Source organism: Euprymna scolopes, chromosome 4, assembly GCF_053919585.1.
Source record: "Euprymna scolopes isolate OS-2025 chromosome 4, ASM5391958v1, whole genome shotgun sequence".
NCBI lineage: Eukaryota > Metazoa > Mollusca > Cephalopoda > Sepiida > Sepiolidae > Euprymna > Euprymna scolopes.
In genome coordinates, this window is record NC_136485.1 from 180,572,072 (window position 1) to 180,716,250 (window position 144,179).

General features: G+C 36.4%; 2 protein-coding genes across 3 annotated transcripts in view; one reads left to right on the forward strand and one right to left on the reverse strand.

Annotated features, from left to right (window-relative positions):
• The first annotated feature begins 23,325 nt into the window (after positions 1–23,325).
• On the forward strand, positions 23,326–99,148 carry LOC145270512 (uncharacterized). Of its 2 annotated transcripts, XM_080126169.1 has the most exons (10): positions 23,326–23,533; positions 37,852–38,041; positions 44,616–44,746; positions 49,772–49,835; positions 53,858–54,270; positions 55,755–55,938; positions 61,940–62,526; positions 79,001–79,210; positions 80,926–80,977; positions 95,218–99,148. In XM_080126169.1, the coding sequence occupies exons 1-10, from the start codon at positions 23,486–23,488 to the stop codon at positions 97,752–97,754; spliced, it is 4,416 nt and encodes a 1,471-aa protein (XP_079982295.1). In that variant the 5' UTR covers positions 23,326–23,485; the 3' UTR covers positions 97,755–99,148. The 2 variants fall into 2 exon arrangements, with proteins under 2 accessions (XP_079982295.1, XP_079982304.1); XM_080126178.1 differs by lacking the exons at positions 23,326–23,533; positions 37,852–38,041; positions 44,616–44,746; positions 49,772–49,835 and adding an exon at positions 52,989–53,055.
• A 32,151-nt stretch (positions 99,149–131,299) lies between these two features.
• LOC145272771 (echinoderm microtubule-associated protein-like 2) overlaps positions 131,300–144,179 on the reverse strand; it is a 224,363-nt gene continuing 211,483 nt past the window's right edge. Inside the window, exons 20-21 of the mRNA XM_080127047.1 lie at positions 138,329–138,465; positions 131,300–132,362 (exon numbers count right to left, since the gene is read on the reverse strand). Coding sequence (XP_079983173.1) covers positions 132,222–132,362; positions 138,329–138,465 — 278 coding nt within the window. The 3' untranslated portion in view covers positions 131,300–132,221. The remainder of the gene's footprint in view (positions 132,363–138,328; positions 138,466–144,179) is intronic.

Below are 144,179 nucleotides of genomic sequence, written 5' to 3' on the forward strand. Positions count from 1 at the left end.
TAAGTTTGGGAAAAGGTGTTATAAATAATAAACTATACAAAATACTATTAAAAACCCGCCGAATATATGTCAACCTATATCACGGTAACATATATTGAGCGAGTTTTTAACAGTATTTTATTCGTTTTTTTATTTATAACACCTTTTCCCAAACTTACCGTGTTAAAGAAAGAATCAGACGCCATCTTGAATGTTCCAATACATCGATAAACACTGTATGCTTTTCGAGCTGAATAAACATGTTACATTGAATAAAAACACGAAAAATATATCCAGTTTGGTAGAAAAGTAACTTATCTTGCCTTTGATAACATTTATTTGTTATATATTTGTTTTTTGACAACTTTTTCGAATCTATGTGTACAGTAATACAAACCCCCATGAGAATTAATTTAAAAGAAAAATGTGTTGTTTCTGAAAAAAAAATTCTGTAAATAAACATTTTACTGTTTCATGGATTTAAAACACAAAAATTAGGGTAATGTTTAAGATTCGCCTTCCTTTATTTACAAAGCCATTTGGCGGAAGTGACGTTCCACATATTTTTAGCTAAGGATGACCAAAACTGTATAGAATGAACTTTTTTTTGTTTTAGATTTATGAACTGTTTTTCCCCATTAATATTTTTACAAACGTTTACCTAACTTTTATAATAAAAGTTAGGTAAACATCGATATCGAAATTTTGAAATTAAAGTTAGTTTTATATAAAAAAAAAGAGGTGTGTTTTTTTCAATTACATTATAAACTTTATTTGAACTTTTCAACAAACTTTTACATACATAAAGATAGACTTATTAGACAATTTATAATAAATTAAAAAATATATATATTTAACAAAAAGTTGTCTTTTTTTGACATATATCATGTATTTAATCAAACATTATAAAAAAACCCGTATCCAATACATGATATTCCCCAAATAATTGTCTTTTTTTATTTGAACTTTTCAACAAACTTTTACATACATAAAGATAGACTTATTAGACAATTTATAATAAATTAAATAATATATATATTTAACAAAAAGTTGTCTTTTTTTGACATATATCATGTATTTAATCAAACATTATAAAAAAAACCCGTATCCAATACATGATATTCCCCAAATAATTATCTTTATTTATTTGAACTTTTTAACAATTGTTTGCATACATAAGAAAACACTTCATTGATCTTTTATAACATAAAATTTTAAAATTTCTTTAGAGAAAAAGTTTTGTTTTTTTCCTTCATTGTTCATACATCATAAAAAAATGTTCAAAATCGTATCCAATACATGATATTCCCAAAATAATTGTCTTTGATTCGCCGCCGCCAGAGGAATTCTTGTAGATGACTATTAAGTTTTGCAAACAAACACCTCGTCATTCTTTTTTTTTTTTTTTTTTTTTTTTAATAAAACTAACTTTAATTTTAAAATTTCGATGTTTGAAAAACAGTCCATAATATATATTTCATTATAAAAGTTCTATTTTTGTTTGATAAAAAGAATAACTGTTTGAATAAAACTCATGAAAAAAGAAGGTTCATTCTATACGGTTTTGGTCATCCGTAGATAAAAATATGTTGGACGTCACTTCCGCCAAATGGCTTTATAAACAAAGGAAGATGAATCTTCGACATTACCAAAATTAGCTTATTATTTACTTAAAAAAATTTAAAAAGATAACATAAAGTAACATGATTCGATTTATACTGGAACTGTATGTTATTCAATATAATTTAAAAAAAAAATAAAAAGCAAAAATTATATATGTAAAATTACGTATACTTGAAGCAAATACTACAAAAATTGAATTATGAATTTTGAGAATGAACAAAAAATAATTAAACAAAGAAATTAAAATCGAACGATAAATAATTTTTAAAAACAAAAACAAATGATAAATAATTTTTAATGAAAACAAAAAATAAATAATTTTCAAAATGAAAACAATTTAAATTCAAATAAATAATTTAAAAATAAAGCATGAATATTTCTTTTTAAATCACACATAGAAAAATCTTTTAGATAACTTAGTTAACAATGTGTTTGTAAATAATGACATTATTATTTCAGCATCGTCCATATTCTGCATAAATACCATAATTTGATTAATTAATTCATTTGGGCTTTGTTTCACAATCCACAGAGATTCGAAAAAGTTGTAAAAAATTGAAATACATGTACAAGCCCTTTCCAAGTCTCACACAAAACACACATTCATATTTCAAGCTGTCACATACATACGCGCACACAAACATACGCGCCCACGTCCACACATGTACACATATTCACGTTCGCGTACATACACTCACATTCACGTATATATACACACACGCTTACGTATACACATGTACTCACACACGCGAACACGAACACACACATGGACGACGTCACTTCCGCTTTCTAAGGAAATACACATGCGCAAAAGACACTCCAGAAGCGAGTATAAAACATGGAGACAAGCTGTTTCTAATCCTCTCTTTAGGACCAACTCTCAACGAGAGAGGTTGGGCTAACAAGCCGCCGCCGTTTCGGCGCACGCGCAAGCGCACCTCACGCCCACTTCCTACTATGTATGGGGCACGAGCTAATAACTGTATGTATACATTCTCCCTCTTTCTCTCTCCATCTACTACTGGTCACTAAGAACACCGCGTAGCTGACTACTAACTGAGGACAACTCTAATATCCACTCTTTGTCTACACGCTGGACTACCATTCTCAATTTTCCTACAACATTTATTTCTCTTCCCATGCGCGAACAAACAATAGTGACCTGAACTTGAGATGAAAACACATTTCCTATTCTTGCTACAACACCAGTCCTGCAACGAACATTGGTTACATACGCGCGGACATGTTATAACTAAAACGTTCATTTCTTTTAACAGCAAATAAACGACGTTTATCTTATCCATTAATTGAGTCTTTGTTTCCTTCAATTCCCATTAGTTTCATTATTCTTTTGTAACGGGATTGGGGTATTTATATATCCTAGTCCCCTACATACATAACAAATAAATGATATCAAAGGCAAGATAAGCTACTCTTCTACCTATCTGGAAATTTTTTTAGTGGTTTTGCTCACTTTAAAGCGTTTAATTGGTTTGAAAAACAATGCGCCAAGCGTTTATGTGAAAGCAAGAAAAATGACCACGATCTTGGCTTGTAAAATTAAAAATTTTGTAAATAGGTTAAAACTAAAAACTTATACAAAATACTGTTATAAGCTCACCCAATATATGTCACGGTAACATAGATTGGGAGAGTTTCTAACAGTATTTTTTTCTCTGATTCCTTTTTATAATATGTGTTAACGCGGCTTTTCCTTGTGGCATTTTCTCTCTCAATAATAGAGATTGGGATGCCCCTGTGTCCCTTAACATGGCGACTGGTATTCTCATCATTTTCCTACATTGGACATAGCCTTTTTAGATGAAGGGTTGGTAGGTATCATTCCTTCAACTCATCAACTCGGCTCCTTGTGGTTTCACCTCTGAGCTACGATCTGTTTGACACTGATATTTTTTTTTTTTTTTACAAAGGCATCACCACTTATCAAGGCCAAGGGGCCATTTGAGGATAAGGGTTAAAGAGTGTACAGTAGACAATTGGACAATAAAGTAATCGTTAGTAATGGAAGTTAGGTAAATTTGTTAACTTATATGACACCATTAGTGTCATGAATGCATGCAGCGAGGTGCATATTGCGGTGAGAGGGGGTGTTTGACCGGACGGGATGGAGGAAGAGAGGGCAGAAGAGGGGGTGTTGATGTCTGATTGGGACAAAACAGAAATGTCTATGGGATTTTGTCAGAAAGAGAAAAAACAAATAATAATTGTTTTTATCTCATTGTCGTTATATACCTGTTAACATGAAAGGTTGTTTTTAAAACCTCTGTTGAGAGGTATGAAGAGATCCAGAGATCCTTAGCTGATTAAGGCTGACAACTTAGAATGGGGGTCAACGGTAAGGGTCGCTTTAAGCATTGTACTACCTGGAAAGTACTAATCACTCCTAATTTGATAATAAGTAAAAACCTCAGTACGAAGTAATAAGATAAAAGGGAGAGAGAGAGAGGTGCTGAGTGGACAAGATGAAGGCTAAGCTTTAAGAGGAAGAAAGGGTGTTTGTAACCACTCTCTGAAGGAGAGGTGGAGAAAAAGGGGTTGGATTTAGAAAAAGGAATTCTAAGAAGAGTAGAGTCGTAGCCAGCAAACTGAACGGCTGGGCTGTTCAAGCGCTCCCGATTTGGGAGCCCTCAGGGCCTGATATTATGATATTACCTAGCCTGTGTTAATGGGAAATCTGTGACTTTACTGGTCTGGTCTTACATCGTTTCACTGCTATAGTCAGTCACCTCAATTTAGACAGTAGCTGTTATGAAGTAATGAAATTAATAAATAGTTTGTTATTGTTATAAACCGGAGTTCTGTTTGTTTGTGATGAGGACTCTTCATTTTGTAGCAAGCCGCAAGGACCAGTGGAGTGGTTGATGTACTCGGAGACCACCTACACAGGGTAGGAGATGATTCGATTGAGAGGCAAAGTGCCCAAATGAAAACACAGTGGGTGAAGATGATCAACAGACCAACTTGTGACGGGACAATGTACGATCGAGAGAACACCTGTCATATCGGGTGGAATCTGACGAGGTTAAGGACACCCGGTGTGGTTGGTGCGGTATCAGTCCTTGTTATACTTATATGGAACAGCTCATCAAAAACTTGTTTACGTTAGACTTGAAGACAACCATATTGTAATCAGCTGGAAAATAGGAAAACGGAAGACAGTTTCATAGGCGTGCAGTTCTAAGAAAGAAGTTTTATTCATGGAATCTACGTTTAGATTTAGGCACAGATAAAGAGTGGGGGAAATTATTGATAGTGTTTTCTGCTAGACGGGTGTTTCTTGTGAAATTTTGGCGAGGGGGAACCGTAGATTGGAGCTCAGTCAAGCAAGCACTTGCCATGAAAATAATAATAAAGCAGAGACAAACTTGTAACATCTCTTCTGTGAGAAAGAGGTTGCAGGGAAGAGAAAAGAACATCCCCTACAAGGCTACGAAGTCTATTTTGAACTCTATCAAGGCAGGATCTCCTGCCAGATGTGGCAATAGTATTCCATCCTTGGACGTACCTGGCTCTTATATAGATAGAGAATTGCATCAGCAGTGAGATATCTACTGGATCGATAGAAGGACCCCACCATTTTTCCAGCGGCCTTAGCAACAGATTTAATGTATGTGTTCCATTTCAGATCAGGAGTAAAGGTCAAGCCCAGAAGCTTGTCAAAACATAATGCCTCCCCAAGACGAGAGCCATTCATTTCAATCGATGCCAGATGGGGATCAGAGCATTGATGATGTAAAGATAAAAGCTTGGTTTTAAATGCATTAAAAGTAACAAGCCACCTTTTTCCCCATTGTACCACTTGCTCAAGATCAGAGGAGAGAAAATCGGAGAAAACTTGGTCATTTACGGCCTTTGATATGTTGCCATAGATGTTAGTCTCGTCAGCATACATGTCTATGAATATCTTAGGATGTGATTTGGAAGATCATTGATGTAGATCAGAAAGAGAGTTGGGCTCAGTATGGACCCCTGAGGGACTCCAGCATTAATACTGTGAGTTTCTGATTTCTGCTCATCAACCACCACTCTTATGAACCTATCAGAGAGAAATAATTTAATAATTGAAAAGCCATTTCCAGCTATACTGTAGCTGGAAATCTTGTGAAGTAGACTTTTATGCCATACCCTATCAAAGGCATTTGATATGTCAAGAACAATTGCCATAGAAATCATAAACATAAAACCAACAGTGTATCACACAAACAGTTTCAGAAAAAACAAAATAACTTTAATCATTTACTAAAATAGTTTGAATGTTATTTGCTTTGATCGTTTACAGTCTTAGATGTGATACCATAAATAGTAGTGTCATCAGCATAAATATCTACGAATGATGTAAGGATGTGAGTTGGAAGATCATTAATTTTTTTTTTTTTACATGGAGGTCACCACTTATCAAGGCCCGGAAGTCACTCGGGGATAAGGGTTATTGCGAGTACAGTAATCAATGGGAAAGTATTGTAGTAATCGTTAGTATTGGAGATTTGATAAAGTGTCTTACTTAAGGGGGCGATTCATCAGGAATTTGTTTGTGTTGAACTTGAAGACATCCAAGTTGTAGTCAGGTGGGTAACAGGCAAATGGAAGAGAGTTCCGCAGGTGTGCACTTCTAAGAAAGAAGCTTTATTCATGGAATCTACACTTTGATTTAGGCACAGACTAAGAGTGGGGAAAATTACTGACAATGGTTTCAGCTAGACAGGTGTTTTTCGTGAAAGATTGGCGGGGGTGGGGATGGGGTGACCAGAGATTGGAGCTCAGACGAGCACTTGCCATGGAAATAACAATAAAACAAAGACAGACTCGCAACATCTCTTCTGTGCGAGAGAGGTTGCAGGAAAGAGAAAAGGGTATCCCCCACTAAGCCACGAAGTCTATTTTGTACTCTGTCAAAGCAGGATAGGCTGTTTTTAGCAGCTCCTGCCCAGATGTGGCAGCAATACTCCATCTTTGGACGTACTTGGCTTTTATACAGATAGAGAATTGCATCAGTAGTGAGATATCTTCTGGAGCGGTAGAAGGATCTCACCATTTTCCCAGTGACCTGGGCAACAGACTTGATGTACATGTTCCATGAAGATCAGGAAAAGAGTTATGCCCAGGATAGACCCCTGAGGGACTCCAGCATTAATACTGTGAGCTTCTGATTTCTGTCCATCAACAACTGAATCTATCAGAGAGAAATGATTTAATAATTGAGAAGACATTTCCAGCTATACCGTAGCTGGATATTTTGTGAAGTAAACCTTTATGCCATACTCTATTAAAGGCCTTTGATATGTCAAGAGCAATTGCCCTAGAAAGATATGCTATGTGCCCTGACTTCCCACAGTTGAAGCACACTTTGGGTCTCGTTTCCCATTCCACTAATGGTTAGCTAGCTGTGATTGAAAGGTTCCCAGTGGAAACGTGCGGATTGTCCTTCTCCCTTTTTACTATACATTGCTCCTACGCCTGTGAATGTGTGGGTTCTTGGGGTTTTATCCTACTTCTCTTGTGTGTTATCATATATTCATCCACTGATGTGGTTATATCAACCATGGTTTCAGCCTTTTTGTCCGACAGGTGTATCCTTATATCATTAGGAACACAGTATTGGAACTCCTCGATCAGTATAAGTTGTTCCAACCAGTCAAAGCTTCCCTCCACATTCTTGGAATTGCATCACCAGTCAAAGTGTCCTTCTTTTCACTTGCGAATTCCACATGTCTGCCCCTCATTTTTTCTTAAGTTTATAAATTTCTACTCGTATGCTTGCAAGACTAGTTCATATCCTTTTAGGGTCGCGGTTTTTACTGTTTCATAGGCCGTACAGTTTTCCGCTGAAAGTATTACATACGTCTTTTCAGACTTACTGCTTAATGCCGTTTTCAAGAGCATTGCCCAGCATTCTTTTGGCCAGTTCATGTTCAGGGCAGTCCTTTCAAAATGTGTTGTCATCTACATCCTTCCCCACGAATTTTAAGACCAGAAGTACTTGTTTCATCATATCGAATTTGCTTTGCCTGTCCTCTCATGTTTGATGAGTTCGCTCATTCTAATCTCTTGCTTGATTTGAGCTGTCTTTATTTCCATTTCAGCTATTATTCTGACTTTTTCCAATTGGACCTGACTGGACATCATGGGTGTTATCTCTGCTGGTAATTCTTTCAGTGTTTTTTTTTTGTTTACATAGGCATCACCACTTATCAAAGCCCAGAGACCACTTGAGGATAAGGGTTAAGAGTGTACAGTAGTCAGTTGGACAATATAGTTTGTTCATCATAAATATCATGTCCACCATATACTCAGTGATCACTCTTATCAACTGGCATTTCCTCATGGCTCCCCTAACCTCTAAATCTAGTTTCCTTTCTATTCCAATTAGTTCATCTTTCTTGAGCCTATATAATCTATATGGGGATGAGTTTTTTGTAAAATCTTCCATATCCGTCATTTTGCCTTATTTGTAAGTGCAAAACACTTGGCTATTCCAATGAATGTTGTTATCCAAGTGGTGAGACCTCACTTAACTGATTTGGTGGCAAGCCCCCATGTGATGATACATCCCAATTAAGAATTCCAAATCCAAATTTATTCCAGAGTATGCATCGTGTTATAAGAAAAGAAAAATGTGACATGCTGGTTGTGGAATATTACGACTCCAAATGCCAAGTTAACCCAAGGTTCTTTGATCAGTACCATCATGAAATAACCCAGAACACAATTCGACAAGACAAGAAGAAATGACCAGACAGAACAACAAGACAATATATATAAAAGCGAAAATGTATGTGTGTATGTATGTTCGCTTTTCCTCGATGTCCACAAAAGGCTTCTTTCAGAAAAGCGCTTGCTCGCTTCACAACTTCTTAAAACTTTTTATATCATCTATAAATTGTAATATCTCAGAGTTACCCACGGAGCTCGCCTGTCGATTTAATTTTATTGACTTTAAAATGTTAATTATTCCACATTTCCCGCATCGGCATGCGTTACATTCGGTTTTCGGTATAGAAAAAAGCAAAACTCGACTAATAACAGGCCGAGAGCCAGTTGTCTCAAGAGAGCTAAGTAACGTTTGTTCAATGTCGACTTGGTCATATCAGACTGTAGCTTTCATTTCGCTCCTCCTAATAAACAGGGAGCGGGTTTTTAAAAACAAACAAACCGATTTATTCAAAACTGCCCCGCACAAAATCGTAACTGCTGAATACCTATCGCCGTCACGTCAATCAAAAACGCGCACCTGTTTGTTTTTTTAACACTTTATTATTTTCCAACTGCGCGTCGTCAACGCTTCAGGTTTTTTCACATACCCCGAAAAACACTCGGGCAACGCCGGGTACCCCTCGCTAGTCTATATATATAAAAGGCAAAATGTGTGTGACCATTTCGTGTATGTCTTCAAAAGGCTTTTCTCGCATACACTCCCGGGGTCGTTACTATCGCTTAAAACTGTGTATATAGGTCCTATATAATAATATCTAGGAATTAGGAAACCGCGTAGCGTATAGATTTATTTACGTCGATTTTTACAAAATTATTGCTATTTTGGCTTCTCGCGTGTTGATTGGGCTTTTTAGCATAAATAAAGTGAAACTAAACTCAAACGAGGTCTTCTCGACATTGCGTCGGGAAAAACGTCCAGAAGCAATCAGCTTTGATCAGACAGTTCTGGACAATTTGGGAGCTGCTTCCTCCCTCCCCAACATCTGTTGGGGGAAGAAACAGTTAAATTTGGGTAAACAAACCCAAGCGCTGCGTGACTTCTATTTGACCTTCTTAATTAGGTCAAATGGAAGCAGCAGAGTTAACTTTTATTTTGCACGCATGTTTTTATAGTTAAATAACCTGCTTAACATTGTCCGTCGCCATTGCTCAATGGTTAACGTAGCACGTTTTTTTTTCACACATTAATTTCCAACTCAAGGGTACGGGTTCGATCCTCATCCACTCACCTACCAAAACATTGTTTTTATTATTTAACCCCCCCCCCCCCCCGGAGTTTTGATTTACCTCAAGACACCCGGGCATCGCCGGGTACCTCCCACTAGTATATATATATATAAAAGCGAAAATGTATGTATGTATGTGTGTATGTTTGTGTGTCTGCTAAAAACTTTCGACAATTCACAAACTCGGTATCATATCGAAGCCCCATCCTTCGCTCAAAAAATATCGAAAAATTGGCCAAAAACGTTCATTTTTTCACCCTGAAATCGACAATTTTCGACAGAGGCGGTTAATAAAAACGGTCTTCTCGTGACGACGAGCGGTTCTACGCATGCGCCAGATGACGTCATGACCTGATTTACTTTAAATAGTTGAAAAACTGAACAAATTTCATGTACGTTGCATTAGGTCAGTCGATTAGCGCGTTGGTTCATTATGTAAATGTTTTGGGTTCGAATCGTGGTGTGAGATGTCTTATTTTTTTTTTGATTTTTAAATTTAAATATTGAACCAGTGTTATTTAAGCCATTTTTCATGTAACGTTCGTTTTTCTGTTTTCTTTTTTACTTTGCTTATCCCCCCCCCCCCCGACCATACACCCAAAAACATCCGGGTACCCACCCATTTTTAAAATTTTAATATCGAAACAGGCTTATTCAAGTCATTTTTCACGTGTTCGTTTTCTGTTTTCATCGTTCGTTTGCCTTACGCTAGTTTTTTTTGTGTTTTTTCCTGCTTAAGTTTTAACATTGTTTTCTTTTTTTACTTTGCTTATAACAAACAAACCCGGTCATTGACGTCATTGTCGTCGTAATGCTCGACGACTTCTGGGCGCACACCTGTCAATTTGGTTCTTACTTAAATAAATTCAAACATCTTTCACTAACTCATTCTGGCTGGCCGATTTTATTTTCAAACTTTGCCTCAGCCAACCACAAAGTTTTAAGTAAATAAGCCTTCATGTATGTCCCAAAAGAAATAAAATAGATAGAAAATGAGACAAAGCTCTTATTAGTAGAACAACCATGCGGAAGAAAGGATCAGGACGCATTTGGACGAAGAGTCGTCGATTTTGTGAAGAGGTAAAATGACACCTTGGGTTTATGGCATAAGAGTGGCTGGATGAAGAAGCTGATATGGATCATAGGGGTACTACCCTACACCCAAAAAGGAATGCCAGGGATATCAGCTAGAGATTCTGATCTAAATAAAATAATTATGGAGTCAGTTGGAAAAGGGCTGACTAAAGAAGTTTTTTTGATGGTGTCTGATATTTCTTAGCCAAGTGGTTGTACAGATATAGAGAAAAAATGTACTAGGATTTAAAAATGCGTACATTTTTTGAAAAATAGGAAGGATAGGAGTGTTACATGGAAAAGGGCTTCCCCCTTTCCATGTAAATAAGAATATTAGATAAGTTAAAATGAAATTAGGATAAGCCTAGAATCGAACCTTGTAAACAAGGGTAAGAAATGGAATGTTAGAAATTTAGTCTATTGTTAAATTCTATTAGAATAGTTAAATATTGTTTATATCGGAAAAAGAGTTGATTGTTCATTCTTTTAGAAATCAGAATATTAAAAATGTCAACTAAAAGAATGAACAATGCAAATTAAATTATATTGTTTAAAAATAGGTTAGATTAGAAATAATGGAAAATTGTTTTTTTCGAACAGTGCAAAGAGAAGTTGATCTCCAGTAAAATGGGACCAAAAAAAAAAAAATAGAAGAGAAAAACAGCATGTCATCTTTCATAGTCAGCTTAGTTAGAAAAAGTGATTTCAGACTAAATTTTAAAGAATTACGATCAGGCTAAAAAAAAAAAAAAAAAAAATCAGCAATTGAAAGTTTGTATTACTCTGACCGGAGATTGTTTAGACAGACCGAAACAATTATTTATGTAAAGTGTGTAGAGGACTAGGATATATAAATCCTAATCCCGTTACAAAAGAAAAATAATGAAACGGATGGAATGAAGGAAACAGACTCAATTGCTGGAATAGATAAACGTGTCATTTATTTACTGTTGAAAGAATAAATGTTTTAGATATAACGTGTGTTCATGTCCGCGTGGGTGTAACCATCGTTTGTTGCGGGATTGGTAGTATAGAAGGAAAAAGGAAATGTGTGTTCATCTCACGTTCAGGTCACCATCGTTTGTTCGCACGTGGGAAGAGAAGTGAGTGATGTAGTGGAAAAGGGGAATGATAGTCCAATGTGTAGACAAAGAAAAAGATAGAAGGTTGATATCAGTTAAATGGTGGGACATGTTAGCAGTCAGCTACGCGGTGGTGTTCTCTGGCACAAGTAGTAGATAGAGAGAGAAAGAGTGAGAATGTCAATCCAGTTCATGGAGAGAGAAAGCGTATAAAGTGTACGTATTGTTTGTTAGCCTTTTGTGCCACATAGTAGCAAGTGGCGTGAGGCACGCGCGTGCGCGCGCTTGCCGAAAAGGCACGCTGTCAGTCTGTAGACCGCCCAGCTAGGAAGCTGGTCTGAAAAGGGCTGGAAACAGCTTGTCTCTTGCTTTTATACTTGTTTCCAGTGGTCTTTTGCGCATGTGTGGATTTCCTTTGAAAGGGAAAGTGACGTTGTCCATGTGTGTGTACATGTGCGTATGTTAGTGTGTGTGCGTATACACGTGAATGTGAGTGTATGTATGCGAACGTGAATATATGTGCGTGTGTGGACATGCATGCATATGTTTGTGTGCGTGTATGTATGTGACAAGTAATATAGCTCGAGATGTGAATGTGTGAGACTAGAAAAGGCTCCCACAATACTCTCCTGCCTAGGAGAGAAAAAAATATGCAGTGTATATTTTTTTTTTTTTGTAAGTAATGTTTTCGGCAATTGACTTTTCGTCTTGTTTTTTTGCTGTTGGTGTGGTTGTTTAAAAAAAACGTCAAAAACAGAGTGTGTTTGTAAAAAAAAGTATTTATTTATGCGCGGAAAAGGCGTTTACTCTTTTTTTTTTTTTTTTAGGCTGACATTTGTTTATTTGGGTATTTTTTTGCTGACATGTGCAACGAGTTGCTAGGACAGTGAAGTGAATTGTTCGTTTGAAAGGAAAATTTTTGTTTTGTGTTGACATCGTGTGTCAGTTGACGGTTTCTTTGCCAGTGAATCTGCGGTAGAGTGTGCATTGTCTGTACGGGCACTTGTTGTGCATTCGTGAGTGTGGTTGCCGGCTGTCAACGAAACTTCCTAGTTGTGAGTTTATCAGCGTGCGTGGTGCATCTCAACTCGTATTGTTGATTCAACTTCTTCCTATGTGTTGATAGGGATGTACTGTAATTGTTTCTTTGTTGTTGCGTCTGATGTGCGAGAGAGAATTTGCATGGGCTTATGTGATTTTGCTCCTTGCGTTTGATGCAGGGTAATTTCAGGAAACCGTGAAAAATGTTTGTTGAGCTCGAATTTTTTTAAAATTCGGTATGAAGTCGACAGCTCCGTGTTTGTTTTCTGCTGAGTCTGACGAGGGGTCTCGTCATTGTAGTACTTTGAGGTTCTTGTCGGTAGAAGGTCACTTGTTTTTCTTTGTTGAAAAGTTCGTTTTTTTCTTTATCAAATAAAACGCGCGTTTCGCTCAAAACACTTCCTTTCAAAAAAAGTAGGGTCACCATGCGTGTTCGTTTCACGTCAGTCGGGCGCCAGTTTGTTGCGGGACTTGTGGTTTAGAATGAAATGTGTGTTCATCTTACATTCGGGTGTCACCATTTTGTAGCTGTCTAGTGTATAGAAGGAAATGCGTGTTCATCATCACGTTGCGGTCACCAAATTTTTAGTAGACTGGTGGATATATTATATATATCCCCCAGTCATACAAAATAGGAGAAATGATTTGAATTGGGACAGGAAAAATGAATTGCTTTGAGAAAGGAACGAACAACACGTTTACTTGAATTAAACGAACTGGAATTTATTTCGTGAAGAAACAAGTGAAAGAAAAGGGTACAACACGTGTTCATGTCCGCGTTCGTCTCTCGCGGTTTACTGGTGAGAAGGAGAAAGTTTATTGTTGTAGATAGAGAAAGAAAGAAAGTCAATCCAGTTTGGTGTGCGTCTCTCGCTGTTAGCTGGTGAGGAGGAAAGTCTATTGTAGTAGAGAGAGAGAGAGAGAGAGAGAGAAAATGAAAAAAAGTCAATCCAAGCCATGGAGATAGAAAACGTGTAACGTGTACATACTGTCTGTTAGCTCGTGCCCCATACATAGTAGCAGGTGGCGTGAGGCACGCGCCTCCTGAAAGGGAGGCAGCTGGTTCGTCGAACCTCTCAGATTGAGAGCTGGTCCGGAAAAAAAGACTGGAAACAGCTTGTCTCTTGCTTTTATAATTGTTTCCAGTGGTCTTTTGCGCATGTGTGGATTTCCTTTGAAAGGGGAAGTGACGTTGTTCATGTGTGTGTACATGTGCGTAGGTTAGCGTGTGTCTGTGTATACATGTGAATGTGAGTGTATGTATGCGAACGTGAATATATGTGCGTGTGTGGATGTGCACACGTATGTTTGTGTGCGCGTATGTATGTGACAAGTAATATAGCTCGAGATGTGAATACGTGTTTTTGTGTGAGACTAGAAAAGGCTCCCACAATACTCTCCTGTCTAGGAGAGAAAAAAATATGCAGTGTATATTTTTTTTTTGTAAGTAATGTTTTCGGCAATTGACTTTTCGTCCTGTTTTTTTGCTGTTGGTGTGGTTGTTTAAAAAAAACGTCAAAAACAGAGTGTGTTTGTAAAAAAGTATTTATTTATGCGCGGAAAAGGCGTTTACTCTTTTTTTTTTTTAGGCTGACATTTGTTTGTTTGGGTATTTTTTTGCTGACATGTGCAACGAGTTGCTAGGACAGTGAAGTGAATTGTTCGTTTGAAAGGAAAATTTTTGTTTCGTATTGACGTCGTGTGTCAGTTGACGGTTTCTTCGCCAGTGAATCTGCGGTAGAGTGTGCATTGTCTGTACGGGCACTTGCTGTGCATTCGTGAGTGTGGTTGCCGGCTGTCAGCGAAACTTCCAAGTTGTGAGTTTATCAGCATGCGTGGTGCGTATACACATGAATGTGAGTGTATGTACGCGAACGTAATATATGTGTGTGTGTGGACGTGCACACGTATGTTTGTGTGCGCGTATGTATGTGACAAGTAATATAGCTCGAGATGCGAACGCGTGTTTTTGTGCGAGACTAGAAAAGGCTCCCACAAGTGTTAAATAAGATGTCACTATTAAAAGGGTGGGGAATGAGGATTAGAAAGTTTTAAGCGTGGCAGAATCTTAGCTTATTAGTAATTATAAGGCTATCAATAAATCTGCCAATAAACCTCCTCCAAACCAGGACTAATAACTGTAGCCCCTTAGATTACCCATCTGACATAAACCCTACCTGTCCCCTAATTATAATTCCTCCCTGTTACTATAAACCTCTCTCACATGCCCAATCTAGCACCCAGTATATGACACTGGATAACTGCCCCTCCTTTTTTATGTAACTCAACCAGTGTACTCCTGCCCATCTATACAACCTCCACTTTGCCTATTATTTCACTAAACCTCAGCTATAGGGATTCTCTCCCATTCACTCTCTCTATCATTACATTCATTTTTTAATGAGATAATAGAATTATCACCGGACCACTCTCAGACCACCCCTGGATACACCTTTCCCCCTTTTCATATTGAACCTATCCATGAACCAATCTATACATACAATATTGATATGCAATTATTACAAAATATCCTGATGTATCCTCTATAGATTCATCATCACTTATCAAATTCTCCCCAATATGCATCCCAGACAGCTTTTACTCATAATCCTTTTATTTTCTTTACTTAAAGCCTAAGTTCAAATTTATCAGTTACCGACGCCCCCTTCCCCCACAATTTAATCCTAATATCTGAAAATACTCTGTTTACCCCCCCCTCTCTAAAAGGGGAAGTCTTGACAGCTGCTGCAGATAGGGGTGAGGTCAACGACAGCTGGCAGCTGCTGATGTTGTTTTAGGTGAATAATAAGTCATTTGTACCCATTCCCCCCTTCCCCCTTTTTTTTTAAATGGAGAGTAGATAATACAGTGGATGTGTTATCGGCAGCTCCAGTAACTCTCGCTTCTCCTTTTTTGTCCCTCAGTCCTCATTCAATGAGTGATTTTTCTGACAAAGGGTGAAGAAAAAGCTGCTTAAAGGTCGGTAGTACTTGGTGAACAGTAGTCTGAGATGTCGGAAATTTTTCTGTCTCTATGTCTGTCCTTGTGGCCATGTCACTATTAAGAGTGCTGGAGGTAAACGTTTTGTCTGGGCTGACGTTATCCGCCTGATAGTCAGGGACCCGAACCTTGGATTAACCACTAAAGAGGCTGTTCTATCAGCAGGCGCAAAGTACTGGGACTGCTGTATTGCCATTTGGTGAGTGGATCTGGACCATGCAGTAGTCTCTGGTGGGGCCTCTCGATGCCCTACTAGTCGGTAATTGTTATGGCTTTACCTTTTCGTGTGCTACAAAAAAAAAAAAAAAAAAATCCTGTCTTTTTCTCTCTTACTTTCTCTCTCTGTACTGCTCTAACCAAATATGCAGACTTGTTCCACAAATCCCAAAACCTCAACATGAAATATCTCCAGAAAAAAATTTGAATAAACCTAGACCCCTACTACCAGGTCTCCTTCTCCAACATCGGGAGTCTACGTTCCAACCTTCCAGAGGTTGAAACCCAATTACAGGAGACGAAACCGAACATATTATTTCTAAGCGAAACTGGAATAGGGCTGACCACTTCCCTAGATAAGTTCATAATTAACGGATACTCTAATTTAACAGCTAAATCTGACACCCAAGATCGCCATGGGCATGGAACATGTGCCTACATTAAAGATGGCTTCCCGTGTGGCAGGGATATCTCTAGAGAAGATCCTAACTTACCCTATATGTGCTTCCGGGTTGCACTTGCTTACACCACTGCATTTATATTTGCCCTCTATCGGCCCCACAACAGCGGAGTTACTATCTTTAAGAGCATATCTGAGAAAATAGACCACACCCTGTCAGCACATCCCTCGGCTAACATCCACATCTGTGGTGACTTCAACGTCTATAACGTGGAATGGCTGACCCATTCAAATAAGACTGACGATTAGGGCAGGTTTTGTCATGATTTTGCCATTGCTTATGACCTCACTCAGATTGTTCGCGAACCCACCCGTGTGCCCGATACACCCGGTCAATATTCAAGCCTCTTAGACCTTTTTCTATCAACTTCCCCTGAGCTATGTTCATGTTCCGTTCATTCTCCTCTAGGATCCTCCGACCACTCCGTTGTATCAGTTAAGATAAAAACGAAATGTAATAAGTCCCCAGACGTACCTCTCCACCATATTATATTATATTATACCGATACTCTATGGCTGACTGGGATAGCTTCCGTACATTCATATCTGATTTACCTCTGCACTCCATGTTTAAAAAGGAAGTGTCCTCTATAGTATCAGATCTGACCGAATGGTTAATTGTAGGCATAGATCAATTCATACCATCTAAAAAATTCCAACAAAAACCTAACAGTCAGCCATGGTTCTCCCCAGAATGTGCTGCTGCTATTGTGCACAGAAATCACTTTTTCTATAGCTACCAACGTAATAGATGCACTGAGACTAAAGCTGCTTTCAGGACTGCCAGCAACCACTGTAAAAGAGTAATAAAAAATGCAAGAGAGCTATATGCCCAGTCTGTTAAATCCAAGGTAGCTGATCAGCGGCTTGGTTCCCACCAGTTTTGGCAAATAACAAATAGGATCCTGAATAGAAGTGTGCGTTCTATCCCAACCATTATCAATGGACCAGAGGTCATCTCGTCAGCATCAGGCAAGGCCAAACTATTTGCAAAGAACTTTGCAGCTAATTCTACCCTATGCGACGAAGGCCATCAACTCCCCATATTTCCTCCTATAACACAGAACAAGCTAGGTAACATACAAATATCCGTGCATGAGGTCGCCAAGCTAATCAAGAACCTAGATTCCAGTAAAGCAACTGGCCCTGATGGCATCCCAATTATAGTGTTAAAAAAGCTCCAACCAGATCTTGCTCCCATACTTACAAAACTATTTAAGCGCTGCCTTAAGGAGAAGTGCTTTCCAACTCTCTGGAAGACCTCATCAGTTTGCCCTGTATTTAAGAATTCAGGTGATAAGTCATCTCCCTCTCAGTACAGACCAATAAGTCTCCTGCGTGTTATGTGTAAGTTGCTGGAATCCATATTAAATAGAGAAATAGTTAACCACCTCAGCAGGAATAACCTTCTTAGTGACACACAATATGGTTTCCGCTCTGCAAGATCTACCGCAGATGTGCTAACGGTTATATCTCACAGGATTATTGAATCTCTTGACACAGGCTTCCTTTCTAGGGCAATTGCTCTTGACATATCAAAGGCCTTCGACAAGGTATGACATAAGGGCCAACTTCACAAGATTTCCAGCTACGGTATAACTGGAAATGTTTTCTCAATCATTAAATTCTCTCTGATTCTCTCTCCTCTGATCTTGAGCGCGTGATTCAGTGGGGGAAGACGTGGCTGGTTACCTTTAATGCATCCAAAACCAAACTCCTATCCTTACATCATCAACGCTCTGATCCCCATCTGGCATCAATTGTGATGGATGGCTCTTGTCTGGGTGAGGCCCCGTGTTTTAACAAGCTTCTAGGTTTGAACTTTACTCCTGATCTGAAATGGAACACGTACATCAAGTCTGTTGCCAAGGTCGCTGGAAAGATGGTGGGATCCTTCTACCACTCCAGAAGATATCTCACTACTGATGCAATTCTCTATCTATATAAAAGCCAAGTACGTCCAAGGATGGAATACTGTTGCCATATCTGGGCAGGAGCTGCTAAAACAGCCTATCCTGTCTTGACAGAGTATAAAATAGACTTTGTGGCTTAGTGGACGATGCCCTTTTCTCTACCCTGCAACCTCTCTCCCACAGAAGAGACGTTGCGAGCCTATCCTTGTTTTATCATTATTTCCATGACAGGTGCTCGTCTGAACTCCAATCTCTGGTCCCCCCTCGCCAATCTTTCACGAAAAACACCCGTCTAGCTGAATCCACTGTGAAAAATTTCCCCCACTCTATATCTGTGCCTAAATCAAAACGCAGATTCCATGAACAAAGCTTCTTTCTTAGAACTGCATGCTTGTGGGACTCTGTTCCGTCTTCCTGCTTCCCACCGGACTACAACTTGGATGTGTTCAAGTCCAACGTTAACAAATTCCTAATGAACCGCCCCCTTAAGTAAACACTTCATCAAATCTCCACACTAACTTAATGTACTTGCAATAACCCTTATCCCTGAGTGGCTTCCGGGCCTTGATAAGTGGTGATCACTGTGAAGAAAAAAAAAAAAAATTGCTCTTGACATATCAAAAGCCTTCGACAAGGTATGGCATAAGGGTCTACTTCACAAGATTTCCAGCTACGGTATTACTGGAAATGTTTTCTCAATCATTAAAACATTTCTCTCTGATAGGCTCATAAGAGTAGTGGTCGATGGACAAAAATCAGAGGTCTGCAGTATTAATGCTGGAGTCCCTCAGGGGTCAATCCTGGGACCAACTCTCTTCCTGATCTACATCAATGACCTCCCTAAACATAGCTACCAACGTAATAGATGCACTGAGACTAAAGCTTGATAAGTGGTGACGACTGTGTAAAAAAAAAAAAAAAAAAAAGGTGAGGCTGATGACAGCTGGCTGCTACTGATGCTGTGGTTTGGGCTAGTGGTGGTGTTGTTTTATGTAAGGTTGACGACGGTTGCTGATGCTGTGGCTTAGCTACTGCTAGGGTAGCAGCGTCAACGGACAACCTTTTTTTTTTTTTTACAAGGTGGTCACCACTTATCAAGGCCCGGAAGCCACTCAGGGATAAGGGTTATTGTAAGTACAGTACGTTAATGTGGAGATTTAATAAAGTGTCTACTTAAGGGGGCGGTTCATCAGGTTATGTTGAGGTTTTGGGATTTGTGGAACAGGTCGGCATACTTGGTTAGAGCAGTACAGAGAGGGAAAGTAAGAGAGAAAAAGACAGGAAGAGACTGTTCGGCAATCTAGCATATCCTGCGTGGTTGTTGAAAATGAGCTGTATTTATACTTGACCTGTGGATGTAGTTGAAGACATATGAAGATGTCTCCAGGCATTGATACGTCATTTTCATTTTAGAGTTGTGGTAGTTCCTACGTCTTAATGTACAGCAGGGAGTCATCTGTTTGAGGGTTATGTTCACTTGTCCATATCAGATTTATGCTGATAAACTCGTGGATGTATTTGAGTAAGAATTATGTTCTCATAGTGTCCCATGGGTTAATTATTTGTGTCGATGTATGTGCAGGAGGGTCATCGGTTGTGATGTTCATATTTCAAACTTGATTCTTTTTCCATTGAAAAGCGGTTTTCTTGTTGGGATGACTTGCGAATTATGCTTTTGATGTAGACACAGGAAAAAAAAACAGGCTTTGATGCTCTCGTGTGCATTTGGTATGTCCGTTTAGTTTGTGTTGACGAACAGGGTTTGTCTGAGTGCCACCATTGTTGTCACTATCACTGCTCCTGCTGATTTTGTGTTTTGTTTATGTAAATCTGGAGGGATATGTGATATAACAAGCAGAACTGGGCCGACTTGAACTGACAACCCAGTAATGCTTCTTTCTCTCATTCAACAGAACTGAGTTGATCCTCTCCACCCTAAAATGAAATTCTAATAAAAAAACCCATTATTTTTGAATTTATAATGGTTTTTCAGTTGCACATATATATTAAACATAAAATGATCACTTATTTCAGGCCCACTATGAAAGAATCCCCCACATGAGACCCCCCCCACATTAGATCCAATGAAAAATACATAAATCCATGGACATTGTTTTATTATTATTATTTTTATTTTTTTGTTCTTTTGTTAAAAAAAAGGAAAAGAAGAATAAGGAGAAGGAATTTTTTTTCTTCTCTATTTTGCTTTTCTTCCTTTTCCTCCTATTTAATTAAAACTAAACGCTAAGGTGTTCTCTTGACCAACAAAAACTGTAATGGGACTCAGGGAGGACCATTCCTGCTAGGAGAGGGGAGGAAGATGGAAAACAAACTTTTCTAAAAGGGAAATTGGATTATACCTAGGAACAGTTGGAACCAAAAAGAAAACTCCTCTTCCTCTCATTCAGCAAAACTGGGCTGTCTTGAACTGACAACTGAGTAATGCTAAAAACCCTTCTTCCTCTCATTCAATAGAACTAACTTGAAAATTGGATCATATTTTTCTGCCTGATTTTTTTGTGGTTTATTTTTCTTGTACAAAGCTTCATTTATCATGTTGCTTGCTGAATATATGCTTAGAGAATGAACCTGAACCTAATCGTTGTTATTTATTTATTTTTTTCCGAATTGGAATGTGATTGACATTTATTTTCAGTAGAAGCCTTCTTTGTCAGAAATTTAATTTCTTCCTTCTTTTCGTCGTTGTCTTTTATCTTTCCTCCCTTCTTTCCTTCTTTAACTTTACGTCTTTTTAACGAGCTGCTGCTGCTGCTGAAAGAATCACGCCACAATTGGTTCTACTAAGAGATATTTTTCCCGCGAAAATTCAACAAGTGCACTAGAGAGCGGAGCGAAAGTCAGTTTTGGACAGAGATTCCACGAGGGTAACACGCAAGTTACGAGCTCTGGTCCTACTCAGACATTCAAGTCTTAAAAATAGTAAAAGTTATTTCATTGTTCATAGGAATGAATAATGAGTTTCAGTAAGAGTCGAATCAAGTTGGTTGACTCAAAAAGAAAAGAAAGAATCAATTCTAAAAAGAATTGATCTATAAACTTGACGCACGAGATGCGATTAAATGTCGGCGTGTGGAAACCGAAATGTCTTTCCATGTTGTAACCAGTGAGAATTTCATCTGACAAGAAGGACGAACGAAGGTTTTACCAAACAACATTGAGTTTTCAAATTCAAGGATTATTTTCAAAAGAACTTTCAAGGATTCTGTCACTGAAGTGAGGACAGATCGATTTGGAGTGGCGTGAAGAAAATATATATGTAAAACAAAAGGACTCACACATATATATAAAGATAAAAAAAGAAAGGTTAAAAAAAACGAAATCATTGTTTTACGCAGTAAGTTCTCTTATTCTAATTTTCTCTTATTTCTGTACTCTCTCTCTAGTGTTAATTAAGCCTTTAGTGCTTGCCATAAGGACATTTTTTGGCAGTCGAATTGGTGAACATATAAACTGTATTTTCTCTTGTAAATTGAACATATAAACTTTTTTCTCAATAATTGAACTTTGCAGCTTTGCTGCCTTCTTTCCCCAACCCTTATGCTTTCTTTTTCCCTCAATAAAATGTCAATATTTTTTTTATTCTTAAAAGTATTTCCTTGTCTTTATTTTTTCATGTCCTGATTTTTCTAGGCTTATTAACATGAACCACGTGGGATAACCTTCACGTGACTCAGTGAATAAATTTCCCGCATCTTTCATCAGAGCACAGTGTGTGGGGATTTAAGAAGAAAAATGCCGACTGATGTTAAACCAAGGTGTGATCAACCCTCAAACTCAACTAGAGATGAATTCTGAACTGAATAGGTTTTTTTTCTATTTGTGACCTTTTTGAGATATATGAATTCGAAAATGAGATTTTTTCTAATTTTTTTGGCAAACTATTTGAATCCTGGGACTTCGCAACTGCATCGGTCATACAAACTCTATAACTGTTGCATCCGACCTCTGATATGGCCTATCAGCAAGGTTGCAACATGAATGGGTTATACTTAACATAAGGGGGAGGGTTCCTTTACCTATTCTGTACTTTCACCCAACAATTTAATAGACAAAAGATACCATAAAAAATCATTTAAAAATGAAAAAGCAACTGGAAGTAACGTGGGAACACTAATCGTAAAGATAACCATTCAAACTACTGTTTCATAACGTTTTAGCCGACGTAAGCTCTGATCTTTTCCGATGCACATGAGAACATTAACAATCTACTCCTATAGATTAACTAAAGAAGGTTATCCCAAAGTTCCACATGTTTTTTAACTTCTGGTTTTTGCTGACCATTCTGCTTCATGATAAATGCCCTGAAAAAGTCCTTTCTGATTAACTTTTACCTGTTTTAAGATAAGCAAATGAACTTGGCTGTTTTTCAGAATAACATATTTTAAAACTAGTAAACATTAACCAGAATGGACTTTTCTAGTGCCTTCATCATGAAGCAGGACGGTCAGCAGAAATCGGAATTAAAAAAAGCATGCAGAATTTGAGGATAACCATAATCGGTTTAGTTTGAAATTAGGTAATAGTTCCCAAGTTTGAAAGATGAATTTAAAGCTGGTCGGAGGCTACATTAGCCAAAACATTATGAACATAACACGCAGGAGATTAGAAAGTGGATCTTGGTTTTACCTTTGGTAGCGTTGTAATCTCGCTTTCTTTATTTTGCTGTTTAGTCTGCACATTCTCTGTGCGTCTTTTCTGACAAAGGGGAAAGAATTGCTGTTTCTTGGTTAATCTATTCTATCTAATACTTATTGTTGGCAAGTTGTTGACCTTGAAGTAGTATTTTTTAGCTCCTTACACCAAGTGACATTAGGCCTTGTTTGGAGCCATTTCCATAATCCCACCCCCACCCCACCCCAAAAAAACAAGATTAGAATAGTAGTCGGGAATACATGTTCATTTAGTTTTTATGAAAAGAAAACTAAAAAGAAAAGCAAAAACAAGTTCCTGACGTGATTATCTGCCCTTGTCGACAAAAATGTGAAGATTTGTCACTTTTTTCGACGCCATTTTATCTTGTTTCTATATTTGTATAATTTAAAAGACGTTGTTTTCCGTTGTTGCATTTATAATCGAACCATTTTTATTTAGATTATTTTTAATTCTAAGCCCAAGCCGATGGGCGACAACAAAAAGAAGAGCTCGGCAACCACGCCAACAACAGAGGTAAGTGTTTATCAAATCTATATGATTCAAAACGAGAATAAAATTCCTTTCTTGTAGTTGTCCAATACGGTTCACCACAAAATTAGATATTTTTGTATTCATAAACCTTTAAAAACAAAATCAGAACTTTTAAATTGAAAATATATTCATTGATTATATTTTGAAATATTAAAATTTATCATTTAATTTCTTTATTTTATTTTATGAGTGAAGAAAAAATACGTAAATCAAAATTTCGATTTGTGTATGTTTTCAGCATCACAAATTCTGTTTTTAAAAATTATTAAAAAAAGTTACGCAAAGAAAATGTTTTTTTCAACTATTTTCTAAATTTTGCTTAAGTAAATGTTTATTTATTTATTTATTTTTTGTCTTTTTAACAAATACACATAGAATTAATTTCGTATAAATCTTTAAACATCTTGACTCCACGAATGTTTTTACTATGAGATAGTGTACAGTTTCAGCGTCTGAAATTATTTTTACCGAAAAAAATATCATTCAATTTCTAGTTAAAAAATTTAATTGTAATTTAAAATGTGACTAAAAACACGTATAAATATTTAATATCGATCCCTTTTTTTCCCCCAGAGTATCTTGTTTTGCTGACTTTAATGGTGATTTTCCATAATTAACAAACAAAAAAGGGGCGAAAAAAAAAAAAAATACACAGTAAATAAATGTTACCAAAAGCAGAAGTTACTCTTCTACCTACCTGGATTTTTTTGTGTGGTTTAACTTATTTTAATGTTCTTTTTAATTAAAAAATAAAGATAGTGTTAGAATGAAAAACAAAATAGTGGTCAAATTCGAGCCTCGATAATCGCCGAAAAATCGAAAATTAAAGAAAACACAGATAGAACATAACATTTTCGCACGATTGGTGACATTTATTAGATGTGTTTCTGTCAGTATTTAATTTTCGATATTTGAGCAATTATCAAGGCTCGATTCTTGAGTAACACAAACCCTAACCTTTTAGCAACACATTCAAAGATGGACGATAAATCAAAATGTAAAAACTTGGTAGAAAAAAATATGTGAAAATATCAAGTTGTATCGGTATTAAATTAAATCTTCATTTTTTTTTTTTTTTTTTTTTAATACTTGTAAAGCAGTATAAAAACACAATTGTCTAAGAATCACGATTTAAAACGCAAAAAAAAGCATTTGTGACCCTGAAAACGTAAACTGATTCGATATTTTAATTTTCCGATTTTTTAATGACAGAAATAAATAAATAAAATAAAATAAACATTGGTTGATTAAAAGTCATTTTTAACTTATGTAAAAAAAAAAAAAAAATCGCAAAATGTTTTTATTTTAACAAAAATCGAGAGGTTTTAATTTAAAACATAAACTTATTTATTGCTTTATTTTTGAATGCATCGTTTTTATTTTGCTTCCAGTTAGACAAAATGTATAAAAGGCTATTTATGAATACGTTCGTTCTCTCGATTTTAAACTGGATTTTATTTCATTTGATTCCATTTTTTATTAAAGTTTTAGGTTTGGCCGAATTTAAACGATTTCTCGTTTGTTACTTACTTTTTTTTTCATTTCATTCCGTTTTTTTCTCTCAAATTAAGATTTAATTTTTAAATTTAGATTTAATTTTTGGTAAAAGTCAGGGTTTTATTGTTATTATTGAAAGGGGGGAAGGGGTACTTCTGCGGTTTACGAACCGTGCTGAAATAACATTATATAGAAACCCCATTCTTAACATACGTAATTAGAGCTTCTTCGTTAACTCTGTGCTTTCACCTAACAGTTTAATAAACAAAAACACCGTAAAAATTGAATTTAACTTGAAAATCCTATCTAAAAATAGTACGATTCGTAAACTGCAGAAGTACAAAAACAATTAGGTAAATATCCAGATATGCTACAACAAAACACCGACCACTCTAATTTGTTTTTGTTTAGAGGTAATTGAGGTCGCTGACAACGAATCTGATAATCAAACTTGGGGCAAATTTACCGTTTGCATGGTATTAACCCCTGAACCCACGAACTAGCAAACTGCCTTCTCACATGGCGTATCAATAAAAAAATTACGGACTGACATTTTTTAATGACTTACAATTAAAGAAAAGTACAACAAATTGGGGATTTTTTTTTTTTTCTCACGTAGTTTTTAATGCGGTTGCACCAAACATTTTTGTTTTTCGTTCTCTTTTTTTTTTTTTTTTGCGGGAGGGGGATTCAATTATAGAACTTATGTGGCTTAATAGGTGCTTCTGCAGTTTAGTTAACCGATTTTCCGTAAGTAACGCACCGACATTTACCAATTAGAACACCATTTAACATTTTTCGAAGATTTTACTGTGCGTTACTTTTTGAAAATTCTATGTTCCAAGGGGAAAAAAACACAAATTACCCCCCCCCCTCCTCCCCAACTTGGAGTGCTTTCCTTTTCTTGTTTTATTTCTTTTTCAGCTAATTTTAAATTTTCCACCCAAAAAGTGCTCTGGATATTTACCTTTGAAAATTAGGAAATTCTATGTTCTGGAAAAAAAAAAAAAAAGGTGCTCTTGCATAATTTGGCCTGAATTCTCGTGAATTCCCGTCAAGCATGGATCGGGCGAGACCGGCAATCATCGGTGTTAGCCGAGGAGCGTTGTTCAAATGTTGAAACGCTGACTCGACTTTTTATTTTATTTATTTAATTTTTTTTGTTATGTTTTTAGTAATTTTTAAAGTGATATTAAGGGGGGCGGGGGTGACTTTATTTTCTGATTAGTTACTTGTTTATTTATTATTATTTTTTTAATTTAATTTTTGGGAGTTTAATCAGCCCAATGAAAAAGCGCTATCTAAGCAGACGACATTCGAATTGGAAAAAAAGCGACTAAATCAAAAACAACAAAAAAAAAAAAAGAAAAACTGGCAAACATTTTCAAACTCACGAAACAGAAAAATGCCTGGCAAGAAATAAATCTATACATGTTAGAAAAAGAAATGAAAACATCGATGCTGACAATCTCATAATGTCAGAAGCAATTGCTGTTGTACGAGCCTTTTTCAAGTCTCACACAAAACACACATTCACATTTCAAGCTGTCATATACATACGCGCACACAAACATACGCGCCCACGTCCACACATGTACACATATTCACGTTCGCGTACATACACTCACATTCACGTGTATATACACACGCGAAAACGAACGCACACATGGACGACGTCACTTCCGCTTTCTAAGGAAATACACATGCGCAAAATACACTCTGGAAACGAGTATAAAACAAGGAGACAAGCTGTTTCTAATCCTCTTTTAGAACTAGCTCTCGGCTAGAGAGGTTGGGCTAACTAACCGCCTCCCTTTTGGGAGGCGCACGCTCGCGCGTCGTCAACACCCCTGCGACTATGTATGGGGCACGAGCTAAAGACTGTATGTATACATTCTCACTCTTTCTCTCTCCATCTACTACTGGTCACTAAGAACACCTTCGCGTAGTTGACTACTAACTGATGACAACTCTAATATCCTCTTCTTTGTCTACATGCTGGATTCTCATTTCCACTACAACACTCACTTCAATTCCCACGTGCGAACAAACGATAGTGACCCGAACTTGAGATGAAAACACATTTCCTTTTCTTGCTACAACACCAGTCCTGCAACGAACATTGGTTATATACGCGCGGACATGTTATAACTAAAACGCTCATTTCTTTCAACAGCAAATAAACGACGTTTATCTTATCCATTAATTGAGTCTTTGTTTCTTTCAATTCCATTCGTTTCATTATTCTTTTGTAACGGGATTGGGGTATTTATATATCCTAGTCCCCTACAGTGTAGGGGACTAGGATATATAAATACCCCAATCCCGTTACAAAAGTGTAGGGGCCCTACACTGTCCCCAAAAAATGAGGTGCAACAATTGTAAACACAAATCGTATGTAAAGGATGGTTTCTCCTGGAGATTTGACAGTGCCACCAAAAGAACTTGACTGAACAACAAAATCTTGAAAAAAAAAAAGAAAACTTCTACTTACACCTAACAATTATACGGTTAAAAAAATCTTTTCTTGGAGAGAAAACAAAAAAACTTTTTGTTGATAAATAGTTTGAAAAAAAAAAAAAAAAATTAAATACTAAAATGAAATAAACATATTCATTTTTCAACGTAGGTTTTTTTGTTATTTTTAATTATTTGCATTTGTATTTTTTCTGTTTTTTTTTTTCTCATTTTCATTTGTCTGCGTCTGTTACCGATGATTACCGGTCTCGCCTGACCCATGCTTGACGGGAATTCACGAGCATTCGGGTCAAATTATGCAAAAGTACAAAAAAAAAAATAAAATTAAACCCCCCCCACACACACACACACAACTTAGTGTGTTTTTCTTTTCTTGCTTTATTTCTTTTTCATCTTATTTCAAATTTTCCGCGGAAGATTTGTACGCCATGTGAGAAGGCAGTTTGCTTGTTGAAGCCGTCGTTTATGCTACAGCGCGCGCATGCGCGTAGCGTAAATGGAAGCTGCAAAATGGTGGAAAGTAGTTCGTGGGTTCAGGGGTTAATACCATGCAAACGGTAAATTTGCCCTAAGTTTGACTATCAAATTCGTTGTCGGCGACCTCAATTACCCACAAAAAAACAAATAAGAGTGGTCGGTGTTCTGTTGTAGCATATCTACTTTATCTATTTTTTTTTATTTTTAAACGAGAATTCTCTTTGTACGAACTAGATTCTCTTAAAATGACAAATTCTTCCATCCCATATTTAGAATTTGAAATTCACAGTTGTCCAATAAAAATTCTAGGTGAAACCAAAATTCACGATTTGTTCGTACAAATATCGAATATTTTTCTAATTCGCGATTACATATTTTATTTATTTGAAATAATTTACACGTTAAAAAAAGGTTTAATTTTTTGTTTTACTTTTATTTACAAAATGAGGAACTACTACTGCACTTCATCAGTTTGTATTTCATGCCATTCCCCATTTTTTTCGTTTTAGTATTGCATTGACTAATAATATTAATAATTTAAAAAACGAAAGCCTTTCACATTTTCAGTAATGGATTCTTCGTTATTTTTTAATTCTCAGAAAATCTTTGAGAAATCCTGTTCTCCATTGAGGAGCAAAAACAAACGTACAAGGTGGAAGCATTTCGCATCGCAACCATAAATTACTTCTTGATTGGCAGTTTAAAAGCTTCAAAATCACAAGATATCAGACATTTTTACTATAGACAAGAAAAAGTGATAAAAAAGTAAGAACAAGTGTATAACAAATAAATATTATTAAAGGCAAAATAAGTTACATGTTTACCTAGCTGGATAAGTTTTTTTTTTTTTTCTTTAGCTTATTTTAAAGCGTTCATTGAGTTCCAAAAAAAACAAATAGTGGCAAATGTTATGTAAGAACAAGAAAAAATGACCGACATGAGAGGATCACACCGATAATCGTTCAAAAATAGAAAATTAAACAATAATAGAGATCCACACAATAAATGTCACGGCGACATTTAACACGATATATGTGCAGCAAACGTTTGATTTATATTTAATAATACAATTGGGTTATTCCAGCCCAATTCATCCAGCCCCGACACACCCTCTCTTGGATTTTTTTCATATTTACACCATACAAACTTTGGGTTAAAACTAAGAGAAATCTGCAATTTCAGCCCAGTTGGATTTCAGGAACATATTTTTTTTCACAGTTGGTTTCGGCCTGGAAATCAAAAATTGCTATCTCATGACGTAGAATTTTCGACCTCCGGCGTTTTACAAAATTTGCATTTTTGTTGCAAAAAATAAAGCTCTGGAGCTAAATATTCACACATATAAGGTTTTGAGGGCAAGGAATCCAAAAATCATGGTTAGAAAGATGGCAAATGAGAGGAAGTACCTTATTTTTACCATTTTAGGTGGTGCCGCAGCACTTTTTTAGAGCTTGTTTGGGGCAATATTTTATTGAGAAAAAAACATAACTGTGGTGCTTTGCCAGACTTCTCCTTTGGATTTTTAAAGTGACAATGGGTTGGAAATTACAAAAATCAAATAAAACCTTTCGGCATATTTGACATTTCCAGACACTAAAGCCTCAAAATTGGCATTTTTATAAAAATTTAAGGATTTTTTGGTGAATTTGGCAACAATCTAATCTTAAGTTATGATCAATATCTAGAGCTGAAAAAAGACTTGGATCGACCCATTATAGCCCATTTTCATAATATAATGTCAAATTACATCATATAAAAGGATATGGACCCCTACTTCACAGTCAAAATGGACAAAAAATACCCATACCCTCAGATTTGGCTGTAATTTGCTGTGCAGATAGACAATATAGAAACTAAGAAATCCTGAAAATTTGAGCATCTAATTCCAAGCGGTTTCCGATTTAGAGCATTTTTTGTTTTCGTTTTTGCTGCATAATGTGGCGCCCGGGATAAATTTTGTGATGTCATTTCTTTGAATATTTTCTGATTGAAAGATCCTATGGCTCTGAAAATTTGCACAGGTAAGTATTTTGACCCAAGGAATCCAAAAATGGCATCAGATTTGCTAAAAAGTGAATCCTTATAGAGATATTAAGGGTTTTTGGATTTTTTACCCACATGCCCCAAAATCCAATAAAAAAGGGTGTGGCTGATATGGTAATGCATTTTTTTTTTCATATATTTTTTCTAGACACAATAAATTACCGCTGGACCAAAAATGTTAAAAAGTTCTTGTTCCGTTCACTCACAGTTTCTGTTGAAAGTCAGGTCTATTTTCGATGATAATGAAAAATATTCCCTTCCCTATTAGATGTAATAATTAATTTAGACATTTGCTAAACTGACATCATACCTTAATTTTGGAATAAATTTGCAAGTAAGCCAAAACGAGTCAAACGGATTTAGTGGCAAAGGCAAAAGATTATGATTGTTTGTTGGATGCAATGAAGGACAAACTTGAGAATAAAGAAATGAAAACCAGTGAGAGGATCCAGTTGATGACTTTAGCTCCGGAAAGTTGGTCTCGAAAAGAGGTGTCTGAATATTTCAATGTCTCTGAATATATAGTACGTGAAGCACGGCAACTGAAAAAGGATCGAGGTATTCTTTCATTGCCACAGAAAAAGAAGGGGAGAGGTCTCTCAAAAGAGGTTATCAATTCTGTCTTGGCTTTCTATGAGGACAATGAATTTTCACGGTTAATGCCTGGAGGGAAAGATTTTGTGAGCATTGGTAATAAAGTTCATGTCCAGAAACGGCTCCTATTATGCAATCTTAAGGAGCTTTATGTAGCTTACAAAGAAAGCTATCCTGAACACAAAATAGGTCTTTCAAAGTTCTGTGAGCTCCGTCCAAAATGGTGCGTCACCGTCTTGACATCAGGTTCTCATTCAGTTTGTGTTTGCACCCACCATCAAAATACCAAATTGCTTGTTGACTGCTTTGTTTCAACTGTCAAGACTCAGCTCAGAAGGAAAGCTGAAGAATCCAGAGATGAGAGTGCTGCTAATGTACCAACTGAAAATCCCAATTTTAATATCACTTACAAAGATTTGATGGCCTTGGTAGTTTGCGACACCAATAGTCTTGAATGTATGGTCCACCGTTGTCCTAAATGCCCAGGTTTCCCTGCTCTAGAGAAGTATATCAGAGATAAATTTACTGAATTGGAAATTGACAGTGAGATGTCATATAGTCAGTGGGAGAGTGTGGATAGGACAATGCTACGGACACAGATGGCTGATGTAGATTACTTCATAGAGATATTGGTATACAATGTTGATAATCTAACGACCCATTCCTTCACAGCAAAGAGCCAAGCGCAGTATCTAAATAGAGAAGAGAAGAAATAACTGAGACCGAATGTATACTTCTCTTGGACTTTGCGGAAAATTATCACTACGTGGTGCAAGATGAGATCCAGGGATATCACTGGAACAAAGACCAGTGTACCATACATCCAGTGGTAATTTATTACAAAGATAACAATGGTAAACTTCAACAGATCTCATTATGCATCATTTCAGATGACCTTGAGCATGACACCTGTTTTGTGCATGAACTGCAAAGAATGGTGATGTTGTACATCAAAGAGAAATTTCCCTGGATCAAGAGTGTAGAGTACTTCAGCGATGGCTGTGCTGCCCAATATAAAAACTTCAAAGCATTTATTAACCTTTGCCATCACTCATCAGATTTTGGAATTGATGCAACTTGGGCATTTTTTGCAACTAGCCATGGCAAATCACCCTGTGATGGAATTGGTGGGGCTGTCAAACGCAAAGTTCTCCGTGCCAGCTTGCAAAGGCCAATAAAAGACCAAATACTCACTTTTCATGCTGTTGCAGACTTTTGCAGATCATCGATCACTGGTATCATGTTTCTAAAGATCGACAAAGAAGACATGGTTTCAGTTCGAGAGAAACTTCAAATGAGATATAAACTGGGAGATACTGTGCCTGGTACAAGGAGCTGTCACTATTTCAAACCAACTTCTCAGTTTACTATTCAGGGCAAGCAACTGAGTGCTGACACAACGATCTTTATCGACCATTCTTTCCTGGACATGCCTACGCCGCTAGATGAAACTCTGGAGTTGCTCAAATGCAATGACTACATTACTTGCATTTTTGATGGGTATTGGTGGTTAGCATTGATTGAGAGTGTCAACAGGGAAGAGAAAGATCTTACTTGCAAATTCCTGCATCCACATGGACCATCACATCAATTCCACTGGCCAACTAATAGGGATAGAGGCTATATTCCACTAAGCAAGGTCGTTATGAGAGTGCAGACCCCAAGTATTTCAGTGAATGGTAGAACATATTTCATCACCAAGGAGGAGAAAAATAAGACTCAGAACTATTTTGACAGATTAAGTCGATAGTTGGAGTTATAACAAATGTCTGTTTTATATTTGTTTGACAGTTTTTCTTATGATAAACTAGATTATGCATCAGTCTTTTATTTTCGACTATTTTTTTGTCCATTTTGACTGTGAAGTAGGGGTCCATATCCTTTTATATGATGTAATTTGACATTATATTATGAAAATGGGCTATAATGAGCCGATCCAAGTCTTTTTTCAGCTCTAGATATTGATCATAACTTAAGATTAGATTGTTGCCAAATTCACTAAAAAATCCTTAAATTTTTATAAAAATGCCAATTTTGAGGCTTTAGTGTCTGGAAATGTCAAATATGCCGAAAGGTTTTATTTGATTTTTGTAATTTCCAACCCATTGTCACTTTAAAAATCCAAAGGAGAAGTCTGGCAAAGCACCACAGTTATGTTTTTTCTCAATAAAATATCGCCCCAAACAAGCTCTAAAAAAGTGCTGCGGCACCACCTAAAATGGTAAAAATAAGGTACTTCCTCTCATTTGCCATCTTTCTAACCATGATTTTTGGATTCCTTGCCCTCAAAACCTTATATGTGTGAATATTTAGCTCCAGAGCTTTATTTTTTGCAACAAAAATGCAAATTTTGTAAAACGCCGGGAGTCGAAAATTCTACGTCATGAGATAGCAATTTTTGATTTCCAGGCCGAAACCAACTGTGAAAAAAAATATGTTCCTGAAATCCAACTGGGCTGAAATTGCAGATTTCTCTTAGTTTTAACCCAAAGTTTGTATGGTGTAAATATGAAAAAAATCCAAGAGGGGGTGTGTCGGGGCTGGATGAATTGGGCTGGAATAACCCAATTATCAAAAAACAAATATATAACAAATAAGTTACCAAAGGGAAGATAAGTTACTCTTTTTCTCTATCTGGGTGACTTATTTTAAAGCGTTTCTTTACTTTGAAACACGTAGAGCCGAGTCTTGAAGCAAGAACAAAAATGAGTGACATAGTATATGCAGTTAGGATATCCACAGAAGAATGAGCTTGCCTAAGTCTATAGTGTCAGAAAGAAGTTTAGCATTTACAATGTAGTGGACTAGTGTGATTGATTAATGAAGAGAGGAAGGAAACTAATGGGGCAATAATTGAGTGGGTTAATTCTTTCACTTGAATTCTTGAATATGAGTACCATAGAAGTAATTTTCCAGTTATCAAAGATTCAAGATTTGGTAAGGTATTTATTATAGAGTTTGGAGAAAACAGCGGACTATTTTTTTTTTTTTTTTTTTTTTTTTTTTTTTATAATGAAGCAGGGATGAGATCTGGACTATACATCTTGGAAGTGTTTAAGTTTTTTTGAATGGGACCTGATTTCATTCTAACTGTACTATTAAACAAATGTTCTGCTGAGGTTGCACCAGTTTTCTCCATACTCTTCAACAAATGCCACAACGAATCATACTTTCCTGACTGCTGGAAAACTGCTTCTGTGGTACCAGTTTACAAGAATTCTGGCAAAAGAACTGACTCATTAAATTATTGCCCATTAGTCTCCTCTCTCTTTTCGCTAAAATATTTGAGTCCATAATTAATCAAGCGAGGAGGTAATGACTGAATAAACATTTTAAATTCCTCCCAACCCTAGTGGAATAAATACTTTTGGGTGGGGAATGATATCATGACAACAGAATAGACGGGATACTATCCCCCCCCCCTCCCCAAAAAAGGTAATTCTGGGAGGAATGTATCATGATGAATCAAAATATATTACAAAATATATTGCATTGCATTTCCCAGACCAGCAAGAACAACACGCATCACTTCTAGATCTGTTTCTGACCACAGTTCCCAATGATTGTATAACGAATGCCCACAGCACACTTGGGAACGCTGATCATGCAGTGATAATGTTTGAAATCGCCCTAAACTCTAGAGCTAAAACTGAAGAGCCATTGCTCAAAACAGCGAGATATAAAAAGGCTGACTGGGAAGCCATTAGGAGTCTCATCAGAGCAAATGAGACCACTGAATGTTTCAAAACGGTAATTGAAGCACATGTTCCCACGTGGAATTTTTATAGCAAGCCTCACTCTCTCCAATGGTTTACTTGTGCAACTGCCATTGTACAAAGGCAGTATGCGTACTGCAAATTTAACAGACATAAGTCCAGTTCAAACAGACAGAAGTATATAGAAGCTAGAAGTAACTGTAAGAAAGAAATGGCGACAGCTAAGAGAGAATTTACTGAAACCACCAAAAAACGTATCGAAGCATAAAAATTAGGAACCCGTGACTTCTGGAAAATCTACAACAGTGTAGTAAATAATGGGCAATCAACAATTCCCCCACTATCCAACAATCACGAGGTTGTTTGCTCAGCAACTGAGAAGGTTAACAGGCTTGCCAGTCGGTTTGCCTCCAACTCCACACTGAACCCTGCTAACCACCTCCTCCCTAACTTTCCTTTGCATATAGACGCCACACTAGATGATCTGAAAATCACTCCTTCTCAGGTGCATGCTATCATAAAAACCTTGACACTTCAAAAGCATGTGGACCTGATCACATCCCAGCTGCGCTATTAAAAAAATGCTCCGCTGAAGTAGCTTCAGTTCTCTCCAAACTTTACAACAAATGCCTTAATAAATCTTGCTTTCCGGACGGCTGGAAAACTGCTTCTGTAGTACCAGTTTTCAAGAATTCTAGTAAAAGAACTAACCCATCAAATTATCACCCCATTAGCCGTCCTCTTTTCGCCAAAATAGTTAATTAACCAAGCTCTACTCCATCACCTTACAGATGCTAAACTTCTGACCGACCAACAATATGGATTTAGGCAAGCCCGCTTTACTACAGATATCCTAACTGTAATCGTTGAACGTATATACCATTCACTGGACAAAGCAGGGGAGGGTAGAGCGGTAGCTCTAGATATATCTAAGGCTTTTGACAGGGTGTGGCATGAAGGTTTCTCAGAAAAATCAGATCATACGGTATCACTGGACGAATACTTAACATAATTAATTCCTTCTTAGGTAAGAAAAAATCCAGGTTGTCCTCGATGGTTGTACATCTAAACAATATGATGTAAATGTGGGAGTGCCTCAGGGGTCTATCCTTGGACCTTTATTATTCCTAATATTCATAAATGACCTCCCTGACAAAATTGTCTCTGAGATGGACATATATGCTGATGACACCACGTTCTATAACAGGCATGAAAGGAAAACAAATGAACACTAGGGAAATGGCAGAAACACTAGAGGATGATCACCATTCTGTAGTGGAATGGGGACAAAAATGGATGGTCACATTCAATGCTGCCAAGACTAAACTTGTTTCCTTCGATAACTACAAGAAACTTTCTCTACCACCAATAGTAATGGCCGAAGACTCATTATCTGAAAGAGAGCTTTGCCAGGACTCTGCGAAGAAGGTACTCTCTTTACTGTGCTAGAAAGCTACTAATGCCTAAAAGTATCCTGTACTCTATAAGGCCACCATTCACCCATGTATAGAGTATTGTCATATTTGGGCTGGTGCATCTGCTACTAGTCTCTCGCTCCTAGACAAGGTTCAAAAGAGAGTCGCCAATCTGATAGATCCTGAACTGTCATCTAAGCTTCAGCCTCTGTTCCACTGATGAAATGTTGTATCCCTTTGCCTGTTCTACAAGTATTTTAATGGTGAATGCTCTGAAAAACTGCAAACACTTGTACCCCCTCGATGTAAATACCCCTGACAAACCCGACAAGTAGCTAAATCCCACCCCTTCACAGTAGAGATCCCTAGATGTAAGAGAGCTTTCTACTCCAGTAGTTTCTTCCCCGGAACCACTAGACTTTGGAATTCTCTTCCGGGTCCCTGCTTCCCCGACTGTACTGACGTGCAGAAGTTCAAGTGTAACGTGAACCAACATCTTGCTGTCCAACTCCCTACATAGAACCCTTGTAGCTTATGTCCCTGATAGTATTCCCCTACATCAAAGTGGCAATGGGCCTTGTTTGGGGTGAAAATGTAATTAAAAAAAACAACAAAAAAACAAATTTTCCACAAAGGAGGATATAAAGCCTGAGACACTTTATCCACTTTCCCAAAAAAGAAGGTAGTCATGCCTGGTAGAATGACATCATAGCAGCAGAAAAGATATTACAATACATCTCTCCCTAATGAAGGAGGTAAGGCCAGGGAGGATTCCCTCCTCACATGAATGTAATGCCTATGAGCATGGTATCATGATAACAGAAAAGATACTCTCCTCCATGCATATACAAAAGGAGAAAGTAATCCCTAGGAAGATGGTTTCATAAAAACAGAGCAATGACTACCCTCTGCCCCCACTGTCAAAGGAAGATGTAATACATCGGAGAATTCCCCCTACCCTCTTAAAAAGAAAAAAAGAGGTAATTATTAAAAACAAAACTGATACTACATTATGCATCCCTATTAAAACATGATAAAATAGATTAAATCAGTTTTTTTTTTTGCCTAGTCATAAAAGCGTTACTTTTTGGCTAAGATAAATGTGTAGCATCTGTATTTAGCGGCATCAGATGTTATCCTATAGATGAAACTATTGTGTTGATATAAAAAATATGACCAAAGAAATTACAAATGCATCTTACAGAATATTTATTAAAAAATGTTTAAAAAATAAATATATAAACTAGGAGTACCTAATGATGCTTATGGGTGTTTGCAGAATACTATTTATACAGTATTACAAAATGTTATGTTGTATCATAAAATTAAATAAGCCTAATCCGTTTTGATGTTAATATAATTAAGGGGGAGACTTTTTTATCACTTAGCTATCTTAATTATTGGAGTCTGTTTTGACACTTTTAAACTTTTATAAATTTTGAATCAAGCCTTTTGTCTATAACTCTGAATCATTTATATGAGAAAATGAAATGTTACAAACAAGGTGTTTATTGTTTTTGATAACCCACTGATCACCCAGTAATCGTTAACTTAATTCTTCATGTTTCTTGTACGTGGATAGAATGGTGAAGAAATGAAATGTAATTTTTACCAAGTTAAAAATGAATCTTTTTTTTAGATAAAAATAAATTCTTATTTGTGTAAATTCAAAAATATTTTAATTAAACATTCCCTTTTTTATTACAACAAAATTAAATAAGCAAAATTATTACAATAAGTGTGTTCCATACCTTTCTTCTTTTTTTCTAATGCTTACTGTAATAATTTTACAGCCATTTTGACTGCAGAGTTAAAAAATTTTTTTTTAATATAACTCACTTGTTTTTTGATTTTGATAATTTTGCAAATTTTAGTTGAAAAAAAAAAGCATGTACATTTTTTTTTAAATTCAGTATCTTAAGATGTTAATTTACTAATTATCGTTGAAATAGTTTCAGAAAACTGCTAATTATTTTTCCAGGGATTTTAAAATTTGATTTATTCAAATTTCAATGAATTTGTTTTTTCTTATGCATTCTTATTTGTGATTGTTTTAAAATGGATTTCTCTTTTCTTCCAGCGTCAGGAACACATCAGTATCATCCCCATAACTCAAGAAGTCGTCATTGATAAGTGTGCTGCTGACAATTGCTGTGATGGCAAAGTGCATTGCCCGTTCTGTGATACTGACCACTTTAAGCCGACAAAGTCAACAAGAGTTCGAGATCACCTGGAATTATTGCACATGTCATATGCTGTTCAAGCAGAAGGTAAAATATATATTTTGAGTCCTACTCAAAAAATTACTCGGGTTAAATAAGTATAGGGCAGATTATCAAGAACCCATTTTTAGATAAATTGATATCAACTCAATTTTAATTGTCTAAATATTCTATAATTATCATCTATGCATTTCTTTTTTTGCCGATATTTTCGAAAGTCATCCTCTCTTTTTGATTGTCTAGCCTTAATTAAAACCTCCATCACTTCCGGTTTGGCAGTGGTTGTAACAGCAAAGACGTCGGGTTTTTTTCCTGTTCTTTTCCTCCTTCGTGGTACGGGTTCAAGCCTGCATTCCAACTACCACTTTTTTTTCTCAACATACACCTTCAAACACCTGGGCAACGCCGGGCTGAAATGCTAGTGTGTGTGTGTGTGTATGTATGTATATTTCACTACACTGATGAAGACTGAAGGATCGGTCGAAAATTATGTACTTATAAAAAAAGTTTTTTAATTTTTTTTCACAATATTATTTTGTATTCCTGCACGTCACCAATTGAAAACGAATAAAGAAAAGTTATAAGCTTTTATACTTTTCGTATTCTTTTTTATTCATATATATATATATATATATATATATAATTTTAGTAATAAGTATTACTACTCGCATATAAAATGAGACTTAACTTAAATCTCCTAAAATTCATACTAGAATTATTCAGATGTACATTAAAATTTGTTTTTATTTACTTTCATTCTATCCAAACAAGTATAACCTGTCCACATTGTGACCGCGTTGATAGGCCATGTCAGAGGTCGGACGCAACAGTTATAGTTTGTATGATCATTGCAGTTGGTGAATCTCCAAGACTCAAGCAGTCCCCCCATCCCCCAAAGGCTCCCTTTTGAGTTTGCAAGTCTCAAATAGGTCTCAAATGAGACAAAAAAAGGAAAAGAAAAATGATCGGTTTTGGAATTCTTCTCCAGCTCACCAATGATGTTGACTGTGCCTCAGACGCAAGAAGACATCATTCTTCTCAATTCCTCACATGCTGTGTGCTTATGAAAGAAGGATTCCACTAAAATAAACACCAATTACATTCCAATTCAGAAAAGAAAGCCTATAAAGTTTGAGTTGATCTACAAGCATATATTCAGCAAATAAAATATTAAATGAAGCTTTGTATAAGAAAAATAAAACCAAAAGAAATCGGGCAAAGAAATGTTTTCAGAAACACAAACTTTGTCCATGCACATTGAGATTGTTTTTTTTTTTCTTTTTTTTTCCCAGCCCTTTAATGTGTTACATCGACTGTTATAGCTTGAAGTATTAGTTCTGCTGAGAGGAAGGGGGATTTTCTGTGTTACGTGTTTGAGACAGTAATTGAGGTGGTGGAAGAGAGAGAGACCCTTACAATCCTCACGGGAATGGTGACAAACTCTGTCCAAAATTGCTCTGGATGCCCTTTTTATATTCTGGACTGTGAGTGGTGAGATGAATTCTCTGATCAATCAACTGTCTCCATGTCGCTCTATCATCAAATATCAACCACGCTGCATATCCAATAATTCCCAGATGTAACCCTTTAAGATAGACTTTGAGGTGAGTGTCATCAAAAGTAGTTTCCACATGTCAATCTGGGGTGTCAATCGGCTCAGCACACAATATCTACCGTATATGTCATCTTTTTGCAGACAAAACAATTATATCATTCTCTCACTGTTATTGGAATTTTAACCGACCACATTCTCTTTTTGAAGAATCAACAAAATTAGGAGAAAAAGTTATAGCCTGTTGTTTCTCTAACAACACCAGGTCTGACTTGCTATAAGCCAACCTGTAATGCCACACAAAGCATATTGCCACTGAGACGTAAGAGGCTACTATTAGGAGCCAAATTTATTGAAGGCATTCTGAGTGGGAAGTTGGGTAACAAAATGTTTGTTCACATTACATTTTTGTTCCTGTATATTGGTACAATCTGGGAACAGAGAGAGAATTCCATTGATAAGCAGTCTGGGGAAAGAAGCTATAAGAATAGAAAATTTTCCATCTTGAAGTCTCTACAGTAAAGAGGTGGGATTTCAATGTTTGTCAAGAGCATTTATGTTGAACTACAAGTAAGTTCATTGGAGCATATTCTGTGGAAATACTTGTAAAATAAAGCACAGAGATGCAATATTGCAGCGATGAGGCAGATGTTCTTCAAACGCTAAAACAAATTTCTTGCTGAATCTTACTTCTCTAATAGTCGGAAAATTATCTCTGTAGTATCAGAGTTCAAGAATTCTAGTGAACATACCTGCAAAATTATCACTCCCATCAGTCTACTCCTGCTTTTTGCTAAAATCTTAGAATTATTAACAAATCTTAGTATACTATCGCTTAAATGCTAAGCTTCTTTTTGATGAACAGTATGTAGATATCCTAACAATCATACACTGGATAAGATAAAAATGGCGGCCGACTATCTCTTTCACACGGTAAGTTTGGGAAAATGAGTTAAAAATAAAAAACTAGTCAAAATACTGTTAAAAACCCGCCGAATATATATCCGCTTATGTCACAGTAACATATATTGAACGAGTTTTTAACAGTATTTTGTCTGTTTTTTTATTTATAACTCATTTTCTCAAACTTATCGCTTCAAAGAGAGAGTCGGCCGCCATTTTAAATTTTCGAATACATCGGTAAACACTGTTTTTCGAACTGAATAAACATGTTACATTAAATATAAACACTAAAAACATATCCAGTTAGTTAGAAAAGTAACTTATCTTGCCTTTGATGACATTTATTTGTTATATATTTGTTTTTTGACAACTTTTTCAAATCTATGTGTATAGTAATACAAACCAGATTTTCATATATCTTTTGATTTTGAAAAAAACATTTGTGGCTGTTTGCAGTAAAACATTGTTTTAATTCGCTGTTCAAAACTAATGCAATGAATAAAAGTGCATGCAAGCTATATATCTACAAAAGTTTATTTTTTTTTTTTAACTATGTTTTTAAATTTGACCAGAAATGTGAGAAATTAAAATGGATTCATAATGCCGAATTGGTAGGGATTGTTGTTATTATATATTCTGAAAACCGAATAGTTCTAAACTAATGTTATTCTAATAACAAAATAGCTCTAATTAAACATATCAGGAGATTTATATTCATATTTTCATGTTTTTCTCAATTCGTTCGTGAACAAAAATTAAAGAACGCATGTTGTTTATACTGTGCTATGGCTAATACTACAACTGCTGCTCCTGCTGCTACTAATACTAAATTAATTTCATCAAACTCGAGAAATAGAAACATTTTTTTTCGGCTAGGTTCTTTTAAATTATTATCAATTACCGCGGTCCTACTTAACATAGAATAAAACTTTTAATTGATAAAGATAGTAAAAATAATGATTTCCTAACTACTGGGTGTCCGATGAAATTTTTTTTCAAAATGTTCGATACTCGTCATATTAAAGTCTTATTTTTAACACAACAAAAAGAAATGGTAAAAAATATTTTGGACACTTGACAGTATTAAGATTAACACCTTTTCTGATTGTTTCCTAAATTTCATGACGAAATTCTTCATACAATCATGGTATGGGCCTTTAGAAGACGGAGGGTCATTACAAAACCTTATCGAAAACGGCATTTTATGACGTTCACATTTTTATCACTTTATTTGCTTAAAACTCTTAAAATATCTAATGTACATTCACATTTATTAATTCATTTGAAAGTATATTCATTTCCGAACAAAACAGTAGTAATTTGAAGACTTGAAGTGCTTTGGTTTTAAAAATATGGCTATTTTAGTAGAACTACCTTGAAATCTGTGATTATCCAAAGCGTTTTTTTCGTCCGTGTGTATTACTAGATAATGGAATGGTTGGCATTACTGACTTTGCCATCAAAACTGCTTCTGTTTGGTGGCTAACATGTTATAAATTAAATACTAAACTCCTCAACTCTTCTGAATTGTTGTTTGTAAAACTTGCTAAAGCAAAAAGCAAAGTTCTGATGAATTGTCTATGATTATGAAGGGGTCAATAAGTTTCTACGGTCATGTGTAAACACAGTAGCCAAGAAAGAAAATGGTTGCTGAGTTTGAGTTTTATGTAAAATCTGGAACTGCAAGAAATCCTTGCTCACACATAAATTATGAAGATAATTGTTTGTAAGGAAAGTTTACTTTGCTAAAAAAATTTTTTTTTTCATATTGAATGACAAAACCCATCATTTGTAAGTTTCTATTTCAACCATCAATTGACTGTGTATAACGGTTCAGTACACATGGTAAATTACAGATTTCATACCTCCAAGAATTGGCTATTAACTGACGTTTGGTAATTTGTTGTATCATTTTGAAATATTTCAGTATAACATTCAATCAAACACTGTCATACAGAACTCACACTGAGAAGTTCTGCAAGGAGCTATCAATGTTTAATAGCTTGCTTGCAACTTTGGTTAACAGTTCTTGGGTAGCTGAGGCACAGACGCTAAGCCTGTCAGCTTTAGTACTGTATTACTTGACTGCAGAATACTGTGCAATGGCATTGGCTCGTTCCGCTCATGCTGCAAAGGTCGATGTTGAGCTCAACTATGCATGCAGGATAATTCCCAGCAACATGAAATCAAACAACCTGCAGAATGTCCAGAATCTCTCTGCTGCATATTCATCGAGAGGCAATAGTGAAGGCAGAGCATGACAAGCAGAGCAGTGACAATTGCCATCCCGTATATGGACATCAAGAAATACTGCAACACCATCCTCTTTCCACCTGCATTTGTGGAATGAATAGTCAAAGATGACAACAACGAACATCTCCCAGCACTGCTCTGAATTTCCTCAAAAAGAATGGGTGACACTCAACCAACCTCAAACAAAGTTTGCCAAAACACGGGACAACCTAAACAAGTCGGGTTATGTACAGGATTCTCAGCGCTAATGTGCAGTATATCATACACATTGTCACAGACTGGTCCTTAAACGAGGCAAGCTCTGGTGCAAACCTGAGAGATGCCTCTGGCACTACTAGATGATGATGATTTTGAAATTGTTAGCAAGTTGTAATGGTGTTAATTTCTTCAGCCCACATGAAATCATTGTCATAAACATCATTTCCAAGACTTGTTGGATGTATTCTAAGAACTGGCAGAAACACTAGAGGATGACCTCCAATCTGTAGTGGAATGGGGACAAAAATGGATGGTCACATTCAATGCTGCCAAGACTAAGCTTGTTTCCTTCAATAACTACAAGAAACCTTCTCTATCACCAATAGCAATGGCCAAGAACACATTGCCTGAAAGTACTTCTTTTAAACTCCTTGGCCTAACATTTACAGGGAACCTGAACTGGAATATAAATATTGCGAGCATTGCCAAGGCTGCTGCAAAGAAGGTAGGCTCTCTCTACCATGCTAGAAAACTACTTATGCCTGAAAGTATCCTGTACCTTTATAAAGCCACCATTCGCCCATGTATGGAGTACTGTTGTCACATTTGGGCTGGTGCATCTACTGCTTGTCTCTCACTCCTGGACAGGGTTCAAAAGAGAGTCACCAACCTGATATTTTCTGAACTGTCATCTAGGCTTCAGCCTCTGTCCCATCGGCGAAATGTTGCATCCCTCTGCCTGTTCTGCAAGTACTTTAATGTTGAATGCTTTGATGAACGGCAAGCACTTGTACCTTCTAAACGTGACTACCCCCAACAAACCCGACAAGCAACTAAGTCCCATCCCTTTACAGTAGAGATCCCTTGGTGTAAGAAAGCCTTTTACTCCAATAGTTTCTTCCCTAGAACTGCAAGTCTTTGGAACTCCCTTCCGGGATTCTGTTTTCCCAACTGTACTGATATGCAGAAGTTCAAGTGTAATGTAAAGAAACAGCTTTTTTACTCATCTCCCTTCATAATGCCCCCACAAATTATGTCCCCGATAGTTGCCCCCTACTGTGCCTTGTTTGAGGTGAAAATTGAATAAAAAAACAAAACAAAACTCGGCAGCCATTTTCTTTCTAGGCTGCTATGTAAAGCTATTCTAGTGCTGGGCAACACCAGATTGCCTTGCTGAGCAGACTCTGGAGTTAGAGGGTCATGTGTGATGGTTGACACTTTGTTAAAAGTTCCATAATTTGATAGTGTGGAATCTAAATTTAAGATTCTTTTTTAACTGTGTTTTAAGGAAGAGAGATCAGTAGTAGATGCACCAGCCCTGATGTGGCAACAGTACTCCATACATAGAGGATTAGCGATTTTTTAAAAGTATAGGATATTCTCAGATGTGAGTAATTTTCTAGCACAGTGTAGGGTGTTCACCTTCTTTGCAGCAACCTTTGCAGTGTCTTCAGTTATTTGTTCCAATTCATGTTGTCTGTGAATGTTAAGCTGAGGAGTTTGTACGATGAGCTCTCAGGTAGGGTGTTAATTGTCATGGTAACTAGTGCTTGAGAAGGTTTCTTGTAATTGTTAGTCTTAGAAGCATTAAATGTTACCATCTGTTTATGACCCCATTTCACTACAGAGTAGATATTGTTTTCTAAGATTTCTGCCATTGTATATTCATAGTAAATCTGTTCTTATTTGACTTTCATTAAGATGTTACTTTTTCAGATTTGATAATTGTAAAATGTTTTTGGAACTGTGGCCTAACAGCTGGGCATTATCACTGCCCATATTGTCCATCCAAGCTCCTTAAAAGGTATGCCTTCACCTGGCATCTGTACATGCATATGCAAAAGCTGGTAAGTCCATTGTTTACTGAAATTTCTTTGCAAATGTTTTTTGTTTTTCAATGCAGCCATTTTTTTTTCCCCTAAATTGTTGAATTTTTCAATATCTTCATTTACTGGTTTTGATGCTTATTTATAAAGAGATACATGTGCAATATGGCTTTCAACACAAAATAACAGGAAAACTTATGTATATACTTATCAGTTGAAAGTGTTAGTGTACACCAACAATTATGGAAAATAAGCAGGTAGAATTTTAATAAAAAAAGTAAAATCAATTTATAATTAATTTACTATTCGTAGTCCACAAACTCTAACATTTTTGTCAAGTCTGCACAGCATAGGAGATTATCTCCCTTTTTCTAAGATGAAAACACCATCTGGTCGTGCTGTTTTGAATTAATTGACTTCAAATATTAAATTTATTTTTTTTTTTTTACTAGCAGTGCTACCTGGCATTGCCTAGGGCAAAAGTGTAAGTTATTTCTATTACAATTTCTATCTCTTCAACTCTTTATCAGTCTATATTTTTATTTCCAATGTTCCCTTACTCCTCCACTCAGTCCATTCATCTGTAGCTGGACACACACACACACATGGACAACTTTTAGATGTATGATAGCTTCTGCGAGTAATGAGTCAGCATTTTCTTTTTAAATTAGTACATAGTAACATTGAAAAACTGCCGCTGATGAAACCTAGCACAGTTGACCCTCAAAAGGTGAATATTATTTTCTAAATTTTAGTTATTATTCATCCAGGACAACGATCAAGAAAATACTAACTTTGTGAGTGTTTGTTTTGTAAGTTTTGACTTTTAGCTGGATGTAAAAACACACATACACACAGACAACTGTAAAGATTAAAATTCTACTCAATAATTTTCTGTAATTTTTGGTATACACTAATATTTTTTATTCGATAAGTATATCCATAAGTTTTCTTATTTTATTTTGAACTGTCCTATTTTGTATATCTATATAAATAGGAACCCTGGTTTTATCAGTCGTTCATAATGCAATCAATGGTGCAATCCATATTTTTGTTCAGAATACAGTTTTAATAAATGACAGACGCTATATTCTATAAATATTCAAAAGAAAATATCTCCAAAGAAAAAAAAAAAAAAACTCTACAAAAAAGTATTTTGTGTAAAATTCCTCGTATACATATATTTTTTATTTTTAATCATGTTCACCCCAAACAAGGCATATCGCCACTTGGATGTAATGGGCTACTATTTAAAACTGTTTAGGGCAGATGAGCAAGATGTTGGTTTACATTACATTTAAACTTTTGCATGTCAGTACAGTCAGGGAAGCAGGTAGTAGGAAAGGAATTACAAAGTCTAGTTGTCCAAGGGAAGAAACTATCAGAGTAGAAGGCTTTCTGGCATTTAGGGACCTCTACAGTAAAGGGGTGTGATTTTGTTGCTAAGTGGGTTTGTTGGGGTATGTATGTCAAGAGGAAAAAGAGCAATGAATTCATTAGATTTCATTCCATTAAGATACTTGTAAGACAGGCACAGTGATGCAACATTGTGGAGATGGGACAGGGATTGGAGCTTAGTTGACGGCATGGAACTTATTAGATTAGAGACTCTTCCATTAACCCCGTCCAAAAAGGAGAGACTAGCAGTAGATGCACCAGCCCAGATGGAGCAACAATACTCCATGCATTGGTGAATGGTGGCTTTGTAGATATACAGGATACTCTCAAGCGTGAGTAATGTTCCAGCATGATAGATGAAACCCACCTTTTTTGCCGCAACCTTCGCAATGTCCTCAATGTAGTTGTTCCAATTCATATTGCCTGTGAATGTTAAGCTGGGGAGCTTGAAGAACTCTCAGGTAGGGTGTTATTTGTCATGGCTATCAGGAAGGCTTCTTGTAATTGTTAAAGGAGAGCAACGTAGTCTTAGTAGTGTTAAATATTACCATCCCTTTACAGCTCTATTCCACTACAGTGTAGAGGTCATTTTCTAAGGATTTTCCCATTGATCTAGATTTGTGAACATCTATTTTCCCTCGTACTTGCTATGGAGTGTTGTATCATAGGCAAATATACCCATCACTGACACAATGTTATCAGGGTGGTGGTTAGTGAATATCAGGAATAATAGTGATCCAAGGGCCGACCTTGATGAACTTTTTTTTTTTTTTTTTTTTTTTTTTATTACATTTTCATCCCAAACAAGGCACATTGCCACTTTAATGTAGGGGGCTACTATCAGGGGAAACATCTACAGGGGTACTATGTAGGGATTAGGGCAGCGAGATGTTGGTTCACGTTGCACTTGAACTTATGCATGTCAGTACAGTTGGGGAAGCAGTGACCTGGAATGGAATTCCAAAGTCTAGCAGTTCTGGGGAAGAAACTACTGGAGTAGAAAGATCTTTTACATCTAGGGATCTCTACAGTGTGGGGGTGGGATTTTGTAGCTTGTCGGGTCTGTCGAGGGTGTTCACGTCGTGGGGGCACAAGTGCTTACAGTTCTTCAGAGCATTCACCATTATAATACTTGTAGAACAGGCAGAGGGATGCAACATTTCGACGATGGGACAGAGGCTGAAGTTTTGATGCCAGTTTAGGGCCTATCAGATTTGCGACTCTCTTTTGAACCCTGTCAAGGAGCGAGAGACTAGTAGCCGATGCACCGGCCCAAATGTGACAGCAATACTTCATACATGGGCGAATAGTGGCCTTATAGAGGTACAGGATACTTTCGGGTGTTAGAAGTTTTCTAGCACGGTAGAGAGCCCACCTTCCTCGCAGCGGCCCTGGCAATGCCCTCGATGTAATTGTTCCAGCTCATGTTTCCTGTGAACGTTAGGCCAAGGAGCTTGAAAGACGTACTCTCAGCTAAAGAGTTGTTGGCCATTGCTATAGGTGGTAGAGAAGGTTTCTTGTAATTATTGAATGAAACCAGTTTTGTATTAATGTTATGCTGTTTGGATGTACGTCCATAAAGGACAGCCTAGATGATCCTTTTGTCTAAAAAGAATCTAATTATATTTAGTCTTTGTCCAGTTATACTGTACGATTTAATTTTCATTAGAAGCCCTTCATACCAGATTTTCTCAAATGCTTTGGATATATTATGGGCTGCAGCCCTGGCTTCACCCACGCATAGTATATGCGTTCAGAGATGACCATTAAAATATCTGTAGTAGAATGACATTGCCTAAATCCATACTGTTGGTTAGAGAGAAGATTAACTTTTGCAAGGTGGTGGACTAGTGCTTGATTGATTAAGGCCTCAAAGATTTTAGCAAAGTGGGGAACGAAACTGATAGGGCGATAATTAAGCAGGTCAGTCCTTTCACCAGAATTCTGATACACTGGTATCACAGAGGCCATCTTCCAGTTATTTAGAAAGCAAGATTCATTTGTTGTAGAGTTTGGAAAGTACAGTGACTAGCATTTCTTGATTAGTATAGCAGAAATTAGATTAGGCCCACATGCCTTGGCGGTGTCTAAGTTTATTATATCTCAAAGGTGATTTTCAGATCAAGTGTGGCTTCAATTCGAGTAGAAAAATTTGGGAGGAAGTTGTTTGAATCGCCGGGCAAGTAGTTCCGCCTTCTCAGTTGCTGTGCATGCGACTTTCTGATTGTCCTTTATTCACTACACTATTATGAATTTTACAGAAATCATGGGTTCCTATTTTCTGTGATTCTATGTGTTTCCTGGTTATTTCAGTATGCCTTTTTTTGGCTGTGGCTATTTTACTCTTACAATGATTTATAGCATCTATACATTTTTGTCTATTTGTACTTGTGACATATGAACCGGTGGAATGCATGCTGTCTTTGTGCAATAGCAGCTGCACAATCTGTATTTTAAGGAGAATGGGGCCTGCTAAAATACTTTCATGTGGGAACATGTGTATCAATATTAGAAGATGAAAATAAAGACAAATCTGATAAAATGAAAATATCATGTGCCCAAAATCATATAAATTCATCAACTAGTTTTATTTTTATAAAGCAAGTCACTTTTAAATGATTTAAAGCAATTATAAGTATTACAAGGCTGATTTCATTAATTTGAATTATTGTTGAGTTATATCCCTTTGTTTCTTCAAATTGATGATACGAAACAGTTCCTCTTTCCTTATAAAATTTAATTTTCTTAGTTAAAAATAGAACTACTTAATCAATTCATGTAATTTTTGGAATATATTTTTGTTTTATCACAGGAATATATATAAGACATTTTTCTTTATTTTTTTAGTTATGGAGAAATTATGAACAAGAAACTTTATTTGTATATATGAGTTTGGTATGGGTTCTAAAATGAAAAGCAATAATAATCAACTAGAGTTCATATTATAAACTACTATCTGTTCCTAATTGGCATTACCCAGGATTAAAAAAGTATTTAAAAAAAGGGGTGGGGGTGCTGGTAAAAGTCAAGATTGAAAATGAAGCTTTAAAATGTTTAGTCTAATCCACTGCCATATGAATTATGTTTACAGAATGTTGGTTATTTAATAAAGCTAAGCATTAACATCTGCGATCTGCTGCTTCTGTTTGGTTCTATTTTGTCAGTCATTATTGAAAAATGTCACTATTGTAAAACATTTGGAAGTGGAGAAACCATTTTATTTAACAGAAATTGAATAGAAATCAATTTGTTTTTTTAATAACATGAGGAAAGAATGCATAAAGAAAACTGAAGAATCAGAATGAAGTCTTGAGTGTGTAGGCATAAACAAATAATTACAATATAGAGGATTGATCAAGGATTGATGCATAGGTTCTTTATTATAAAGATGAAAGTGGGAATTATTTACTTATTTTAATTTTAAAAGAATTATAAGATTTAAAATAAAAATATGATATATTTTATTTCTATTTTTATTATGTTTTTATAAAATTATTTTTTATTGAATTGTGCTTTTAAACTGAAGTTACGAAAAATGTTTCCATTATTACATGTGTAGATTTTTTAGCATTTTATGTTAAAATTTATTCCATTGCAACATTTTCTTAAAGGCTAAAGTCATTTTCCTTTCTGTTTTTTTCTCCTCAGGGGAAAGATAAAAGTTGCATTGTTGTTCCTGACCCCAAAAATCCAACTACAATCAAAGGCCTTGGTAAGTTGTACTAGACTACCCGTGACCCGTTGGGTCAGTATGTTATATTAGCTATGGAATTAATGTATGAGCATGACACTTGTGATGTAAAAAAAATAGTTTTTGTGACATAACAGAAGCATTTCTATGAAAGTATATTAAAATGAAAAAAGAATATAGATAGATTTTTATGAGTCGTTCTGTTTATAATTGTTTATTTTTGAAAAAAACTTACAGCCATTGAATTATAAGTGGTTTGCCATACTTATAGGTAAATGTGCACTGAACAGATACCATAATACTTCAAGTTAAATTCATATTTTAAGATATCTTTTTTAAATGAAATTGTTAGTTGAAAGTACAGAATAGTTAAAAACACTCTCCCCATGTTAAGAATGGCTTTTTAAATATAAAATGAAAATAAAATGTTACTTTTTTTCATTTATTTTGAACAAACATTCATTACCCATTGGGTCAAATATTTAATTTATATGTTAATAAAGTCAATAAAACTAAGACAATGCGGAAATGAACGATGTAAAAAAAAAAAAAAGCAGAAAGTATTAACAATTGTTTATTTGGACAATTTAAACGTGAAAAAAAACCAAACAATTTGGACGCTGAAAACGTGCGCAGTAAAACAATATGTTTTACTGTCACGTTGATTATTTATTTGTAATGCAAATTAAAAAAACATTTTTGGGGTTATTTATTTATGTTTGTAGTATAAAAGAAAATGTATGAATGTTTTTTAAAAAACGTGTATTAAAAAATGGAGAATGAATTAAAAAAAAAAAAAAAAAAGAAAAGAAGGCGATGGGTAAATCGCAGTTGTTAAATGTTCTTAGGTTGTCAACGGGTTAAAGTAAATTTATTTGTAAGAAAATTGTGTTAAAATAACTTAAACATAATACGGAAATGAACGATGTAAAAAAAAAATGCAGAAAGTATTAACAATTGTTTATTTGGATAATTTAAATGCAAAAAAAAAAACAATTGGGACACTGAAAAGGTACACAGTAAAGCAATATGTTTTATTGTTGTGTTGATTATTTATTTGTAACGCAAATTAAAAAAAAACATTTTCGGGGTTATTTATTTATGTTGGTGGTGTAGAAGAAAATGTATGAATGTTTTTTAAGAAAGGTTTATTTAAAAAAATGGAGAAAGATTTAAAAAAAAAAAAAAAGGAAGGCGGTGGGGAAATTGCCATTGTAAATTGTTCTTATGGTTGTCAACGGGTCAAAGTTGATTTATTTGATTTGTAAGAAAATTGCAACAGTATAGTTGTAATACAGAATAGTTGCAAAACATTCCTACCCTTCCCATGTTAAATAATAATTTCTAAATAATAATGTTAATATTTCGGCGCACAGGTCAGATTCTGCAAAAGTAGCGATTTGTGTTTATTTGTGCCGTTATGGGTTTGTTTATGTATGCATGCGCAACCGGAAGTTGTAAACCGGATGTGGAGTTACAACACCTATTACAAGGTCATTTGAGTTTTATAATTGTATAGATTACAGTTAATGTGAACCACTTTTCTTTACTATTTTAACTTGTCAGAGCTGATAAAAAATAATCTAAGTTAAAACAATAGAAGACTTGGAAATGGAAAGTTTCTTTGTTTTTGTTAACTGTTTATCTTTAGATAATACTGATTATTTTCTATTGTATGATTTATTCAGAATGTTGACCAACAAGACGATTTATATTAATAAAACTATGAGACAACTTCACGTATGTGTGAGTGTTTCTCTTGTATCAATGTAACTTTGATAACACATTAAGAAAACATTTTTTATTAACTACTAGCGAGGGGTACCCGGTGTTACCCGGGTTTTGTAGGTGTGTGTGAAAACAAAACAGGTGCCCGTGAAAAAAAAAGCCTTGACGACGCGCAGTTGGAAAATAGTAAAGTGTGAAAAAAAAACAGGTGCGTGTTTTTGATTGACGTGACGGCGATAGGTATTCAGCAGTTAGCATTTTGTGTGGGACAGTTTTTAATGAGGTCAATAAATCGGTTTGTTTGTTTTTAAAAACCCGCTCCCTCGTCTCGAAATGAAAGCTACCGTCTGATATGACGAAGCGTTACTTAGCTCTCTAGAGACCACTGGCTTTTGGCCAGTGATTAGAGTCGAGTTTCGCTTTTTGTTTATACTGAAAACCGAATGTAACATGTGCCGATGTGGGGAAATGTGGAATAATTAACGTTTGAAAGTCAATAAAATTAAATAGACAGGCGAGCTCCGTGGTTAACTGTGAGATATTACAATTTATAGATGATATAAAAAGTTTTAAGAAGTTGTGAAGCGAGTGAGCGCTTCTCTGAAAGAAGCCTTTTGAAGACATCGAGGAAAAGCGTACATACATACATACATTTTCGCTTTTATATATATAGATAATTGAATATTAATTGAAATCTTTCTTTCTCGTATATAAAAAAAAAAACATGACATTCACTCTATGCTGGTTAGACTGGCTTCCACCAAAGGAGGAAATATCATGCCAATATTGCATTCACAAGTAATCCCTTGTTGCATGTATATCACTATCAGGGGAGATGTAATCAAGGAGAATAGAAAGCGAACCTCGGATTTACTTTTGGCAGCCTCATAACTCGTTTCCTTATTTTGTTCTTTAGTTCTCACATACTATAAGCAATATTTCTGATAAAAAGGGAAGAATTGCTGTTTTCTGAGTCTGAATCTATCCCTTTAACACTTACCACTGACTAGTTTTTGACCGTGAAGTAATATTCGTTTTAGCTTCTTACAGTGGGTGGCTTCATGCCTTGTCCGAAATGATTTCCATTAAAAAAAAGAGGCGTTCTTGTTCATAAGTCTCCCTTTATTAAAAAGCAAAAATAAAAAATCAGGTAAATTGATCAAGTAGTTTTATTTTTAAAAAGAAAATCAAATTTTGTGAAGCCTCAAAAAGACTCCTGCTCGCCATTTTAAAAACAAAGTAAAACAATCAAAGGGAGATAACTGAACAATAATTCGAACTTGCACTATTTATGTTGTAATGCCTATAAATTCCTAATAATTGCTTAAAATTATTTTCATTATAAAAAATAAAACTACTTGATCAATTTATATGATTTTAGAATGTTTATCTTTCTTCACGGGTATACACATCATATAGACTTTTCTTTTTATTTTTTTTAATATAGGGGGAATTCTGAACAAGAACCCTTTTTTATGGAAATCGCTTTGGACAAGACATGAAGCCACGTAATGTAAGAAGCTAAAAAAATACTACTTCAAGATCAAAAACTAGCCAATTACAAGTATTAGCTGGATAGATTCTGACCCAGAAAACCATTCTTCCCTTTTTGTCAGAAACATTGCTTATTAATGTGAAAAGGAAAGTGAGTTACGAGGCTGCCAAAAATAAATCTATGGTCCACTTTTTACTCTCTTTAATTATATTTATGTTATTAACCATTGCTATTTTTTTAATAGAAACATATTTCAAGATGTCTCTCTCACTGAAAATATGAAACTATTTTGGTAATATGTCAACATAATGGTCTAGAAAGAAAATGGCTGCTGAGTTTTTAGAATGCATTTAACAAATCTTGTAAATGATGGTTATGACAATGATTTCATGTGCACTGAAGAAATAACAATACTCCAATTTATCATGAAGCTGGCTGACAATTTTGAAATCATTCACTGGATTGTCAAGCATTAGTTAATAGCCAATTCTTGGAAATGTTAAATCTGTAATTTACCATGCGCATTGAACCATTATTCGCAGTCAATTGATGGTTGGAAATTGAAATGTTCAAAATGAATTTTCTCGTTCAATATGAAAAAAAACTCTTATTTAGAGTAAAGCAAACTACTTATGAGCAATTATCCTTATAATTTATGCATGGAGTAAGAATTTCTTTCATTTTTTTTTACATGAAACTCAAACTCAGCGGCGATTTGCTTTTCTTGACTGCCATGCCTACACATTATCAACCGTTTTACTGAGAACTTATTGGCATATTCTGTATAATTATTTTTAATATCTTTTTTTTTTTTTTGTAGGGCCTGAAATTCACTTGTGTAAAAAAGATGTTTGTTATAAAGAGGCTAATTCTAATAAAGAAACCAATGCTAAAGAGGCCAACGGCAACAGTGAGAATAATAATAATGCGGAAGATGACTTTAATCAGACAGATTCTCTCTCCACACCAAATTTAGAAGATTCTACTGCTGCTGCTTCTTCAAAAACAACAAATGAAAATAATACAATCACTGATAATGGACCTCATTACCATTGTCCACTTTGTAATTTAATTTGCAAACGAAGAAGCCCACTCATTAATCATTTATGGAGATGTATGGAGCGACTGCGCAGTTCACAATCGACGGTAGATGAAAATTGGAAAAAAGCTCTCAATCCAGACTTAAAGGAAGCAAACAAAATTCTGCATCCTCGTGACGTCAAAGAAATCAAAGTAAGTCAGAGTTATCTCCCTTTAAACACGCTTAAAAGTTCCTTGTGCAGTGTGAGATTTCAAACAAATGCATTTTTGGTAAAATCACTATTACATATTACTTTAGGGGTGCTAGCTCATTCTGCTCTCCTACCGACCTTGTGACACATCCCTTCACAGTGAGAGAGAGGTAAATACCTACCAAAGGACTGAGAGCTAAACCTCTACAAGAGCAAGTAGGAGGCTTTTAACTGTGGTAACTATTGTGATATTAAGCTTATGACAAAATAATAAAGCTGCTTGAGCATTATTTTAGATTCTTCCATCTGTAGGATGAAAAACATTGACAAAATACAATTTGTCTTTGTACTAGGCAGAGGCATCTCAGATGGCCTTTTCATTGCATGCCAGCTACAATGCACTATCATTACTTTTTTTGTTTTTACCGTTAGTCAACTCATTTCTCAGCAAAAACAGTCATTTTTGATTTTCAAGGAAAAAAACTAGCATAAAAAATATTTTAAACCTTGTTTTGTGGTGAAACCTGAATCTATTCTTTTATGTGACGGTTGACAGGAAAATAGTTTGAAAATTATTTGTAGACCACAAGTTTGCACAGTGATGTAAAAATTGTTGATTGTTGTATAGAATTCTCCTTATATTGAAAACAAAAATAAAGAAAAATTTGTATGATATATGTACCAAGATGAAATGAAAATATATTCCATAAATCACATAAATTAAGTAGTTTTATTTTTAAATTTAAAAAGAAATCAAATTTTATGAGTAACCTGGGAGCAACTGTCTTACCGCCACTTGAAAAACAATCTAAAAATAAAATACAAAGGGAGATAACTCAACCAATTCAAATTTGCGAAATTTATGTATTACTATTAATTGTTTAAAAATGATTTTTTTTTTATAAAAATAAAACCACTTGATCGATTTACATAATTTTTGAAATATGATATTTTTGTTTTGTCACTGGTACATACATCATACAGATTTTTTATTTTTGTTTTTTAATATAGGAATAATTTTGCACATGAACCAAATTGTCTGACTTGGTTGCATTTTATTCAATTTCAAAAATTATTTCAATTAATCAATAGGGAAACATAAAAATAAAAAAAAATTACCCCGTTGTCATTTCTTCTCATCTTACCTCCCTCCAGTTACTAAAAGCTAAAGTTCTTATCTTGCATACTATATATTCAAACCGCAATTGATTGCATAAAATGTTTTAATACATCACTCTATATGAAATGACAATTGAATCTGTGATAAACCATGTCAATCAGAACCAAGTAAGTTAACCTGGTCTATATCTACATTTCAAATCATATTACTAGCGAGTAATATATAATACTATTTTGTTTAAAAATTTGGTTTGTAATTTTTAGTCATGGTCTGTTTTTTTTTTTTTTGTTTTTTTCTTCTTTTTTTAACATCATCATAGTCATGTTTAATTAAGAGATGTTTTTTTTTATTTCTATTTTCTACAGTATCATATCTCTATTGTGCGTACGTTGAATGATCTTCCGATAAAGAAATGCTACTTGCCTGACTGTGATTGTGGGCATAAATTTCATTGCCCACTCTGCGTTAAAGATAGATTCAAACCAAATTACCAGGGTCATCTCCAGCTTCACTATTATGCACATTGGAAGCGAAGAGTTCCGTACAAAGGTAAGGACAAATGCAATGCCCACTCCCCCCTCCAACTCTTATAATACACTTGTATTAATGTATTGTAAGTAAAGTGGTTGACTATAATTGAGAGTGACCCAAACACTCCCTTTTAATTAGCTACTACACCAAAGTGCAGGAGATGGCATCACTGTTTTCTAAAGATTACTGCACTTATCCATGATCATTAACGTTGCAATGCTGAGTGCTTATCTAGGGACATCAATTACCATATTTAAGTCCTCAATATTAATTAATGGTCTTGGATATGACCTCAAACTATATCCAATGGTAAGGCCCCAGCTTGCAGGCTTTGGGGAGTGTGGAGCCACCCTTTAATTGCCATTGCTCCCAGGTCCACTCTGCCCCAGACTGGTAGTACCTGTTAGGGTCCCAACTATGGGTTTCTATTTAAGAAACCGACTTAAAAAAAAAAACAAATATACTCTAGTAAAAAATTGTTCTTCAAAATCACTGGATTCGGCATTAAATAACTTGAAAAAGGTTGATATGCCGTAAAACAAAAACAACCAACCAATCAATATTAATTAATGGAAGATTGAACCTCGGTCTTCCAGCCCATGAGCTAATGTTCTAACCATTATACAAAGTATTGATTAGTTTTTATTATTATTACTCTAATTCTGCATGACAAATACCACCTTATTAGAGAGCTCATTGTTCAAACTCCTTGGCTTAATGTTCACAAGCAACATGAATTGGAACAAATACATTGAGGACATTGCCCAGGCTACTGAAAAGGAATGGGCTCTCTATACTGTGCTAGAAAATTACTCCCACCTGATAGTATCCTATATCTTTACAAAGCCGCAATTCATCCATGCATGGAGTATTGTTGCCACACCTAGACTAGTGCATCTACTGCCAATCTCTCTTTTTTAAACGGCCCAAAAAAGAGTTTAAAATCTAATTGGTCCTGCACTATTGACCAAACGCCAATCTCTGTCCTATCACTGCAATGTTGCATCTGTCCATGTTTTACAAATACTTTAATGGAATGTGTTCTGATAAACTCATAACACATGTCCTCTCAATGTACATACTCTTGACTAAGCTGACAAGTAGCAAAATGTTACCCCTTCACTGTTGAGGTTTCTAGTATAATAGAATAATAGTAGCTCATGTCCAAGTGTCAGTATGCCTTGTTTGATAAGAAAAAGAATAAAAAAAAAAAAAAATGAAGCAAGAAAGGGAGATGGAATTCCAAAATTTAACAGTTCAAGTAAAGAAACTATTAAAATAGAATTTTCAACATCGGGGAATCTCTAAAGTGAAGGTGTCTTAGTTAGGGATATTTATCTCGAGGATGCATCAATGCTATGAGTTTGTCAGATCACATTATGACAAAATTGTAATAACTGAAAATATGTTAGTATTTACCTTTGTCTGTACGTTAGTTGTCGCTTTTTAAACTGCTTTTTCTGTTTTGAAAAACAAGTTTGTCAGCTTGTCGAAGATATGCAAAACTAATTGATGATTATCTGGTGTTGCTGATAGATCAACATTTAGATTTTACACATTTCAAAGTCAATTGTTTTATTTTTATTTACTTATCAAGGCATGGACGCCACTTGAGGATAAGGGTTAATGAGTGTATGGTAATCAATGAGACAATATCGTAGTAATCGTTAATATTAAAAATTTGGTAAATTGGATTACTTAAGAGGATGGCTCATTAAGAACTTGTTTATGTTGGACTTGAAGACGACCATATTGTAGTCAGTTGGAAAGCAGGGAAACAGAAGAGAATTCCACAGGCGTAGAGTTCTAAGAAAGAAACTTTGTTCATGGAATCTGTTTAGGTTTAGGCACATAAAAAGTGGGGAAAATTATTTGATAGTGGTTTCAGCTAGATGCGTGTTTTTCGTGAAAGTTTGGTAAGGGGGGGGCATAGATGGAAGCTCAGATGTGCGCTTGCCATGAAAATAACGATAAAGCGGAGACAGGTTCGCAATGTCTCTTCTGTAGGAAGAGTAAAGGGCGTCCCTCAGTATGCTACGAAGTCTATTTTGAACTCTGTCAAGGCAAAATAAGGTGCTTTTAGCAGCTCCTGCCCAGATGTACTTGGCTCTTATATAGGTAGAGGATTGCATCAGCAGTGAGATATCTACTGGAGCAGTAAAATGATCTCAAATAAATCATTAATAGGATTCTATTGTGGCTTTAAAGTTGACATTCATCTCATTTATTTCAAGGATAGTTAGCAGATAATTTTATGGTAAAAAGAATGAGATTGATTACTTTTTTTTTTTTTTTTTTTTTTTTTTTTTTTTTTAGAAATGATTAAAATTGTTCAGTCAACCAGATTAAGAATTTTTCTTGGATTTTTTTTTCTTCTTTTCACCCCAAATAAGGCATATTACAACTTGGATATAAAAGGCTGTTATTTGGGGTCATATCTAACAGGGACTGTGGAAAGTTGAGCAGTGAGATGTCTGTTCACATTACATTTAAACTTCAGGGAAGTTGGAAACTGAGAGAATTCCACAGTCTAGCAGTCAGAGGGAAGAAACTATTAAAATAGGTTTTCTGGCATCTGGGGACCTCAACAATGAAAGGGTGAGATTTTGCTGTTTGTTGAATTAGTCTGGAGTATGGACGTTGAGGGGGTACAAGTGCTATGAGTTTATCAGAGCACATTCTATTAATGTACTTGTAAAACAGGGACAGATGCAACATTGTGGTGATGGAACAGAGGTTGGAGCTTGATTGATAGTGCGGGACTTATGAGATGTGAACATTTTTGAATCCTTGTTACAGGAAAAAGGGCTGTCCCTTTCCATGTAAATAAGGAGATAAGTGAAAATGAGATTAGGATAAGCCGAGACTCAAACCTTGTAAGCAAGGTTCAGAAATAGAATGTTAGAAGTCGGAATGTTAAAAAGGCCTATTGTTAAATTCTATTATAAATAGTTAGATATTGTTTATATTGTAAAAAGAACTGATTGTTCATTCTTTTACAAAACTGAATATTAAAAATGTCAGCTGAAAAGAATGAACAATACAAATTAAAAATACATTGTTAAAAAAAATAGGTTAGGTTAAAAAATAGGTTAGTTGAGAATTCTTTGTTGTCAAAAGTGTGTTTGGAAAAACATGTGTTTAGCCACGTGAATTGGTCACGTTGAGAAACACATTTCTGATGTCATAGCAAAATGGAGATTCTCAATATAGGAGCTAGAGTTAGTCAGATCAGGGCAGTTGAGGCAGAAGAGATGGAGTCAGTCTGCTAATCAGAGAGTTGGAGTCAGTCTTTTGGAAGCGAAGGAAAGAACATTAAACTACGTAAATCCCAAATTTGAATTCTTGACGTCATCAGAATTTGACCAGTCCAATGAATATGGAATCATCTTTGTGTTTTTGAAAAACTGTTGTCATGTATCCTCTTTCAACACCCGAAAGGTAATGTGTTAATCATCTTATTATGAACATTGCGTAACCCTTCCAAGAATATGTATCTCTCCTCCTCTCCATATGTGTTATAAGAAATATAAGAACTGCATCTATCACTCTATCACCCCCTCTCCTCTCCCTCTCATCATAGTTATATATGTCCCCGTCTCTCTTCAGTATGAACTCCCACTATTCAACATCCTATCTAAAAGGGAAAGACTAGTGATAGCCCAGATGTGGTAACAATACTCCATGCATAGGTGAATTGTGGCTTTGTAAAAATGTAGGCTACTCTCTAGCGTGAGTAATTTTCTAGCATGGTAGACAGATCCCATCTTCTTTGCAGCAGTCTTGGCAAAGTCCTCAATATATTTATTCCAATTCATGTTACCTGTGAATGTTAAGCAAGTGAGTTTGAAGGATGGGTTCTCAGGTAGGGTGTTATTTGTCTTGACATGTATTCTCCTGACTCATTTTTCCTAGAATTGTTATTTGAATCTTTCGATGGTTGATGAAATCTATGTACATCATTATTAAGGTTGTATTACAGTTCTCCATTAACTGAAACAATAGAGCTTCCGGTTATCATGCAGGGGGATGTTCCTCAATGCTGCCACATCTTCTCTGTCAAAACATCCGTTTGTTGATGATCTCAGAAATAGCAATTATCCATAAAGGATAGAGATTTTTTATGGCGTTTTGACCTCTCTATACCCATCATATAATGCCTATGAATATGCACATTAACAGAGTTACTTCGTGAAAGATGTGACTCTTCAGCACTCACAAATGAGCATTTATCAAAGAGAGGCTAACTACAGACAGCATCACATAGTCCTTGGTGAATGAGAATCTGTTGAAGATTATATGGGAGGCCATCTTGGAAAGGTACTATACCTTTTGCATAAATCTCTTAACCTAAATTTGAATTATTACAATAAATAAATTAAAATGTTTGTTTTATTTATTAAAAAAAAAATTAACTGACAATTATTTTAATCGTAAGAAGAAAAATGAAAGGTAAGCAACTTATCTATCCATTTCTATATATAGGAGGAACAGTTGACCCTAAAGTCAAATCCATGCTTATATATGGGATTTGCAGTTGACCCAAGTGCCAATTATCCCTAAATAATCTTATGCAATTGGAAAATGTATATCTATACTGAACATCTTAATCACATTACTGCTAGGTAAAATTTAATATTTTTTTTTTCTGATAAATATTTTGGCATTTTCTTATTGTTTGTGCTCTATATATATGAAAGTGTGTGTGTGTCTGTCTGTGTACATTTCCCTACACAATAACTCTGTCAATTTTCAGTCTAAATTTGATATACAGGGTAGTGAGATTTGGGAAAATCTTTGTAATCTGTTTTTGGACAGAAATTTGGCTGTTAAGGGGTCAGAATTCAACGATTAGACATGGATCTAACTTAATAACTTAAAACAATAAATGTTAAGGAGTCATAATAGGGGTCAAAGTTAAAAACAACTTTGACTTCTGCGGTCTCTACCAAATTACTCGGACAATTTCTGGTCTAAACATTTGAAATTTTACATAAAGGGTATTCAGAGATAAGGCAAGCTTTTTAATCAGTTTGGGTTGAAAATTTGAGCTACCAATATATAAATGTATGTATGTTTGCATGTCTGCCTAAAACTTTCGACAGAGGTGACAAATTTTCACATGATCAGTATCGTTTTGAAGCTTGACCCTTCAGATGACAAATACCAAAAAATTGGTTAAAAATATTAATTTCTTCATCCGCAGCTGGGCACTTTTCTACAGGGAGGGATTGCTTTTTTTCACCGATATTTTTGAAAGTCATCCCCTCTTTTCGATTGTCTAGCCTTAATTTAAACCTACATCACTTCTGGTTTGGTGATGACCGTAACAGCAAAGACGTCAGGTTTTTTTTCCTATTATTTTCCTCCTTTGCAGTACGGGTTCAAGCCTGCCTTCCTACTACCACTTTTTTTTTTTTTTTTTTTGCTCAACACACACCTCCAAACACCCCGGCAAAGCCGGGCTGAAATGCTAGTTATAAACTATGAATAAAATTGGTAAACTTCATTTATGCATTTCTATTCTTCTGAGTGAGAAGACATTTTGTTTCTTTTCCAGAATTTTCCCTATATTAATAAAAAAAAATCTATAATGTATGTACCCTGATGACATGAAAATATCATATTCCAAAAATCATATAAATTGATAAAGTTGTTTTATTTTTAAATAAAAAAAAAATTAAAATTTTATGAGCACTCGAGGAGTGAGTGTCTTGACTGCCATTTTGCAAAAAATCTTAATACAACAGAGATAACTAAACAATAATTCATACTTACTAAATTTATCTTGTAATATCTACAAATTCCCATTAACTGCTTAAAAATGATTTTATTTATAAAAATAAAGCTACTTGATTAATTTGTGTGGATTTTGGAATATATGTTTTTTGTCACAGGTACATACAGATTTTTCTTTAGTTTTGTTTTTTAATATAGGCGGAATTCAGAACAAGAACCATTATTTAATTTAGTATTAAATAACTGAAATCTTTTTGTTATTTGCTTTTTTTTTCTGCAGATTATTTTGTCTTATTATGCAACAGTTGGTGTGAATTGAAGACTGGCTGTCACAAGGTCCGTTATCACTTTCATTGCCCGATATGTGGAGCCACACGTCGACGGCGGCAGGGCTTTAGTCATCATCTAAAAATTTGCAATGGGCCCCCAGCAGCACAGGCCTCTACTCAAAAAGTAAATGCCTCCAACAATGTTGATGAAGAGAGTTCACTTTATTTAGTCTCTGCGGATGGGGAAGAGGAAGAGGAGGAAGGGGAGGAGGAAGAGATTTTAGCTGACTTGGACGAACAGTTCACTACAGATTTGATGATGGTCAGGGATGAAGAGGCAGAAGAGGAAGAAGTTGGGAAAGGAGAAGGTGGCGACGGTAAAGTAGCGATTCCAGTTGCAGAAGAAATGGTCGTCTCTCAAACAGAATTTGTAGATGAGAAAAGCCTGACGCAGGTCGATCAGTGCAAAGAGAGTGACGATCTTGAAAATATCCAACCATTGCAAGATGGTAAATTACCAACACAAGGAGAAAAAGAAACTGTTGAATTATTACCTCCGACTTCAATGGAAACACCTTTTCAGTTTACGAAAGAAGAAGTAAGTTTATTTTAATTTTATTATCTCTCGCTCCTCCCACTCCCCATTGTAAGGCATTCATGGCAAAGCTCAACTAGCTACAACCACTCCCAACAATTTTCCTTTCTATCTATGTCTAGAGCAGTGTTTCTCAACCTTTAATGATCTGTGACCCCCTGCACTTCAACAAGAAAAGAAATGCAGATTTTGTTTTATGTTATTTATTTAGTTACTCTAAAGTTATAAATCAAAGTGAAATTTTTGCTGAAAATGATATCTGACTCTATCTTGGACACAGCAAGGCGAATATCTTTGCTAATATCAAGATGGTTTCTAGACTTCATTTTAATGGTTGCAAAGTCAGAAATTCTACATCCGCCAAAGTATGTTGTAGCAAATTGTAGGGAATAGGCATCCTGAATGTATAACTAGAACCTGACGAGGTATTCTTTACCCTTTTACATGTATTAAAATTCTGTAGATGCTAAACTCATTCATTTAAAATGGTGGGTACTAAGGTAGAGAATGACCTGTTTTTCAGTGCAGCTTATTTAAACCGTCAAAATATGCCAAGCACTGATCAGATTTTAAAACGCTAAAAAAAAAAATGAAAACATAATAGGAAACATTTATCAGAAAGTAATTTCAATGAATAAAATCGAAATACAATGAAAATTTTTTTTTTTTTTTAAATCAACCGACGGTAAATTTCATGAATAAATATTTATTTTTTTTGTAAAATAATAAGTATCAATAAATGAAAACTTTTTTTTTTTTTTTTTTTTGTAAGAAATTTTACTGTTCCAATTTTTTGTGGGTGAGTAGGTGATTGGTTATGAAAAAAATTGTTTTATGAAAATTTTTTTTGTCTTTAGGTTAAGAGTAGTCTATTTATGTATTTATTTTTTTATAGATTTTCTATTATCTGCCAGGGATTCTTAAGGAAGTAATTTTTTCCAATTGGTCACAGTGTGTTACAAACCAATGACACACTCTCGCTGTAGATTTTGAACAGTTGCAGTATTGTGGGGCCCCATGTATTTCCAATTAATTTCCATTCCTTCCAATACAATTAATCAAGTTGTAGTCCACCACCTTACAGTTGCTAAACTTCTGTCTGATGTTCAATATGCATTTAGGCAAGCCTGTTCTATTGCAGATATTCTAACTATAATCTCTGAACTTATATACCATGCATTGGATGAGGCAGGGAAAGGGAGGGCAGTAGCCCTAGATATACCTAGGCTGTTGACAGGATTTGACACGATAGTCTTCTAATGAAAATCAGATCCTATATTATTACTGGGTGAATACTTAACATAATTAAATCCTTCTTGAGTAAGAGTAGAATTCAGGTTGTCGATGGTCGTATGACTAAACAATATGATATAAATGCGGGTGTACCTCAGGTGTCAATGCTTGGATCTTTATTATTTCTGATATTCATGAATGACCTCCCTGATAAAATAGTCTCTGAGATGGGTATATTTGCTGACGACACCACACTCTATAACAGGCACAAGGAGAAAACGAATGAACACATATCTAAGGCAGTGGCAGAAACCTTAGAGGAGGACCTCTACTCTGTAGTGGAATGGAGTCAAAAATGGATGATAACGTTCAATGCTGTCAAGACTAAGCTCATTTCCTTTAATTACAAGAAACCTTCTCAACCACAAATAGGTATGGCTAAAGATAGATTACCTCAAAGTACTTCATTCAAACTCCTCGGCTTAACGTTCACAGTGAACATGAGTTGGAACATATACATCGAGAGCATTATCAAGGCTGCTACAAAGAAGGTGGGCTCTCTCTACCATGCTAGAAAGTTACTTACACCTGAAAGTATCCTGTACCTCTACAAGGCCACCATTCACTCATGCATGGAATATTGTCACATCTGGGCTGGTGCATTTGCTACTAGTTTCTCACTCCTGGACAGGATTCAAAAGAGTCGCCAACGTATAGGTCCTGAACTGTTATCTAAGCTTCAGCCTTTGTCCCATTGACAAAATGCTGCATCCCTCTGCCTGTTCTACAAATATTTTAATGGTGAATGCTCCAACAGACTACAAACTCTTATACCCTCTTGACGTAAATACCCCCGATAAACCTGACAAGCAGCAAAGTCCCAGCCCTAAACAGCTTAATTTTGGGTGTAGCCATTGAATGCCTAAAGAGCATTCATGGCCGGTATTTACTACTCCCTTCAAAGAAAGAAAATGGAGTAGATATGAATTATCTCAGAAATATATCAAAGAAAAATTTTCATATAGATTTTGGATTTCTGTAAAAGATGGAAATTTCCATAGTCGACCAGAATTTATGCATTTTGGGACCACTCCAATTGTTAATTTTGTTAATCCTCTCTATCTGATAAATATACCCCTATTTTCTGCGATGCAACCCTAAATTGTACTTTACATGAATCCTCAATGTAACTTTCATAGTGCCAGGATACCAGGAATCCTGATAAGCAACAACTATATATTCACCAGTTGATGGTATTTTTTGTCATTTCTATTCTGTTGTTTTACTGAAAATTCAATTATGTAAATAAAAAAATAAAACAGTAATTTTTTTACCTTGTTTCTACCTTAACATTTAAAATTACTTCTATAGGTTTTAAGTTATGCTGAAAACGAATATCGCATTTAAATTTCTGCAAATAAATAAGGATATTAAGCAATGTCATCTCTTATGTTATCGCTGGTGGCCATCTTGATACGCGCAAGCGCAACCCCGAGAAACTATGCACAAACGCGCATACCAAGATGGCCACCAGCAACAATGTAAGAAATGACATTGCTTAATATCCGGAAAGCTACTTATTTGCGGAAAATTTAAATGTTATATTCGTTTTCAGTATACTGGAAAACCTATAAAAGTAGTCATTTTAAAGAAAAATGTTAAGGTGGAAACAAGGTAAAAATTTACAAAATGCATCACAATGAAATTCTTTATCAAACCACCTAATTATTCGTATTATTATTATTATTATTTAGATATCCTCAGTTAAAAGAAAAAAACGGGTTTGTTTTGCAGATTTGAAAAAATAGTCTTGACAATGAATTAAAAATAAATTTAAGTTTCACGATATCTTTTTTTATTTAATTGTTAAGTAAAAGTACAGAATAGTTAACAAAAACACTCTTCCTTCCCCATGTTAAGAATGGGTTTCTAAATAATAAAGTTATTATTTCAGCATGGTAGCATAAGTGCACAAGTACCTTTTATTTGTTATGTTTTTTTTTTTTTGACCACTAAAAACACAATTCTACCTTAAGTACAAATAAGTAGTTAAACGCATGTACTTAGTACATTTTGTTTTTTTAACGCTTTTAGTGCACGTGTACTAAAAGCGTAAAAAACAACAAAATAGTATTGTTTGGAAATCAAATTTGAAAAACTTGAAAATAATTTTTTTAAATTGACGAACTCAGAATAAAAAATGACTAGTTTAGTAAGACGAAAGCAGAAACGGTTTTCTATTTTTAAGAGAATGCTTTAGTCAGCTCAGTGAATGACGTGCTTAGCGACCGTTTTTCCATTTGATTTCTATAAAAGATAACATTTGAAATAAAATTCAGCGCAATTAATAATTATCAAATATTTACATATTATACATGAAAATAATTCTTAAACTATTATTTATATGAAAATGGATGATATATGCAGATTTATCTCATCAATTTTGAAATATTCTTCGTCAACTTTGCTTGGTCGTAACTTTGCTTCCTATCGTCATAAAAATAAAAATCAAAAACCAGTAGAGATGGACTTCTTTGTTTATATAGCCTGTAAAATTTCAGCCATATCCAATCAAATTTAACCCCGCGCATGTGTCTCCAAACGTAACGTATAAAATGAAAACATTGAAAAAAGTGTTTCCCTTTTTGTCGTCATTTTTTTACCAATTTTTCATTTTTAACTTGAACGCATAAAAGAAAAATAAGTTAACATCATTGGAATGCTTATTTTATTCTCTTTCCATCAATATTCTTTTAAAAACTGATCAACAAATAAAAAAGATATGATTTGTTGAAGCACATTAGGTATGTAATATTGCCGATGTCCACGAAAATACAGCATACGCTTGTAATGCTACTATAATTGGGATGCCGTCAGGGCCAGTAGCTTTACTGGAATCAAGATTCTTGATTAGCTTGGCGACCTCGTGCACAGATATTTGTATGTTACCTAGCGTGTTCTGTGTTATAGGAGGAAATATGGGGAGTTGATGGCTTTCGTCGCATAGGGTAGAATTAGCTGCAAAGTTCTTGGCAAATAGTTTGGCCTTGTCTGAAGCTGACGAGATTACCTCTGGTCCATTGATAATGGTTGGGATAGAACACACACTTCTGTTCAGGATCCTATTTGTTATTTGCCAAAACTGGTGGGAACCAAGCCGCTGCTCAGCTACTTTGGATTTAACAGACTGGGCATATAGCTCTCTTGCATTTTTTATTACTCTTTTACAGTGGTTGCTGGCGTTCCTGAAAGCAGCTTTAGTCTCAGTGCATCTATTATGTTGGTAGCTATGGAAAAGTGATTTCTGTGCGCGATAGCAGCAGCATATTTAGGGGAGAACCCTGGCTGGCTGTTAGGTTTTTGTTGGAATTTTTTGGATGGTATGAATCCGTCTATGCCTACAATTAACCATTCGGTCAGGTCTGATACTATAAGGACACATACTTTTTAAACATGGAATGCAGAGGTAGATCAGATATAAATGTACGGAAGCTATCCCAGTCAGCCATAGAGTATCGGTATACAGTATGGTGGAGGGGTACGTCTGGGGACTTATTACATTTCATTCTTATCTTAACTGATACGACGGAGTGGTCGGAGGATCCCAGAGGAGAAAGAATGGAACATGAACATAGCTCAGGGGAAGTTGAGAGAAAAAGGTCTAGGAGGCTTGCATATTGACCTGTAGTATCAGGCACATGGGTGCCCTCACGAACAATCTGAGTGAGATCATAAGCAATGGCAAAATCATGATAGAACCTCCCCTCATCGTCCGTCTTATTTGAATGGGTCAGCCATTCCACGTAATGGGCGTTGAAGTCACCACAGATGTGAATGTTAGCCGAGGGATGTGCAGACAGAATGTGGTCTATTTTCTCAGATATGCTCTTAAAGATAGTAACTCCGCTGTTGTGGGGCCGATAGAGGGCAAATATAAATGCAGTGGTGTAAGCAAGATCACATCGGAAGCACATATAAGGTAAATTAGAATCTTCTCTAGAGATATCCCTGCCACATGGGAAGCCATCTTTAATGTAGGCATATATTCCATGCCCATGGCGATCTTGGGGGTCAGATTTAGATTTTATGTTAGAATATACGTTAATTATGAACTCATCTAGGGAAGTGGTCGGCCCTATTCCAGTTTCGCTTAGAAAGAATATGTCCGGTGTCATCTCCTGTAATTGGGTTTCAACCTCTGGAAGGTTAGAACGTAGACTCTTGATGTTGGAGAAGTAGACATGGTAGTAGGGGTCTACGTTGGAAGATGGGGTTCTAAGTTTATTAGTTTTTTTTCTAGAGATGTTTCATGTTGAGGTTTTGGGATTTGTGGAACAGGTCGGCATACTTGGTTAGAGCAGTACAGAGAAGGAAAGTAAGAGAGTAAAAGACGGGAATTTTTTTTTTTTTTTTTTTTTGTAGCACATGAAAAGGTAAAGCACATGAAAAGGTAAAGCCGTAACAATTTTGGAACTCTGTTCCGTCTGCCTGCTTCCCACCTGACTACAACTTGGATGTCTTCAAGTCCAACGTTAACAAATTCTTAATGAACCGCCCCCTTAAGTAAACATTTCATCAAATCTCCACACTAACGTAATGTACTTGTAATAGCCCTTATCCCTGAGTGGCTTCCGGGCCTTGATAAGTGGTGACCACTGTGTAAAAAAAAAAAATTACCCACTCGTATGGCATCGAGAGGCCCCACCAGAGACTACTACATGGTCCATTCACCAAATGGCAATACAGCAGTCCCAGTACTTTGCACCTGCTGATAGGACAGCCTCCTTAGTGGTTAATCCAAGGTTCGGGTCCCTGACTATCAGGCGGATAACGTCATCCCAGACGAAACGTTTACCTCCAGCACCCTTACTAGTGACATGGCCGCAAGGATAGACAGAGACAGAAAAATTTCCGACATCTCGGACTACTATTCACCAAGTACTACCGACCTTTAAAGCAGCCTTTTCTTCACCCTTTGTCAGAAAAATCACTCATTTGCATGAGGACTGAGGGACAAAAAAGGAGAAGCGAGAGTTACTGGAGCTGCCGACTCCATTTAAAAAAAAAAAAAAAAATAAATAAATTAATAAAAGGGGGGGAGATGGGTACAAGGGACTTATTAATATCTACTTAGTATAAGTCCGGTGCTCAATTATCAATTCAGGACACTTTTGAGGATAATTTCCCCTCCCATATTAATGGGTGGATGTTTTTGGCATTATATATCTCGAGTTTGAATCATTTGAGCTTCACCTTATAATTAAAATCCAATAATTAACTTTTATCAATTTGTAAAGCCGGCTTAATATCAATTTACATTTGAGTTTAGATAATTATTCAAGATTTTGATTTGGGAGGTTCTCGTTTACATAGGTGACTTTTTTTTGCTTTCGGTTTTACATGTAACAAGCAGTTATATCTTTCCAAGAAACCTACAAAAAATCCCAGAAGACACTGCATAAAACAATATACCTCATATGACTACAAACATAAACAAGGAAATAGGGCATCCGGTGGAGTATCCATCTTAATAAATAACAATATAACTCAAAGTGAAACCAAGTTGAATACACCTCTCCAAGCAGTTGCAGTTACCATCAACCTAAAAAAACCACTAACAATCTGCTCCCTATATCTACCACCAAATGAAAGCTTAAATAAAACAGACTTAAATAAACTAGCTCAACAGCTGTCCAAGCCATTCATTCTCATTTCAACAGCCACAGTGAACTATGGGGAAATGAAAAAACAAACAAAAGAGGCCAAATTATTGAAAATTTCTTAGATGAAAACCATCTATGCCTCCTCAATAATGGAGCAAACACTTATCTACACCCAGATACTGGAACATCCTCTGCCATTCACTATATGCGACCCGTCCATCTTCCTAGATTTTAACTGGAGAGTCTATGAGGATACTTGTGGAAGTGATCATTTCCCTATTATCCTCAAACTCAAATCCTGATTCCGAAAAAAAAAAAACACGCTGGAATATCCATAAAGCTAACTGGGAAAAATTTTAAAAATTATGCTCATCAAAACTAAACCCCGAATCTAATCCCAGTAATGAAGACCATCTTCTCTATTTCACTAAAACCTTAACATCTATAGCAGAGGAATGCGTACCTAAATCTTCTCCCTCAACAAAATTTAACAAACTTTGGTTTAATGACCAATGTAAAGAAGCTATAAGAGCACGGCGTGCAGCTCTAAGAAAATTCAACTCTCACCCAACCAAAGAAAATTAATATTTCTTCAAAAACTGTAGAGCCAAAACCAGACAAATTATCAAAGAATCGAAAAAAACTAGTTGGAAAAATTATATTTCAAAATTAAATTCAAACACTAAAACTAAAACAATATGGGACATGATCAGAAATATATCAGCAAAATATGACAGTAATCCAATAAAACACCTCACCATAAACAATGTAAAACTCACAAATGAAAAGGACATTACAAACCATATAGCAGATACCTTCTCACAAATTTCATCCCCCCCCCCCAAATTTAGAAAGAACTTTCCAAAATATTAGACAAGAAAAAGAAAAGAAAAATATCAACTTTCAATCAGAAAATATGCCCTTTTCGATTACAGAACTCCAAGACTCACTAGCCAAAACCCATAACACAGCTGCTGGCCCAGATGAAATTCCCTATGAATTTATAAAACAATTGTCAAAAATTTCTCTTACATACCTACTTATATACAATAATCTATGGATAACTAGCAACATTCCTACACTTTGGAAACAGGCCACTATTATCCCTATTCCAAAACTCCAAAACACAACAGATTACCCAAACCAACCAAATACCATGACAAACCAAACAAACTTCCGACCAATTGCTTTAACCAGCTGTATTAGCAAAATACTAGAGCGTATGATCAATAAAAGATTAACATGGTACCTTGAAACCAACAATCTAATAATCAACCTACAAACAGGATTCAGAAAAGGAAGAGGGACAATTGACCACCTTGTCCGACTCAAAATATTCATATGTGAAGCTTTCCTCCAAAAAGAACATTTCACTGTAGTTTTCTTTGACCTTGAAAAGGCTTATGATACCACATGGAGATATGGTATAATGAGGGACTTAAAAACACTCAGCTTAAAAGGAAGATTACCCCTGTTTATTAACAACTTCCTAAAAAACAGAACTTTTAGAGTCATTTTAAATGACACTTTCTCAGACTCGAAAGAACAAAAAATGGGAGTTCTGCAAGGATGCATCCTTTCTACCACGTTATTTAACATTAAAATTAATAACATCACAAAATGTCTTACCCCTGGTATAAAAGACTCACTATATGTGGATGATTTCTTGATCTGCTATAGATCAAAACACATCCATACTATAGAACGTCAACTTCAACAATGCCTAAACAAAATAAGCAAATGGATCACAGAAAACGGCTTTAAACTATCAAAAGAAAAAACCAAATGTCTACATTTCTGCCATGTACACAAAATGCATAATGACCCAACTTTCAAACTCTATGATACAGAAATCCCAATAGTCAAACCACATAAATTCCTTGGTGTTATATTTGATCATAAACTCTCCTTTATCCCACATATAAATTACCTGAGAACCAAATGCAACAAAGCCATCCATCTCATAAAGACTATAGCCCACACTGAATGAGGAGCCGACAAAGAAACTCTCATTAAACTTTACCAAACATTAATACGCTCCAAACTAGATTATGCATGTTTTATTTACGGATCAGCTAGAAAATCTTACCTGCTAAAATTAGATACAATACACTATCATGGTCTAAGACTCGCAACAGGGGCTTTCACTGCCTCCGCAGTAGAAAGCTTATATACAGAAACAAATGAGCTCTCACTAAACCTAAAAATTGAGAATACAGTACTATATAAAGCTTGCTTCAAACCCTTACAAAACTATCTTTGAATCCAAATTTAACCTACCCCTCAACATAAAAGAAAACACTATTAAACCTTTCAGCTTTCGCATAAAAGAACTCCTCTCCGAGACCCAAATAAACATTACCCACATACACGAAACTGTCACTTCAAAAACACCCCCATGGCTACAAAAACCTCCAACAATTATATTAGACGTCGCTAAACATCCCAAAACTAAAACAAACCTGATCACACTCCAAGAAAAAACTGAATCCATCATAAATGCATTTTGTGACTACTTACACATATATACTGATGGATCCAAAAATAAAGACAAAGTATGGTGTGTTGCTGTACTTAATAACACACAACTGCAACGATGAATTCCGAACAATGCTTCAATATATAGTGCTGAAATCCTGGCCATCAACTTAGCCCTAGACATCATCACAGCAAACCAATCCAAGATGCCCCCAATCTAAAAACATAAGCTGACCTCACAAGTTGCATTATTGAAACGTAATTATAAGTTTAATCTCGAAGGTTCTCTTGCAAGGAAGCAAAAAAAAAAAAAAAAATAAATAAAATAATGGAAAAAAAAAAGTTAAAAGCATTTAACCCCCACCCCCACCACATCTCTTAAGTACCAGAACACCCCAAGCGTGCTAGCTACTAGTCAGTTTTCGACTTGACCTCGGAAGAAAGAGTCGGTGCCTTCAGAGCTAAGTTAAAAACTTTATCCATAACTGTTGAAATGTATCCTGTCTTAATTTTGCCAATTTTTGTGTATTATATATAATTTATTTATTTATCTTTGTTCTCTTATTGCAGTCTTACTAAAACTTGAAACTCCTTAACATTACCTATCATGTCTTATTACTCGTGTTTTTAAACTATTTTTGTTAAATACGTCTGGTATTATCCTAAACTATTAATTTAAAAAAAAAAAAAAAACTTCCAAGGATTAATATGGGAGGGGAGACTATCGTCAAATTCTATTCTAAACTTGGAATGGGCAAAGGACTTTACTAAGTAGATATAAATAAGTCCCTCTTACCGTTTTTTTTTTTTTAATGGAGAGTAGATAATGCAGTGGATGTGTTATCGGCAGCTCCAGTAACTCTCGCTTCTCCTTTTTTGTCCTCATTTCTAATGAGTGATGTTTCTGACAAAGGGGTGAAGAAAAAGCTGCTTCCCAGGTTGGTAGTACTTCGTGAACAGTAGTCTGAGATGTCGTAAATTTTCTGTCTCTATGTCTATCCTTATGGCCATGTCACTAGTAAGGGTGCTGGAGGTAAACGTTTTCATCTGGGCTGACGTTAACCACCTGATAGTCAGGGATCCGAACCTTGGAATAATGACTAAGGAGGCTGTCCTATCAGCAGGTTCAAAGTACTGGGGCTGCTGTATTGCCATTTCGTGAACCATTCTGGACCATGCAGTAGTCTCTGGTGGGGCCTCTCGATGCCATACTAGTGGGTAATTGTTACGGCTTTACCTTATCATGTGCTACAAAAAAAAAAAAAAATTTTTCCTGTCTTTCCTCTCTTACTTTCCCTCTCTGTTCTGCTCTAACCAAGTATGCTGACCTGTTCCACAAACCCCCAAATCCTCAACATGAAATATCTCAAAAACGAAAACACGAATAAACCTAGAACCCCATCCTCCTACGTAGACCCCTACTACCATGTCTCCTTCTCCAACATCAGGGATCTACGTTCTAACCTTCCAGAGGTTGAAACCCAATTACAGGAGACAAAACCTGACATATTCTTTCTAAGCGAAACTGGAATAGGGCCAACCACCTCCCTAGATGAGTTCATAATTAAAGGATACTCTAACCTAACATCTAAATCTGACCCCCAAGATCGCCACGGGCATGGAATATGTGCCTACATTAAAGATGGCTTCCCATGTGGCAGAGATATCTCCAGAGAAGACCCTAATCTACCTTATATGTGCTTCCGGGTTGCACTTGCTTACACCACCGCATTTATATTTGCCCTCTATCGCCCCCACAACAGTGGAGTTACTGTCTTTAAGAGTATATCAGAAAAAATTGACCACATCCTGTCTGCTCATCCCTCGGCTAACATTCACATTTGCGGTGACTTCAATGTCCATAATGTGGAATGGCTGACCCACTCAAATAAGACTGATGAGGAGGGGAGGTTCTGTCATGATTTTGCCATTGCCTATGACCTCACAGATTGTCCGCGAGCCCACCCATGTGCCTGATAGTACCGGTCAGTTCGCAAGCCTCCTAGACCTTTTTCTATCCACTTCCCCTGAGCTATGCTCATGTTCCATTCTATCTCCTCTGGGATCCTCCGACCACTGCGTTGTATCAGTTAAGATAAAAATGAAATATAATAAATCTACAGATGTACCTCTCCACCGTACTGTATACCGATACTCTATGGCTGACTGGGATAGCTTCCGTACATTCATATCTGATCTCCCTCTCCATTCCATGTTTAAAAAGTATGTGTCCTCTATAGTATCAGATCTGACCGAATGGTTACTTGTAGGCATAGGCCAATTCATACCATCCAAAAAATTCCAACAAAAACCTAACAGCCAGCCATAGTTCTCTCCCGAATGTGCTGCTACTATTGCACACAGAAATCACTTTTTCCATAGCTACCAACGTAATAGACGCACTGAAACTAAAGCTGCTTTCAGAACCGCCAGCAACCACTGTAAAAGAGTAATAAAAAATGCCAGAGAACTATATGCCGAATCCGTTAAGTCCAAAGTAGCTGATCAGCAGCTTGGTTCCCACCAGTTCTGGCAAATAGCAAATAGGATCTTGAACAGAAACGTGCGCTCTATCCCAACCATTATCAATTGACCAGAGGTCATCTCGACAGCATCCGACAAGGCCAAACTATTTGCCAAAAACTTTGCGGCAAATTCTACCCTTTGTGACGAAGGTCATCAACTCCCCATATTCCCTCCTATAACAGAAAACACGCTATGCAACATACAAATATCTGTGCGTGAGGTCGCCAAGCTAATCAAGAACCTTGACTCCAGTAAAGCAACTGGTCCCGACGGTATTCCAATTATAGTGTTAAAAAAATCACAACCAGAACTTGCCCCCATACTTTCCAAACTATTTAAGCGTTGCCTTAAGGAGAAGTGCTTTCCAACATCCTGGAAAACCTCATCAGTATGCCCTGTATTTAAGAATTCAGGTGATAAGTCATCCCCCTCTCAGTACAGAACAATAAGTCTCCTGTGTGTCATGAGTAAGTTACTGGAATCCGCAATAAATAGAGAAGTAGTCAACCACCTCAGCAGAAATAACCTTCTTAGTGACACGCAATATGGTTTCCGCTCTGCTAGATCTACAGCAGATGTACTAACGGTTATATCTCATAGGATTAGCGAATCTCTCGACAAAGGCTTCCTTTCTAGGGCAATTGCTCTCGACATATCAAAGGCCTTTGATAAGGTTTGGCATAAAGGCCTACTACACAAGATTTCCAGCTACGGTATAACTGGAAATGTTTTCTCTATCATTAAGTCATTTCTCTCAGATAGGCTCATAAGAATAGTTGTTGATGGGCAGAAATCAGAGGCCCACAGTATTAATGCTGGAGTCCCTCAGGGGTCCATACTGGGCCCAACTCTGTTCCTGATCTACATCAATGATCTCCAAAACACATACTAAAATCTTTCGTTGAGATCTATGCTAATGACACGACCATCTATGGCAACACATCAAAGGCCGTAAATGATGATGTTCTCTCTGATTCTCTCTCCTCTGATCTTGAGCGCGTGGTACAGTGGGGAAAGTGGTGGTTGGTTACCTTTAATGCATCTAAGACCAAGCTCCTATCTCTACATCATAAACGCTCTGATCCCCATCTGGCATCAATTGAAATGGATGGCTCTCGTCTAAGGGAGGCCCCAGGATTTGATAAGCTCCTGGGTTTGACCTTTACACCTGATCTTAAATGGAACACATACATCAAGTCTCTGGCCAAGGTTGCTGGGAAAATGGTGGGATCCTTCTACCGCTCCAGAAGATATCTCACTAATGATGCAATTCTCTATCTATATAAGAGCCAAGTACGTCCAAGGATGGAGTACTGCTGCCACATCTGGGTGGTGGCTGCAAAAAACAGCCTATCCTGCCTTGACGGAGTACAAAATAGACTCCGTGGCTTAGTGGGGGATGCCCTTTTCTCTACCCTGCAACCTCTTTCCCACAGAAGAGACGTAGCGAGCCTGTCATTGTTCTATCGTTATTTCCATGGCAAGTGCTCGTCTGAGCTCCATTCTCTGGTCCCCCCTCGCCAATTTTTCTCAAAAAACACCCGACCAGCTGAAACCACCGTCAATAATTTTCCCCACTCCCTATCTGTGCCTAAATCAAAACGTAGATACCATGAACAAAGCTTCTTTCTTAGAACTGCACACCTGTGGAACTCTGTTCCGCTTGCCTGTTTCCCTCCCGACTTCAACCTGGATGTTCAAGTCCAACACAAACAAATTCCTGATGAACCCCCCCCCCAAGTAATGACTCCTTACCAATTCTCCAATACTACACTATCCCTTTGATTACTGTACACACAATAAACCTTATCCCTGAGTGGCCATTGGGCCTTGATAAGTGGTGAACTCTATGTTAAAAAAAAAAAAGAAAAAAAACAAGTTCATCATCTTCTCAGACTCCAAATCAACACTTATCCTTATTAAACCCAGAATCGATAAACTATTAACCATCAAACTCTTACATAGAATAAACCAATTATCCACAAGCAAAACCATCATATTCTAGTCATATTGGCATCCCCGGCAACGAAAAAGCTGACAAAGCAGCAAAAAAATCACTACACCTAAATATTTCTGATTTCAAAATCCCCCATTCAGACTGCAAACCAAAAATCAACAAGTTTATTAGAAAGGAGGCTGATAGCCATTAGTTGTGTGCTCTCGTGTAATGAATGAATGCGTGAATGTAGGATTGACATGAAATTCTTAAAGGTAAACTAAAATGACCGAAAAATGGGCTGAAATGACTTAAATAAATATAAAGTAAATGACTTAGAATGACTTTAATGACCTTAAGAATGACTTGAATGCTTAAAAAATAACTGGAATCCTTCAAAAATGACTTGAATGATCTGGAGAATGACTTTAATGGCTTTGAGACTGACTGGTTGTAAAGTGGGTGATCATTTTACATTAAATTAATACAGAAAAGTGATCCCACACTTTATATCACAATGTCACAAGCGTAAGTACAGCATGTAGTAAGAACAGATACTACTCTTTGAGATATTAAATCTTTTATTCAGGAAAAAATGAACGAACAAAAAACTTAGGCACAATGCCAACTCAATGTGATTGATTTCTTTCTCTCCAAGATGGGTAAAATTTAGTGAGAGGGGTGAAAAGAAAAAATTGCAATTAGGTGGGGGTGGGGACCTAGGAGGCTTCCTAATCGGGAGGGGGGCGGTGGAGCACTCACTCAGCTAGCTAAGAGGCTAAGAATAAAATTACACTTGACGGAATCGCGCGTTCCACACCTAGGCTGGGAACACGTATTAAAATTTGACTCCTTTTCGTACACACAGACTTGCTACCTGTATCCATCTTCTTTCAAATGCCGCGCGATGCAGCCTTCTTCTAACACCTCTGATCTTCCCCCGTAGTTGGTGTTTAAAGAAAGCGATCAGATCCTGATCAAAAAAAGACAACACCCCCTGGCAACCTTGCAGACGCGACGTCCAAATCACCATTCTTGCCACGGCCAGGATCGTAATGTAGACCATTTGTCTTTCCCGGTTCCACGGTGGCCTTACATTGTCCACAACATTGGATATGGTAATTGGGCGAGGATGCTCAGGATCGATGCGAGCCGTCACCTCGCTGACATACGACCAGTACCGGCGGAGTTCATGGCAATCGAAGAAAGCATGATCAGTTGTTTCTACGGCCGTTGTTCCACAATGGGGACAATCAGGCGACTCCAAAAACCCGGAACTGCATTGTATGTTGTTGAGTGGAAGTGCATTTCGGGCCAATCGCCAGGTCAGAGAGAACTCCGAATTGTTCAGATGACTCGAACCTGGCGCCCAGCTCCACGCGAAGCGGATCTCACTCTGCTGCCAACCCAAACGCGCGCATAGCGGGTCGTCGGCAGCCCCCTTCACTAGATCCCTGTGGAGTTCCCTTTGGTTAAAAGGCCAAGAAAACCTTAAAAAGCTAAAAACAGCATCTATTAACAACAGACCTTTGATCTTAACCAAAAAGGCCAAGCACAAAAGTGTTACGGACTGACCGACCGATGAAGTGACTTATAGAGTTGCTTGCACGCGGCTAATAAATGGCAAGAAATCTGGAACAATCAAGCAAACAACAAACTTCAAAATATCCAACCTAATATCGAGGAATGGTATCCAAGATACCGGAAAATAAGGAAAGAAGAAGTAGTACTAACCAGACTCAGAATAGGACATACCCATATTACTCATTCTCATCTTCTAAAAAATGAAATACCCCCAACATGCATTACTTGTCATGGACCATTTATAGTAAAACACATATTAATTTACTGCCATGTTTTTAACTCAATTCGATCAAAATACTACCAATCCAAAGACCTAAAAGACTTATTCAACAATACAGACCCAAACAAAATCTTGAAATTCTTAAAAGAAATAAAACTATACAACAAAATTTAAACCTCATTCTATAGAAACATTAATTACTACACCATTGACCAATATTTAATCTAAAACCGAACATATCACCAATAGCCAAACAGAACCCGGCATTAAATAACCTCTAATGGTTGATATGCCGTTAAACAAACCAATCAAATCAAAATCGAAAACAGGCACAGAGATGCAACATTGTGGCGATAGGACAAAGATAGGAGATTGATTGAGTGCAGAACCTGTTAGATTTTTCACTCTTTTTGGACCCTGTCTAAGAGTGAAACTAGTTGTAGATGCATTAACCCAGATGTTACAACAATAGTCCATGCATGGACAAATTGTGGCTTTGTAGAGATATAGGATACTTTCTGGTGTGAGCAATTTTCTAGCCTATGAATGTTTGAAAGATGGGCTCTCAGGTAGGGTGTTATTTGTCATGGCACTCATTGGTTGAGAAGGTTTTTTATAGTTGTTTAAAAAAAGAAGCTTAGTTTTAGTAGCATTAAATGTTACCAACCATTTATAGCCCCATTCCACTACAGATTGAATGGTGTCTGCCATTACCTTCGTTAAAACATCTATATAAAAAAGCAAGAAATAAATAAAACTAAGAATATAATTTCTAGATTTTTGTGTGAATCAAAATAAAAACAAAAAAAATAATTACTCTATAACTTTTTGTTTCAGCTGTATGATGAAGTAAGCGCCAGGTTGTCATTTAAGTGTGTTAATGCTTTCCGTGACAAAGGTATTAACGTGAACGAGATATTTTCTGATATTGCGATGCGCACTGGTGCTGAGTGGCATTGTGTCCCAGACAACTACGATACTTTATCTGTTCACAAGTTTGTCGGGGATTTTCAAGCATTGGCATCAACCAGAGATTTACTTTTTAAGGTAAGAAAAGTCTTTCATCTCATTCACTAAATGTCTGTCATTTTATTATGTAGATAAGCTTTTGTAACAGCTTCAATAACAAAATAAATATATTCATACATACATGCAGGTGTTTATGTGATGGTCTTTTACATGCTTTCTGCTTCTTTTCATGAAGAAAATAATACAGATGTTTTCTGAGAGTGTCCATATATGGTTTTATTTGGAGGTAATTTACTTGGGACATAGAAAGATAGACTAATGTTATCGTAGCTAGATATTCATTTCTTAATGAAATAAGTGACCTGCATGAACAGACATCGAAGTAATATTTGCTTTGGGTTATAGGTTTCCTACATTATTGGCAGTGTCTTGTTCACATGGTTTGCCAGAAAGGTTCATATGAAAATCTTAGTTTTCTCTCTGCGCAAAAATGTGATGTCATTCTTTGTTGCCTTTCTGTTTTATCTACAGCGTTTGACCTCTGTTCTCTGCCTCAACTCTATATCGCCCATGTTTCTTTTATGGGAACGATTTTGTTATACAGAACTAGATTATCATGCACTTAGTGTGACCCTTGTCAAAATTTACACTAGCTAAATTAATTGTTGCCGATGTAACACTTACATTTGTCTCATAACACTGTATTACATTATTTATGTTTTTCATACAGTTCAATTTTGGGGGTGAAGCCAAAAAATTTACTTCACATTGATAAAGTGACATTAATTTAAATAAATTTTGGTAAACTTATAATATTTAATTCCCTTTGAGGCACACTCTGCATTTTCCAGGCAACAATACACTTATGATCCTCTTAACATGTATTAAAATTTTCATAAGTTTACATGCTTAGTTTAGTTCATTGGCTGATGCCTGCTGATGTGTTGTTAAAAAGAAAGGCTGAAGATTTTTAATAGTTTTTTTTTTTTTTTTGTTATCTAAATATATTTTATTTACATCTATTGTTGCATATAAGCTGCTTATGGTCTCTCAACCTACCAGTAATTCCATTGTATTATTATTACCCAAAGTCTACAAATATCACAAAAGATTGAACTGCATTTTTCTTTGACAAACTTTCTAATGCTACAACTACTGATCATCACTTGGTCTTGGTAACATTCACTCTGAGACTTTACTTTCCATAACATTCCTTAAGTCCTTACCTTAAATATATCTTCCATTGTTTCACAGGCAAGTACTAAATCATCAGCATACAGCATCTCTTTTGGACAACCTGTATGCAACTCTTTGAACAATGCTTCTAAGACAAGAATGAAAAGCAACAGATTCAGCTCAGTACCCTGATGTACTGTTATTAATTCTGACATGACTTTGAGCATTTCAGTACCAACCACTCGTTCGTCTCTAATTTATGTAAAGACCACTAGATAACACATCTCTGCACTGTTAGAAGATTTTTTAAAAAAGAAATTAAGAGAAAAAACAAAACTTAGGGGTTAACAAAATTAAAGTAAACCTTTCTTGCTAACAACTATTACGAAATATTTTTCAATAATTTTCAGTATTCTGTTTTGAAAAATAAAATATTTTCAGTATTCTGTTTTGAAAAATAAAATATTTTGATGTGAATGCTTAACCAAACAATGGTTCGCAGTTTTACAACTTTATATTGGACAGTTTTTCCAGGGTTTGAAATTAGTTTAAACCCATTGTTATAGGTTCTACAGTTTACTGTAAAATGATTTTGATTTCTTTTCTTTCTTATGCAGACGCTTGTTGGAGAATTGCCGGATGATTCGCTTGAAAAACAAACACGTCAAGGTTTGTATGAAGTTTTAGTTGCATTACATCAGAGGTGAAATGAAACTTGTCATTGTATACAATTTTCATCCATACATGAAATGTTTTAGATGGTGGAAGGATCCTTCTGCCTGTTCTACAAGTATTTTAATGGTGGATGCTCTGACGAACTACAAGCCCTTGTATCGCCCTCGACATAAATACCTCTGACAAACCCGACAAGCAGAAAAACCCTAGATGTAAGAAGGCCTTCTACTCTAATAGTTTCTTCCCCAGAACTGCTAGACTTTGGAATTCCTTTCCAGGTTCCTGCTTCCCTAACTGTACTGACATGAAGAAGTCCAAGCGTAATGTGAACAGCAGACATCTTGCTGCTCAACTCCCTACATAGTATCCATGCAACTTATTGTCCTGATAGTAGCCCCTACATCAAAGTGGCACTGTCTTGTTTGGTGGGAAAATGTGAAAAAAAAAAAAGGTGTTGGGGATGGATTTAATGTAAATAGAAAGCAAATAATAAGAGAAGTAGTGGGAGGAGGTAAATGGTATAAATAATCTATATATATATATATATATAAAGTCACTTATATAAAAGCAAAAATGTTTGTGTGTGTGCATTTTTTTTTTTTTTTTTGAAAATCAGCCAAAAGCTTTTTTGGTAGGGCCGCTCGGGGTGATCACTCATTCTTACAACTTTTTATATACTGTCTAGATTATATGTCCGATTCACAAAAGGAGGTTGTAAATATATTTTATTCAAGCGACTTTTACATGCTAAAAATTGCTACTATTCTGCTTTCACGCCTGTTTGTTTGTGGTTTTCACATAAAAAAGTGAAATAAAGACAGCGATGATAGTGATTAGTTTTGATCACTGCGTGGAAAAAAACCCTCATATCATACAATTGCTATTCATTTGGACACTCCCTTATTTATGGGGAGCTAGTTTTTCCCTCAACATCTTGGGGAAACAAAACCAAAAAACTGCCTCGCAAAGTTAAGTGCGGGATTTCATTCCCCCTATGGCGTGATGTTTGACCTCATTAAATTTACGCATCTGTCACTTAACTTTTTAATCATTAAATTAGAATGCTTTTTAATTCCTTTCCTGACATGGCCGAGTGGTAAGATGTTAGATTTTTTCACACTTTTTTTTCCACTTTTGCGTCAAGGGTTCGGGTTCGAGCCTACCTACCTACTACAATTTGTTTTCCTCTCAGCATATAACCGGGCAATGCCGGGCACCCCCGCTAGTCTATTATATAAATCTCATCTATCTGTTTAAATGTATGTATGTCTTCCTAAAACTTTCGACAGAGGCAACGGATTTTCACGAAATCGGTATCGTTTTGAAGCTTCACCCTTCAGACAACAAATATCGAAAAATTGGCCAAAAACATTAATTCCTTCACACTCAACTGGGTAGTTTTCTACATGGAGGGGTTGCTTTTTTCACCAATATTTTTGAAAGTCATCGCCTCTTTTCAATTGTCTAGCCTTAATTTAAACCTAGCCACTTCTGGTTTGGCGATGGGCGCAACAGCTAACGCATCACGTTTTTTTCACTTTCTTTTCCTCCTTTGCGGTACGGGTTTGAGCCTGCTTGCCTACAACAACTTTTTTTGCTCACCATACACCTACAACACCGGCCACCCAGGCTAGTTGTAAAAGAAAAGAGAGAGAGAGGGGATGGGGGGTTAAAAAAAAACAAGATAAGGTCTATTTACTTAATTATACATACGGAATATGCCATGTCTTAAAATGTACCTCTAGTTACACCCTGAGTGTACTGCACCTACACCTTCACCTTCGTAAATCTAAATATACTGTGACTGGGCAAAATTCTTAGCTCAATTCCTAATACTTACTCAAACTATAACGTTATCCTGAACCTAAACTAACATAAAGTTAAAAAAACGAAAAACCTAAAGGTAAAAGTCTTGATCCACACGAACGCTTTTCTAACAAGCCTCCCCACAAAACTGCTTCCACTGCATGCCCCTAAATCACTTTGAGGAGTGTAACTATTCATTAGATATATAATCTCTACAAACTAACCCTGTAACATTAACTAACCACGCGAGGTTGCAGAAATATCTGGATTAGGACCCAGGCGCGGAGCAAACCTCTCAGGGCTGATGAACCCAGTAGATCTTCCCAGATCACCCGTCTAGGAGAAGGAAAACTCTGAAACTAAAACCAAAGGGGAGGGAGGCCTCTCCAGTCTTGGATGACAACCTTCCTAGAGCTGGTGACTCAAGCAAATTACCGGTCTGCAAACCTAAATTGTTTAAGGAGTAGATAGGCTCTGTCTATCGCCGGCTTCCATACTCCTTCTTTGCCTATTAGTCAGGTGCAGAGACACTATCACAAGTGAATCGACAAAACACTTAGTGGTAGATCTTGTTTCTTGTCTAGGGCAATGAATGCCGTTCCCCCACTCCCGACACATCCCACCCCTCAAAACTGGGCACCTGGGAGTGCTTGAGTACCACACATGCCTGTGCAATTAGATTGGGGTGATCTTCTTCTGATGGGCTGAGGGTACCGGGTTGACAGTTCCTGGCTGCTGTTTTCGACTGGTAGTACAGGAGCCCTAACTCTTTGGTAACGCTTAGATCGGCTGCTCCATCAACAGTTGTATAATATCGGGATGTTTATAGTGCCATGTTGTGCATGGAAAGGGACCCTGTACTCATCCCCGATGGGCTTTCCTGAGGCCACAGTCCTAGTTGAAGAAAGGTCAGCTAATGGTCTACTTCTTGTGTTGCATGTCTGATATCCTGCATGACCTCTTGTTCAGCTCCCCCTCATCTAACTGAAACTCTTTAAAAACATGATGACAGTACAATAAAAAAATAAGCTTAAACCAAGCCTAGGGACAAACAAATCCAACTTGCCGCCTCCCTTGAGGCTTGCATTCACTAACATCTGTGAGCTTAGAACTAATTTAGCTGATGTTGAAGCATTTCTCCTAACAAATACCCCGGATATCTTAGCACTAAGCGAGACTAACCTACACTCCTCCATCCTCTCTAACTACTTTAACATGCCTGGCTATCTCCCACTCTGCCGTAAGGACTCTGACAGACATATGCATGGACTTGGAGTCTACATTCGTAACACCCTCCCCCTGACTAGAGAAACAAACCTAGAAACGGACAATCAAGCATTTATGTGCTTTAGACTAAACATACAACATAACATTAGCTACTTTTATTTTCTCTATCGCTCACCCTCGACCCAGGACTGTACCATAATAAACAAAGTCTCTGACAGCATAGACACAGCGCTCTCCCTCGACACTAGCGCACAAGTACATGTATTTGGTGACTTTAATGTTCACCACAATAACTGGCTTGGATTCTCTACTCACACAGATGCAGCTGGCAGCTCAACACATAGTTTTGCTATATCTCACTCCCTATCACAAATGGTTACGTTTCCAACCCGTTTCCCTGACCAGCAAGAACAACATGCATCACTTTTAGATCTGTTTCTGACCACAGTTCCCAATGATTGTATAACAAATGCTGACTGCCCACTCGGGAACGCTGACCATGCAGTGATAATGGTAGAAATCGCCCTACATTCTAGACCCAAAACTGAAGAGCCAGTACTCAAAACAATGAGATATTATAAAAAGGCTGACTGGGAAGCCATCAGAGATCTTATCAGAGATGCTCCATGGGGAAATATTTTTTCTCTTCCTGCTGAACAGTGTGCAAATGAGACCACTGTATGGTTCAAAACAGCAATTGAAGCACATGTTCCCATGCGGAAATTTTATAGCAAGCCCCACTCTCCCCAATGGTTTACTTTGACTTGCGCAAATGCCATTGCTCAAAGGCAGCATGCATACCGCAGATTTAACCAACATAAGTCCAGTTCAAACAGACAGAAGTATATAGAAGCTAGAAGTAACGTTAAGAAAGAAATAGCGACAGCTAAGAGAGAATTTACTGAAACCACTAAAAAATGCATCGAAGCACAAAAATTAGGAAATCGTGACTTCTGGAAAATCTACAACAGTGTAGTAAATAATGGGCAATCAACAATTCCCCCACTAACCAACAATCATGAGGTTGTTTGCTGAGCAACCGACAAGGCTAATATGCTTGCCAGCCGGTTTGCCTCCAACTCCACACTGAATCCTTCTAACCACCCTCTGCCTGACTTTCCTTTGCAGACAGACGTCACGCTAGACGATCTAAAAATCACCCCTGCTCAGGTACACGCTATCATAAAAAACCTTGACACTTCAAACGCATGTGGACCCGATCTCATCTCAGCTGTGCTATTAAAAAAGTGCTCAGCCGAAGTAGCTCCAGTTCTCTCCAAACTCTACAACAAATGCCTTAATGAATCATGCTTTCCGGACTGTTGGAAAATTGCTTCTGTGGTACCAGTATTAAAGAATTCTGTCGAAAGAACTGACCCATCAAATTATCGCCCCATTAGCCTCCTCCCACTTTTTGCCAAAATATTTGAGACCATAATTAACCATGGTCTAGTCCGGCACCTTACAGATGCTAAACTTCTGACTGACAAACAATATGGATTTAGACAAGCCCGTTCCACAGCCGACATCCTCACTGTAATCTCTGAACGTATATACCATTCACTGGACAAAGCGGGGGAGGGTAGAGCGGTAGCTCTAGATATATCTAAGGCCTTTGACAGGGTATGGCATGAGGGTCTCCTCAGTAAAATTAAATCATACGGTATCACTGGTAGAATACTTAACATAATTAAATCCTTCTTAGAAAAGAGAAAAATCCAGGTTGTCCTCGACGGTCGTGCATCTAAACAGTGTGATATAAATGGGGGAGTGCCTCAGGGGTCTATCCTTGGACCTCTATTGTTCCTAATATTTATTAATGACCTCCCTGACAAAACTGCCTCTGAGATGGGTATATATGCTAATGACACCACACTCTATAACAGACCTGACAGGAAAACAACTGAACACATAACTAAAGAAATGGCAAAAACACTAGAGGATGACCTCCAATCTGTAGTGGAATGGTGACATAAATGGATGGTCACATTCAATGCTGCCAAGACTAAACTGGTTTCCTTCAATAATTACAAGAAACCTTCTCTACTACTAATAGAAATGGTCAGTGACTCCCTGTCTGAGAATACCTCTTTCAAACTGCTTGGCCTAACGTTCACAGGAAACATGGGTTGGAACAATTATATTGAAAACATTGCCAGGGCCGCTGCGAAAAAGGTAGGCTCTCTCTACCGTGCTAGAAAACTACTGACACCTGAAAGTATCCTCTACCTCTATAAGGCCACCATTCGCCCATGTATGGAGTATTGTTGTCACATTTGGGCTGGTGCATCTGCTACTAGTCTCTCGGTCCTAGACAAGGTTCAAAAGAGAGTCGCCAATCTGATAGGCCCGGAACTGGCATCTAAGCTTCAGCCTTTGTCCCATCGACGAAACGTTGCATCCCTCTGCCTGTTCTACAAGTATTTTAATGGTGAATGCTCTGATGAACTGCAGACACTTGTGCCCCCACGACGTAGACACCCTCGACAAACCCGACAGGCAGCTAAATCCCACCCCCACACAGTAGAGATCCCTAGATGTAAAAGATCTTTCTACTCCAGTAGTTGCTTCCCCAGAACCGCTAGACTCTGGAATTCCATTCCAGGTCCCTGCTTCCCTAACTGTACTGACAGTGTAACGTGAACCGACATCTTGCTGCCTGCCCAAATCCCAACATAGTACCCCAGTAGTTGCTGCCCCTGATAGTAGCTCCCTACACCAAAGTGGCAATGTGCCTTGTTTGGGGTGAAAATGTAATAATAATATATAATTTAAAAAAAAAAAAAAATCATCAACGCTCTGATCCCCATCTGGCATCAATTGAAATGGATGGCTCTCGTCTTGGGGAGGCTCCATGTTTTGACAAACTTCTGGGATTAACCTTTACTTGTGATCTGAAATGGAACACGTACATCAAATCTGTTGCCAAGGTCGCTGGAAAAATGGTGAGATCCTTCTACCGCTCCAGTAGATATCTCACTGCTGATGCAATTCTCTATCTGTATAAGAGCCAAGTACGTCCAAGGATAGAATACTGCTGCCATATCTGGGCAGGAGCTGCTAAAAACAGCCTATCCTGCCTTGACAGAGTACAAAATAGACTTTGTAGCCTAGTAGGGGATGCCCATTTTCTCTTCCCTGCAACCTCTCTCCCACAAAAGGGACGTTGCGAACCTGTCTTTGTTTTATCATTATTTCCATGGGAAGTGCTCATCTGAGCTCCAATTTCTGGTCCCCTCTCACCAGTCTTTCACAAAAAACACCCGTCTTGCTGAAACCACTGTCAGTAATTTTCCCCACTCTTTATCTGTGCCTAAATCAAAACGTAGATTCCATGAACAAAGCTTCTTTCTTAGAAGTGCACGCCTGTGGAACTCTTTTATTCGCCTTTTTCCCACCTGACTACAACTTGGATGTTTTCAAGTCCAACATAAACAAGTTCCTGATGAACTGCCCCCTTCAGTAAGACTCTTTATCAGATCTCCATTACTAACGATTACTACGATATTATCCCATTGATTACTATACATGCAATAATCCCTATCCCCGAGTGGCCTCCGGGCCTTGATAAGTGGTGACTTCCATATAAAAAAAAAATAATATATATTTTTTAATGCCTACATATATATATATATATATATATATATATATATGACTTATATGTAATATACTGAGTTTTTTTTTTTTTTTTTTTTTTTTTACACAGTGATCACCACTTATCAAGGCCCGGAAGCCACTCAGGGATAAGGGTTATTGCAAGTACATTACGTTAGTGTGGAGATTTGATAAAATGTTTACTTAAGGGCGTGGTTTATTAGGAATTTGTTAACATTGGACTTGAAGACATCCAAGTTGTAGTCCAGTGGGAAGCAGGCAGACGGAACAGAGTTCCACAGGCGTGCAGTTCTAAGAAAGAAGCTTTGTTCATGGAATCCACGTTTTGATTTAGGCACAGATAAAGAGTGGGGGAAATTTTTCACAGTGGATTCAGCTAGACGGGTGTTTTTCGTGAAAGATTGGCGAGGGGGGACTAGAGATTGGAGTTCAGACGAACACCTGCCATGAAAATAATGATAAAACAAGGATAGGCTCGCAACGTCTCTTCTGTGGGAGAGAGGTTGCAGGGTAGAGAAAAGGGCATCCCCCACTAAGCCACAAAATCTATTTTGTACTCTGTCAAGGCAGGATAGGCTTTTTTTAGCAGCTCCTGCCCAGATATGGCAACAGTATTCCATCCTTGGACGAACTTGGCTTTTATATAGATAGATCAGTAGTGAGATATCTTCTGGAGCAGTAGAAGGATCCCACCATCTTTCCAGCAACCTTGGCAACAGACTTGATGTACGTGTTCCATTTCTGATCAGGAGTAAAGATCAAATCCAGAAGCTTGTCAAAACACGGGGCCTCACCCAGACGAGAGCCATCCATCACAATTGATGCCAGATGGGGATCAGAGCGTTGATGATGTAAGGATAGGAGTTTGGTTTTGGATGCATTAAAGGTAACCAGCCACATCTTCCCCCACTGAACCACGCGCTCGAGATCAGAGGAGAGAGAATCAGAGAGAATTTTTTCATTTACAGCCATTGATGTGTTGCCGTAGATGGTCGTGTCATCAGCATAGATGTCAACGAATGATTTAAGTATGTGTTTAGGGAGGTCATTGATGTAGATCAGGAAGAGAGTTGGGCCCAAGATTGACTCCTGAGGGACTCCAGCATTTATATTTCAGGCCTCCGATTTTTGTCCATCTACCACTACTCTTATGAGCCTATTGGAGAGAAATGATTTAATGATTGAGAAAACATTTCCAGTTATGCCCGGGTGTTTTGAGGTAAATCCAAACTCTGTGGGGGTGGGGTTAAAATAATAATAAAAAAAAGTTTTGGTAGGTGAGTATGAGGATCGAACCTGAACCCTTGAGGCAAAGTTGGAAATTAAAGTGAAAAAAAAAAAACGTGTGACGTTAACCATTGGGCCACCACAACATACAATGGAGACATGTTTGAATTTATTTATTTAACTATTAAAAACAGGTGTCCTCAATAAAAGTTAACTCTGCTGCTTCCATTTGACCTAATAAAGAAGGTCAAATAGAAGTCACGCAGTTAACTTTTGCTGCGAGGTAGTGTTTAGGTTTGTTTACCCAAATTTGACTGTTTTTTCCCCAACACGTGAGAAGCCAAAATAGCAATAATTTTGTAAAAGTTGATGTAAATAAATCTAGACGCGACGCGCTTTCCCAAATCATAGATATTATTATCTAGGAGGTATATAAACAGTTCTAAGCAATAGTACCCCCCCCCCCCTCCCCCCGAACATGTGCGAGAAAAGCCTTTGCGAGACATAGACGAAATGGTCACACACATTTTGCCTTTTATATATATAGACTAGCCAAGGTGCCCAGCGTTGCCTGGGTGTTTGGAGGTGTGTGTTGAGCAAAAAAGAAAAAAAAAAAAAGGTTGTAGTAGGCTCATGACATGAAGGTGTGTGTAAAGGTGTTGGTTGAGAAAAAAAGGGGGGAAAATGTTGAGCGCAAAAAAAAAAAAATATAGTAGTAAGCAGGCTCGAACCTTTAACGCGCCAGAGGTAAAAGAGGTGAAAAAAAAAATGGTCTTATCGATGAGTCTACCATAGTTGTGACGTTACGGCAGTCAAAATAATGCTTTTTTATTTGATGTTGTTTACGCGAGCTTTGAATGACTTGCAAAAAATGTCAGTGAAAAAACCGACCCTCCCTGTAGAAAACTACCCACTTGAGGGTGAAGGAATTAATATTTTTGGTGGCCAATTATTCAATATTTGTCGTTCGAATGGTCGAGCTTCAAAATGATACCGATCTCGTGAAAATCCGTCACCTCTGTCGAAAGTTTTAGGCAGACATACAAATATACTTACATACATTCATTTAAACAGACAAGTGAGATTTCTATTATAGACTAGCCTGGGTGCCAGGCGTTGCCCGAGTGTTTGGAGGTGTGTGTTCAGAAAAAAAACAATCAAAAATAAAAACAAAAAAAAAGTGATAGTAGGCAGGCAGGCTCGAACCTATGATGTGAAGGCAAAAAAGAATGTGAAAGAAAATCTGACGTCTTACCGCTACTCCATGACGTGACCGGAAGTTTGGAATGTTAAAATTAGGCAAAGTCCATCTAACTGATATGATGACTTGCAAAAATGGCTTGCAAAAAATCGACTCCTCCTTGTAGAAAACTGCCCAGCTGAGGGTAAGGAATTAATGTTTTTAGCCAATTTTTCGATATTTGTCGTCTGAGATGTCTGGCTTCAAAATGATACCGATCTCGTGAAAATCCGTCGCCTCTCACAAAAGTTTTAGGTAGACATAACAAACATACATACATTTAAACAGACAGATGAGATTTATATTATAGACTAGCAGGGGGTACCTGGTGTTGCCTGGGTGTTTGGAGGTATGTGTTAAAAAAAAAAAGCATTAGCCGGGTAAATTAAAAAAAAGTTTTCGTAGGAAGGTAGGATTGAACCCTGAAGACTTGACGCGAAGGTGGAAACGAAAGGGAAAAAGGCCAGACACCTAACCATCTCGGCCACGAGGGGAGAGAAACTGATAAGCATGTTAAGTGAAGGTTTATAAAGCAAAATAAACAGGTGCGAGGAAGTGGCGTGATGTCTGACCTAGTTTTGTGCTGCAAGCCAGATCATTCGCTTTTCGAAGCCACGGCGAGCTGGTAAAAGTCGGGCAAATTAAATACACACGCAACCCCCCGTTGTTAAGTTGTAGTTATTATGATTTAGACGTGATATAAAACGTTTTAAGAAGGAGCGAGCCGAGCAAAAAGGCCGATGAAAAAAAGCCTTTTGCATACATAAAGTGAACACACATTTTGCCTTTTATATATAGAGATGACTTTTATATTCCAAATTATATTATAGTTTTTCAAAAATGCAAATCCTTTTAATAATCCTATTCTTCTTCAACATTTGACTTTAAAAACTGGCCAGGTCTTTATTTATCCCTCAACAAGTCTAAGCATGCTGTTCACAAGACAATCTTATAAGAAATCGGATGGCACTTTCTTGAAATATCGTTAGGAAAAAATATTAAAATTTAAGAGCCAAAAACCAAATTACTGGTCTGCAAACCTAAACTGCTTAAGGAGTAGATAGGCACTGCCTATTGCCCGGCTTCCATACTCCTTCTTTGCCTATTAGCCAGGCATAGAGGTCGAATCACAGGGATTCGACAGAAACACTCTGTGGTCGATCTTGTTCCCTGACTGGGGTAATGAACGCAGTTTTCCCCTCTCCTGACACATCCCACCCCTCTAAACTGGGCGCTTGGGAGTGCATGACTGCCAAAACGCCAGTACAGATAGATTGGGTTGACCATTGTCTGATGGGTTGAGGGTACTGGATTGACAGTTCCTGGCTGGTGTTCCCGACTGGTAGTACAGGGGCCCTAACTCTGGTAGTGGCTGCTCCATCAACAGTTGAATAATATTGGGATGTTTGCAGTGCCATGTCGCGCATGGAAAGGGACCCTGCACTCATCCCCGGTGGGCTTTCCTGAGGCCACAATCCTAGTAGATGGAGGGTTAGCTGATGGTCTACTTGTATTGCATGTCTAGTATTCTGCATAACTACTTATTCCACACCCCTACCTAAACTGGAACTCTAAAAAAAAACAAAACAATTATGACAGTACAATCTAAAATTACGCTTAAACCAGGACAAAACTCAAACAAAACCAAATTGCCTCCTCCCTTGAGGCTTGCATTTACGAACATCTGTGGGCTTAGAACTAATTTAAATGACGTTGAAGCATTTCTCCTAACAAACACCCCTGGATATCTTAGCACTAAGTGAGACTAACCTACACTCCTCCATCCCCTCTAACTACTTTAACATGCCCGGATATCTCCCACTCTGCCGTAAGGACTCTGACAGACATATGCACGGGCTTGGAGTCTATATTCGAAATACCCTCCCCTTGACTAGAGAAACAAAACTAGAATCTGATGATCAAGCCTTTATGTGCTTTAGACTTAACATGCAACATAACATTAGTTACTTTTATTTTCTCTACCGCTCTCCCTCAACCCAGGACCGTACCTTAATAAACAAAGTTTCTGACAGCATAGATACAGCACTTTCCCTTGACACTAGCGCACAAGTACATGTATTTGGTTACTTCAATGTCCACCACAATAACTGGCTTGGATTTTCTACTTACACAGATACAGCTGGTAGCACAAGACATAGCTTCTCTATATCTCGTTCCTTATCACTGATGGTTACGTTTCCAACCCGTTTCCCTGACCAACAAGAACAACACGCATCACTTTTAGATCTGTTTCTGACTACAGTTCCCGATGATTGCGTTACGAATGCCCACAGCCCACTTGAAAATGCTGATAATGTAGTGATAATAGTTGAAATCGCACTAAACTCTAGAGCTATAACAGAAGAGCCATTACTCAAAACAACAAAATATTATAAAAAGGCTGACTGGGAAGCCATCAGGGATCTCATCAGAGATGTCCCATGGCGAAATATCTTCTCACTTCCTGCTGAACAGTGCGCACATGAGACCACTGAATGGTTCAAAACAGCAATTGAAGCACATGTTCCCACGCGGAAGTTTTATAGCAAGCCCCACTCTCCCCAATGGTTTACTTCTACTTGTGCAGCTGCCATCACGCAAAGGCAGCATGCGTACCGCAGATTTAACCAACATAAGTCCAGTTCAAACAGAGAGAAGTATATAGAAGCCAGAAGTAACTGTAAGAAAGCGACAGCTAAGAGAGAATTTACTGAAACCATCAAACGCATCGAAGCACAGAAATTAGGAACCCGTGACTTCTGGAAAATCTACAACAGTGTAGTAAATAATGGGCAATCAACAATTCCTCCACTATCCAACAATCATGAGGTTGTTTGCTCTGCAACTGATAAGGCTAACATAATTGCCAGTCGGTTTTCCTCCAACTTCACACTGGACCCTGCCAACCACCCCCTGCCTGACTTTCCTTTGCAGACAGACGCCACACTAGACGATCTGAAAATCACCCCTTCTCAGGTGCATGCTATCATAAGAAATCTTGACACTGCAAAAGCATGTGGACCTGATCTCATCCCGACTGTGCTATTAAAAAAGTGCTCCGCTGAAGTTGTGCCGGTTCTCTCCAAACTTTACAACAAATGCCTTAATGAATCTTGCTGTCCTGCCTGCTGGAAAACTGCTTCTGTGGTACCACTTTTCAAGAATTCTGTCGAAAGAACTGACCCAGTAAATTATCGCCCCATTAGCCTCCTCCCACTTTCCGCCAAAATATTTGAGTCTATTATTAACCAAGCTCTAGTCCATCACCTTACAGACACTAAACTTCTTACTGACCAACAATATAGATTTAGGCAAGCCCGTTCCACAGCAGACATCCTAACTGTAATCTCTGAGCGTATGTACCATTCACTTGACAAAGCAGGGGAGGGTAGAGTGGTAGCACTAGATATATCTAAGGGTTTATAGAGGGTATGGCATGAAGGTCTTCTCAGGAAAATCAGATCATACGGTATCACTGGAAGAATCTTTAACATAATTAAATCCTTCTTAGATAAGAGAAAAATCCAGGTTGTCATTGATGGTCGTATAGCTAAACAATATGATATAAATGCAGGAGTGCCTCAGGGGTCTATCCTTGGACCTCTATTATTCCTAATATTCATAAATGACCTCCCTTACAAAATTGTCTGTGAGATGGGTATATATGCTGATGACACCACACTCTATAACAGGCACGACAGGAAAACAAATGAACACATATCTAAAGAAATGGCAGAAACACTAGGATGACCTCCGATCTATACTGGAATGGTGACAAAAATGGATGGTCACATTCAATGCTGCTAAGACTAAACTTGTTTCCTTCAATAACTACCAGAAACCTTCTCTACCACTGATAGCAATGGCCAAAGAATCTTTATCTGAAAGTACATCTTTTAAACTCCTCGGCCTAACACTCACAGGAAACATGGGTTGGAAAAATTACATTGAGAGCATTGCCAGAAATGCTGCGAAAAAGGTAGGCTCTCTCTACCGTGCTAGAAAGTTACTAACGCCCGAAAGTATTCTGTACCTCTATAAGGCCACCATTCGCCCATGTATAGAGTATTGTTGTCATATTTGTATTTTCTACTAGTCTCTCACTCCTAGACAGGGTTCAAAAGAGAGTCACCAACCTAATAGATCCTGAACTGTCATCTAAGCTTCAGCCTCTGTCCCATCGACGAAATGTAGCATCCCTCTGCCTGTTCTACAAGTATTTCAATGGTGAATGTTCTGACGAAGCACTTGTGCCCCCTTGACGTAAGTACCCCCGACAAACCTGACAAGCAGAAAAATTCCACCCCTTCACAGTTGAGACCCCTAGATGTAAGGGAGCCTTCTACTCCAGTAGTTTCTTCTCCAGAATCGCTGGACTTTGGAATTCCCTTCCGAGTTCCTGCTTCCCCAACTGTACTGACATGCAGAAGTTCAAGTGTAATGTGAACCGACATCTCCCCATATAGTATCCCTCTAGCCCATGTCTATGGTAGTAGCTCCCTACAGTAAAGTGGAAATGTGCTTTGTTTGGGGCGAACTTGCAATTAAAAAAAAAAAAAAAAAAAAAAAAACGCCATTTAACATCCCAACGGACTATTACCCAGAGAGATCCTTACATCTTCAAGAGAAAAAATAATGATTAACAAAAAGAAATCCCTTGAAAAGGCCTTTATCTGCAAAGCAAAAACCTTTTTTGTGTTCTTATCCAGAATTCCCTCTATATTAAAAAAAAGAAAGAAAATCTATATGATGTATGCACCTGTGAGAAAACAAAAATGTCATATTCCAAAAATCAAGTAAATTGATCCAGTAGTTTTATTTTTATAAAGAAAATCAAATTTTATGTGTAACCAGAGAGTGGTTGTCTTGTCTGCCATTTTAAAAACAATCAAAAACAAAAACAAAAGGATATAACTCAACAATAATTCAAACTGGCAAGGTTTATATTGTAATGTCTACCAATTCTCATTAATATCTTAAAGATGATTTTCTTTATAAAAATAAAACTACTTGATCAATTTACGTGATTTTGGGAATATAAAATTGAATTAATCTTTAGCTTGTTAAAAAACTGTTTTGGTTAACTCTTGTCTGAGATTCTATAAATTATCTTTTTCAGAATTAACTTCATCAAAGCTGAAAACTCAAGTAACAGATGCAAGTGTCCAGGTGGAAGATAGGAGTTTTCTTACTTCTCCATTACTGCAGCCATCAGACAATCCACAACGCAAACTAACAGCTTTAAATGGGAAATCCAAGCAATTGTCTTTACCTGTTGTTACTACAAATCCAGCGTTAATACGAAAGAAGCGAGGTCGACCAAGGAAAGTACCTTTGCCATTAGAAGTGGCAGATAGTGCCAATTCAGAAAAAGGTGCCAAAGAAGGAGAGGTGAATATTGAGAGTTTATCAGTTAATTCCTCTCTATTACCAATCACAATGGATTTGGAAGCCAATCCTGAAGTTCTTCAAACTCCTAGAAAACGTGGCAGACCTAGAAAGCTGTCGCTAAGTGAACCAGTTGCAAATGAAAAAGCATCTTCTGATTTAATGGCTGCAGCTAATCGTTTAAACAGTGCAATTGCAGATGCAAATCAAATAACTGAGAAAGCAGTTTTGGTTGAGACACCTGTGAAGAGAAAACGTGGAAGACCACGTAAGGACACAAGTCTTGAGATGCCAAGTCCAAGCGTGGTTGTTCAAGATGAAAATCTGAATGTATCCCTAACTCCTGTCTCTTCTCCTCTGACTCCCGATGGCACATCCTCATCCAAGCGTTATTCAACTCGGGGAAAGAAGATAGATCTTTCTTTCCTTACTGGTAAAAATAAAAGAGACGACATCGATAGACTTGAGAATGAATTTATTTGTTTAAAAAAGAACCGAGTGGAAGCGTCTTCTTCTATTCTTTTGCAGGCATCTCCTGTTAGAACGAAAGATGAACAGTATGAGAAAGATAACCTCCACCAGTCTGAGACTGAGGATGAGGAAAAGGAGAAGAAGGAAGATAGCGATTTTCTGGTTTCTTCTGCAAACGGAACCTCTTCATCAAACACCCAGGTTAAAAAACGAAAATCTCGACCGGTGAAGTCGTTGATCATGTCAGATGTTGCTTTACTTCCGACGATTCGTGTTGACATTTCTAAAAAGCGAGTTCATCGCAAAATGCAAAACCTGAAAAACAAGAAAAATACTTCTGCCAAGGACATTGCAAAATCTGAAAAATGCCTCCTTGCGTCAAATGGTAAAACTGCTTCAGATGATGGGACGACAAGAGAGAAATTGTCTGAAGGATTACAGTGTCACCTTTGTAAACTTAAAAGTGACAGGTTTGATGAAATGACGGACCATCTTGCATTAGTGCATGCTATTGAAAAGCCATTGAGATGTGATGTGTGTGAGCGGACTTTTGAGAAACTGTTTGATTTGCGTAGTCACGTAAATAGAAAGCATGGCCCTTTTCCACAGATGGATGCTGTGAACTGTTTTAAATGTGGCAAAACCTTTCAAGGGACCGCTAAGTTAAACTGGCATTTAAGCTTTATCCACAAGATAACCCGTGAGCCGACGACCACCTCCAAAAAAAGTGTCTGGCCGTGCAACCAGTGCAATGATGACTCCAAGCTGTGCAACCTGTGCGGTAAGGTTTTCTCAAAAGGTAACCATCTTGTTACACACATTCAAGCGGTCCACACAAAAGAGAAAGCGGCCCAGTGCACTATTTGTAACAAAAAATTTAATCATATCCGCTACTTACGCACGCACATGAAACGACACGAGGGTATCAAAAAACATCAGTGTCCGACCTGTGGTTGGCGCTTCTTTGAAAGTAACACGCTTAAGGATCACATGGAGACGCACAAAGAGGCGAGCAAGAGGCGTTACCGCTTCACTTGTGATTACTGTGGCCAGAGATACATCAGCAAAGCGAACTTCAGTGATCACCTGAACAAGCACACTGGGGAAAAGCCTCATAAGTGTCAGGTTTGTGGCAAAGGTTTTGCTTTCCGTACAATGTTGATGAAACATCAGATTCACATCCACACGACAGAGAAGCCATTCAAATGCTCCTACTGTGAACGGGCGTTTAAGTTTAAAGCGAAACTACTGCAGCACACGGTCATCCATACTGGTGTCAGCAAGTATGTATGCGAAAGTTGCAACAAACCCTTCTCCTGTGCAGCCACTCTCAAACACCACCATTCCCGTTGTCGTGGCAACAGCAGCTGGCAGCAGAACAGAACGTACGCTAATGAAGGCCTCACTGTGATGGTGGATGATCTTACGCTTGACCAGCAGACTGTTCAGGAGCAGGAGACGGCGAATACGGTCGAGATTCCCGTGGAAGATCAAAGTGACATTGTAATCGATATGTCTGGCTTATCTGGCATGCCAGAAGGTAGCATTCTACAAGCTGCTGCGCAAGCCGCACAGTTGATGGAAATTCCCGAAGTATTTATGTGCAGTGAATGCAATGCTGTGTTTAGTTCTTTATCAGATGCAGAAGAACATATCACTTCATTCCATACGGATGTTGTTGCGGTGGCATCAACTGGAATGGTCGAAGACTCTGCCAGTGAAGCCAAAGAAGACATTACTGCAGCTGGCTTTGAATTAGTCGATGTAACCATAGCAGAGGAGAGTGGGTCGACTTGAAGAGAGAGCTTGCTTGACTGTTGTTTTGTTTCTCCTGCTCTTTTTGTGGTACAATCCTGGGCGGCTGAGCTGCTTTGGACAACTGCAAGAAGGCAATTCTCTTGGCAGACTTTGTCTGCTAATGAATACTATTTAAAGAATTCTGCCATTAATCGCAGACATTATTCATCATTTCATCATTTAGTGGATAACAATATCTCTGCAGGATTCTGTTTCGGTTTTTGAGGTTTTTGTCTTAAGATTGTTCCTCCTATATTAAAAATAAAGAAAAATCTGTGGGATATATGTAGCCATGTTGAAACAAAAAGATCATATGCCAAAAACTATCAATTGATCAAGTAAGTTTTATTTTTATTAAAAAAATAATTTTTAGGTGATTAATGGGAATTGGTAGACATTAAAGCATATCTTACAATTTTAGATTGAGTTATCTGCCTTTGTTCATTCTTTTTTTTTTATTTTAAATTGTTTTTAAAATGGTGGACAAGACAGCGGTTCTTTGATTAGTCATAAAATTTGATTTTCTTATTTAAAAATAAAACTAATTGGTCAATTTACTTGATTTATGGAATATGATATTTTTGCTTCATCATAGCTACATACATCATACAGATTTTCTTTATTTTTTTATAGAAGGGGAATTCTGAATAAAAAGCGTTTTTGAGTATGGAGAATCGTCAAATATATCAGTAACGCATTGAAAAACTTGCATCTCTGCAGATACTGGCTTGAATCTGTATTATATTTCTCTTTGTCTGTCCCTTCCCCTTTTTCTCAGAAACTACTGGGCTAATCTAGCTGAAATTTTGTATAGACCTTTGTTATAAGATGCAGCGAACTAAGTATTATGGTATCGACTTGATACACAGTTAAGGATTATTAGGGGGAGTCACCATAATACCACATTTTATCTCACTTTTTCTCAAAAACTACTGAGCTGATCTGGCTACAATTTTGTATGGACCTTTATGATAAGGTGCAACAAACTAAGTGTTATGGTATTTGCTTGATGCACTGTTAGAGATTAATAGGGATTAGTATTTAATACAATAATGAGCACACTTTTTAATCATATTCAATCATCAATTAGGCATAAAGCACTTATTCTAAGACAAGGGGGTATAATTTTAACCCATTAAAAATGGCTAAAAAATTTACTTCAGAAACAATAGTACAGAAGTTATTAAAGAAACTTTTTTCCTCTTTTTGGAACTATTGGATGACATATTTAACAAAATTTGAATTTTATGTTTATGCATTAAGAAAAATCTGTATGATGTACGTACCCACAAGATGGTTTAATCTGCCATATTTAATAAAGGGAGACAAGTCAATTCGAACTACCAAGATTTTAAAATCAGTTTTGTAGTGGATAATCACTAAAAATTAAAAAAAAAAAATCAATTTCTATAAAAAAAACTAACATGTTCTTTGGAATATATGTTCATTTGATGATGGATGCATACATCATAAAAATTTTTCTGTGTTTTTGTGTTTTTTAATTAGATTGAATTCTTGATAAGAATGAAAACATTTAAAAAGTATTGACTCAAGTGAGAATTGTGTACTAACCATCCTCATATACATTTCTTAAAACAATTCTTTATACTCAAAAACTCCTACAGTACAGAACCCTACCAAGATACTGGACTATAAGTATTACCATTCCGTTTTTTTTTTTTCCTCAATTGACTTTTCAGATTATGCAATTCACACGTTTGTTGTTATGTGGAAATAAAAAAAAAAATGTTGTGAAGATTGTGTCTTTTATTTTGTTCCCATTGCATAATTTTCAGATCTCTATCTAGTCCATTTTTTTTTTTTTTTCAAAAACTGGCACTTGTTTCAATATTCTACTCTATCGTTTCTAATTACAGCTCTGATAAATTATCAGGGTTATGTATAATGAGCACTGGCCTCTCCTGCCAAAAACATTGAAATGCCCTATACCTAGAGATTTTTTTCTCCTTATAAATTTCCTCAATTTCATATAATTGTTTTGGTACTTATGCTGAATAAGGACCTTGCTATCGTCTGAATGTTCTGGTCAGTTTATGTAAAAAGCTAGGTGCCGAATGAAAGTTTTGTGATTTTTGTGCAAATACTGGCCATTTTTTTTTTAATATAAAATATATTATCTGTTATGAAAATATTTCAATGAAAAATTAATAATAAAAATGGAAATATTCTTTTTGTTATTATGAAGAAAATATAAAACTTTGCAAAAATTCAAATTAAGTAAAAAAAACTCATTTAAGTTTCATGAATATTTTTTTTGATTGACAAACAACTGATAGCAAACAAGATTTTTTTGTTTTTTTAATAATTTTCTTAGTTCAAATCAAGGTAAATATTTTTTTTTTTTATATAATATACCAGTGATAGCAAATAAATGTTTTTCTTAAATGGTGTTGGCTGTTGCGATTTCATTGACTCAGTGTTTCAGCACCTTTTGGCATTTAACATAAACTGTCTAGAAAATTTCAACAATAATACAGCCCTTATTCTATATAAGTACCCATTTTTTGATAATTACTGATATATATATATATATATATATATATATATATATATACACACACATATATCCCTCAGGCTCTGCGATAAAGCTATATTTTTTATTGTCATTGTAAACCATCAAGTGGCAAATATGTGCTGAATATATTATATGGTAATGTTAGCAATTATTTCCAATAATATATTTATTTTTTGTTCACATTCTTTTTTATCTTTGACTTATGTTTATGTTTGTAATAACCATTTAACAATCAGTTAATTCTGAAGAGTGCGAATTTGAGGAGATTGTAGGTTACATCGGTAAGATAAACAAATTCATCATACAGCTCAAAAGAAGAGTTATTTGTAAAAATTCAACTTTTACAGACTGTTGAGCTTGTTAGCAAAATGGTTAACGTGACACCTGCAACATACATTTATGTATATATGAATTAGAAAAAGACATTTATGTATTTATCAATTAAAAAAGAAAAATGTATGACAGATTTATTTATATATCAATTAGAAAAAGATGTACATTATCTCTATTATATAAAAGTCACTTTGTGTGTGTGTGTGTGTGTGTGAAAATTTCTACCTTCCTCATATTCTCAACCATTTCAGAACCTATCTTTTGCAAATTTCACACAAAGGTAATTTATATTTCTGGCAGTTTTCTTAGATATGTTTTGTATAGAAATTCATCCGATAAGTATCCAAAATTGATAAAATCTAATCTTAAAAATAGTCTTCTTCTCTTATAGATAAAAAGAGTTTTTACAGGGGAATATTTTGCGTTACACTGACCAAGGTTACACCAGTGTAACATAAAATATTCCCCTATAAATTTTTTTCTTTTTTATCTATAAGAGAAGAGAGACTATGTTTAAGATAGTCAAGCCCAAATATCAGCTGATGTGATATTGTAAACAAACACAGACGGAATTTGATGAACGACATTATCATTAGTACTTTATTTTTTTTTTGCTAAATTATTCCCCATAATATATAATATTCAATAGAGGATTGATTCTATAATAATACATATGCGATCTGCATACATTAAAATATCATGTTTAATTGTATTGTATGACTGGGCAATGCTGGGCGTCCATCTAGTCTATATATAAATTAGAAAAAAAAGTGTAAGATTGATTTGCAGATGATCATCTGGTAAACAGATCATGTTAGATGTAAATCTTTATTTTGATGATAATTTTCCTAGTTAAAACGTTTGTCAAGATTATCAGCAACTTTTCAAATCTTTCTGCGACTGGAAAATTATGGCTAGAGATTTTTGTTACACTGTTATATATTCCTATGAAAATTTTATAAATCTGTACAATATATGAAACTGAACATATATATTATCTAGTCACGTTTGGCATTTAAGAATTAAAAAAAATGTGCACTTTGCATTCTACAAACGCAATGGCTGTGTTTTATAGTTCTTGAATTTCTGATAAGATCATATTTTTGCTACGAAATAGTTACGTTTTTTATGAAAAACATTTTTGAATGTTTTTTATATTGTTTTTTTTTTTTTTAAAAAGAAGTTTTGGGTGATTTAGCGTGTTTACCTTCCAAACAACTTCCAGTTTTGGAATTCATTGAAATTAAATGGGATTACTTAATTTGAAGACTCCTCTGAAAATGTCGGTAAAAACATAAGAATATCTGTTAACTGATTTTTAAAGAAATAATACTGAAATTAAAATATTTTTTTTTAAATAATAAATAAAAATCTCCATAAACTAATTTAAAAAATGTTTATTTATATATCAAGATGTAGGTAAAAGCGTAAGAATATCCATAAACTGATTTTTAAAAATAAATAATTTATTGAAAGTAAAATCAATTTTTAGATATAATAAGAATATTCATAAACTGATTTTTAAAAATAAATATGGTTTACATGTTTTTTTTGTTTGTTTTTAAATGTGTTTATTTGCAGATTAATTAAAAAAAAAAAATTAATACTGAAAATAAAATATTAAAAAAATGTACGAATAAAAATAAATTGCAAAAAGAAATTGAATATTAGTAAGACTTTTCGATTAAGTAAAGGAATGTAATATAACGAGATTTTCACACAAATTAACTGTTTACTTTTAAGGAGTTTGAAGTCATTTGGATCGTTAAATACACTAAATTGGAAAGTTCTGCCTTTTGATTTGACAATTTGTAATCATCTTATGGAACGATATTCTATTTAGCATAATATTGATTTGTCAAATAATATCTCATTCTTTTTTCTCTTTTCATCTGTATTCTTTTATTTCTTTTCTTCTCCTCCTGTTTTCTTCCTCTCCTTTTGTCCTCTCTTTTTTCTCCCTCTCCCTTTGTCTCTCTCTCTTTTTCTCTGTCTCCTTTACTTATTCTTCCTTTATTTTTCCATTTCCTTTTCATTTTTCCTTTTGTTTTTCTTTTCGTTTTTCCTCTTCCTTTTCTTTTTTGCACTGTTTTTTTTTCTTCTACATTTCTTTTTTCTTCTTCCCCTTCTTTTGTCTAACAAGTTAAACTCTTTATCAAACTCATTAAAACTGGCCTTTATTACTTATAAAACACCCACACAAATTATTCAAACTCTTTTATGCCATGTTCATCATTTTTATATTTTAAAACTTTTCTGTGTTTTAATATACAAGAAATTATTGAAGTTGAGAAAAAAGTCTTTTTTCTTTCATTTGTTTTTATATATTTGCTTGCATAATAATAATAAAAAATATCACTGAAAATAAAATTAAAAAAAATCATCTCATATTTTTTACTCATATTTGTATTTAAAGTAATTTTTTTAGATTTCCACATTTCTAAATTTATGACTACTTAATGTCTGAAATGTGTTCTGATTTTTATTTTTTGGAGGCTACTACAATAAAGCTTCCATTTCACAACAATTTAAACCATTTGATTGTATGCAATTACTTTCATTTTTTTAAGCCGTTTCTTACCATTGCGCCATATGTGGATCTGTTGTAACAAATTTTATAGTGAACCAGAAGAACAGGCGATTTGAATTTCTCAGCAAACAGTGTTAGATAAAAAATTTGTATTAATATAAAAATATTCCGCTTACTAAACTAGACTTCCAGCTTTAGTTTAAAATAAGTAATCAAATTGGCATAAAAGAAAATATGCAAAAGTTTTGTACACATTTTTATTTTTAAAAATAACTTTTACAAAAATATTTTATTATTTATTCATTTTTTTTTTTGCATAAAATTTAAATGCTATTATTTCACTGCCTTGAATTTGTTTTTAGTATTATAAATATATACTTTATAAATACGTATTAATTTTTCTTTTTTAATAGGATAACTTTTTTCTTTTTTAGAAAAATAGATCATTTTTTTGTTTTAATGTTTTTGTATTGTTAAAATATAGCTTTTTTTTTTTTTTATAAAAGTTTCAACAAACATAGTACATGCAGATTGCATGTTGCTGAAATAATTTTTTTAATTCTGATATCAGAAATTGTAGGAAACTTCTGAAATTTTCTGCACTTATGTAAAAATTTTTCTAACTGTAAGTTTAATTAATAAAATATATTTTTAAAAGCTTTTACATGTTTTCTTTTACGCTAATTTGATTACTTATTTTTAACTAAAACCAGAAGTTTGGTTTTTAGTAAACGGAACATTTTTATAGCAATGCAATTTTTTTTTTATCTGATACTGTTTGCTGCAGACTTAGAGTTGCCTGTTATTCACTAATTTTACAAATGAAAATTACTCCAAAATATGTAGTGCCTATGTAGATTGATCTTTTCAGCCAATATATTTCAGATAAAAACATTATTACATCCTTATGTTAAATTAATATATATTCCAAAAATTACAAAAAAATGACCTCTTAGAAAAAAAATTGCAAGTAAAATAGAATCTACCAAATTATGGAGTTTTATTGTATGTACATGGAAGAGTTGTGTGACCAATTCAGTATGACAAACTGCTTTATCTCCCTTGAATTAAAGATCTGCCTTTTTAAAAATCTATGTTGATTTCTTTTATTTTTTTACTTTGTTAAAAATACACTTAGCACATCTATTGGATAATTTTTATAAATTTTTGGAATTTATACTAATTTTGACATAAAGCATGTAATAATGTTTTCATCTGAAATATGTTGGTTTAAAGTATCACCAATCTACACAAGCATCAGATATGTTTCTATGTTAAAACCAATTTCTTCTGATCTTTCAAATGTGAAGATGCACTGTGAACATTCACTTGTTTGTGATCCTATGTGTTGTGCTGGGTTAAAGTTGTGTGTCAATCCAGTTAACACAACAAAAAGAATTCTCAATCCAAAACAACAAAGTCCAATTTATAAATTACCAGCAGGGTTACCTGGCATTGCTAAGGGCCAAAGTGTAACCTATTTATATTAAAATGTCTCTTTCATCTCTTGATCTTTTTCTCCCAACACTCTCTTTCTCCTCTGTTCAACTTATTTTTTATTTTTATTTTTTTTACATGGAGGTCACCACTTATCAAGGCCCGTAAGCCACTTGGGGATAAGGGTTATTGCGTGTACAGTAATCAATGGGATAGTATCGTAGTAATCGTTAGTATTGGAGATTTGATAAAGTGTCTTACTTAAGGGGGCGGTTCATCAGGAATTTGTTTATGTTGGACTTGAAGACATCCAAGTTGTAGTCCGGTGGGAAACAGGCAAACGGAAGAGAGTTCCACAGGTGTGCACTTCTAAGAAAGAAGCTTTGCTCATGGAATCTACGCTTTGATTTAGGCACAGATAAAGAGTGGGGAAAATTAATGACAGTGGTTTCAGCAAGACTGGTGTTTATCGTGAAAGATTGGCTAGGGGGGATGAGAGATTGGAGCTCAGATGAGCACTTCCCATGGAAATAATAAAACAAAGACAGGCTTGCAACGTCTCTTCTGTGAGAGAGAGGTTACAAGGAAGAGAAAAGGGCATCCCCACTAAGTCGCAAAGTCTATTTTGTACTCTGTCAAAGCAGGATAGGCTGTTTTTAGCAGTTCCTGCCTGAATTTGGCTGCAGTACTCCATCCTTGAACGTACTTGGCTTTTATACAGATAGAGAATTGCATCAGTAGGGAGATATCTTCTGGAGCGGTAGAAGGATCTCACCATCTTCCCAGCGACCTTGACAACAGACTTGATGTACGTGTTCCATTTCAGATCAGGAGTAAAGGTCAAACCTAGAAGCTTGTCAAAACATGGAGCCTCCCCAAGATGAGAGCCATCTATTTCAATTGATGCCAGATGGGGATCAGAGCGTTGATGATGTAAAGATAAAAGCTTGGTTTTAGATGCATTAAAAGTAACCAGCCATCTCTTCTCCCACTGTACCACGCACTCAAGAATAGAGGAGAGAGAATCAGAGAGAACTTTGTCATTTGCGGCCTTTAATGTATTGCCATAGATGGTTGTGTCATCAGCATAGATATCAATGAATGATTTAAGTATGTATTTTGGGAGATCATTGATGTAGATCAAGAAGAGAGTTGGGCCAGGATGGACCCCTGAGGGACTCCAGCATTAATACTGTGGGCCTCTGATTTCTGCCCATCAACCACTACTCTTATGAGCCTATCAGAGAGAAATGATTTAATAATTGAGAAAACATTTCCAGTTATGCCGTAGCTGGAAATCTTGTAAAGTAGGCCTTTATGCCATACCTTATCGAAGGCCTTTGATATGTCAAGAGCAATTGCCCTAGAAAGGAAGCCTTTGTCAAGAGATTCACTAATCCTATGAGATATTCCTCTCTATCTACACAACTTTTCTGTTATAAAATAGATTCGAGTAATGATTCAGCATGTTCTTTTCAAATTAATACATAATAATACTTAACCCATCTCCTACCCCCACCACTCTTCCATTAAATTAGACACTTTTTCAAACAAAGAGAATATCTTTAGTTGTCTGACTCTGGCACAAGATATTTTCAGTTTCCTATAGACCCATTTTCCCTTTAGCCAAGCATCTAATAACTGCACTGTCTGCCATTCACATGCACTAGTGAAACATGCTGCATTGCACATGTTTACAAAATTCAACAGATGCAAAACTGCTTAACTAATTTGCACCAAATTTTGGATACACACTTGAGATATTTGTGACCAGTTATTAGTAAAACAAATTTGATACAAATTCTTCAAGAGCATTTATCAGACCAAACCATCATAGCCAACATTGCCCAAAGTGTTGGAATGTGGGGAAGGAAGAAAAAAAAGAAGTATGACAAAAGACAAGAGGAAATAATTTTATTGGGAACAAAGGTATAGATAATAAGGTTTAGCATCAGAACAATGGAGAGGAAGTTGTTCACCGTGGTAGACAAACGAAAACAGGTGTAGTTATAATCAAAAGGTGTGGCAGTGATGGTAACAAAAGGGCTGAACAGTGGCTGTGTATATATTTAGAGTTGGTTTGTGCGACTTTGGGATGTGGCTATGAGTTTACAACAATAAGAACAGTTTACAAACTGTCTTATGTTTACAATGGTTGGGGATAGTCAGGGTTGAGGGGTTGTGACTTTGATGCAGTTGAAGGCAGATTGTGGATCGGAACAGGTTTGTGTAGCTTTGGGAGATAGAGATGAGTTGATATCAACTGATGAACTCATCCTCAACAGGAAAACTAAGATATGGACGTTAGCGCTTACACATAGTTTCTTACGGTGGTATTACACACGCAGCTAGGGTGCAACTAATTTTTACAGTATGTCGGAGTCTGTTTTTCTTTGGAGTTATTTTGTATTTTTTATATACTTGTGAACCTGTGTGCACCTCCTTGACAGTCGCCAATGTGAAAGACAATGACACGGCCATAAGAAGAGAAGATGAAAGAAAAAAAAAATCTGTCAATTTTTATTTTTATTTTTTTATTTTAAAAATTTTTTTTAGATATATCTTCGGTTACATGGTTTAGGTGAAGGTTATAATAAAGAAGATAACTTTGCTTATCCCAAGTCTGCAACAATTTTTAAGCATAACTACCCCCCAAAGTAACTTACATTTTTTTTTTGCATAAATACTGAAAAGTATGTAGGTTTTATCATTGATCTGTGAGGAAAGAATTCTTGTTTTAAAAAGATGCAATATCTTTAAAATACAAAAAAATGATTTAATTAAAAAAAATATTAAATTCTATTTGAAAGCTTCCATTAATTTCTGTTATAATGCACAAACACTACATCTCATAAGTGAATATCTAAAAAAATCAAAATAATGTATTTTAAGTAAAACTACTAGTATGTACTTATGTATCATGCTGAAATTAGTAAAATTTTTTATAAAATGATTGAGTAGATCTGCTAAAACTATTTTTTGCAAAAAAAAAAAACGTGTTATAATCGAACCGCCCATTTCCTAAGTTTGAAATAGCAAAAGTTAACAAAACAAGGGAGGTAAGTCGGTTTGTCATACGGAATAGATCGAACCAACAAAATTGCATTATCTGATAAATTTTATTTTTTCTTGTAATTATTTTTCTACATGATCGTTTTTGTGTAATTTTGGGATTTTCACTAATTTCAACATGACATGTAATTACTTAATATTTTACTTCAAATGGATTTTATAGATACCCACTTATGCGCACTGGAGAGATTTTAAAATTTAATAAAATTAAATTCTATTCATTTGTAAGAAAGTCAAATTTTTTAAATCCTTTTTTTTTTATATATAATCTGATCTTTGATAAATGTTTAATAAAACATTTTATTTTCAAAAATAATTAGAAATGTGAAAAGTTTGATTAAATTATAATTTTATTTCAATTGCAATATTTAATTTTCTGACTGATAACACCCTACTTGAAAGCACCTAATTTCAAACTCCTCAGATTAATATTCACAGGCAACATAAATTCGAACAAATATATTGAGTACATCCCCAAAGTTGCTGCAAAGAAGGTGGGCTCCCTTTATCGTGTTAGAAAATTACTCACATAAAAATGTATCTTGTATCTGTACAAGGCCACAATTTGCTCATGCATTGAATATTGTTGCCATATTTCAACTGGTGCGCCGCCACTAATTTCCCCCTCTTAGACAGGGTTCATAAAAGAGTCTCAAATCTAATAGGACCTGTGCTATCGTCCAAGCTCCAACCTCTGTCCCATGACCACTGTGTTATATCCCCATGCCTTTCTTATGAGTACTTTAATGGAATATGTTCTGATGAACTCATAGCACTTGTGCCCCCTCAATGTACATACTCCTGACTAACTTGACAAGCAGCAAAATCTCACTCCTTCACTGGTGAAGCCCCTAGATGCCACAAAGTCTTTTACTCTGTTTCTTCCCCAAAACTGCTAGACTTTGGAATTTCCTTCCATTTCCTGCTTTCCTGACTGTATTAACATGCGGAAATTTAAATATAATATGAAAAGATATCTTGTTATTCAACTCGCCACAATCTCCTATCAGACATGAACCCAAATAATAGCCACTTATGTCCGAGTAGCAATGTCCAGAATTATCATTCAATATCAATTTATCATTCAATGTCAATTTATTTTGGGCAAAAAAGAGTAAAAACAAAGAAAATAAAAATTAAATAATTGTGTTGCAAAATCCTTTACAAACTGGTAAAAAAATCTTCGTTTTTTTTTTTTGTTATGATGACACATGAAGACGAGGTGGGGTAATTTTGCTTATCTCAAATTATGTGAAATTTATGTAAAGCAAAGAAACTATTTTCAAACAATATTTTCGATTCCTGTGCAGAATTCTTCCTATATTAAAAAAAAACTATCAACAACAATCTGAATGATGTCTGTATCCATGATAAACAAAAATATCACAATCCAAAAATCAGATAAATTGATCAAGTAGTTTTATTTTGAAAAAAAAAAAAAAAAAAAAAATGGTGATAACTCAACAATAATTCATACTTGCAAGATTTATTTTGTATTACCTATGTATTCCCATTAATCACTTCAAAATGATTTTCTTTATAAAAATAAAACTACTTGATCAATTTGCATGATTTTTGGAATATATTTTCGGTTTGTCATGGATACATACTTTATTTTTTGATAAAGCGAGAATTCTGGACAAGAATGTGGCTGTGTGGTTAAAGGCTGCATGTTTAATTACCTGACAGTCAAAGGTCATCGTTTGTAGTTGTGAAAGCGTAACAAAAAATCAACAAATAAAGAACATGTTTTACGACTACATTTAAGAAGATTTAGAATAAAGCATGCTGAAACAGTTACCTATTTACATATATACAGGGAACATTTATTTATACAGAATTATAGAAGAATACAAGATGTGTGGGTGTACATGCATGTATTTTTTATTTATTTTTTTTTTTACACAATGGACACCACTTATCAAGGCCCGGAAGCCACTCAGGGATAAGGGTTATTGCAAGTACATTACGTTAGTGTGGAGATTTGATGAAGTGTTTACTTAAGGGGGCGGTTCATTAGGAATTTGTTAATGTTGGACTTGAAGACATCCAAGTTATAGTCAGGTGGGAAACAGGCAGACAGAACAGAGTTCCACAGGCGTGCAGTTCTAAGAAAGAAGCTTTGTTCATGGAATCCACGTTTTGATTTAGGCACAGATAAAGAGTGGGGGAAATTTTTCACAGTAGATTCAGCTAGACGGGTGTTTTTCGTGAAAGATTGGCGAGGGGGAGGACCAGAGATTGGAGTTCAAACGAGCACTTGCCATGGAAGTAACCATAAAACAAAGACAAGCTCGCAGTGAGAGAGAGATTGCAAGGAAAAGAAAAGGGCATCCCCCACTAAGCCACAAAGTCTATTTTGTACTCTGTCAAGGCAGGATAGGCTGTTTTTAGCAGCTCCTGCCCAGATATGGCAGCAGTATTCCATACTTGGATGTACTTTTATATAGATAGAGAATATTTCATGCATGAATTTAGTCGTCCGTTATACGTAAGATTTCATAGTATGCACGTGTGTATGAAGTAGAATGTTTGTTGCGTATATATTTGTGTGCACGCATGTGTCTGGATTCGGTGAATGTTCATCGTATATGCATATATGGGTGTATACGAGAGTTCATCCTTACCTTGAAAGGATTACACGGCTGTCGAGGCGTATTAAAAGCATGTCCTTCACATGGACAAGAAGAAACGTTGTCACCTCAATGGCAAGTGAAAGAAGAGAAAGAGAGATGGAGGTAGATAAACAGGAAGTAGAGAACGCTACATGTTGGACAAACTGGAATTATGACAAGGGCAGGTAACCGGTGTATGTTTGAAAATGTGTGTGTGTGTACGATCTGAGTAAATACATAATAGATAAAGGCATGTGCCCATGAGAATAAAATTTTCTGTATTTGTTTACATCTGTTTCTTCTTTGTTATCTCAACTTTTAGATTTTTCAACAGTTAATTTTTATGTACAGAAGCAGCAAAATATTACAGAAATTTTAAAGTTGAGATAAAAAGAAAGATATATAGAAAATATTGGTGCAAAAATTTAAAATAGTTTAAAAAATTTTAACAAACTGTTTTGAAACCACATTAAGATGCAAATATTTTATTTAAAAAAAATAAATTTCTTTTCTTTTTAAACTTGAAATGTTTCTTATTAATTTCGGATAGTAAAATATCCATCATTAGAGAATGAAAGAATTTGTAAAATGTTTGTGTCCTCGTGTTGTTTTATCAAGACTGCTGGTGTTAATGTATGCAGTACTGTTGGAAAAAACTCTCCAATTGGTACTTTTTAGGCACATGTTCACTCTAGTCTTATAAGAATTGGCAAAAGCTCTTACAAGCATCATTATTAAAATAAAAGTTTTGAATAAACAAACTGTTTTGAAACCATGTTAAGATGCAAAATACTTTCTTTGCTTGAGAGAAAAGTCTCCTGTGAGTTTTTTTTTTTTTTTTTTTTTTTTTTTTTTTTTTTACAAAGGCATCACCACATTATCAAGGCCCAGAGGCCACTCAAGGATAAGGGTTAAAGAGTGTACAGTAGAAGTTGGTCAATATAGTAATCATTAGTAATGAAAATTTGGTAAATTTAATAACTTATATGGAACGGCTCATCAAGAACTTATTTACTTTAGACTTGAACAAAACCATATTGTAGTCAGCCGGAAAGCAGGAAAACGGAAGACAATTCCACAGGCGTGCAGTTCTAAGAAAGAAGCTTTGTTCATGGAATCTACGTTTAGGTTTAGGCACAGATAAAGAGTGGGGGAAATTATTGATAGTGTTTACAGCTAGACGAGTGTTTCTTGTGAAAGTTTGGCGAGGGGGGACCATAGATTGAAGCTCAGTTGAACACCTTCCATGAAAATAACGATACATCAGAGACAAACTCGCAACATCTCTTCTGTGAGATAGAGGTTGCAAGGAGGAGAAAAGGACATCTCCTACGAGGCTACGAAGTCTATTTTGAACTCTATCAAGGCAGGACAAGTTCTTTCTAGCAGCTCCTGCCCAGATGTGGCAACAGTATTCCATCCTTGGACGTACCTGGCTCTTATATAGATAGAGAATAGCATCAGCAGTGAGATATCTACTGGATCGATAGAAAGATCCCACCATTTTTCCAGCGGCCTTGGCAACAGATTTGATGTACGTGTTCCATTTAAGATCAGGAGTAATGGTCAAGCCCAGAAGCTTGTCAAAACTTGAGGCCTCCTGAAGACGAGAGCCATTCATTTCAATTGATGACAAATGTGGATTAGAATGTTGATGATGTAAAGAGAGAAGCTTGGTTTTAGATGCATTAAAAGTAACCAGCCACTCCTTTCCCCATTGTACTACGTGCTCAAGATCAGAGGAGAGAGAATTGGAGAGAACTTGCTCGTTTACTGTCTTAGATGTGGTACCATAAATGGTAGTGTCGTCAGCATAAATGTCTACAAATGATGTAAGGATATGATTTGGAAGATCATTAATGTAGATCAGGAAAAGAGTTGGGCCCAGGATGGATCCCTGAGGGACACCGGCATTAATATTGTGAGCTTCTGATTTTTGCCCCTCAACTACTACTCTTATGAATCTATCAGAAAGAAATGATTTAATAATTGAGAAGACTTTTCCAGCTATACCATAGCTAGCGATCTTATGAAGTAAACCTTTATGCCATACCCTATCAAAGGCTTTAGATATGTCAAGAGCAATTGCCCTAGAAAGATTGCCACCGTCGAGAGATTTGCTAATCCTATGCGATATAACTGTAAGGACATCTGCTGTAGATCTAGCAGAACGGAAACCATATTGAGTGTCACTAAGAAGGTTATTTTTGTTGAGATGTTTGATTACTTCTGTATTTAATACAGATTCTAGCAACTTACTCATGACGCACAGGAGACTTATTGGCCTGTACTGAGAGGGGGATGAGCGATCACCTGAATTCTTAAATACAGGGCATACTGATGAGATTTTCCAGGGAGATGGGAAACTATTCTCCTTAAGACAACGTTTAAACAGTTTTGTAAGTATGGGCGCTAGTTCAGGTTGAAGTTTTTTGAGTACTATAATTGGAATACCATCAGGGCCAGTTGCTTTACTGGAATCAAGGTTTTTGATTAGCTTGGCAACATCACGTACAGATATACGTATATCACATAGCGTGTTTTCTGATACAAGAGGAAATATTGGGGGTTGGCGGTCTTGGTCGCAAAGGGTAGAATTAGCTGCAAAGTTCTTGACAAAGAGTTTGGCTTTGTCTGATGCTGACGAGATTACCTCAGATCCATTGATAATAGTTGGGATGGAGCACACGCTTCTGTTCAGAATTCTGTTTGCTATTTGCCAAAACTGGTGGGAACCAAGCCGCTGCTCAGCTACTTTGGACTTAACAGATTGAGCATACAACTCTCTTGCGTTCCTTATTACTTTCTTACAATGGTTGCTGGCAGTCCTGAAAACGGCTTTAGTTTCCATACATCTATTACGTTTGAAGCAGTGGAAAAAGTGATTTCTGTGCGCAATGGCAGCAGCACATTCTGGAGAGAACCAAGGCTGGCTGTTAGGTTTTTGCTGAAACTTTTTAGAGGGTATGAAATGGTCAATACCTACAATTAACCATTCAGTTAGGTCTAATACTATAGAGGACACATCCTTTTTAAACATGGAATGCAGAGGTAGATCAGATATAAATGTACGGAAGCTATCCCAGTCAGCCTTAGTGTATCGATATACTGTACGATGAAGAGGTACGTCTGGGGACTTATTACATTTCATTTTTATCTTAATTGATACAACAGAGTGGTCGGAAGATCCAAGAGGCGACAGAACAGAAACTGAACATAGTTCAGGGCAAGTTGTGAGAAAAAGGTCTAGTAGGCTCGCATACTGGCCGTCATTATCGGGCACACGGGTAGGTTCCTGAACAATCTGAGTGAGGTCATAGGCAATGGAGAAATCATGACAGAACCTCCCCTCATCATCGGTCTTGTTTGAGTGGGTCAACCATTCGACGTTGTGAACATTGAAGTCTCCACATACATGAATGTTAGCTGAAGGATAAGTAGAAAGGACTTGGTCAATTTTCTCAGATATGCTTTGAAAGATAGTAACTCCGCTGTTGTGGGGGCGATAGAGAGTAAATATAAATGCAGTAGTGTGAGCTAAAGCAACCCGGAAGCACATATAAGGTAAGTTAGGATCTTCCCTGGAGATGTCCCTCCCACATGGAAAGCTATCTTTAATATAGGCACATATTCCATGCCCATGGCGATCTTGGGGGTCAGATTTAGAAGTTAAGTTAGAGTATCCTGTAATTGCAAACTCATCAAGGGAAATAGCCTGTCCAATGCCAGTTTCACTTAAAAATAAAAGGTCTGGTTTAGTCTCCTGTAATTGGGTTTCAACCTCTGGAAGGTTAGAACGTAGACCCCTGATGTTGGAGAAGGAGACATGGTAGTAGGGGTCTACGTTGGAAGTTGGAGAACCGGGTTTAATCGAGTATTTTTTCTTGAAACTTGTCATGATGAAATTTTGGAATTTGTGGACTAGGTCGACAGATTTACTTAGAGCAGGACAGAGAGGGGAAACTAAGAGAGAAAAAGAAACGAAGAATTTTTTTTTTTTTTTTTTTGTACCACATGATAAGGTAAAGCCGTAACAATTACCCACTAGTATGGCATCGAGAGGCCCCACCAGAAGCTACTGCATGGTCCAGATTCCATTCACCAAATGGCAATACAGCAGCCCCAGTACTTTGCACCTGCTGATAGGACAGCCTCCTTAGTGGTTAATCCAAGGTTCGGGTCCCTGACTATCAGGCGGATAACGTCAGCCCAGACAAAACGTTTACCTCCAGCACCCTTACTAGTGACATGGCTACAAGGATAGACATAGAAACAGAAAATTTCCACCAACTCTGCCAACTGTTCGCGCAAAAATACTGCCAACCTAGAAAACAGCTTTTTCTTCTCCCTTTGTCAGAAAAATCACTCATTTAAAAATGAGGACTGAGGGACAAATAAGAAGAAGCGAGAGTAACAGGAGCTGCCGATAACGCATCCACAATGCGTTTTCTACTCTCCATTAAAAAAAAAAAAAAAAATAAAAATAAAAAAAATAAATAAATAAATAAATAAAAAATAAAAAATAACTATTAAGTATTGTACTTAATAAAAGTCCAACGGACCTGTTTAAGGGAAAGTATGGTGAATAGATTCCCCTCCCACGAACTAAAAATGAGTACAATTAGGTAATCTATTTTTGCAATCAACTCGGTAGATAAATAAACATTTATGGACGAGAAAAAAAAAAAAAAAAAAAAAAAAAAATTAAAGCTAGCATTTAATACAACAGAAATACATAAATTAAATACTGAAATAAAATGTAGTTATTAATATTTGAATCTTAAAATAAAAAGTGCGAATTAATAGAGAAAATCACTTATCACAACAACGCATTCCGTCTCCAAACTAGTGAAGAATTTAACTTTTAATAGCGTTCAGAAGATTTTTTTTTTTTTTAAATTAACCGTTAAGAGAAAGCGTGATTTTATTCTGAACTGTAACTAATCACGTTTAAGCAACTTATGATATAAAACAAAATCGGATGGGGGGGGGGGTTCTTCCGAAGTTAGTTGGTGACGTTATAATTGCGAGATAAGATGTGAGCCAGAAATTAGGGGTGGGGGACTGAAAATGATAATATAATGGATTGATTATACAATATTTAAGATCAACTTGGTAGATAAACATTTATGGACGAGAAAAAAAAAAAAAAAAAAAAAAAAATTAAAGCTAGCATTTAATACAACAGAAATACATAAATTAAATACTGAAATAAAATGTAGTTATTAATATTTGAATCTTAAAATAAAAAGTGCGAATTAATAGAGAAAATCACTTATCACAACAACGCATTCCGTCTCCAAACTAGTGAAGAATTTAACTTTTAATAACGTTCAGAAGATTTTTTTTTTTTTTTAAATTAACCGTTAAGAGAAAGCGTGATTTTATTCTGAACTTTAACTAATCACGTTTTAAGCAACTTATGATATAAAACAAAATCGGATGGGGGGGGGGGTTCTTCCGAAGTTAGTTGGTGACGTTATAATTGCGAGATAAGATGTGAGCCAGAAATTAGGGGTGGGGGACTGAAAATGATAATATAATGGATTGATTATACAATATTAGAAAAGTTTTCTCCCTTGATATGAGTAGTTGCTACCTTAAAACTAAAATCAGGCCAAAATCTCATAGTGATTAATTTGTTTATTTACACTTTAAAAATTTTTTAATTAAAAAAAAATTAATTTAGTCTTTTGAGAAAGTATAAAAAGAAGAGACTTAGAATCTTTCCATCAACTCAGATTAAAGTGTTATGCATTAAAATGGTTATAGTTCGAAGATGACTATTTGAACATTTTGAAATGATCTTGTAAAAACAGCAATTTATTTTAACACTTGTTAAGTGACTTTTTTGCATGATACATAAGAAATGCATGTCTTTTTTCATTGAAATTTTTTTTTTTATTATATATATTTTTACTCACATTCACCCCCTAACAAGGCAATATGGCCACTTGGATGTAAGGGCTACTATTTGGGACCATGCCTAGAAAAAAATTAACAAGATGTTGGTTTATGTTACATTTAAACTTCTGCATATCAGTACAATCAGAGAAACCGGTAACAGGAAGGGAATTCTAAAGTCTAGCTGTTTGAGGGAAAAAACTATTGGAGTAGAATTCATTCTATTTATTTATTTATTTTTTGACAACAACTTCATAAAAGGTAACACAGAAAAGGTTTAATAAGGAGAATGTGATATATTCTTGGTCAAAAGCTGGACTCCGGTTACCTGGTGCTATCGTGGTAGTTATTCCCCGTGGAATCGTCGATACCATTAGAAATCACCGAGGTAGAGAGAGCAAAGAAAAGGAGGTCCGTTCTGTTTGGTGTCTCCCTCAGTAAGGACGAGTTCTTATTCCTCAAACCGGATGCTTGCTGAATTCTTTAGGGGATAGGAAGGATCAATGAGCCGACTCCTGATTGGTCAGTATGTGGCCAAATAGCACAGGGGAGAGGCATTGATTCGTGGAAGAAAAAAGTTCCATTTGTTTCTGCTACATAACCCCTGCTTAGGCAGAAAGCCGACAGAGAAAAGGTAGCATAACAAATGGCGAAAAATAATAATGTCTTTATTGTATTTATTTTTACAAGAAAGCAAAAAATGTCTTACTTTTGTGTGAAAAGTTGGGGAATATTTGCAACTTTTTTTTGTAATAGCATATATATATATATTTTATTTGAAAGAAGGGAAAACAAGGAAAAATATTTTCTTAACAGAAATACAAAGTTTTATACAGTCTCTTCGGCCAATGTACTCGTCGACCACTACGTGTAGTGGTGACATGATTGTCTTCATTTGGAGCATTAACTTCAGGTGTATGCATGTTTTGATGCTGTGTGAAAGTATGGGGAATTTGTGGCTCGTGTGTTTTTGTGTCAAGAAAGGCTTTTTTACTCTATCAATAGAAACAGTTCCTCTTCTACCACTGATATCTAAAGTAAAAAGTTTATCGGTACGTGAAAGCACACGATAGGGGCCAGTATAAGGTGAAGTTAGGGGGGCTTTTACGGCGTCCTTTCTAAGAAAAACATGAGTCCATAACGAAATGTCCTTTGGGACCGAATATCTAATGGTCTGTTCCCTAGTGTGCATCGGTGGGAGCTTACTAATATAAGCTTGCAGTCTGTTGACATACAGAGCTGAATCGTTTGTTGTTAACTCTATTGGGCTCAACATTTGGCCGGGCAATGATAGAGGTACTCCATATACAAGTTCGGCTGAAGAGTATCCCAGGTCCTCTTTGATTGCAGCACAACAGCCAAAAAGGACAACCAGTACATATTCACGCCATCGCTGTTGGTCAGGGTAAGCACGTAATTCTGCTTTCAATTGGCGATGGAAGTGTTCAATCATCCCATTAGGAGCAGGGTGATAGCTTGTGGTGCGAATATATTGGATCCCTAGAATCTTGGAGAGTTCCTGGAAGAGGTGGGATTCAAACTGTACACCATGATCAGTGGTGATGGTGGTGGGAACTCTGTAACGCAATATCCAGCCTGATATAAGGGTTCGCGCTACAGACTCAGCCGAAATGTCTGTGAGGGGAATGGCTGCAGGCCACCGTGTGAAACGGTCTATACAGGTCAGGAGATAAGTAAATCCCTCACTGACCGGCCAATGTTGAACCAGGTCAATGTACACATGGCTAAACCGAGTGTCAGGGGTGGTGAATGTTCCAAGGCGTGATTTTTGGCAGGATACACAGGAACGTGTCCAGGCAGTGATATCACGCCTCATATTTGGCCAGAAAAATCTAGCTGTAATCAGCTTCACTGTGGTTCTGCATCTGGGGTGTGCCAGATTTTGTAGGGTGTCAAAAACAACTCTACGATGAGTCAATAGAACGAATGGTCGAGGTGAATCCGTTGAAGTGTTACAAATGATCTGCGTATCGGAGGTAGGCACGGGCAGGTATGCAAATTTGCAAGTTGCAAATTCAGGTGACGATGGATCCAACGTGTCCAGACTTGGCTGGTCTAAGGCCATCTGCTGTAAGTCGATATCCAATGGTGAGGACAGAGAATTAATGGGAAGGCGGGAAAAAGTGTCTACCGCAGCATTCTGCTCACCTGAGATATGTCGGATATCGCTGGTGAATTGCGAAACAAAATCCAAGTGGCGCGTTTCATGGGGAGAATATTTGTCTGGCTTAGAATGCAGTACATATGTCAGCGGATGGTGATCAGTGTAGATCACAAATTGACAGCCCTCGAGTGAATGTTGGAAATGTTTCACTGCAAGGTACATTGCCAGGAGTTCACGGCTAAACGTGCTGTAACATTGTTCCACCGGTTTCAGCTGTCTTGAAAAGTATGCGAGAGGTTGTAACTGTTGTTGGTGCTGCTGTTGCAACACTGCACCTACAGCTGTGCCTGATGCATCAATGACCAGAGAAAACTGGGCATCGGGTACAAGATGTGCAAGTACAGATGTTGTTGCCAGTTTTGTTTTCACTTCATTAAAAGCCTTAAGATTTGCTCATTTTTCTTTTTCCTGTTACGTAACAGGTTGGAAAGAGGAGCTAGGAGATCCATGCAGTGTGGGATAAAGCGTCTGTAATAGTTTAACAGACCAAGGAAGTTCCTTAGTTGGCGAAGTGAAGTGGATGGTTGAAGATCTTGTAGAGCCTTCACCTTTCCTGGTAACCACAAAATTTAAATTTGTTAACTTCGGATAGGAGTGTAAGGTGGTCTGATACGGGTTATCTGAAGCAGCAATGAAGAATACTGGGCTGATAGGGTGTTTGTTTTTACACCAGAGGCAGAAAGTTCTGTATTTGCGTCTATCAGCCGGCATCTGCGCATATCCACTATCAGGTTGAAGTGGTGCAGGAAGTCCACGCCTAGTATGGGGTAGGGTAAGTCTGCTATAGTGAAGACCCACGTAAAGTCTCTCCGTAATTCCAAGTCCAGAGAACGAGAAATTTGACCGTATGTGGGGATGGGGGAGTGATTTACCGCCTGCTGTGTGATGGATGACACTGGAGGCTTCTCTGTGAGATGTTTCAGTGGCCAGATACTGCAGGCCGCTCCGGTATCAACCAAGCAATGTGCTTGGGATAGGGAGTCTGTGATGAAATAGGCATGGTTGTTGAAAATATCCCGTGGAGAGCCTGCCGTGCTCAGCTCTCCAGACCTTAGTTTCCCTGGTTCATGTATGAACAGGGTTTTTTGCATTTCTGCGCCTCCATACCAAAACGACTGTGATAAAAGCACAGTTTTGGCTTGTTTGAGTGGCGGCGTTGGCGACGGTAGTGGCCTGTATGTAAGGAGTTAGTCTGGAGTCGGTGCATGCACGACTGCAGCTCCAGCTTGCCAAGTTTTTTTACCTCGTGAGTGAGTCTCTCAGTGGCTTATAAAATAGACATATCCATGATGTTGTTGGGTTGTGATATCATTGTGAAGGCTCGCGGCAACTATTTTGTATACTCATATATATAAAGAAAGCGACAACAGACCAAAAAATTTTTTTAACTATCCGAAATATAGATAGTACATTGTCGAAGGACCACATGCGGAAAAAAGGGGAAATATTTAACACAAGACAAAAAATACGAGAGAAAATACTTAAAAGACGAAAAAATAAAAGATTGCACAAAAAATAAAACAGAAAAATATACTCTTGAAAGGAAAAGGCAGTGGTAAAAGAGCTAATATATGTGCGTGTGTGTGTGTTTTTGTGAGTGTGTATATATATATATATATATATATAGAGAGAGAGAGATTTTTTCCATGTTGTGTGTGTATGTGTTACGTAAAGCCTGAAGTTAAAATCTTTTTAAAAGGGTACTTACGTTTTCTTTGGCCGAGAGATGATGAGAAATATTATATATATATATTTTTTTTTAAGAAAATATTTTGGGCAATTGACTTTTCGTCCTGTGTTTGTGTGGTTGTTCCAAAAAAACCGAGTGTGTTCATAAACAAAGGTATTTACTTACGTGTGGAAAAGGCGTTTACTCTTTTTTTTAGGGCTGACATTTATTTTGTGTTGTTTTCTTTTTTTTTGAATGCTCTTGCAGTCTGTCTGTCGCTTATAGACTGCTATGTGATGTGGCAGCGCACGTTTTCTTCCGAGAGAATTTACGACCACATGCATCAAAAGATGTGGCGCTGACCCCTTAAAATATTTTTATGAATATATTTATTCTCGGGTTAAGAAAACGGCAAAGGACCAGTGCGTAACAAGGAAATAGCGCCTTTTTCTTTTTTTTTTATGTGTAGCCGTTGTGAAAAAAATGTGTTTTTTTTTTTTTTGTTTTGTTTTGTTAAATGTATCCGGTTGGAACGTTTTATTCTTCTCTGTGAAACTGTGAGAAATGCGATTCCATTAAAATGTTTTAAGCTTTTTTTATGTGACACGTATCTTTGACCGTATTTCGGTTTTTAGTTTATCTTGTTCGACGAGAATGTTTTGTCTTTCTTTTCGGCAAAAAGAATTTCCAGAGTTAGAACAGTGTTCTAGAAGATTCTCAAGTGATAAGCGACATTTAAAGGTTGTTTTGTAAAATGGTGGGTTTCTTTTTTTTTGGGGGGGGGTCGCTGGCTTTTCTATGCTGTGTTGGGTTTTACAAAAAATGAAGACAAAGGCTCGCCATTTAGAATTGCTTGTATATCACGAGGGGGTCACCGTTTTAAGGTTTAGATGCTTTTAGGGCACAACCTAATAAAATAAATACTTCCATACAAGCTTCTGAAATGACGAACGCAACAACTTCATAAAAGGTAACACAGAAAAGGTTTATTAAGCAGAATGTGATATGTTCCTGGTCAAAAGCTGGACTCCGGCTACCTGGTGCTGTCGTGGTAGATATTCCCCGTGGAATCGTCGATACCATTAGAAATCACTGAGGTAGAGAGAGTGAAGAAAAGGAGGTCCGTTCTGTTTGGTGTCTCCCTCAGTAAGGACGAGTTCTTATTCCTCAAACCCGATGCTGGCCAAATTCCTTTAAGGGATAGGAAGGATTAATGTGCCGTACCCCTGATTGGTCAGTATGTGGCCAAATAGCCCAGGGGAGAGGCACTGATTCGTGGAAGAAAAAAGTTCCATTTGTTTCTGTTACAGAGCCATCCATTTCAATTGATGACAGATGGGGATCAGAGCATATATGATGTAAAGGTAGGAGCTTGGTTTTAGATGCATTAAAGTAATCAGCCACCTCTTCCTACCCCTGTACCACACGCTCAAGATCATTTCTGATTTCTGCCCATCAACCCCAACTCTTATGAGCCTATCAGAGAGAAATGATTTAATAATTGAGAAAACATTTCCAGTTATACCGTAGCTGGAAATATTGTGAAGTAGACCCTTATGCCATACCTTATCAAAGGCCTTTGATATTTTTTTTTTTTTTTTTTTACACAGTGATCACCACTTATCAAGGCCCGGAAGCCACTCAGGGTTAAGGGTTATTGCAAGTACATTACGTTAGTGTGGAGATTTGATGAAGTGCTTACTTAAGGGGGCGGTTCATTAGGAATTTGTTAACATTGGACTTGAAGACATCCAAGTTGTAGTCAGGTGGGAAGCAGGCAGACGGAACAGAGTTCCACAGGCGCGCAGTTCTAAGAAAGAAGCTTTGTTCATGGAATCCGCATTTTGATTTAGGCACAGATATAGAGTGGGGGAAATTTTTCACAGTGGATTCAGCTAGACGGGTGTTTTTCATGAAAGATTGGCGAGGGGGGGACCAGAGATTGGAGTTCAGACGAGCATCTGCCATGGAAATAACGATAAAACAAGGATAGGCTCGCAATGTCTCTTATGTGGGAGAGAGGTTGCAGGGTAGAGAAAAGGGCACTCCCCACTAAGCCACGAAGTCTATTTTGTATTCTGTCAAGGCAGGATAGGCTGTTTTTAGCAGCTCCTGCCCAGATATGGCAGCAGTATTACATCCTTGGACGTACTTGGCTTTTATATAGATAGAGAATTGCATCAGTAGTGAGATATCTTCTGGAGCAGTAGAAGGATCCCACCATCTTTCCAGCGACCTTGGCAACAGACTTGATGTACGTGTTCCATTTCAGATCAGGAGTAAAGGTCAAACCCAGAAGCTTGTCAAAACATGGGGCCTCACCCAGACGAGAGCCATCCATCACAATTGATGCCAGATGGGGATCAGAGCGTTGATGATGTAAGGATAGGAGTTTGGTTTTGGATGCATTAAAGGTAACCAGCCACATCTTCCCCCACTGAACCACGCGCTCGAGATCAGAGGAGAGAGAATCAGAGAGAACTTTGTCATTTACAGCCTTTGATGTGTTGCCGTAGATGGTCGTGTCATCAGCATAGATGTCAACGAATGATTTAAGTATGTGTTTAGGGAGGTCATTGATGTAGATCAGGAAGAGAGTTGGGCCTAGGATTGACCCCTGAGGGACTCCAGCATTTTTATTGCAGGCCTCCGATTTTTGTCCATCTACCACTACTCTTATGAGCCTATCAGAGAGAAATGATTTAATAATTGAGAAAACATTTCCAGTTATACCGTAGCTGGAAATATTGTGAAGTAGACCCTTATGCCATACCTTGTCGAAGGCCTTTGATATGTCACGAGCAATTGCCCTAGAAAGGAAGCCTTTGTCAAGAGATTCACTAATCCTGTGGGATATAACCGTCAGCACATCTGTGGTAGATCTTGCAGAGCGGGAACCATATTGTGTGTCACTAAGAAGGTTATTTCTGCTGAGGTGGTTGACTATTTCTCTATTTAATATGGATTCCAGCAACTTACTCATAACACACAGGAGACTTATTGGTCTGAACTGAGAGGGAGATAACTTATCACCTGAATTCTTAAATACAGGGCATACTGATGAGGTTTTCCAGGGTGTTGGGAAGCACTTTTCCTTAAGGCAACGCTGGAACAGTTTTATAAGTATGGGAGCAAGTTCTGGTTGAAGCTTTTTCAACACTATAATTGGAATGCCGTCAGGGCCAGTTGCTTTACTGGAATCAAGGTTCTTGATTAGCTTGGCAACCTCACACACAGACATTTGTATGTTGCATAGCGTGTTGTCTGTTATAGGAGGAAATACGGGGAGTTGATGATCTTCATCGCATAGGGTAGAATTAGCTGCAAAGTTCTTGGCAAATAGTTTGGCTTTGTCTGATGCTGACGAGATGACCTCAGGTCCATTGATGATGGTTAGGATAGAACGCACGCTTCTGTTCAGGATCCTGTTTGCTATTTGCCAAAACTGGTGGGAACCAGTTGGAGTATAGCATCGAGAGTGATATACTTTCTGGAACAGTAAAATAATCCAACCATTTTTTTTCATTGAAAAAAAAATATAAAACTCACATGCACATGTCTCAGTTTCTTTCTGCTGTTTTTATTTAATTTTTTAAAAGAAATTTAATATTACATTTGATACCGGGCAGCGCCAGGTGGCCTGCTAGTAGATCTATAAAAGTGAGAATGTGTGTGTGTGTGTGTGTGTGTGTGTGTGTGAGGACACTTCTCAATCTATATACTCAACAAATTTTTATTTAGAAACTTGAGATTTGTTATATAGGGTATTCAGACATGTGGAAAATGTTTTAATCGGTTTTTATTCGGAAAAAAGAGCTGCTAAAGGGTAAAAATTGTAAAAATTGTAAAAATAGGTACTTGGGAGCCATCAGATTTTTATGTGTTTGACAATTGTTTCAGGTGGATTGAAAATACTTTTTAAAGATTGTAACAAGTTGGTCTAATGGTTATCTTACTTGATTCTCAAAAAAGAAAACACGAATAAACCTAGAACCCCATCCTCCAACGTAGACCCCTACTACCACGTCTTCTTCTCCAACATCAGGGGTCTACGTTCTAACCTTCCAGAGGTTGAACCCCAATTACAGCAGACGAAACCTGACATATTCTTCCTAAGTGAAACTGGAATAGGGCCGACCACCTCCCTAGATGAGTTCATAATTAAAGGATACTCTAACCTAACATCTAAATCTGACCCCCAAGATCGCCACGGGCATGGAATATGTGCCTATATTAAAGATGGTTTCCCATGTGGCAGAGATATCTCCAGAGAAGACCCTAATCTACCTTATATGTGCTTCCGGGTTGCACTTGCTTACACCACCGCATTTATATTTGCCCTCTATCGCCCCCTCCCCACAACAGTGGAGTTACTGTCTTTAAGAGTATATCAGAAAAAATTGACCACATCCTGTCTGTTCATTCCTCAGCTAACATTCACATTTGTGGTGACTTCAATGTCCATAATGTGGAATGGCTGACCCACTCAAATAAGACTGATGAGGAGGGGAGGTTCTGTCATGATTTTGCCATTGCCTATAACCTTACTCAGATTGTCTGCGAGCCCACCCGTGTGCCTGATAGTACCGGTCAGTTCGCAAGCCTCCTAGACCTTTTTCTATCCACTTCCTCTAAGCTATGCTCATGTTCCGTTCTATCTCCTCTGGGATCCTCCGACCACTGCGTCGTATCAGTTGAGATAAAAATGAAATATAATAAATCTACAGATGTACCTCTCCACCGTACTGTATACTGATACTCTATGGCGGACTGGGATAGCTTCCGTACATTCATATCTGATCTACCTCTCCATTCCATGTTTAAAAAGGATGTGTCCTCTATGGTATCAGACCTGACCGAATGGTTACTTGTAGGCATAGACCAATTCACACCATCCAAAAAATTCCAACAAAAACCTAACCGCCAGCCATGGTTCTCTCCCGAATGTGCTGCTGCCATCGCACACAGAAATCACTTTTTCCATAGCTACCAACGTAATAGATGCACTGAAACTAAAGCTGCTTTCAGAACCGCCAGCAACCACTGTAAAAAAGTAATAAAAAATGCAAGAGAACTATATGCGCAATCCGTTAAGTCCAAAGTAGCTGAGCAGCGGCTTGGTTCCCACCAGTTCTGGCAAATAGCAAATTGGATCTTGAACAGAAACGTGCGCTCTATCCCAACCATTATCAATGGACCAGAGGTCATCTCGACAGCATCCAACAAGGCCAAACTATTCGCCAAAAACTTTGCGGCAAATTCTACCCTTTGTGATGAAGGCCATCAACTCCCCATATTCCCTCCTATAACAGACAACACACTATGCAACATACAAATATCTGTGCGTGAGGTCGCCAAGCTAATCAAGAACCTTGACTCCAGTAAAGCAACTGGTCCCGACTGTATTCCAATTATAGTGTTAAAAAATTACAACCTTGCCCCCATACTTTCCAAACTGTTTAAGCGTTGCCTTAAGGAGAAGTGCTTCCCAACACCCTGGAAAACCTCATCAGTATGCCCTGTATTTAAGAATTCAGGTGATAAGTCATCCCCCTCTCAGTACAGACCAATAAGTTGCTGGAATCCACAATAGAGAAGTAGTCAACCACCTCAGCAGAAATAACCTTCTTAGTGACACACAATATGGTTTCTGCTCTGCTAGATCTACAGCAGATGTGCTAACGGTTATATCTCATAGGATTAGTGAATCTCTCGACAAAGGCTTCATTTCTAGGGCAATTGCTCTTGACATATCAAAGGCCTTCGATAAGATTTGGCATAAAGGCCTACTACACAAGATTTCCAGCTACGGTATAACTGGAAATGTTTTCTCTATCTTTCTCACCAATTTTTTTCAAAAAACACCCGACTAGCTGAAACCACCGTCCATAATTTTCCCCACTCCCTATCTGTGCTTAAATCAAAACGTAGATACCATGAACAAAGCTTCTTTCTTAGAACTGCACGCCTGTGGAACTCTGTTCCGCTTGCCTGTTTCCCTCCCGACTTCAACCTGGATGTCTTCAAGTCCAACAAAAACAAATTCCTGATGAACCGGCCCCCCCCTAAGTAATGACACCTTACAAATTCTCCAATACTATTGCTACACTATCCCTTTGATTACTGTACACACAATAACCCTTATCCCTGAGTGGCCATTGGGCCTTGATAAGTGGTGAACTCCATGTAAAAAAAAAGAAGAAAATTCACTGTCTTTAGGTTTTAGTTTCAATCTCAGCTCGAGTATTTTTTTTTTTTTTTTTTTTTACAAAAAAGTGAACTGTTTAGAAATAACAATACTTACATGCACATGTCTCAGTTTCTTTCCGATTTTTTTTAACTTTATTTTTTTAAAAGGAATTTAACGTTACAGTATTTCTTCTTATAGAAAGAAGAAATCTGCATTAATTAAAATATAATATTTTATGACTGGGTAACGCGGGGCAGCCTGCTAGTATTACATCCTTCATATGCATCAGTTGTTAATCTTGCAGATATACTCAAAATATTTTCAGTTTTGGGAGGAAATTCAGGGGGTTGACGACCCTGACCACACAGACTGGAATTTGATGCAAAGTTCTTAGCAAAACATTTTTTTTCTTTGGATACTGATATAATCACCTCAGGTTTTTTTTTTTATAATAGTTGGGTTGGAGGATATGTATCTGTTTAAAACCCCATTTGTTATGTACGAAAACTCGTTTCTGCTCAGCTACACTAGACTTGACAGTCTGAGCAAAAGACCCTCATGCTTTCTATAACTGTTTTGCAGTGATTATTGGCAATCCTAAAGGCAGCTTTAATTTCAAAATATTTATTTCGTTGAAAGCAGTTGAAATAATGATTATTGTGTGCAACGGCAGTTGCACATTCAGGGGTGTACCAATCAGCTCTCGAGTAGCGATATACTGTATGATGGAGAAGGACATCTGATGTCTTGTTACACTTTGTTTTAATGTTAATTGAGAAAACCGAGTGATCGAAACATCCCAGCAGAGACAAAATGGAGGATGAGCACAGTTCAAGGAAAGTTGTCAGAAAAAAATGTAGAAGACTTGCAAATTGTCCATAAGTATCGGGAATGCTGACTGTGTTCGTAAACAATCTGGCTTATATCATAAGCAAAGGAAAATTTTGACAAAACTTCATCATGTCTTGTTTAAGTGAACTAGCCATTCAGCAGAATGAATACTGAAATCTCCACAAACGTGAATGTTGGCAGAGGGATGAGCAGACAATATGTGGTCAATTTTCTCAGTCATACTCTTAAAGATAGTGATTCCATCGTTGTGGAGACGATATAGGGCAAATATGAAAGCGTTGGTCTTACTTGGAAGCACATGTAGGGCACTTTAGAATCTGCTTTGGAGATGTCCCTGCCACAGGGAAGTTATCCCTAATGTAGGCACATATTTCATATCCATGGCAATGTTGAAGGTCAGGTTTAAATGTTAGGGTTAGAATAGCCTTTAATTGAGAAATCATCTATGGAAACAGTTAGGCCAATGCAAGTTTCGCACAGGAACAACAACTCAGATTTGATAAATATGTGGGCGTTGATATCATTAGAAAAGAAAAAATCCATAGAAGCAAAAATGTTTTAAAATATTTTATTTCATAAAATCAATTAAAACTCTCCAATATGAACTCAATTTTAACATTTAAAATGCTCAAGTTTTTACTTACAAAAATAATTGTATATATAATAAAAACAGGGGAGGAGGAGGGGCGACTTTTATCGATTAAGTTTTGATTGTTTATTTTCTGCTTTTGATAATAAATGAAAAAAATATTTTCAATTACATTAAAAATACAAAATTATTATACGAAATCCTATTATCTATGTAATAAATATGTTTGTCTGTCTGTACTCAGATAGGGAAAAATACTACTTCACCAATGAAATTTATGGACATAAATAGTAGACATAAGAGAGAGTGTAGTGAGCTGCTTCAGAGGAGAATGCAAACCGCTTCCCCCAATTAAATATCCTTATGGATGCAAAAATACTCGACAGATGTTTCTGAAATTTGGAACAAAGATGTTCAATTGTCTATCATGTACGTATATCTCATTTTGATCAATAATATTGTATAGTCTGTATGGTAGTAAAATTCGAATCTCGTTAATTACACAAAAATCGAAAATTAATCACAATACTGGCAGGACATTACATTTTTGTACTGTTGGTGACATGCATTGGTTATGTTTAATTTTCGATTTTTGAGCGATTATCGAATCTCGACTATGAATCTAATGAGACAACCATTTTGATTTTCATTCTAACTCGACAGGGTTTACACTACCTTGAGGTTTGTATTACTGTACACATAGATTCGAAAAAGTTGTCAAAAAAACAAATATATAGCAAATAAATGTTATAAAAGGCAAGATAAGTCACTTTTCTACCAAACTGGATATATTTTTCGTGTTTTTATTCAATGTAACATGTTTATTCAGCTCGAAAACCATACAGTGTTTACTGATGTATTGGAACGTTCAAGATGGCGTCTTATTCTCTCTTTAACACGGTAAGTTCAGGAAAAGATGTTATAAATAATAAACTAGACAAAATACTATTAAAAAACAACCGAATATATGTCAAGATAACATATATTGAGCGAATTTCTAACAGTATTTTGTCTAGTTTATTATTTATAATACCTTTTCCCAAACTTACCCTCCCCGAGAGAGATTCGGCCGCCATCTTGAATTTTCGAATACATCGGTAAACACTGTATGTTTTTCGAGCTGAATAAACATGTTACACTGAATAAAAACACAAAAAATATATCCAGTTAGGTAGAAAAGTAACTTATCTTGCCTTTGATAACATTTATTTGTTATATATTTGTTTTTTGACAACTTTTTCGAATCTATGTGTACAGTAATACAAACCCATAAAATTAAATAACTTTTAAATAAATTAATGCACACACACACACACACACACACACACACACACACACACACACACACACAAAATTATCCAGGTAGGTAGAGGAGTAACTTATTTTGTCTTTGGTAATATTTACTTATTGTATATTTATTTTTTCACTCCTTTTATGTTTTGTTGGCTATTCTGGAAAATCATCAGTAATTTTAAACAAAATTTGAAGAATCTATACGAAAACATTGCCCTTACAAAATGGCATGTTTAAACTAAATTAAAGCAAAATCTAATGAATAATTTCTTTACATTCCACTTTAATTTTATTGTTAACAAAATTTTTAAATATACTTTTAACATATAATATGCACAAAACGCTCTTAACAAGATTTAAACTAAAAACTACTACATAGATCAACAGATAAACAATGGGCGATAACAGATACTTACTATCCGAATCAGTTCCTGTTTTCAAAGTCCTTGGAAGTAAACGGTGTTAATGAATTTGTAGACCCTGCGAAATTACGTTCTTTTACTCAAGCTGAAAACGGTGCTAATATTATGTGTCCTTTATTAAAATCAGTTTACGGATATTCTTCATTATATTAAAAACAATATAACAGATCCCACACACTTGACCAAGCTTCAACCTCTGTCTCATCTCTGCAATGTTACATCCTTGTACCTGTTTTACAAGTACTTTAATGGGATGTACTCTGATGAACTCATAACACTTGTGTCCACTTTTGCGGACATATTCCTAACCTGACAAACAGCAAAATCCCATTCCTTCACTGTTGAGATCTATAGATGCTGAAGAGCCTTCTACTTTAATAGTTTCTTCCCTTGGACTACTAGACTTTAGAATTTCTTCCATGTTTCCTGGTTCCTTGGCTGTACTAACCTACAGAAGTTTAAATGTAATGTGAACAGACATCTAGCTCCTCCCTCCTCCACCCCCACAATCCCAAATAGTAGCCACTTATGTTCCAAGTGGCAATATGCCTTGTTAGGGATGACAAAGAGTAAAAAAACAAAAGAGATTTTATACAATCTTTACATCTTTTGCAGTTTTTCTTGATCTCATCTTTGTTTTTTTCTTATCCAGATTTTTTTTCTCCCGTTCACCACCCAACAAGGCACATCGCCACTTGGACGAAAGGAGCTACTATGTGGGACCATGCCTAGGAAAGATTAACAAGATGTTAGTTTACATTACATTTAAACTTCCGTATATCAGCAGTCAGGGAAGCAGATAGAAGGAATGGAATTCCAAACTCTAGCTGTTCGAGGGAATAAGCTATTAGAGTAGATGGCCTACTGGTATTTGGGGATTTCAATAGTTAAGGGGCGTGATTTTGTTGCTGAGTGGGTTTGTCAGGGATATGTATGTCTAGGGGGCACAAGTGCAAAGAGTTCATCAAAGCACATTTCATTAAAATATTTGTAAAACAGGCACAAAGATGCAGCATTGTGGCGATGGGACAGGGCTTGGAGCTTAGTTGACAAAATGGGACCTACCAAATTGAAGACTCTGTTTTGGACCTTATCTATGCGGAAGAGACTACGATCTACAAAAAAATGTGATATCTTCTATTTTATTTTCTTTAGTTGGCAGTCTAAATAATTACCTCTGCCAAAGAGGTTATGTTTTTCACCCAAGTTGTAACTATGTTTGATTTTTTGATCTTCACATCACGCGACCAATTGTCACCAAACTTCATCAAAATATCAACCGTGATCTTAGGACTGATGTAATTTTGGAATATCTTGGTCAAAGGTTAAGGTCACAGAAGAATTAAAGATGTTACTTGGTCCATATTGTAGCCAATGGAGTCTTATATCTTACATGATTTGACCTTTGACCATAATCATGAAAAGTTCGTTCATAATCGACATTTTCACAAATTTCATTATGGATTTGATACTCTTAGATAACACTTACCATTATGCAAAATTTCAGATCAGATAAGTAGTTTTGGGGTTATTAACATTTCTATGACTTTGGGCATACTTCATACAATATGAAGAAGTAAGACTCGGATAAAACTTTAGTTCATTGTTACATTGTCACATAGAGGTATGCAGTTAGCCGACTGACTTATGTTCTTCTCCTAATTTATTTAGATACTGTAGATAAGAACTTAACACAAACTTCTTAAGTTAATACACTTATATATAAGACACTTAACATACACTCACACATACATGTATAACTTGATGTTTCTTAGATGTTATAGTTACACCGTGCAACAAATTTCGGGGTAAAAAAAGTACATGCCACATTAGACCTGTTTTGGTGTAATAAAATTGATACTAAATCTAACCTTTATTTCTCTAGCTTAGGCACCGTTTTCATTTAGTATAAATCATATTTTATTATTGGTTATGAATGAAAAACACAGAATTGTCAGTTCAAACAACATTTGTTCTCTTAACTCTCTTGTGTTTAGTATCAGTCTCTACTTTCATATTTCAGCAGTAGTTTGCCAAACATACCAGGGTTCCAATTTCCTTTAAAACGTTTCTCCATCACTGAATATCCTGATGGAATCTCTTGCCAGGTTCACCACTCACATCACTAAGATTCTCTGTAAAATTTTCGAAATTGACAAGTTTGAAAAAAAAAAACTGTACTTAATTCGAACAAAAGAAATGCCAGAAATAAAATTTCCATGCCATAGTGCATATAAAAATGGCCACAGATGTTATGCACTTTTTTAGTGTTGTATAGTGTTGCTAATCAAGCTAGTAGATCTCACCAAAAAGGTGCACACACTGATAAATAAGACTAATCCAGATCGCGTTAAACCAGTTGAAACCTCTGAACTACGAGTAAAGAATAACTAATAATTGGAAAGGTTATTATAGACAGCTAGACTTTTAAGCACGTTATAAAAGAGCAAAAGTTATAGCCTGTTAACTTAGAATGAGTGCTTTATTCCAAATTAATTGTTGAATATAGTTAAATTTGTACTAATTTTTGTATTAAAGACTAATTCCTATTAATCCCTACTCATCTCTAACTGTGTTACGAACGGCCATCATAATATTTAGTTCGCTACATCTAACCATAACAAAGGTCCATACAAAATTTCAGCCAGGTCGGTCCGGTAGTTTTCGAGAAAAAGTGGAATGAACAGAGAGACAGACAGACAAAGAGAAACATAATATAGATTGTAGAATGATTATCAATGATTTGAATTATTTCACAAAATGCTCATCAGAATGTTGGTCATCAAAAGCAATCATAAAATGTCCGGCTGAATCTCTTCTAAATATAAAGAGGAAAGACATTAAAAAATGTCATCATCACTCTCTATTGCCCATTGCATCAGGGAAGCGTCACTTCCGGAAGAGAGTAAACCACCATTGGTGTCGAGAGTTTGAATGTGGATGAGAGACGATGAACATTGTTTCTCTTCGTTGAACTTTGCCTGATTAAAAGAAAAAAAGGAAAAGAATGATAAAAATAGAATAAATATAACAATCAATCAAAGTAAAAGAACATGGGGGGGGGCGTGAAATGAGGCGGGTGAGACAAAATAAATATAATAGGACTGAATAGGCTGTTTGGTCAGATAATCAGAACGAATTTTCACTTTTTTTCATTCATCCATTCCAAAACACTAATAAGCCTTCCTTGGTATAAATTAAAGGAGCCATTGCTTAGTGGATAAAATACTTGGTAAAATTCAGTTGTAAGTTATACTCTTCTGGCGGCTGAAAGTTCAATCATCATTTTATTTTGTAAAATCCTTACATCTCACAAGATCTCTTACTATTCTTCCTGACCGGTTTTAGTTTGTGGTTAAAGGATTGTTCTTGTTTCCTACTTTCTCGCTTAACAAATTGCAAAAAATCTTTGGGCACTTCTGGCTTGAGTAACCCCTTTCTAGTTGGGAGAAGTGTTTTTGTTCTTCTTGACATCAACTTCTGAGCTGGTGATAAGAGACCTTTAGCTGGTGTATTCCTGTGATCCAACATTGCTAGGTATGGATTAGCCTTATCTTCCATCGCTTTCCAGAAAAGGTGCTTTGTCATGTTTACCACAGGTTCCACTTTACCATTCGCCTTGCTATTGTATGGACTGACAGGTATGTGTAAAACACCACTTTTGTGTGAACATAGAAAATTCCTGGCTACTAAACTGAGGCCCATTATGAGTTATCACCTGATCTGGTATTCCATGTCGTGCAAAATGGTGCTTAAGTTTGGTTATTACTGTCTTTGCTTCTGCATTTTGAAGATGATCAATTTCCCAGAAGTTGCTCATATAATGAATAGTACAGAGATAGTCTCTATCTGCAAACTTAAAAAGGTCCACTCTCACTTTCGCACAGAGTCTGTCAGGAACTTCATGTACCATTAATGGTTTGGCTTGATTGGCTACTTCATATTTTCTGCATGTGTGGCATTTCAAACCATAGTCTTTCATCTCACTCTTCATATTTGGCCAATACAAGGATTCTCTTGCCCTTCTGCAATATCAATCTATTCCTAGGTGTGTGGAATGCAGTGTTTCTTTTAGCACAGCCCGCTGGGTCATCAGAACCACTATCCAGTTACCTCTGAAAATTAACCCATCTTGTACTGTCATTTCATTTCGCATACTAAAGAATGGTCTCACCTCTGGGTCAAGATGTATTTTGTCTTCTGGCTATCCTTCAACAATTACTTGCTGCAAATGCTGCATGCTTCTGTCTTCCTTTGTGGCTGAGCACATTTCAAGCAGCCTTCTCTCTGTTACAGGAAGATATTCAGCTTCCTTGACATCATCTTCATTGTCCATATATTCACTGTTCACTGCCTTGATGTATGCTCTGATAGTGTGTCTACAAGGAATATCTTCTTACCCGGATGATACAGAATGGTAGCATCATAAGCGTGTAGTCGCATCAGCATGTTTTGCAGTTGTTTGGGGTATTTTCCCAATTCTTTTTTCATGATCGCTTCTAATGGCCTATGATTGGTCAGTACTGTTATCCGTCGACCAAAAGTATACTGATGAAGCCTCACGCTAGCATAGACTACTGCTAGCAGTTTTTTTCAATTTGTGCATATCGGGTATCTGTATCAGTCAATGCGCAGCTGATATAGGCTAGAGGTCGACCTTCTTGCAGTAGTGCAGCCCCCATACCCTTCTCACTTGCATCACATTGAATGGCCAAAGATTTGTTGGGGGTCATAGTATCTCAATACTGGTGCCTGACTCACTAACTTTTTAATTTTCTCAAAAGCCTCTTCATAAATTTGGGACCACGTTCTTGGCACATCTACCTTCATTAAATTTCAAATTGGGGCCATCACGTCAGACGTGTGTGGCAGAAATTTTGCGAGGTAATTCACAAATCCAACCAATCATTGCACTCTTTTAACATCTGTCGGACACATCATCTCTTTTATGGCTTTTACCTTCCCAGGATCAGGAAGTAAACCCCCACTGGTTATCATGTGACTTAGGAAAGATATAGATGTTTGTCATGGCTTCAATTTTCCACATTTAATAGCATCCCATGATCATGACATCTCTGCAAGAGTTTCTTGAGTTTCATGTCATGATTAACTGTTGCTTTCTCCATTTTACCCTTCCCAATCGCCAGATCATCTGCTTTGTTAATCACCCCCTCTAAATCAGATACATTTACAGAGCCTTTTGAAATATCTCTGGAGCTGGAGCAATCTCAAATGGTAAAACTTTCCACCGAAACTGACCAAATGGTGTAGTAAATGTTGTCAAGTGACTGCTGGCTTCATCCAATTTTACATACCAAAATTCATCTCGTAAATGCAGGGTGGAAAATACCTTGCTGTCAGCCAGTTCTGGCAGTAAATCAATCAGTGTAGGAAGCTGGAATTGTTCTCTTTTCACAGCTTTATTTAGTGGTCTTGGGTCTATGCAAATCCTTAGATTTCCATTTTTTTCATGACCAGTGCTAATGCACATACTCACGGAGTCCATTTACTTACTGGTTCAATAACTTTATTTTTAACCAGTTTTTCTAGTTAGACTTTTAATTTGTCTTTAAGTGCCACTTCGTGCTACTGCTACTCTTGGCTCTACCTCCAAATGTACCTCTCCCAGTAATTGACCTAACTCCTCCTTAAATACCTCTTTGAACGCGTTTATAATGCTGTCCGAATTCTAGCTGTTGAATTCATCCATTAGGGAAACTTTGGAGACCATTTTGAACTGGTCCTGGTTGATTGTGAATTGTATTTGCCCCAAGTAATACTCTTTTACAATGACAAACTTGACCGCATATTTGTTTCCAGTTTTGGGTTTTATCATTTTGGCTTTACACTTCCCCAATGGTTTCACTTCTGCTCCATTCCACATGACAAGCGTCTTATTTGAAGGCTCCAATGTTTTCCCCATCGTGTGCTTCTCATTCAGTATGTTTACTAATGTTCCACTATCAAGCTGAAGAATAATTGGCTTTCCTTTCACCATCATTTCCGCTTTTATCACTCCTGACTCACAGCATTAACCTTTTCTTTAATTGTTACACTGTCTACCTGTCCATAGTCTCAACAACTACTACTGTTGTTTTCCTGGTCATAAAGTTGTGTTTTGACAGTTTGCATCTTTTTTCTTGATAATTTGCATTTCGTAGCAAAGTGTTTTTTTCTATTACAGTTATAACATGTCTTGCCAAATGCAGGACATATCTCTTTACCTGGTCCATGTTGCAGTGCACATAAACTGCACTCTCTCTCTCTGTTTTTGCCGATGTCTTTTTCTTGGGTTTGAAATCCACTCTGTTAACTCCCTTGGGCCTTACGATTCTAGATTGTAATATAGCATTTTAAGACAGCTTACAAATGTCAATGCATCTTTGCAAATTTAACTGTTTTATTTTTAATAACTCAGCTTGTCTGGGGTTGTGTATTCCCAGCACTACTTGATCTCTGAGTACTGAGAGAACACAATTGTCACAAAATTGCACATTTTTACCAACGTCCAAAGCACCGAAAAATAAAGGATTCCATAGTCTCTGATTCTCCTTGCTTCCTCGTGCAAAAAACGTACCGTTTGTAGGTTTCATTTGTTTCCCCTATAGCATATTTATCAAACGCCTGAATAATTTTGGTGGGCGTTCTTTCATCTTTGGGCATTGAAAATTGAAACCCGTAGTACACTTTCAAAGCTTCGCCTCCCAACGTGTGAAGTAAAAGTGCCATTTGATTTTGTACTGACAGCCTTGTTAAATACAAGGGGCGTGCAATAAATAATGCCCCTGACCTACTTCCAGTTGTCTGATCTAGCTGAAATTTTGCATGTGCAATGATTTATATCTCTACGGGTTATGTGGCAAATTACAACTCTGAACTAATTGTGGTTTCTGTTTTACAAGTGTTTGAACTGAGTCAGGTGTGAAATGGAGCCTGTTGAATGTCGAGCAGTGATCCTGTTTTTGTATTTGAAAGGACGCACACCACAGGAGACTTTTGATGAAATGAAAGAAACTTATGGTGATAATGCCCCATCATATGACATTATAAAACGCTGGCATCGTGAATTAAAACATGGCCGGAAGTCTGTGGAAACAGCTCCCAGACCTGGTCGCTCCCCTTCTTCCATTATTGAGGCATCTGTCCGTCAAGTTGAGGCTGCCGTTTTGGAAGATTGGCGCATTACTATTCGCCAAATAGCCCAAGATGTCAAGGTTAGTACAGGGTCTATGGAAACTATCATTCATGACCATTTGCATATGTATAAGGTGTCTGCCAGTTGGATTCCCAGGTTGCTCCCACCATTCCAGAAGCGAGAATGTGTTGAGTGCTCGAGGATGAATTTGGAGATGTGTCAAGAAGATGAGTCAAAAGACTGATTACACAGGATGAAACCTGGTTCAATCACTATGATCGAGGGACTCACCACCTCCAAAGAAGGCAAGGGTGCAGCCCTCCACTAGCAAGGTCATGCTCACAGTCTTCTGGGACCAGGAGTAGTGATGACAGATTTCCTGGCAAAGAGTACCACAGTTACAGGAGCCTAGGGTACCACAATTATAGGAGCCTATTATGCTTCACTTTTGAGGAAATTAAGGGAAGCTATCAAAATCAAGAGGCGGGGCAAGATCAGCAAAGGTACCCTCCTCCTGAAGGACAACAATCCGGTCCACAACTCGCATGTCACCAGATCAGAAGCACGGGCATGTGGTTATGAAATCCTCCTCCATCCTCTCTACTCTCCTGACCTTGCACCCTCTGACTTTCACCTCTTCCCAGCCATGAAGCTGTTTTTGAAAGGAAAGCGTTTTCCTGATGATGCAGCCTTGATTTCTGAAGTCACGTCGTGGTTAGAGGACCAACCTGGGGTGTTCTACAAAAACAGTCTCCAGAGCTGCATCAAACGATGGGAGAAATGCATAACTCTAGGTGGTTCCTATGTAGAGAAAGACTAATAACTGTGCCAAGTTTCGTTGCTCTACTGCTATTGCACGCCCTTTGTACGTAATAATTACATAGTTATGCCATTTTAGTTTGAATAGCTTTCAGTTCCCTGACAAATTCTTCTCCATACATAGAGGTGGCAGTGGTTTTATGCCAGCTACTGTTCTGTTTATTTTATTCATGCCCACTTCCCACATTTTTCTCTTTTTTTTTCTTTCCTGCTCGCGGCATACATACAAATTTAAACAAGAAATTAAACGTTACTTATCTGGACATAGTTTTATCCTACCGCTATCACCATGTGTCATTTCTTAGGATACCCACGGATTAAACACAATACAACGACCGATATGTTTCCACACGTGTGCGTCTTTATTCTCTACTGTAAACATAAGTCGTCCCAAGGGGCTTAACTCCATTTGGTGAAATTCCTGGTTAGTTCCTCATGCAACAGGCTCCATTCGAAATTTCGTGCAGATTCCCGAATTTGACAGAAAAATTCCCGAGTTAGACAAGATACATCTGAAGAAGGGTGAGGGTTACATCGACTGAAACATTGTGCAAATAATGCTCAAGATGAGAACAGTAGTCCGAATAATCTAAATAATACGAATTATTAATCATCATCTAAAAGAATCAGCAATATACATATGCTAGAGTTATCTGCAACTATATTTGATCAGACGACAACCATCAGGAAAATTCAAAATGGAGGATATGTTTCGAAATCTGTTTAATGCAACAAACTAAAACCTCATTTTCGTAACAATCCTCCCAGTTTTAAAATTGTTAAATAAATCATTTATATTGTTGATTTTCACAGAATCGTTTCCACCCATTTATTTATTCACACCACTCACACAAACGACTTCACAACACATTATATTCCACGAGTTATATCATTACTTTTAATGAACGTTTTCCTGGCTAGCCTTTTCTCTTTCTTTTCGTATATTTTACAATATAAATTAAGAATTTACTCGTATAGGATTTGCTGAGATACCTTATAACAAGAACATGGATATTTGTAAAGACGTAAGCGGCCTCTATTATCACCGGCACACAGGTAATTTGCTGTCTTCCCAGTAAAACAGCCGACGGTAGTGAGAACTTCATTGTCAACCAGATTAGACCAGGCACCTAAAATGTAAGAATGACAGAAATTGTAATTGCAATTTTCAAGTTTTTATTTGTTTTTATTTCTACTTTTGATTACTTGAGTAATAAAAGAAAATAAAGACCCACTTGTAGCAAACGCTAAGCACTCCCAAACGAATGTGAAGAATTGTGAAAAAAAAGGAACGCATGATCCCGTGACGTCAGGCTTGTGTTAACTATGCAAACTATGGAAAAGCAGAAGCGACTTAATGATATTTTAAAACCTTTGTTTATCTTCTTCAAACTGCAATTAATAATTAATCTTTGTGATAATTTTGTTGGGGTTAAAGATTTACACAGTTTAATGATTAGTAATATTTAAAACATTTGTATACTGAATATGAAATACGGTTTTACGAGTGTTCATTTGGTTACTTACCGGCTTCCGTACTTTTGTTTGGTAAAAAGAGACAAATTTGATATCGTAGGGGATTCAGAAAATGTTTAATTTTTGTGCAATAATATTTTTCGTCGGTTTTAATCTGGCGATAAAATAGCTGGCAAGAGCCATGTTTATATTAAAATTTAATATTAAAAAAAATATTAAACACAATTATTCAAAAATCTATGTTGTAACGGAACATTTTGAAATAATGGAATTTTAATCGTTTTATCTTTTAAAAATTAATTAACTTTTACGAAGTTTGTTTTTCTTGGCAATACAACTGATAATAGTATATATTAATTAGAACAAAACGCTATTTTAAAAGAAAACATAATAATATAAAATTTATATCAATTTTTTAATTGCAACTTCAAGGTAAGTTTTTGTTCAATACGTGTATTTAAATTTATAAACAATAAATATTTTTTACTAATTTGAATTCTTATGTTTCATAATAAATAGAATTTTCGATAGATTTAAATATATTTTGTTAAAATTTCGAAAAAATAAATAGGGGGGGGGCACGCACTAAAAAAACAAAAAAAAAATTTCCCCCTCATATATTTTACGAAAACTACATTTTATATATAATTTCATTCTAAAATAGATAAGTATCGAAAATTTCACGAAAATCTGACTATTAGTTGAGTTTTACTAGATTTATTAAACACTGGTATGTTCTCACGTTCGGAATTCTTACTACATGGGAACGTTATTTTAAAACGCCAGTTATGTAAACAAGATTTTCGTCTCGCAATTTCATTATTTTCGTATGATGAAAAAATATTTTTAAAAATTATTACTAGTTTATTTTGCCCTTTTAAATGGTACAAATGTTATATTGATAATATTAGCTCATAGTAAAGTTACATTGTGTTACATATAGGGGGGGGGGTTAATTCTGTGGTGAATTTTGGAGGTGCCTAGTAAACATATAAACATATAAAATGCTTGTCGATTCCCTATGAAGATAAATTTTCATTACTTACTGCCTAGCTCTGCTCACGTATTGAGCACTCTTGAAATAAATACATAAACTTTTATATCTCTCTATAACTTTTTATGTGAGTACATGGAATTATATATATATATATATATATATATATATATATATATATATATATATATATATATATACTAGCATGGGTGCCCGGCGTTGCCCGGGTGTTTGGGAGGGGGGTGTTGTAGCAAAAAAAAAAATGTGGTAGTAGGAAGGAAGGCTCAAACCCGTACTGCGAAAGAGGAAAAGAACGGGAAAAAACGTGACATCTTTGCTGCTACGACCACCGTTAAAGCGGAAGTGACGTAGGTTTAAATTAAGGCTAGACAATCGAAAAGAGGGGATGATTTTTGAAAATATCGTCGAAAAAAAAAGTAGAAAAGTGCCCAGTTGTGGGTGAAGAAATTAGTGTTTTTAGCCAATTTTTCGGTATTTGTCATCTGAAGGGTTGAACTTCAAAACGATACTGATCTTGGGAAAATTCGTCATCTCTATAGAAAGTTTTAGGTTGAAATACATACATACATACATTTATATATTTGTAGCTCAAATTTTCAACCTAAACCGATTAAAAAGCTTGCCCTATCTCTGAATACCCTTTATGTAAAAGTTCAAATGTTTAGACCAGAAATTGTCTGAGTAATTAGGTAGAGACTGCATAGATCAATTTTTTAAAAATTTTGACCCCTATTATGACCCCTTAACATTTATTCTTTTGGGCTCAAATCAAGTTATTAAGTCAGATCCATGTCCAAGGAACCTATATCTAAAATTTCAAGTGTTTAGACCCAAAATTGGCAGAGGAGTTTGGTAGAGTTCTCAGAGGTCAAATCGTTGAACTTTGACCCCTTAACAGTCAAATTTCTGGCCGACAATGGATAACAAAAATTTTCCCAAATCTCAGTACCCAGTATATCAAATTTCGATTCTGTAGACTGAAAGTTGACAGAGTTATTGCATAGTGAAGCTTACACAGACAGACAGACAGACAGACAGACAGACAGACAGAGACTTTCACTTTTATAGATATACTAGCATGGGTGCCCGGCGTTGCCCGGGTGTTAGGAGGTGTATGCTGAGCAAAAAAAAATAAAACAAAAAGCACGGTCAATTTTTTTAAGTTTGTCGGAGGAGTTTGGTAGAGTTCTCAAACGTCAAATCGTTGAACTTTGACCCCTTATCACCAAATTTATGGGCGAAAACCGATCACATCGATTTTTCCAATTCTCAGTACCCTGTATATCAACTTTCAAGTCTGTAAACTAAAAATTGACAGAGATATTGTGTAGGGAAATGTACACAGACACAGACACTTTTACTTATATATAAATACTAGCAAAGTACCTGTCGTTGACTGTGTTCAAAAACAGCCTACAGAAAATGGACTCGGATTTATGAAAGTATGATAGGTTATGAAAAGGAAGGGTTATAAATTTGGGTTGAATTTGGGGGTATCAAAACCAAAGCAAAATATGATGAAAGTAAAAATAAAATAGATAAACCCCATCATTTATTATACCATACCTGTTCACACTGAAACACTTATCACAATATTCTGTGGATCTATATTAAAAAACCTTGTTAAACTTTGTGACATATTTACATTCTATGGAGGTCAGGTGCGAACGAACACCCCATAATTTTATTATACCATATTTCTTCAAACTGAAACATAATTATCAAAGTATGCTTATACAGATAGATATGAAAAGTCTTTATTAAAGTTTGTGGCTATTTCCATTCTATGGAGGCCAGGCGCGAACGCAGACTCCACAATTTTATTATACAATCCCTATTTAAGTTAAAACATACTTATCAAAGTATTCTTATGTACATCTATATCAAAAACACTTGTAAACGTTTTTTTTTTAATTTTTAAATTTTTTATTTCCATAGTTTGTGGACCAGGCACGAACGCAGACCCCACAATTTTAATGAACCAAAACATACTCATTCATGTGTCTCGATACATCTTCTATCATTATATGTAATCAGTTTTTAAAATAGTCAATTATATAGGAGCCTATTCGTGACCACACACACACACACACACACACACACACACACACACACACACACACACACACACACACACATTCAATTATATATATATATATATATATATTTATATATATATATATATATATATATATATATTTAGTAATGTGATTGATAATTTAAAAATCAAATTATAATTAAATTAAAAATCCGTTTCATAAGAATGAACAACAACAAAATCAATTATTTGCACGATCGTTTCGGAAAACAGTGTTTTTATTGTGGTAGACATCTAGTTACGGACAATAATTATTACATATAGTTTTTTAACGAGCACTTTTCTTTCCTGTATTTTAATTAAACTAGTAATTTTACTATTACATTAAAATATACTCTGCGCTTTAGACTATTGTTCTAATCTCCTTTAAATTATATATATATATATATATATATATATATATATATATATATATATATATATATATATATATATACATATAGCTGAGAGAGTAAGGAGAATAGAGTAAATTCAATTCTATAAGAGGAGACTTATCGGGATAATATAAAGCTCAACAAGTTTCATTGCAGCTTATATAGGAAACATACGGATAAAATAGGATCACACCCATCCACCTTTCTACCCCTCCTTGAATCTTAAAACATAAACTACCTACATTATTTATTTATTTTTTTTTACACAGTGATCACCACTTATCAAGGCCCGGAAGCCACTCAGGGATAAGAGTTATTGCAAGTACATTATGTTAGTGTGGAGATTTGATGAAGTGTATACTTAAGGGGACGGTTCATTAGGAATTTGTTAACGTTGGACTTGAAGACATCCAAGTTGTAGTCCAGTGGGAAGCAGGCAGACGGAAGAGAGTTCCACAGGCGTGCAGTTCTAAGAAAGAAGTTTTGTTCATGGAATCCACATTTTGATTTAGGCACAGATATAGAGTGGGGGAAATTTTTCACAGTGGATTCAGCTAGACGGGTGTTTTTCGTGAAAGATTGGCGTGGGGGGACCAGAGATTGGAGTTCAGACGAGCACTTGCCATGGAAATAACGATAAAACAAGGATAGGCTCACAACGTCTCTTCTGTGGGAGAGAGGTTGCAGGGTAGAGAAAAGGGCATCCCCCACTAAGCCACAAAGTCTATTTTGTACTCTGTCAAGGCAGGATAGGCTGGTTTTAGCAGCTCCTGCCCAGATATGGCAACAGTATTCGATCCTTTGACATACTTGGCTTTTATATAGATAGAGAATTGCATCAGTAGTGAGATATCTTCTGGAGCGGTAGAAGGATCCCACTATCTTTCCAGCAACCTTGACAACAGACTTGATGTACGTGTTCCATTTCAGATCAGGAGTAGAGGTCAAACCCAGAAGCTTGTCAAAACACGGGGCCTCACCCAGACGAGAGCCATCCATCACAATTGATGCCAGATGGGGATCAGAGCGTTGATGATGTAAGGATAGGAGTTTGGTTTTGGATGCATTAAAGGTAACCAGCCACGTCTTCCCCCACTGAACCACGCGCTCGAGATCAGAGGAGAGAGAATCAGAGAGAACTTTGTCATTTACAGCCTTTGATGTGTTGCCGTAGATGGTCGTGTCATCAGCATAGATGTCAATGAATGATTTAAGTATGTGTTTAGGGAGGTCATTGATGTAGATCAGGAAGAGAGTTGGGCCCAGGATTGACCCCTGAGGGACTCCAGCATTTATATTGCAGGCCTCCAAAAAGAAAAGTTCAAATGGCAGACGTGTTTTAAATATTCTCTGCAGTGCTTTTTCTGTGCACATTTGAACTTTTCTTTTAATGATTTTGAATTCATTCCATTTGTGATTTTTTCCAAGGAATTCTACCTTTTGGATCATTTTGGACCATCTTCCAGTTACGCGATTCCTTTGGATCTTACTTGTGGATTGGAAGTTTTTAATTCGACCGTGTTTGGATTTTACTATTCTTGGATTTTTTACCCTTCACCGGACTATCCATTCATGTGAAATCTTTTTATCATTTTTTCTTTTACCTCCTATTCCCCTTACCTCACCCTTTTTTTAACCAAGTAAGATCTGTGACTTACTTGTGGTTTCATTAAATACTTTTACATGCAAAATCCGATCCTGCATTTTGCTAATTCCTGCCCTCTGATGAGAAGAAGAGTATTTCTTCGAAACTCAGCGGATTAAGGACTATCCACTTATCTTGTGCTTCCTTTTTAAAATTAAATATGTTTTTAACTCTTTTTCAAGAAGTTTTTTAACATGTTTTATTAATCATTTGTTCATATTATAAGCTCTATTTCC

What these genes read in the sequence shown, in the direction of transcription:
- LOC145270512 (XM_080126169.1), top strand. Translation starts at nt 23,486, where the DNA reads ATGGGCGACAACAAAAAGAAGAGCTCGGCAACCACGCCAACAACAGAG. An exon ending in ACATGCATATGCAAAAGCTG is followed by an intron (nt 44,747 to 49,771) that starts GTAAGTCCATTG and finishes TTTTCTCCTCAG; the next exon opens with GGGAAAGATAAAAGTTGCAT. An exon ending in CCAGAGATTTACTTTTTAAG is followed by an intron (nt 79,211 to 80,925) that starts GTAAGAAAAGTC and finishes TTTCTTATGCAG; the next exon opens with ACGCTTGTTGGAGAATTGCC.